The 129,950-nt window shown below is 43.4% G+C and overlaps 4 protein-coding genes across 9 annotated transcripts; 1 reads left to right on the top strand and 3 right to left on the bottom strand.

Annotated features, from left to right (window-relative positions):
• Nucleotides 1–27,424: 27,424 nt before the first annotated feature.
• LOC139573106 (carboxypeptidase Q-like) lies at nucleotides 27,425–76,091 on the bottom strand. 5 transcript variants are annotated; one of them, XM_071396195.1, is made up of 9 exons: nucleotides 75,953–76,091; nucleotides 75,009–75,447; nucleotides 74,007–74,214; nucleotides 73,489–73,696; nucleotides 46,263–46,374; nucleotides 44,322–44,413; nucleotides 42,573–42,774; nucleotides 27,799–27,955; nucleotides 27,425–27,647 (listed from the first exon to the last, which is right to left on the bottom strand). In XM_071396195.1, exons 2-9 carry the CDS (start codon nucleotides 75,445–75,447, stop codon nucleotides 27,578–27,580), a joined length of 1,488 nt encoding a protein of 495 aa, XP_071252296.1. In that variant the 5' UTR covers nucleotides 75,953–76,091; the 3' UTR covers nucleotides 27,425–27,577. The 5 variants fall into 5 exon arrangements, with proteins under 5 accessions (XP_071252296.1, XP_071252292.1, XP_071252297.1 ...); XM_071396191.1 differs by lacking the exon at nucleotides 75,953–76,091 and adding an exon at nucleotides 75,588–75,946; XM_071396196.1 differs by lacking the exon at nucleotides 75,953–76,091 and adding an exon at nucleotides 75,781–75,946.
• A 429-nt stretch (nucleotides 76,092–76,520) lies between these two features.
• Nucleotides 76,521–96,351, bottom strand: LOC139573105 (syndecan-2-like). Its single transcript, XM_071396190.1, has 5 exons — nucleotides 95,860–96,351; nucleotides 81,207–81,303; nucleotides 80,449–80,615; nucleotides 80,122–80,281; nucleotides 76,521–79,233 (listed from the first exon to the last, which is right to left on the bottom strand). Exons 1-5 carry the CDS (start codon nucleotides 95,917–95,919, stop codon nucleotides 79,070–79,072), a joined length of 648 nt encoding a protein of 215 aa, XP_071252291.1. The 5' UTR covers nucleotides 95,920–96,351; the 3' UTR covers nucleotides 76,521–79,069.
• Nucleotides 96,352–101,873: 5,522 nt separating this feature from the next.
• LOC139573104 (magnesium transporter MRS2 homolog, mitochondrial-like) lies at nucleotides 101,874–108,993 on the bottom strand. Its single transcript, XM_071396189.1, has 11 exons — nucleotides 107,826–108,993; nucleotides 106,623–106,687; nucleotides 106,288–106,324; nucleotides 105,991–106,103; nucleotides 105,588–105,764; nucleotides 104,846–104,976; nucleotides 104,257–104,373; nucleotides 103,909–104,061; nucleotides 102,855–102,972; nucleotides 102,498–102,611; nucleotides 101,874–102,283 (listed from the first exon to the last, which is right to left on the bottom strand). The coding sequence occupies exons 1-11, from the start codon at nucleotides 108,013–108,015 to the stop codon at nucleotides 102,215–102,217; spliced, it is 1,284 nt and encodes a 427-aa protein (XP_071252290.1). The 5' UTR covers nucleotides 108,016–108,993; the 3' UTR covers nucleotides 101,874–102,214.
• A 97-nt stretch (nucleotides 108,994–109,090) lies between these two features.
• On the top strand, nucleotides 109,091–115,918 carry LOC139573102 (lipid scramblase CLPTM1L-like). Of its 2 annotated transcripts, none has more exons than XM_071396187.1 (17): nucleotides 109,091–109,578; nucleotides 109,791–109,882; nucleotides 110,099–110,279; nucleotides 110,407–110,546; nucleotides 110,727–110,805; nucleotides 110,926–111,043; nucleotides 111,143–111,237; nucleotides 111,332–111,416; nucleotides 112,626–112,729; nucleotides 112,880–112,945; nucleotides 113,133–113,183; nucleotides 113,280–113,362; nucleotides 113,466–113,500; nucleotides 114,044–114,099; nucleotides 114,198–114,242; nucleotides 114,548–114,619; nucleotides 114,901–115,918. In XM_071396187.1, exons 1-16 carry the CDS (start codon nucleotides 109,264–109,266, stop codon nucleotides 114,584–114,586), a joined length of 1,584 nt encoding a protein of 527 aa, XP_071252288.1. In that variant the 5' UTR covers nucleotides 109,091–109,263; the 3' UTR covers nucleotides 114,587–114,619; nucleotides 114,901–115,918. The 2 variants fall into 2 exon arrangements, with proteins under 2 accessions (XP_071252288.1, XP_071252287.1); XM_071396186.1 differs by having other exon boundaries at nucleotides 114,504–114,619.
• Nucleotides 115,919–129,950: the final 14,032 nt, after the last annotated feature.

The following is a 129,950-nucleotide window of genomic DNA, read 5'->3' as shown; positions in this document are numbered from 1 at the left end:
ATATAGAAAATAAAATGTTGTTTCAATGTATGGAAGGAGGATGGTTTTCTGGGGAAATGAGGGCCAACTCTGAGGGCACGCTCTGTCATCTTTAAAAGAACAAACCGTTTTCGGTTTTAAGGTACCCTGATTTGGTACAACAAGCTTTTCTCAAGTTTTTTGTTAGACAGCGTCGGTAAATTACAATGACATCCAGAAAGTCAATTTAAACATGACATGAACAAAATGGCGAACCCAATAGAATCGTGTCACTGAGCAGACACATTTTGTAGCCTACCATTGTTTACTATGGCATGCCAGATTACATATTTACTTGTGAAAAACACAAATTTGTTTGAACATGAAAAAGAATGTGAGTGTTTTTCCTAGACCCCTGCTAGACTTCAGGACTGAAGAGGAGGTGTAGGAATCAATCTAAAGACTCCTGCTAGATTTCAGGACTGAAGAGGAGGTGTAGGAATCAATCTAAAGACTCCTGCTAGACTTCAGGACTGAAGAGGAGGTGTAGGAATCCATCTAAAGACTCCTGCTAGACTTCAGGACTGAAGAGGAGGTGTAGGAATCAATCTAAAGACTCCTGCTAGACTTCAGGACTGAAGAGAAGGTGTAGGAATCAAACTAAAGACTCCTGCTAGACTTCAGGACTGAAGAGGAGGTGTAGGAATCAATCTAAAGACTCCTGCTAGACTTCAGGACTGAAGAGAAGGTGTAGGAATCAATCTAAAGACTCCTGCTAGACTTCAGGACTGAAGAGAAGGTGTAGAAGGATGGAGCAGAAGCTGATGTTTTCTATGTCCTCATTCTAGTGACCATGCTGGGGTTGTTGTCAGAAAGCTGCTCTTTCACCCATTTGGCTCGTAGACCCTGCTATGCTCCTTACTCTCCTGCCACAGACAGTCACAGTGGAGTCTCAGAGAGGCTCGGCTCTTTCCTCCTCATCGTTTTAGTTCTAGAATGAAACCCTGTGTCACTGAGTGGTATGTGCCAAAGCCAAACTTGGAACTGGACTCCAAGTTCACACTTTAAATGACTCCCGTGTATAAATACAGTACACACATTTGTCTAGAGACCGATAGTGCTGTTTGTTCGACACACTTTCAAGTTAAGTGACAGTGATAATGTTCAAATCAGGGCATTGGTGAGGTAGGTGTTGGGCTACTACAGGGGCAGTCAACCCTGTTCCAACCAGGCACCACACTGAGCTACTTCGCTAATTGATCAGTTCAGTGATTGCTAAATTCAACACACCTGGTTGGTTAAATCAAAAACATGAAGCAACAGCGGCACTCCAGGACCAGGGTTGCCTACCCATGGGCTACAGCTACGGGAATCCATGGTGTAGCAATGTAGGTCTACATGAGATGATGAGAAAGGCCTCCCTGCATTGTTATTGCAGTAACACAGGCGTTATAAACTATCATCAGGAGAACAGTGACTGCAGTAACATTGTGTGGACACAGTGTGCAGACTCAGAACACACCAAACACCACCACAAATTATTCTCATGTCCTCCAGGCTTGGCAACCAGTGTGTCTCACTCTGTATAGTTTGTTTTGGAAAGGGTGTGTGTGTTTCACTTGATTGAATGAATCAGACGTTAGATTTAGCGTGTGAACTATTTGTGAATGAAGTCACCCTTGTTGAGAGGGTCAAATGAAGCAACAAGGAGATGGTGAGAAGTTGTTCATCTCTAAAGGAAGTGTATCATTCAGAATGTAAGTGCTGAAGAGCAGAAAACACTGTGATGGCTTCATATGCCCCTAGTGATGGCTTCATATGCCCCTAGTGATGGCTTCATATGCCCCTAGTGATGGCTTCATATGTCCCTAGTGATGGCTTCATATGCCCCTAGTGATGGCTTCATATGCCCCTAGTGATGGCTTCATATGTCCCTAGGGATGGCTTCATATGTCCCTAGTGATGGCTTCATATATCCCTAGTGATGGCTTCATGTCCCCCTAGTGATGGCTTCATAGCCCCCTAGTGATGGCTTCATATGCCCCTAGTGATAGCTTCATATCTCCCTAGTGATGGCTTCATATCCCCCTAGTGATGGCTTCATATGTCCCTAGGGATGGCTTCGTATGTCCCTAGTGATGGCTTCATATCCCCCTAGTGATGGCTTCATATGTCCCTAGGGATGGCTTCATATGTCCCTAGGGATGGCTTCATATGCCCCTAGTGATGACTTCATATCCCCCTAGTGATGGCTTCATATGCCCCTAGTGAAATGTGAGGCAATACTGTAACTGTCCAATAGATGGTGACCAATTAAGGGAAGCTTAGAGTCAATACTGTAACTGTCCACTAGATGGTGACCAATTTAGGAACGATTAGAGTCAATACGTTAACTGTCCACTAGATGACGATCCAACACCTATTATAATGTAAAGACTGAAGAGGAATGTTGAGCTGAGGACTTCACGGAGAGAAGATAAACAGTAAGATAACTCTTTATAATATATACATATACTATACTTAAAAATACAAGATTATCCTACAATTATTACAGGAAGAAAAACCTCATGAATTTATATACTGAACAAAAATATCAACACAACATGCAACAATTTTACAGTTACAGTTCATATAAGGAAATCAGACAATTTAAATCATTTCATTAGGCCCTTATCTAAGGATTTCACATGACTGGGTAGGGGTGCAGCCATGGGTGGGAATGGGAGGGCTTGGGCCCACCCACTACGGAGCCAGGCCCAGCCAATCAGAATGGGCTTTATTACAGACAGAAATACTCCTCAGTTTCATCAGCTGTCCCGGTGGCTGGTCTCAGACAATCTCGCAGGAAAAGAAGCCAGATGTGGACATCCTGGGTTGGCGTGGTTACACGTGGTCTGCGCTTGTGAGGCCGGTTAGACGTACTGCCCAATTCTCTAAAACAACGTTGGAGGCTCCTATGGTAGAGAAATTAACATAAAATTATCTGGCAACAGTTCTGGTGGACATTCCTGCAGTCAGCATGCCAATTGCACGCTGTCTCAAAACTTGAGACATCTGTGGCATTATGTTGTGAGACAAAACTGCACATTTTAGAGTGGCTTTTTGTCCCCATCACAAGGTGCACCTGTGTAATGATCATGCTGTTTAATCAGCTTCTTGATATGCTACACCTGCCAGGAGGATGGATTATCTTGGGAAAGGAGAAATACTAACAGAGATGTAAAGAAATGTGTGCACAACATTTGAGAGAAATAAGCTTTTTGTGTTAATGAAACATTACTGGGATCTTTTATTTCAGCTCATGAAACATGGGACCAACACTTTACATGTTGCGTTTATATTTCTGTTCAGTATACATCTGCCCTCACAAAGGGGACCCTTCAGGCTTCAACTAATAAAAACAATGTAAAGAGAGCGCTGATGAATAGTTCAATGCATAGGGGAGGAAGAAAATAGAGAGCGAGAGTGAAGAGAAAGAGAGTGAAGAGAGAGAGGAGGAAAAAGATGAGTCAGATGCTTTAACATATAAAAAGCTTCAGCTCAGGACAATCTAAAGGGATTGTATGGGATATTTGCATAAAGGAGATTAAAGCAGAATATTAAGTCAATATAGAGGCTTCCAACTGGGTACAGATGTCATTTCAACATCTATTCCAAGTTGGTTCAATGAAATGACATGGACACAATGTTGATTCAACTACAGTGTGTGCCCAGTGGGTTGTATTTCTGACAGGAAAAGATCATTATAGACCCATTGAATTGCACCATCTAGTCTTCAAGAGGCTCCTTAGTTCCTTTTAGACGAAAATCAAATACTTCGTGAGGTGAGCATGAAAATAGTTTGTCTTATAAAATGGTATTTTGACGTTTAATGCAAAGGGGAGGTGTGGGGAGTAAGCAAAGCAAAGCAGAATGCCATTTAGAAATGCCATTTATCTAGTTTGAACACATTTTCCTTTGTAGTTAATTTCCCACAGAATTATACTGCACATTCCCAAGCAATGGACATTGGTTATGAGTTGATAATAAGCTTAAGTAATAATGCATAACAAAATAGTGATTTTATGTAAATTGTTAAACATTGAGCAACTCCAACTGTCAGTTAACTCTGACCACTCACACTACATCAGGAATATGAATAGAACTATTCCCTAGTGGCTCATCAGAATACTCCAGTCACATGTTCCATTCTGCTTACACAAGCAACATGGAACCTACTGCAGCTATGTGCTCACATTGCAGAAAATAAAGCCAGGCATTTTTTTACGTTTTGATTCCTGAGAAACAATTCTCAGCTAACTTCTCAGACATTACACATTGTTCCTCTTTTTCCCAAGAAAGTCCTGCACGCACATAGACACAGACGACACACACACGTTTTGTCCTTCTGTCCTCGTGGAGATCTAAAATTGATTTCCATTCACAATCCTATTTTCCCTAACCCTTAACCTTTAACTTAACCGGTAACCCTAACCCCTGACCCCAATTCTTACCCTAATAACGCTAAACCCTAAGTTTAAAATAGCCTTTGTCCTCATGGGGACATGGGAAATGTCCCCACTAGCATTTACCTTGTTTTACCTTCCAGCCATGGTGGCCAAAATAATGTTAATAATGATTCAAGTTATGGTTAGGTAAGGGTTATGGTAAGGGTAGGGGTTAGGGTTAGGTAAGGGTTATGGTAAGGGTAAGGGTTAAGTTTAGGGTTTAGGGTAGGGGTTAGGTAAGGATAGGGGTTACGGTTAGGGTTTAGGGTAGAGACGTCCCAAGGATTCCGGATAGCACTAACCCCAACGTAATGGGCAACTAGGCATTTTTATACATGACCCTAAGCATGATGGGATGTTAATTGCTTAATTAACTCAGGAACCACACCTGTGTGGAAGCACCTGCTTTCAATATACTTTGTATCCCTCATTGTCTCAAGTGTTTCCTTTATGTTGGCAGTTACCTGTACATCTCTACACGGTGTATGATTCTGCTACAACCTGGAAAATACAGAACAGCTGAACTGCACAGTAACGTCACCATATTTCATGGTTAGCTGTAGACTTTCTCTCTCCTTAATCTCTCCCTCTATTTCTCTTTTTCCCCATTTCCTTCCTGTAAATGTGATATTGGTACTTTTAGCTGAGCTTGCTGGTCCTGTGCCTAGCACAGCTCCTGGGCAATAAGTGAGTCTCTATTGATGGTTTTCCATTCCGTCAGCTCAGGAGTCCTGATAGAGAGCAACAGCCTACTTTCAATCCAGCCAACAACACTGTCACATCTCATACAGCTACCTGCCTGGCCTTCCTGACCACAGGTTTATGTCTCTGACCATGTTTCTGTGTCTGTGTCCCAAATGGCATCCTATTGGTCCATAATGGTCCCACTACAATCTTAGAAAGATTGTAGTGGGATCTAGAACCTAAAAGGGTTATTTGGCTGTCCCTAAAATAGAACCCTTTGAAGAACCCTTGTAGGTTCCAGTTAGAACCCTTGTAGGTTCCAGTTAGAACCCTTTTGGGTTCCATGTAGAACCCTATGTGGAAAGGGTTCTACCTGGATCCAAAAAGAGTTCTTCAAAGGGTTCTTTTTTGGGGACAGCCAAAGAACCGTTTAAGGTTCTAGATACTCTCTTAGGGGGAAAAAGTAATATGTAAAATAAAAAGATATATAAAGAACGGTTCTTCAAAGTGGACTGGGCCCTGGTCAAAAGTAGTGCACTACATAGTGAATAGGATGCCATTTGAAGCTGAGCCCATACCTTACCTCTACACTGACAACACAGGAACTAAAACCAATGGGACAATGTGTACACAATAACACAGATATTGCTCAGGACTAGATGGAGGCTTGTTTGTAGGGCACTGCATCACAGCCACACAACAGATGGATTGCAGTACAGACACAAACAACAAACCATGTCTGTAAAAGTGTAGACGACTGGAGGGTAGCCTAAACTAAATGCATGCTTTTCAACCGATCGCTGCCCGCACCCGCCCGCCAGACTAACATCACTACTCTGGACGGTTCTGACTTAGAATATGTGGACAACTACAAATACCTAGGTGTCTGGCTAGACTGTAAAGTCTCCTTCCAGACTCATATTAAACATCTCCAATCCTAAATTAAATCTAGAATCGGCTTCCTATTTCGCAACAAAGCCTCCTTCACTCACGCTGACTATCCTACCGATCCTCGACTTCGGCGATGTCATTTACAAAATAGCCTCCAACACTCTACTCAGCAAACTGGATGCAGTCTATCACAGTGCCATCCGTTTTGTCAACAAAGCCCCATATACCACCCACCACTGCGACCTGTATGCTCTCGTCGGCTGACCCTCGCTACATATTCATCGCCAGACTCACTGGCTCCAGGTCGTCTATAAGTCTTTGCTAGGTAAATCTCTGCCTTATCTCAGCTCACTGGTCACCATAACAACACCCACCCGTAGCACACGCTCCAGCAGGTATATCTCACTGGTCATCCCCAAACCCTACCTTGGCCGCCTTTCCTTCCAGTTCTCTACTGCTAATGACTGGAACGAATTGGAAAAATCGCTGAAGTTGGAGACTTATATCTCCCTCACTAACTTTAAGCATCAGCTATCTGAGCAGTTTACCGATCGCTGCAACTGTACACAGCCCATCTGTAAATAGCCCATCCAACTACCTACCTCATCCCCATATTGTTTTTATTTACTTTTCTGCTCTTTTGCACACCAGTATTTCTACTTGCACAACATCATCTGCACATCTATCACTCCAGTGTTCATTTGCCAAATTGTAATTACTTCGCTACTATGGCCTATTTATTGCTTTACCTCCTCACGCCATTTGCACACACTGTATATAGACTTTTTCTATTGTGTTATTGACTGTACATTTGTTTATTCCATGTGTAACTCTGTGTTGTTGTTTGTGTCGCACTGCTTTGCTTTATCTTGGCCAAATCGCAGTTGGAAATGAGAACTTGTTCTCAACTGGCCTACTTGGTTAAATAAAGGTGAAATATATATTGTTTAAATAGAGAAAAATACAAATTATATGCGTCCCAAATGGCACCATACTCCCTATATAGTGCACTACTTTTGACCAGAGCTCGATGGGCCCTGGTCTAAAGTAGTGCACTATAGTGCCATTTGGGACAGATCCATTGTGTTTCTACCGTTGACAGCAGCCAACACCAGTCGTTTATAAAGCAGTCTTATCTTTGCCCGGGGACTTCTGCTCTTACTTTGTCTCAGTGCTGCTCTGGTGTTTGTTTTCCCAGAGAAGTGAAGAAGCAGTGTTTTTGCTAAACATACTGTATATTATCTCTGGGCCAACAGCACAGTAATGAGGCCAGCCTGCATCTAGCTCCCACATCATTGTGGCTTGTGAGGGTACTTGTGGGCTACGTGCTGGAACTAGAATCTTGGGTAAATAAATGAAAATTCCATTATGAACATTCCATCTCAACCTCAGTCTCTCTGTTGGAAACACACAGAACCTCCACCATTTATATGATGCTATTTGGATTCCAGAATGTGACCACAGATAATGTGACCACAGATAATATGACCACAGAAGCTCAATCAAGATAAATAGCATAACCCACTTCCCAAATTGAAAGGTTAATATTGTTCTGAGAAATTCAGCGTCACTGATCTGTTATATGACGAATAACATATACATTGCTTCCTCCCCCCAAAAGAAAACCCCCTGCCTTTTGAACGAACACGACTTTACTGTTAAATGATCTCTATGTACTAAAGGTGTTGGCTAAGATATGTGCTACAGCTCCAGTTAAACATCACTATTAGAGCAACATCTATTTAACAGGTCAGCGACATAACATCAGTAAACATTATCAGACAGACGATTAGCCCAGACAGACAGTAATATCATCCTTTCACAGTCTTGCTCAGGGTTGCATCAGCGTAGAGATCATTTTTCTTTCTATGAATTATGCAAACCCTTTCAGACAGTTTCTTCCAAGGGATGTACGTAACATATACACAGACTGAACTGGTGCTATGATTAAAAGGAAGTGACTGTTAGACATGTCTGTCTGGTCTGTTTACATTGCAGACATATCAACAAGCCCCAACGTGTTATTCTAACTCTTGGTTTGTTTCATGTAAACACAAGGCAAAAAGACGTTGCCCTCATTTCATCATTATTCAGAGCCTTGAAAAGACAGTGGATAAAGAATTGTATTTATGTTCAATTATATATTGAGTTTCCTTTATCCTTTTAACATGTTCGTCTTCTGCTTAATGACCCTCGTGACAGAAAAATACATGAATTGGGGTCAATTGCATCTAAATTCCAGGCAATTTAGACATGGAGTTGCACTCAAAGGAAGCGGAAGTCCTATGTCCAATTCAACCGACAGGAATGGAATGGATCCCAGCGCTGACATCATTCCAACGGGCACAGGGAAAGTCCTGATGGATTGTTTGTTTTCTACCCTCTCCTTGTGGGGAGGAAAATGCAACCTTTCTGAAAGCACATGACTATGCATGCCAGGGCTCAACAGGGCATCAGAGTGACACAATCTTTCCCCCTGGCTCCAAGTGCCAGTTCTCCACTGAGTTCCTGTGTGTTTCCAGTGAGGGTCTGACATTGACTAATGTAGTGATTAAGAGGACAGAACTAGAACCTTTTCACAAGTAACTTTTACATCCATTCACAGCCAATTCCTCATTTAATGTCCTGCTCTTGATGGTTATTTTTTCTGTTCTTCACTGAGTCGGTCTGTGGGCCTGGAGTCTGGGTCCGTTCTCTGATATCTGGCGCTGCTCAGGAGAATTAGATGTTCTTCCCTGAGTCGGTCTGTGGGCCTGGAGTCTGGGTCCGTTCTCTGATATCTGGCGCTGCTCAGGAGAATTAGATGTTCTTCCCTGAGTCGGTCTGTGGGCCTGGAGTCTGGGTCCGTTCTCTGATATCTGGCGCTGCTCAGGAGAATTAGATGTTCTTCCCTGAGTCGGTCTGTGGGCCTGGAGTCTGGGTCCGTTCTCTGATATCTGGCGCTGCTCAGGAGAATTAGATGTTCTTCACTGAGTCGGTCTGTGGGCCTGGAGTCTGGGTCCGTTCTCTGATATCTGGCGGTGCTCAGGAGAATTAGATGTTCTTCACTGAGTCGGTCTGTGGGCCTGGAGTCTGGGTCCGTTCTCTGATATCTGGCGGTGCTCAGGAGAATTAGATGTTCTTCACTGAGTCGGTCTGTGGGCCTGGAGTCTGGGTCCGTTCTCTGATATCTGGCGGTGCTCAGGAGAATTAGATGTTCTTCCCTGAGTCGGTCTGTGGGCCTGGAGTCTGGGTCCGTTCTCTGATATCTGGCGGTTCTCAGGAGAATTAGATGTTCTTCCCTGAGTCGGTCTGTGGGCCTGGAGTCTGGGTCCGTTCTCTGATATCTGGCGGTGCTCAGGAGAATTAGATGTTCTTCCCTGAGTCGGTCTGTGGGCCTGGAGTCTGGGTCCGTTCTCTGATATCTGGCGGTGCTCAGGAGAATTAGATGTTCTTCCCTGAGTCGGTCTGTGGGCCTGGAGTCTGGGTCCGTTCTCTGATATCTGGCGCTGCTCAGGAGAATTAGATGTTCTTCACTGAGTCGGTCTGTGGGCCTGGAGTCTGGGTCCGTTCTCTGATATCTGGCGCTGCTCAGGAGAATTAGATGTTCTTCCCTGAGTCGGTCTGTGGGCCTGGAGTCTGGGTCCGTTCTCTGATATCTGGCGGTGCTCAGGAGAATTAGATGTTCTTCCCTGAGTCGGTCTGTGGGCCTGGAGTCTGGGTCCGTTCTCTGATATCTGGCGGTGCTCAGGAGAATTAGATGTTCTTCCCTGAGTCGGTCTGTGGGCCTGGAGTCTGGGTCCGTTCTCTGATATCTGGCGGTGCTCAGGAGAATTAGATGTTCTTCCCTGAGTCGGTCTGTGGGCCTGGAGTCTGGGTCCGTTCTCTGATATCTGGCGGTGCTCAGGAGAATTAGATGTTCTTCCCTGAGTCGGTCTGTGGGCCTGGAGTCTGGGTCCGTTCTCTGATATCTGGCGGTGCTCAGGAGAATTAGATGTTCTTCCCTGAGTCGGTCTGTGGGCCTGGAGTCTGGGTCCGTTCTCTGATATCTGGCGGTGCTCAGGAGAATTAGATGTTCTTCCCTGAGTCGGTCTGTGGGCCTGGAGTCTGGGTCCGTTCTCTGATATCTGGCGCTGCTCAGGAGAATTAGATGTTCTTCCCTGAGTCGGTCTGTGGGCCTGGAGTCTGGGTCCGTTCTCTGATATCTGGCGCTGCTCAGGAGAATTAGATGTTCTTCCCTGAGTCGGTCTGTGGGCCTGGAGTCTGGGTCCGTTCTCTGATATCTGGCGCTGCTCAGGAGAATTAGATGTTCTTCCCTGAGTCGGTCTGTGGGCCTGGAGTCTGGGTCCGTTCTCTGATATCTGGCGCTGCTCAGGAGAATTAGATGTTCTTCCCTGAGTCGGTCTGTGGGCCTGGAGTCTGGGTCCGTTCTCTGATATCTGGCGCTGCTCAGGAGAATTAGATGTTCTTCACTGAGTCGGTCTGTGGGCCTGGAGTCTGGGTCCGTTCTCTGATATCTGGCGCTGCTCAGGAGAATTAGATGTTCTTCCCTGAGTCGGTCTGTGGGCCTGGAGTCTGGGTCCGTTCTCTGATATCTGGCGCTGCTCAGGAGAATTAGATGTTCTTCCCTGAGTCGGTCTGTGGGCCTGGAGTCTGGGTCCGTTCTCTGATATCTGGCGCTGCTCAGGAGAATTAGATGTTCTTCCCTGAGTCGGTCTGTGGGCCTGGAGTCTGGGTCCGTTCTCTGATGTCTGGCGGTGCTCAGGATAATTAGATGTTCTTCCCTGAGTCGGTCTGTGGGCCTGGAGTCTGGGTCCGTTCTCTGATATCTGCGCTGCTCAGGAGAATTAGATGTTCTTCCCTGAGTCGGTCTGTGGGCCTGGAGTCTGGGTCCGTTCTCTGATATCTGGCGCTGCTCAGGAGAATTAGATGTTCTTCCCTGAGTCGGTCTGTGGGCCTGGAGTCTGGGTCCGTTCTCTGATATCTGGCGCTGCTCAGGAGAATTAGATGTTCTTCCCTGAGTCGGTCTGTGGGCCTGGAGTCTGGGTCCGTTCTCTGATATCTGGCGCTGCTCAGGAGAATTAGATGTTCTTCCCTGAGTCGGTCTGTGGGCCTGGAGTCTGGGTCCGTTCTCTGATGTCTGGCGGTGCTCAGGATAATTAGATGTTCTTCCCTGAGTCGGTCTGTGGGCCTGGAGTCTGGGTCCGTTCTCTGATATCTGCGCTGCTCAGGAGAATTAGATGTTCTTCCCTGAGTCGGTCTGTGGGCCTGGAGTCTGGGTCCGTTCTCTGATATCTGCGCTGCTCAGGAGAATTAGATGTTCTTCCCTGAGTCGGTCTGTGGGCCTGGAGTCTGGGTCCGTTCTCTGATGTCTGGCGCTGCTCAGGAGAATTAGATGTTCTTCCCTGAGTCGGTCTGTGGGCCTGGAGTCTGGGTCCGTTCTCTGATATCTGGCGCTGCTCAGGAGAATTAGATGTTCTTCCCTGAGTCGGTCTGTGGGCCTGGAGTCTGGGTCCGTTCTCTGATATCTGGCGCTGCTCAGGAGAATTAGATGTTCTTCCCTGAGTCGGTCTGTGGGCCTGGAGTCTGGGTCCGTTCTCTGATATCTGGCGCTGCTCAGGAGAATTAGATGTTCTTCCCTGAGTCGGTCTGTGGGCCTGGAGTCTGGGTCCGTTCTCTGATATCTGGCGCTGCTCAGGAGAATTAGATGTTCTTCACTGAGTCGGTCTGTGGGCCTGGAGTCTGGGTCCGTTCTCTGATGTCTGGCGGTGCTCAGGAGAATTAGATGTTCTTCACTGAGTCGGTCTGTGGGCCTGGAGTCTGGGTCCGTTCTCTGATGTCTGGCGGTGCTCAGGAGAATTAGATGTTCTTCCCTGAGTCGGTCTGTGGGCCTGGAGTCTGGGTCCGTTCTCTGATATCTGGCGCTGCTCAGGAGAATTAGATGTTCTTCACTGAGTCGGTCTGTGGGCCTGGAGTCTGGGTCCGTTCTCTGATATCTGGCGCTGCTCAGGAGAATTAGATGTTCTTCCCTGAGTCGGTCTGTGGGCCTGGAGTCTGGGTCCGTTCTCTGATATCTGGCGCTGCTCAGGAGAATTAGATGTTCTTCCCTGAGTCGGTCTGTGGGCCTGGAGTCTGGGTCCGTTCTCTGATGTCTGGCGGTTCTCAGGAGAATTAGATGTTCTTCCCTGAGTCGGTCTGTGGGCCTGGAGTCTGGGTCCGTTCTCTGATGTCTGGCGGTTCTCAGGAGAATTAGATGTTCTTCCCTGAGTCGGTCTGTGGGCCTGGAGTCTGGGTCCGTTCTCTGATATCTGGCGCTGCTCAGGAGAATTAGATGTTCTTCCCTGAGTCGGTCTGTGGGCCTGGAGTCTGGGTCCGTTCTCTGATGTCTGGCGGTTCTCAGGAGAATTAGATGTTCTTCCCTGAGTCGGTCTGTGGGCCTGGAGTCTGGGTCCGTTCTCTGATATCTGGCGCTGCTCAGGAGAATTAGATGTTCTTCCCTGAGTCGGTCTGTGGGCCTGGAGTCTGGGTCCGTTCTCTGATATCTGGCGCTGCTCAGGAGAATTAGATGTTCTTCCCTGAGTCGGTCTGTGGGCCTGGAGTCTGGGTCCGTTCTCTGATATCTGGCGCTGCTCAGGAGAATTAGATGTTCTTCCCTGAGTCGGTCTGTGGGCCTGGAGTCTGGGTCCGTTCTCTGATGTCTGGCGGTTCTCAGGAGAATTAGATGTTCTTCCCTGAGTCGGTCTGTGGGCCTGGAGTCTGGGTCCGTTCTCTGATATCTGGCGCTGCTCAGGAGAATTAGATGTTCTTCCCTGAGTCGGTCTGTGGGCCTGGAGTCTGGGTCCGTTCTCTGATGTCTGGCGGTTCTCAGGAGAATTAGATGTTCTTCCCTGAGTCGGTCTGTGGGCCTGGAGTCTGGGTCCGTTCTCTGATGTCTGGCGCTGCTCAGGAGAATTAGATGTTCTTCCCTGAGTCGGTCTGTGGGCCTGGAGTCTGGGTCCGTTCTCTGATATCTGGCGCTGCTCAGGAGAATTAGATGTTCTTCCCTGAGTCGGTCTGTGGGCCTGGAGTCTGGGTCCGTTCTCTGATATCTGGCGCTGCTCAGGAGAATTAGATGTTCTTCCCTGAGTCGGTCTGTGGGCCTGGAGTCTGGGTCCGTTCTCTGATATCTGGCGCTGCTCAGGAGAATTAGATGTTCTTCCCTGAGTCGGTCTGTGGGCCTGGAGTCTGGGTCCGTTCTCTGATATCTGGCGCTGCTCAGGATAATTAGATGTTCTTCCCTGAGTCGGTCTGTGGGCCTGGAGTCTGGGTCCGTTCTCTGATATCTGGCGCTGCTCAGGAGAATTAGATGTTCTTCCCTGAGTCGGTCTGTGGGCCTGGAGTCTGGGTCCGTTCTCTGATATCTGGCGCTGCTCAGGAGAATTAGATGTTCTTCCCTGAGTCGGTCTGTGGGCCTGGAGTCTGGGTCCGTTCTCTGATATCTGGCGCTGCTCAGGAGAATTAGATGTTCTTCCCTGAGTCGGTCTGTGGGCCTGGAGTCTGGGTCCGTTCTCTGATGTCTGGCGGTGCTCAGGAGAATTAGATGTTCTTCACTGAGTCGGTCTGTGGGCCTGGAGTCTGGGTCCGTTCTCTGATGTCTGGCGGTGCTCAGGAGAATTAGATGTTCTTCCCTGAGTCGGTCTGTGGGCCTGGAGTCTGGGTCCGTTCTCTGATATCTGGCGCTGCTCAGGAGAATTAGATGTTCTTCACTGAGTCGGTCTGTGGGCCTGGAGTCTGGGTCCGTTCTCTGATATCTGGCGCTGCTCAGGAGAATTAGATGTTCTTCCCTGAGTCGGTCTGTGGGCCTGGAGTCTGGGTCCGTTCTCTGATATCTGGCGCTGCTCAGGAGAATTAGATGTTCTTCCCTGAGTCGGTCTGTGGGCCTGGAGTCTGGGTCCGTTCTCTGATGTCTGGCGGTTCTCAGGAGAATTAGATGTTCTTCCCTGAGTCGGTCTGTGGGCCTGGAGTCTGGGTCCGTTCTCTGATGTCTGGCGGTTCTCAGGAGAATTAGATGTTCTTCCCTGAGTCGGTCTGTGGGCCTGGAGTCTGGGTCCGTTCTCTGATATCTGGCGCTGCTCAGGAGAATTAGATGTTCTTCCCTGAGTCGGTCTGTGGGCCTGGAGTCTGGGTCCGTTCTCTGATGTCTGGCGGTTCTCAGGAGAATTAGATGTTCTTCCCTGAGTCGGTCTGTGGGCCTGGAGTCTGGGTCCGTTCTCTGATATCTGGCGCTGCTCAGGAGAATTAGATGTTCTTCCCTGAGTCGGTCTGTGGGCCTGGAGTCTGGGTCCGTTCTCTGATATCTGGCGCTGCTCAGGAGAATTAGATGTTCTTCCCTGAGTCGGTCTGTGGGCCTGGAGTCTGGGTCCGTTCTCTGATATCTGGCGCTGCTCAGGAGAATTAGATGTTCTTCCCTGAGTCGGTCTGTGGGCCTGGAGTCTGGGTCCGTTCTCTGATGTCTGGCGGTTCTCAGGAGAATTAGATGTTCTTCCCTGAGTCGGTCTGTGGGCCTGGAGTCTGGGTCCGTTCTCTGATATCTGGCGCTGCTCAGGAGAATTAGATGTTCTTCCCTGAGTCGGTCTGTGGGCCTGGAGTCTGGGTCCGTTCTCTGATGTCTGGCGGTTCTCAGGAGAATTAGATGTTCTTCCCTGAGTCGGTCTGTGGGCCTGGAGTCTGGGTCCGTTCTCTGATGTCTGGCGGTGCTCAGGAGAATTAGATGTTCTTCCCTGAGTCGGTCTGTGGGCCTGGAGTCTGGGTCCGTTCTCTGATATCTGGCGCTGCTCAGGAGAATTAGATGTTCTTCCCTGAGTCGGTCTGTGGGCCTGGAGTCTGGGTCCGTTCTCTGATATCTGGCGCTGCTCAGGAGAATTAGATGTTCTTCCCTGAGTCGGTCTGTGGGCCTGGAGTCTGGGTCCGTTCTCTGATATCTGGCGCTGCTCAGGAGAATTAGATGTTCTTCCCTGAGTCGGTCTGTGGGCCTGGAGTCTGGGTCCGTTCTCTGATATCTGGCGCTGCTCAGGATAATTAGATGTTCTTCCCTGAGTCGGTCTGTGGGCCTGGAGTCTGGGTCCGTTCTCTGATATCTGGCGCTGCTCAGGAGAATTAGATGTTCTTCCCTGAGTCGGTCTGTGGGCCTGGAGTCTGGGTCCGTTCTCTGATATCTGGCGGTGCTCAGGAGAATTAGATGTTCTTCCCTGAGTCGGTCTGTGGGCCTGGAGTCTGGGTCCGTTCTCTGATATCTGGCGCTGCTCAGGAGAATTAGATGTTCTTCCCTGAGTCGGTCTGTGGGCCTGGAGTCTGGGTCCGTTCTCTGATATCTGGCGGTTCTCAGGAGAATTAGATGCAGCTTTAGGATCTTTACCACCATCAGTCACTTCATTTCTGCAGTCCGACTGCGTTGTGCTTTCCTCTTTTGTTCTCCTCTCTTCCTACCATGTCAAAACAGCAACGCTTTACAGACATTATCTGCAGGCCAGCGTCTCCTTTGTAAAGTGCTACTGTAAAACCCCCAAGTCATAACACTCTGGGGGAGGAAAGATAATCTGTCAGATGACTTCTGTAGTAGTTTTTGTGTGAGGTTCAACCTTCAAACTGACTGTTTGCTCCCTGTTCCAATACTTGTATTGTTGTGCAGTAAGTTCACTCATGTGGGACCAACTATTTCACCAAATCTGACTGGTTCTACATTTACAATGTTTTTATGACATCATTATTATTCCTTTTCTCCCTAATTTCAGTCGTGTCTCTTTACTGCAACTCCCCAACAGGAAAGAGGTGCAGGCGGAAACATGACCCTCCTAACTGCCATCCTTAACATCTCTACTGACACTGACCTAAACATACCAGAGGTGTTTCACTGTCTGTCTGCCCAATGATAATCCTCACTAGACAATTCCACTCATTCCGCAAGCTGGTCTCCATTCCATCCACCAGAGGACTATCCATCTACATAACAATGCATTTAGGCTCTTAGTTCAACCAGTCCTCTACATATTCTGTTCTACCAGTTAATGAAGGGTGAGATTTAACCAGTCCTCTACATATTCTGTTCTACCAGTTAATGAAGGGTAAGATTTAACCAGTCCTCTACATATTCTGTTCTACCAGTTAATGAAGGGTGAGATTTAACCAGTCCTCTACATATTCGGTTCTACCAGTTAATGAAGGGTGAGATTTAACCAGTCCTCTACATATTCTGTTCTACCAGTTAATGAAGGGTAAGATTTAACCAGTCCTCTACATATTCTGTTCTACCAGTTAATGAAGGGTGAGATTTAACCAGTCCTCTACATATTCTGTTCTACCAGTTAATGAAGGGTGAGATTTAACCAGTCCTCTACATATTCTGTTCTACCAGTTAATGAAGGGTGAGATTTAACCAGGCCTCTACATATTCTGTTCTACCAGTTAATGAAGGGTGAGATTTAACCAGTCCTCTACATATTCTGTTCTACCAGTTAATGAAGGGTAAGATTTAACCAGTCCTCTACATATTCTGTTCTACTAGTTAATGGAGGGTGAGATTTAACCAGTCCTCTACATATTCTGTTCTACCAGTTAATGAAGGGTGAGATTTAACCAGTCCTCTACATATTCTGTTCTACCAGTTAATGGAGGGTGAGATTTAACCAGTCCTCTACATATTCTGTTCTACCAGTTAATGAAGGGTGAGATTTAACCAGGCCTCTACATATTCTGTTCTACCAGTTAATGAAGGGTGAGATTTAACCAGTTCTCTACATATTCTGTTCTACCAGTTAATGAAGGGTAAGATTTAACCAGTCCTCTACATATTCTGTTCTACTAGTTAATGGAGGGTGAGAATTAACCAGTCCTCTACATATTCTGTTCTACCAGTTAATGAAGGGTGAGATTTAACCAGTCCTCTACATATTCTGTTATATCAGTTAATGAAGGGTGAGAATTAACCAGTCCTCTACATATTCTGTTCTACCAGTTAATGAAGGGTGAGAATTAACCAGGCCTCTACATATTCTGTTCTACTAGTTAATGAAGGGTGAGATTTAACCAGTCCTCTACATATTATGTTCTACCAGTTAATGAAGGGTGAGATTTAACCAGTCCTCTACATATTCTGTTCTACCAGTTAATGAAGGGTGAGAATTAACCAGTCCTCTACATATTCTGTTCTACTAGTTAATGAAGGGTGAGATTTAACCAGTCCTCTACATATTATGTTCTACCAGTTAATGAAGGGTGAGATTTAACCAGGCCTCTACATATTCTGTTCTACCAGTTAATGAAGGGTGAGATTTAACCAGTCCTCTACATATTCTGTTATATCAGTTAATGAAGGGTGAGATTTAACCAGTCCTCTACATATTCTGTTCTACTAGTTAATGAAGGGTGAGATTTAACCAGTCCTCTACATATTATGTTCTACCAGTTAATGAAGGGTGAGATTTAACCAGTCCTCTACATATTCTGTTCTACCAGTTAATGGAGGGTGAGATTTAACCAGTCCTCTACATATTCTGTTCTACCAGTTAATGAAGGGTGAGATTTAACCAGGCCTCTACATATTCTGTTCTACCAGTTAATGAAGGGTGAGATTTAACCAGTTCTCTACATATTCTGTTCTACCAGTTAATGAAGGGTAAGATTTAACCAGTCCTCTACATATTCTGTTCTACTAGTTAATGGAGGGTGAGAATTAACCAGTCCTCTACATATTCTGTTCTACCAGTTAATGAAGGGTGAGATTTAACCAGTCCTCTACATATTCTGTTATATCAGTTAATGAAGGGTGAGAATTAACCAGTCCTCTACATATTCTGTTCTACCAGTTAATGAAGGGTGAGAATTAACCAGGCCTCTACATATTCTGTTCTACTAGTTAATGAAGGGTGAGATTTAACCAGTCCTCTACATATTATGTTCTACCAGTTAATGAAGGGTGAGATTTAACCAGTCCTCTACATATTCTGTTCTACCAGTTAATGAAGGGTGAGAATTAACCAGTCCTCTACATATTCTGTTCTACTAGTTAATGAAGGGTGAGATTTAACCAGTCCTCTACATATTATGTTCTACCAGTTAATGAAGGGTGAGATTTAACCAGGCCTCTACATATTCTGTTCTACCAGTTAATGAAGGGTGAGATTTAACCAGTCCTCTACATATTCTGTTATATCAGTTAATGAAGGGTGAGATTTAACCAGTCCTCTACATATTCTGTTCTACTAGTTAATGAAGGGTGAGATTTAACCAGTCCTCTACATATTATGTTCTACCAGTTAATGAAGGGTGAGATTTAACCAGTCCTCTACATATTCTGTTCTACCAGTTAATGGAGGGTGAGATTTAACCAGTTTTTTAATTGGGAATAGGGTCCCATGTGGCTCAGTTGGTAGAGCATGGTGCTTCTATCATATGTAGCTCTATTCAGGTGGCTTCTATCCTACGTAGCTCTATTCAGGTGCCTTCTGTCCTACGTAGCTCTATTCAGGTGGCTTCTATCCTACGTAGCTCTCCGAGACACATAATCTGGTGTGCAAAGGGTAAGGTATCGATATCTAAAGGCTGAAGGTTAAATAGAGAGGGAGTACAAAACTCTACCCTGGATGAGAATAATGAAAGCTAAGCACTAGTATGTACTTGACTAGAGGCTACGTACAGTTGGACAACAATACATTTTATTGTTTTGTTTCTGGACAGATCAATTAAATATGATAACTAATGTTCTCATAAAATTTTAACAAATCTCCCTCCAATACTTGGTGAAAGAACCCACTTGACCAGTGGCTTTCCCCCACATGGCCTTATTGCTGTGATTAATCAACAGGATGATCTGAAAGCCTTAGGGTTTAACAGGAGACCTAGCCCTCTGCTAACTAATACGCCAGGAGGCTTCTTCACCTCCTAGCTTCCCTATTACACAACATGGAAATGCAATGTGTTAGCCAGAAGTACACAGTGTGTCTGTATACAAAATTGCACCTTATTCCCTATATAGTGCACTACTGTACTATATAGGGAATAGGATGCAATTTGTGAATCAACCTGTCTGTGAGTCAGAGTGTGAGTGGGTCGCCTCTGTTTTCACAAGCACTCCCTCTGGTTGACTGACAAATCCTGACGTCACTGGTGGTGCTGACATGCTCTAACTGGAGTAAAAGCTTCCAGCTGCTCTCCTCTCGCTAGGTCCACTCCAAATACCTTTCCCCTGACTAGCTAGGGAGATAAGCTTCCATGCCCGAAGCGTGCTCATTGTTTACGGCAGGGGTGTCAAACTCATTTTGCCCCGGGGGCCGCATTCGGTCTTCAACGAGGTCTGGAGGGCCACACTGAACATGTGTTATATTTCCTCAACGTCAAAATTTGCAGAAAAAGTTTTTTGAATTTCCGATGCTCCCCGACTGTCCAGCTTCCATTTGGATGATTATCAGTGAGCTGGACACAGTCAGGATGCTGTATATGAATGTAGTGATTATCAGTGAGCTGGACACAGTCAAGATACTGTATGAATGTAGTGATTATCAGTGAGCTGGACACAGTCAAGATACTGTATGAATGTAGTGATTATCAGTGAGCTGGACACAGTCAAGATACTGTATGAATGTAGTGATTATCAGTGAGCTGGACACAGTCAGGATACTGTATGAATGTAGTGATTATCAGTGAGCTGGACACAGTCAGGATACTGTATGAATGTAGTGATTATCAGTGAGCTGGACAGTCAAGATACTGTATGAATGTAGTGATTATCAGTGAGCTGGACACAGTCAGGATGCTGTATGAATGTAGTGATTATCAGTGAGCTGGACACAGTCAGGATGCTGTATGAATGTAGTGATTATCAGTGAGCTGGACACAGTCAGGATGCTGTATATGAATGTAGTGATTATCAGTGAGCTGGACACAGTCAGGATGCTGTATATGAATGTAGTGATTATCAGTGAGCTGGACACAGTCAGGATGCTGTATATGAATGTAGTGATTATCAGTGAGCTGGACACAGTCAAGATGCTGTATATGAATGTAGTGATTATCAGTGAGCTGGACACAGTCAAGATACTGTATGAATGTAGTGATTATCAGTGAGCTGGACACAGTCAGGATGCTGTATGAATGTAGTGATTATCAGTGAGCTGGACACAGTCAGGATACTGTATGAATGTAGTGATTATCAGTGAGCTGGACACAGTCAGGATGCTGTATGAATGTAGTGATTATCAGTGAGCTGGACACAGTCAGGATACTGTATGAATGTAGTGATTATCAGTGAGCTGGACACAGTCAGGATACGGTATGAATGTAGCTCCATTATTATCATGTATACACATTCCATTTGGTTTTAGTCATTTTAAATTATATTGAGTTCGTTTTTATTTTTACCCAATGCATGTTTGACACCCCTGGTTTACGACTTTGTCGCAATCTCTGCTGCGTCCCAAATGGCACCCTATTCCCTATATAGTGCACTACATAGGGAATAGGGTGCTATTTTGGACAGACCCTCTGTTTGGTAAAAATGTTTGTAACTGAAATAGCGGTAGGTGTATTACTCACACTGACCATAAACAGTCGTCTCTGTATATGATGTAGATCTATAGAAGAACGGTTCTGAAATGTCTGGCTGATGTTCAGTCAACATGGAGATTAGTTCTTCCAAGTCTTTGGTTTCCTTTGTAGAATAAGCCAGATAATGCTAGTGCTTTCATGACTGCTTTCATGGGGTCCTGGTCTGGTCTGGAGCTGCCAAGATGTAGTAATTACCGGAAGAGAAGAGTAGAGGAGTAGAGGAAGAGAGGATTAGAGGAGGATAGGAAGAGAGGAGGAGAGGAAGAGAGGAAGAGGAGGAGAGGAAGAGAGGAGGAGAGGAAGAGGAGGAAAGGAAGAGAGTAGAGGAGGAGAGGAAGAGAGGAGGAGAGGAAGAGGAGGAAAGGAAGAGAGTAGAGGAGGAGAGGAGGAGAGGAAGAGCTGTATGGGAGGTTGTGTTACTCTCTGAAGGGAACTGGTCTACTAGGCTGATACCACAGAATGTTCTCCACATGAGAGGAACGTTATAGTGGAGAGAGACAGCAAGACGCCACCAGACAACAACGTCTTGATATATTGCATGTGTAATGGATAAAGAATATTCCACTGATGAGTGTTTTAAAGTTGTCATAGAAATAAGACCTATTTTGATAGAAATTAAAAAGCACAATTTGTTGTTTCACTTAGCTCACCTACACACAGTGACATCAAATGCAATGTACAAGGTATCTATAAAGAGAGTAATACTGACCTTTCTGCTACCCTGTGTGGACCAATAAAATACCTCCAGAGACATGTTGAGTGACCTCCCTAGTATTAAGACGTCAAACTGAAGCCACAGCGTTCAATATCATTTCCCCTGGGTCATAGTCTTCACTATAAGATGGTGATCTTGTAAAGGTGTTTGCTGTGTCTGTAAGCAGGAAGTGGTGTACCATAGAGGAATGGGAGTCCCATCACAGCTGGATATCCTCTCCTATCTAGAACAGATCCATCAGCGGGCTCAACGTTAGGAGCACACTGTAGGGCTCTCCCAGCACGACGCCTCAAACATTCCCCATACTCATTAAAATGTACTATTTGATGCCTGGCGGTTATGTGACTTGAAGAGAAAAAGAGGAGAGAGGAGAGAGAAAGAGAGAAGTCTGGTACCAATGCTAACCAGGGTTGGCCCGGCTGGGGACACTGAACAAAGTAAAAATGTTAACACATACCGTATACAGACAGAACTAAATAAATACATCTGTCTCCATCTCCTACATGGATTGATGGACTAAAATGAATTAATTGACCCCTGACGTCTATAATAGTCTGGTCTGGTGAGAGGAGAGACATCTAGAATAGTCTGGTCTGGTGAGAGGAGAGACATCTAGAATAGTCTGGTCTGGTGAGAGGAGAGACATCTAGAATAGTCTGGTCTGGTGAGAGGAGAGACATCTAGAATAGTCTGGTCTGGTGAGAGGAGAGACATCTATAATAGTCTGGTCTGGTGAGAGGAGAGACATCTAGAATAGTCTGGTCTGGTGAGAGGAGAGACATCTAGAATAGTCTGGTCTGGTGAGAGGAGAGACATCTAGAATAGTCTGGTCTGGTGAGAGGAGAGACTGACGTCTATAATAGTCTGGTCTGGTGAGAGGAGAGACATCTATAATAGTCTGGTCTGGTGAGAGGAGAGACATCTATAATAGTCTGGTCTGGTGAGAGGAGAGACATCTATAATAGTCTGGTGAGAGGAGAGACATCTATAATAGTCTGGTCTGGTGAGAGGAGAGACATCTATAATAGTCTGGTCTGGTGAGAGGAGAGACATCTAGAATAGTCTGGTCTGGTGAGAGGAGAGACATCTATAATGGTCTGGTCTGGTGAGAGGAGAGACATCTAGAATAGTCTGGTCTGGTGAGAAGAGAGACATCTAGAATAGTCTGGTCTGGTGAGAGGAGAGACGTCTATAATAATCTGGTCTGGTGAGAGGAGAGACATCTAGAATAGTCTGGTCTGGTGAGAGGAGAGACGTCTATAATAATCTGGTCTGGTGAGAGGAGAGACATCTAGAATAGTCTGGTCTGGTGAGAGGAGAGACATCTAGAATAGTCTGGTCTGGTGAGAGGAGAGACATCTATAATAGTCTGGTCTGGTGAGAGGAGAGACATCTATAATAATCTGGTCTGGTGAGAGGAGAGACATCTATAATAGTCTGGTCTGGTGAGAGGAGAGACATCTATAATAATCTGGTCTGGTGAGAGGAGATACATCTATAATAGTCTGGTCTGGTGAGAGGAGAGACATCTATAATAATCTGGTCTGGTGAGAGGAGATACATCTATAATAATCTGGTCTGGTGAGAGGAGAGACATCTATAATAGTCTGGTCTGGTGAGAGGAGAGACATCTATAATAATCTGGTCTGGTGAGAGGAGATACATCTATAATAATCTGGTCTGGTGAGAGGAGAGACATCTATAATAGTCTGGTCTGGTGAGAGGAGAGACATCTATAATAATCTGGTCTGGTGAGAGGAGAGACATCTAGAATAGTCTGGTCTGGTGAGAGGAGAGACGTCTATAATAATCTGGTCTGGTGAGAGGAGAGACATCTATAATAATCTGGTCTGGTGAGAGGAGAGACATCTAGAATAGTCTGGTCTGGTGAGAGGAGAGACATCTAGAATAGTCTGGTCTGGTGAGAGGAGAGACATCTATAATAATCTGGTCTGGTGAGAGGAGAGACATCTAGAATAGTCTGGTCTGGTGAGAGGAGAGACATCTAGAATAGTCTGGTCTGGTGAGAGGAGAGACATCTAGAATAGTCTGGTCTGGTGAGAGGAGAGACATCTAGAATAGTCTGGTCTGGTGAGAGGAGAGACATCTAGAATAGTCTGGTCTGGTGAGAGGAGAGACATCTATAATAGTCTGGTCTGGTGAGAGGAGAGACTGACGTCTATAATAGTCTGGTCTGGTGAGAGGAGAGACATCTATAATAGTCTGGTCTGGTGAGAGGAGAGGCATCTATAATAGTCTGGTCTGGTGAGAGGAGAGGAGACACATCTATAATAGTCTGGTCTGGTGAGAGGAGAGACATCTAGAATAGTCTGGTCTGGTGAGAGGAGAGACATCTATAATAGTCTGGTCTGGTGAGAGGAGAGACATCTATAATAGTCTGGTCTGATGAGAGGAGAGACATCTAGAATAGTCTGGTCTGGTGAGAGGAGAGACATCTATAATAGTCTGGTCTGGTGAGAGGAGAGACTGACGTCTATAATAGTCTGGTCTGGTGAGAGGAGAGACATCTATAATAGTCTGGTCTGGTGAGAGGAGAGACATCTATAATAGTCTGGTCTGGTGAGAGGAGAGACATCTAGAATAGTCTGGTCTGGTGAGAGGAGAGACATCTAGAATAGTCTGGTCTGGTGAGAGGAGAGACATCTATAATAGTCTGGTCTGGTGAGAGGAGAGGAGACACATCTATAATAGTCTGGTCTGGTGAGAGGAGAGACATCTAGAATAGTCTGGTCTGGTGAGAGGAGAGACATCTATAATAGTCTGGTCTGGTGAGAGGAGATACATCTATAATAGTCTGGTCTGGTGAGAGGAGAGACATCTATAATAGTCTGGTCTGGTGAGAGGAGATACATCTATAATAATCTGGTCTGGTGAGAGGAGAGACATCTAGAATAGTCTGGTCTGGTGAGAGGAGAGACATCTATAATAGTCTGGTCTGGTGAGAGGAGAGACATCTATAATAGTCTGGTCTGGTGAGAGGAGAGACATCTATAATAGTCTGGTCTGGTGAGAGGAGAGACATCTATAATAGTCTGGTCTGGTGAGAGGAGATACATCTATAATAGTCTGGTCTGGTGAGAGGAGAGACATCTAGAATAGTCTGGTCTGGTGAGAGGAGAGACATCTATAATAGTCTGGTCTGGTGAGAGGAGAGACATCTAGAATAGTCTGGTCTGGTGAGAGGAGAGACATCTAGAATAGTCTGGTCTGGTGAGAGGAGAGACATCTATAATAGTCTGGTCTGGTGAGAGGAGATACATCTATAATAGTCTGGTGAGAGGAGAGACATCTATAATAGTCTGGTCTGGTGAGAGGAGATACATCTATAATAGTCTGGTCTGGTGAGAGGAGATACATCTATAATAGTCTGGTCTGGTGAGAGGAGAGACATCTATAATAGTCTGGTCTGGTGAGAGGAGAGACATCTAGAATAGTCTGGTCTGGTGAGAGGAGAGACATCTATAATAGTCTGGTCTGGTGAGAGGAGAGACATCTAGAATAGTCTGGTCTGGTGAGAGGAGAGGCATCTATAATAGTCTGGTCTGGTGAGAGGAGAGACATCTAGAATAGTCTGGTCTGGTGAGAGGAGAGACATCTAGAATAGTCTGGTCTGGTGAGAGGAGAGACATCTATAATAGTCTGGTCTGGTGAGAGGAGAGGAGACACATCTATAATAGTCTGGTCTGGTGAGAGGAGAGACATCTAGAATAGTCTGGTCTGGTGAGAGGAGAGACATCTATAATAGTCTGGTCTGGTGAGAGGAGATACATCTATAATAGTCTGGTCTGGTGAGAGGAGAGACATCTATAATAGTCTGGTCTGGTGAGAGGAGATACATCTATAATAATCTGGTCTGGTGAGAGGAGAGACATCTAGAATAGTCTGGTCTGGTGAGAGGAGAGACATCTATAATAGTCTGGTCTGGTGAGAGGAGAGGAGAGACATCTATAATAGTCTGGTCTGGTGAGAGGAGAGACATCTATAATAGTCTGGTCTGGTGAGAGGAGATACATCTATAATAGTCTGGTCTGGTGAGAGGAGAGACATCTAGAATAGTCTGGTCTGGTGAGAGGAGAGACATCTATAATAGTCTGGTCTGGTGAGAGGAGAGACATCTAGAATAGTCTGGTCTGGTGAGAGGAGAGACATCTATAATAATCTGGTTGCCCCACAAATCACCCTGATAAGGAAATCAGTCAATTGAAATAAATGAATTAGGCCCTAATCTATGGATTTCACATGACTGGGAATACAGATATGCATTTGCTGGTCAGATACATTTTTTTTTTTAAATGGATCAGAAAACCAGCCAGCTTCTGGTGTGACCACCATTTGCCTCATGCAGTGCGACATGTCCTTTACATAGAGTTGATCAGGCTGTTGATTGTGGCCTGTGGAATGTTGTCCCACTCCTCTTCAATGTCTGTGTGGAGTTGGTGGGTACTGGAACACGCTGTCTGTCGTACACGTCGATCCAGAGAATCCCAAATATGCTCAATGGGTGACTTGTCTGGTGAGTAAACAGGCCATGGAAGAACTAGGACATTTTCAGCTTCCAAGAATTGTGTACAGTTCCTTGCGAGATGGGGCCGTGCATTATCATGCTGGAACGTGATGGCGGAAGATGAATTATACAATGGGCCTCAGGATCTCGTCACAGGATCTCTGTGTATTCAAATTGCCATCGATAAAATGCATTTAAGTTCGTTGTCCATAGCTTATGCATACCCATACCATAACCCCACCTCCACCATGAGGCACTCTGTTCACAAACCGCTCGCTCACACGACGCCATAGACACCATCTTCCCGGTACAGTTGAAACCAGGATTCATCTGTGAAGAGCACACTTCTCCAGCATGCCAGTGGCCATCAAAGGTAAGCATTTGCCCACTGAAGTCAGTTACTATTTATTGCCTTACCTCTCTTATCCTACCTCATTTGCACATGCTGTATATAGATTTTTCTACTGTATTATTGATTGTATGTTTGTTTATTCCATGTGTAACTCTGTGTTGGTGTATGTGTCAAACTACTTTGCTTCATCTTGGCCAGGTCGCAGTTGCAAATGAGAACTTGTTTTCGACTAGCCTACCTGGTTAAATAAAAGGTGAAATAAAAATAAATAAAATAAAAAACGACTCCGAACTGCAGTCAGGTCAAGAGCGTGGGGGGAACGAGCACGCAGATGAGCTTCCCTGAGACGGTTTCTGACAGTTTGTGCAGAAATTCTTTGTTTGTGAAAACACAGTTTCATCAGCTGTCCGGGTGGCTGGTCTCAGACGATCCCACAGGAGAAGCCGGGTGTGGAGGGTCCTGGGTTGGCGTGGTTACACGTGGTCTGCGGTTGTGAGGCCGGTTGAACATACTGCCAAATTCTCTAAGATGACGACAGATGCAGCTTATGGTAGAGAAATAAAGACGACATTCTCTGGCAACAGCTCTGGTCGACATTCCTGCAGTCAGCATGCCAATTGCACGCTCCCTCAAAACTTGAGACATCTGTGACATTGTGTTGTGACACAAAACAACACATTTTAGAGTTGCCTTTTATTGTCCCCAGCACAAGGTGCACCTGTGTAATGATCATGCGGTTTAATCAGCTTCTTGATATGCCATACCTGTCAGGTGGATGGATTTTCTTGGCAAAGGAGAAATGTTCACTAAAAGGGTTGTAAACAAATTTGTGCACAAATATGAGATGAGCTTTTTGTGTGTATGGTACAATTCAGGGATCTTTCATTTCAGCTCATAAAACATGGGACCAAGACTTTAGATGTTTATATTTTTGTTCAGTATAGAATAGCCTGGTCTGGTGAGAAGAGGGAAGTCATAAAGATATCACCTTGTAAACCAGGTTTATCCTGTCTGTCACCAGGCCAGTCTGGCACCAGACCCCCATCACTTCCTGTGTCCAAACTTCCTAAGCTCGGAAAAAACTAAGTGCCTGACCAGCACACGAATGGTGAATTTCCAAATTGGTCAAAATTAGGTTAAGGTTAGGTTAAAGGTCAAGTTTTAGATTTGGTCTAATTGGGCTGTTTGCCAGAAAATTCCCCCTTAGTCTCTTCCATCTATGAATGAGACAGTCAAAATACACGCGCACCACGGTCTAAGAAAAGCACAGCTTTATTGGCAGATTAGACATAATGACAGTCAACATGAAACATGCAGTACATATGTGTTCATTATTTTTTTTAAATGACTGGAAATAATGCGATAAATACTTAATTCCATTTTGTACATTGTGTGGTTTATACACACAATTAATTATTCTTTAGCCACTTACCCAGAGTGGAGTATAATTTCACAGAGAGGTTACTGCAGGAAGCCCTTCTGGAGGACAAACAACATAAAAACATACGATCACTCAAAAAGAAATGCTCAGTAAAGCATTTTTATGGCACCATATTCCCTATAGTGCATTCTTCTCCCAAAGCTATACAGGGGATAGGGTGCCGTTTGGGATGCAGTCCTAGTGAACTACCTGGGCAGCATCTCCTCCAGGTCAGCCACTACGTAGGCCACCACCGCCCACAGGGCCGAACACAGGGTCATTTCTATGGGGCTCTGAACAGACATGGTGTCCCCGTTGGTGTGGTGGAACCAGAAGTATCTACTGTCTGCAACATGCAGGCTGGCTCCTGGAGGACAGACATGGTGTCCCCGTTGGTGTGGTGGAACCAGAGGTATCTACTGTCTGCAACATGCAGGCTGGCTCCTGGAGGACAGACATGGTGTCCCCGTTGGTGTGGTGGAACCAGAAGTATCTACTGTCTGCAACATGCAGGCTGGCTCCTGGAGGACAGACAGAACAGAACCGGTAAGGAGTCACTTACATCAATGTATTAACTATGGTTGGTTGGTGTGTATCTCAGTCCTTGAACGTACCATTATGACTGATTAAATGTGCAGTGCATACTGTATTCTCACCATGATCACTGTTGACAGAGCTAAACCCAGAGTTCATTACAAACCCATTATGTTATGCTTTCCCATTTCTTTTGCAAGTGAATGCGAGTAGGAGCAGGGGAACCAGAGCAGTAGAAGTGCATCTGGTAGCAGTTAGTGTTTAGCTTGGCAATCAGGTCCCTGTACAGTTTCCATTTGGAAACAGCACGATGCAGCAGCCCTTCCTGACACTAACATTCCCAAGATACTGCTAGGAATAAATCTAATGCCCTGTTAAACATCTAGCTTTCTGTCTTGTATTCTTCCTGACAGAGAGACTGTTAAACATCTAGCTTTCTGTCTTGTATTCTACCTGACAGAGAGACTGTTAAACATCTAGCTTTCTGTCTTGTATTCTTCCTGACAGAGAGACTGTTAAACATCTAGCTTTCTGTCTTGTATTCTTCCTGACAGAGAGACTGTTAAACATCTAGCTTTCTGTCTTGTATTCTACCTGACAGAGAGACTGTTAAACATCTAGCTTTCTGTCTTGTATTCTACCTGACAGAGAGACTGTTAAACATCTAGCTTTCTGTCTTGTATTCTTCCTGACAGAGAGACTGTTAAACATCTAGCTTTCTGTCTTGTATTCTTCCTGACAGAGAGACTGTTAAACATCTAGCTTTCTGTCTTGTATTCTACCTGACAGAGAGACTGTTAAACATCTAGCTTTCTGTCTTGTATTCTTCCTGACAGAGAGACTGTTAAACATCTAGCTTTCTGTCTTGTATTCTACCTGACAGAGAGACTGTTAAACATCTAGCTTTCTGTCTTGTATTCTACCTGACAGAGAGACTGTTAAACATCTAGCTTTCTGTCTTGTATTCTACCTGACAGAGAGACTGTTAAACATCTAGCTTTCTGTCTTGTATTCTACCTGACAGAGAGACTGTTAAACATCTAGCTTTCTGTCTTGTATTCTACCTGACAGAGAGACTGTTAAACATCTAGCTTTCTGTCTTGTATTCTACCTGACAGAGAGACTGTTAAACATCTAGCTTTCTGTCTTGTATTCTACCTGACAGAGAGACTGTTAAACATCTAGCTTTCTGTCTTGTATTCTACCTGACAGAGAGACTGTTAAACATCTAGCTTTCTGTCTTGTATTCTTCCTGACAGAGAGACTGTTAAACATCTAGCTTTCTGTCTTGTATTCTACCTGACAGAGAGACTGTTAAACATCTAGCTTTCTGTCTTGTATTCTACCTGACAGAGAGACTGTTAAACATCTAGCTTTCTGTCTTGTATTCTACCTGACAGAGAGACTGTTAAACATCTAGCTTTCTGTCTTGTATTCTACCTGACAGAGAGACTGTTAAACATCTAGCTTTCTGTCTTGTATTCTACCTGACAGAGAGACTGTTAAACATCTAGCTTTCTGTCTTGTATTCTTCCTGACAGAGAGACGGTTAAACATCTAGCTTTCTGTCTTGTATTCTTCCTGACAGAGAGACTGTTAAACATCTAGCTTTCTGTCTTGTATTCTACCTGACAGAGAGACTGTTAAACATCTAGCTTTCTGTCTTGTATTCTACCTGACAGAGAGACTGTTAAACATCTAGCTTTCTGTCTTGTATTCTTCCTGACAGAGAGACTGTTAAACATCTAGCTTTCTGTCTTGTATTCTACCTGACAGAGAGACTGTTAAACATCTAGCTTTCTGTCTTGTATTCTACCTGACAGAGAGACTGTTAAACATCTAGCTTTCTGTCTTGTATTCTTCCTGACAGAGAGACTGTTAAACATCTAGCTTTCTGTCTTGTATTCTACCTGACAGAGAGACTGTTAAACATCTAGCTTTCTGTCTTGTATTCTTCCTGACAGAGAGACTGTTAAACATCTAGCTTTCTGTCTTGTATTCTTCCTGACAGAGAGACTGTTAAACATCTAGCTTTCTGTCTTGTATTCTACCTGACAGAGAGACTGTTAAACATCTAGCTTTCTGTCTTGTATTCTACCTGACAGAGAGACTGTTAAACATCTAGCTTTCTGTCTTGTATTCTTCCTGACAGAGAGACTGTTAAACATCTAGCTTTCTGTCTTGTATTCTACCTGACAGAGAGACTGTTAAACATCTAGCTTTCTGTCTTGTATTCTACCTGACAGAGAGACTGTTAAACATCTAGCTTTCTGTCTTGTATTCTTCCTGACAGAGAGACTGTTAAACATCTAGCTTTCTGTCTTGTATTCTACCTGACAGAGAGACTGTTAAACATCTAGCTTTCTGTCTTGTATTCTACCTGACAGAGAGACTGTTAAACATCTAGCTTTCTGTCTTGTATTCTACCTGACAGAGAGAGACTTATGTCCTGTTAAACATCTAGCTTTCTGTCTTGTATTCTACCTGACAGAGAGACTGTTAAACATCTAGCTTTCTGTCTTGTATTCTACCTGACAGAGAGACGGTTAAACATCTAGCTTTCTGTCTTGTATTCTTCCTGACAGAGAGACTGTTAAACATCTAGCTTTCTGTCTTGTATTCTACCTGACAGAGAGACTGTTAAACATCTAGCTTTCTGTCTTGTATTCTACCTGACAGAGAGACTGTTAAACATCTAGCTTTCTGTCTTGTATTCTACCTGACAGAGACTGTTAAACATCTAGCTTTCTGTCTTGTATTCTACCTGACAGAGACTGTTAAACATCTAGCTTTCTGTCTTGTATTCTACCTGACAGAGAGACTGTTAAACATCTAGCTTTCTGTCTTGTATTCTACCTGACAGAGAGACTGTTAAACATCTAGCTTTCTGTCTTGTATTCTACCTGACAGAGAGACTGTTAAACATCTAGCTTTCTGTCTTGTATTCTTCCTGACAGAGAGACTGTTAAACATCTAGCTTTCTGTCTTGTATTCTACCTGACAGAGAGACTGTTAAACATCTAGCTTTCTGTCTTGTATTCTTCCTGACAGAGAGACTGTTAAACATCTAGCTTTCTGTCTTGTATTCTTCCTGACAGAGAGACTGTTAAACATCTAGCTTTCTGTCTTGTATTCTACCTGACAGAGAGACTGTTAAACATCTAGCTTTCTGTCTTGTATTCTACCTGACAGAGAGACTGTTAAACATCTAGCTTTCTGTCTTGTATTCTTCCTGACAGAGAGACTGTTAAACATCTAGCTTTCTGTCTTGTATTCTACCTGACAGAGAGACTGTTAAACATCTAGCTTTCTGTCTTGTATTCTACCTGACAGAGAGACGGTTAAACATCTAGCTTTCTGTCTTGTATTCTTCCTGACAGAGAGACTGTTAAACATCTAGCTTTCTGTCTTGTATTCTACCTGACAGAGAGACTGTTAAACATCTAGCTTTCTGTCTTGTATTCTACCTGACAGAGAGACGGTTAAACATCTAGCTTTCTGTCTTGTATTCTTCCTGACAGAGAGACTGTTAAACATCTAGCTTTCTGTCTTGTATTCTTCCTGACAGAGAGACTGTTAAACATCTAGCTTTCTGTCTTGTATTCTACCTGACAGAGAGACTGTTAAACATCTAGCTTTCTGTCTTGTATTCTTCCTGACAGAGAGACTGTTAAACATCTAGCTTTCTGTCTTGTATTCTACCTGACAGAGAGACGGTTAAACATCTAGCTTTCTGTCTTGTATTCTACCTGACAGAGAGCCTGTTAAACATCTAGCTTTCTGTCTTGTATTCTTCCTGACAGAGAGACTGTTAAACATCTAGCTTTCTGTCTTGTATTCTACCTGACAGAGAGACTGTTAAACATCTAGCTTTCTGTCTTGTATTCTTCCTGACAGAGAGACTGTTAAACATCTAGCTTTCTGTCTTGTATTCTACCTGACAGAGAGACTGTTAAACATCTAGCTTTCTGTCTTGTATTCTACCTGACAGAGAGACTGTTAAACATCTAGCTTTCTGTCTTGTATTCTACCTGACAGAGAGACTGTTAAACATCTAGCTTTCTGTCTTGTATTCTACCTGACAGAGAGACTGTTAAACATCTAGCTTTCTGTCTTGTATTCTACCTGACAGAGAGACTGTTAAACATCTAGCTTTCTGTCTTGTATTCTTCCTGACAGAGAGACTGTTAAACATCTAGCTTTCTGTCTTGTATTCTACCTGACAGAGAGACTGTTAAACATCTAGCTTTCTGTCTTGTATTCTACCTGACAGAGAGACTGTTAAACATCTAGCTTTCTGTCTTGTATTCTACCTGACAGAGAGACTGTTAAACATCTAGCTTTCTGTCTTGTATTCTACCTGACAGAGAGACTGTTAAACATCTAGCTTTCTGTCTTGTATTCTACCTGACAGAGAGACTGTTAAACATCTAGCTTTCTGTCTTGTATTCTACCTGACAGAGAGACTGTTAAACATCTAGCTTTCTGTCTTGTATTCTACCTGACAGAGAGACTGTTAAACATCTAGCTTTCTGTCTTGTATTCTACCTGACAGAGAGACTGTTAAACATCTAGCTTTCTGTCTTGTATTCTACCTGACAGAGAGAGCTGTTAAACATCTAGCTTTCTGTCTTGTATTCTTCCTGACAGAGAGACTGTTAAACATCTAGCTTTCTGTCTTGTATTCTTCCTGACAGAGAGACTGTTAAACATCTAGCTTTCTGTCTTGTATTCTACCTGACAGAGAGACTGTTAAACATCTAGCTTTCTGTCTTGTATTCTACCTGACAGAGAGACTGTTAAACATCTAGCTTTCTGTCTTGTATTCTACCTGACAGAGAGACTGTTAAACATCTAGCTTTCTGTCTTGTATTCTACCTGACAGAGAGACTGTTAAACATCTAGCTTTCTGTCTTGTATTCTACCTGACAGAGAGACTGTTAAACATCTAGCTTTCTGTCTTGTATTCTACCTGACAGAGAGACTGTTAAACATCTAGCTTTCTGTCTTGTATTCTTCCTGACAGAGAGACTGTTAAACATCTAGCTTTCTGTCTTGTATTCTACCTGACAGAGAGACTGTTAAACATCTAGCTTTCTGTCTTGTATTCTACCTGACAGAGAGACTGTTAAACATCTAGCTTTCTGTCTTGTATTCTACCTGACAGAGAGACTGTTAAACATCTAGCTTTCTGTCTTGTATTCTTCCTGACAGAGAGACTGTTAAACATCTAGCTTTCTGTCTTGTATTCTACCTGACAGAGAGACTTGTTAAACATCTAGCTTTCTGTCTTGTATTCTACCTGACAGAGAGACTGTTAAACATCTAGCTTTCTGTCTTGTATTCTACCTGACAGAGAGACTGTTAAACATCTAGCTTTCTGTCTTGTATTCTTCCTGACAGAGAGACTGTTAAACATCTAGCTTTCTGTCTTGTATTCTACCTGACAGAGAGACTGTTAAACATCTAGCTTTCTGTCTTGTATTCTTCCTGACAGAGAGACTGTTAAACATCTAGCTTTCTGTCTTGTATTCTACCTGACAGAGAGACTGTTAAACATCTAGCTTTCTGTCTTGTATTCTACCTGACAGAGAGAGACTTATGTCCTGTTAAACATCTAGCTTTCTGTCTTGTATTCTACCTGACAGAGAGACTGTTAAACATCTAGCTTTCTGTCTTGTATTCTTCCTGACAGAGAGACTGTTAAACATCTAGCTTTCTGTCTTGTATTCTACCTGACAGAGAGACTGTTAAACATCTAGCTTTCTGTCTTGTATTCTACCTGACAGAGAGCCTGTTAAACATCTAGCTTTCTGTCTTGTATTCTTCCTGACAGAGAGACTGTTAAACATCTAGCTTTCTGTCTTGTATTCTACCTGACAGAGAGACTGTTAAACATCTAGCTTTCTGTCTTGTATTCTACCTGACAGAGAGACTGTTAAACATCTAGCTTTCTGTCTTGTATTCTACCTGACAGAGAGACTGTTAAACATCTAGCTTTCTGTCTTGTATTCTACCTGACAGAGAGACTGTTAAACATCTAGCTTTCTGTCTTGTATTCTACCTGACAGAGAGACGGTTAAACATCTAGCTTTCTGTCTTGTATTCTTCCTGACAGAGAGACTGTTAAACATCTAGCTTTCTGTCTTGTATTCTACCTGACAGAGAGACTGTTAAACATCTAGCTTTCTGTCTTGTATTCTACCTGACAGAGAGCCTGTTAAACATCTAGCTTTCTGTCTTGTATTCTACCTGACAGAGAGCCTGTTAAACATCTAGCTTTCTGTCTTGTATTCTTCCTGACAGAGAGACTGTTAAACATCTAGCTTTCTGTCTTGTATTCTACCTGACAGAGAGACTGTTAAACATCTAGCTTTCTGTCTTGTATTCTTCCTGACAGAGAGACTGTTAAACATCTAGCTTTCTGTCTTGTATTCTACCTGACAGAGAGACTGTTAAACATCTAGCTTTCTGTCTTGTATTCTTCCTGACAGAGAGACTGTTAAACATCTAGCTTTCTGTCTTGTATTCTACCTGACAGAGAGCCTGTTAAACATCTAGCTTTCTGTCTTGTATTCTACCTGACAGAGAGACTGTTAAACATCTAGCTTTCTGTCTTGTATTCTACCTGACAGAGAGACTGTTAAACATCTAGCTTTCTGTCTTGTATTCTACCTGACAGAGAGACTGTTAAACATCTAGCTTTCTGTCTTGTATTCTACCTGACAGAGAGACTGTTAAACATCTAGCTTTCTGTCTTGTATTCTACCTGACAGAGAGACTGTTAAACATCTAGCTTTCTGTCTTGTATTCTACCTGACAGAGAGACTGTTAAACATCTAGCTTTCTGTCTTGTATTCTACCTGACAGAGAGACTGTTAAACATCTAGCTTTCTGTCTTGTATTCTTCCTGACAGAGAGACTGTTAAACATCTAGCTTTCTGTCTTGTATTCTTCCTGACAGAGAGACTGTTAAACATCTAGCTTTCTGTCTTGTATTCTACCTGACAGAGAGACTGTTAAACATCTAGCTTTCTGTCTTGTATTCTACCTGACAGAGAGACTGTTAAACATCTAGCTTTCTGTCTTGTATTCTTCCTGACAGAGAGACTGTTAAACATCTAGCTTTCTGTCTTGTATTCTACCTGACAGAGAGACTGTTAAACATCTAGCTTTCTGTCTTGTATTCTACCTGATAGAGAGCCTGTTAAACATCTAGCTTTCTGTCTTGTATTCTTCCTGACAGAGAGACTGTTAAACATCTAGCTTTCTGTCTTGTATTCTACCTGACAGAGAGACTGTTAAACATCTAGCTTTCTGTCTTGTATTCTACCTGACAGAGAGACTGTTAAACATCTAGCTTTCTGTCTTGTATTCTACCTGACAGAGAGACTGTTAAACATCTAGCTTTCTGTCTTATATTCTACCTGACAGAGAGAGACTTATGTCCTGTTAAACATCTAGCTTTCTGTCTTGTATTCTACCTGATAGAGAGACGGTTAAACATCTAGCTTTCTGTCTTGTATTCTACCTGACAGAGAGACTGTTAAACATCTAGCTTTCTGTCTTGTATTCTACCTGACAGAGAGACTGTTAAACATCTAGCTTTCTGTCTTGTATTCTTCCTGACAGAGAGACTGTTAAACATCTAGCTTTCTGTCTTGTATTCTTCCTGACAGAGAGACTGTTAAACATCTAGCTTTCTGTCTTGTATTCTACCTGACAGAGAGACTGTTAAACATCTAGCTTTCTGTCTTGTATTCTACCTGACAGAGAGACTGTTAAACATCTAGCTTTCTGTCTTGTATTCTACCTGACAGAGAGACTGTTAAACATCTAGCTTTCTGTCTTGTATTCTACCTGACAGAGAGCCTGTTAAACATCTAGCTTTCTGTCTTGTATTCTACCTGACAGAGAGACTGTTAAACATCTAGCTTTCTGTCTTGTATTCTACCTGACAGAGAGACTGTTAAACATCTAGCTTTCTGTCTTGTATTCTACCTGACAGAGAGACTGTTAAACATCTAGCTTTCTGTCTTGTATTCTACCTGACAGAGAGAGACTTATGTCCTGTTAAACATCTAGCTTTCTGTCTTGTATTCTACCTGACAGAGAGACTGTTAAACATCTAGCTTTCTGTCTTGTATTCTTCCTGACAGAGAGACTGTTAAACATCTAGCTTTCTGTCTTGTATTCTACCTGACAGAGAGACTGTTAAACATCTAGCTTTCTGTCTTGTATTCTACCTGACAGAGAGCCGGTTAAACATCTAGCTTTCTGTCTTGTATTCTACCTGACAGAGAGCCTGTTAAACATCTAGCTTTCTGTCTTGTATTCTTCCTGACAGAGAGACTGTTAAACATCTAGCTTTCTGTCTTGTATTCTACCTGACAGAGAGACTGTTAAACATCTAGCTTTCTGTCTTGTATTCTACCTGACAGAGAGACTGTTAAACATCTAGCTTTCTGTCTTGTATTCTTCCTGACAGAGAGACTGTTAAACATCTAGCTTTCTGTCTTGTATTCTTCCTGACAGAGAGACTGTTAAACATCTAGCTTTCTGTCTTGTATTCTACCTGACAGAGAGACTGTTAAACATCTAGCTTTCTGTCTTGTATTCTACCTGACAGAGAGACTGTTAAACATCTAGCTTTCTGTCTTGTATTCTTCCTGACAGAGAGAGACTGTTAAACATCTAGCTTTCTGTCTTGTATTCTTCCTGACAGAGAGAGACTGTTAAACATCTAGCTTTCTGTCTTGTATTCTACCTGACAGAGAGACTGTTAAACATCTAGCTTTCTGTCTTGTATTCTTCCTGACAGAGAGACTGTTAAACATCTAGCTTTCTGTCTTGTATTCTACCTGACAGAGAGACTGTTAAACATCTAGCTTTCTGTCTTGTATTCTACCTGACAGAGAGACTGTTAAACATCTAGCTTTCTGTCTTGTATTCTACCTGACAGAGAGACTGTTAAACATCTAGCTTTCTGTCTTGTATTCTACCTGACAGAGAGACTGTTAAACATCTAGCTTTCTGTCTTGTATTCTACCTGACAGAGAGACTGTTAAACATCTAGCTTTCTGTCTTGTATTCTTCCTGACAGAGAGACTGTTAAACATCTAGCTTTCTGTCTTGTATTCTTCCTGACAGAGAGACTGTTAAACATCTAGCTTTCTGTCTTGTATTCTACCTGACAGAGAGACTGTTAAACATCTAGCTTTCTGTCTTGTATTCTACCTGACAGAGAGACTGTTAAACATCTAGCTTTCTGTCTTGTATTCTACCTGATAGACAGCCTGTTAAACATCTAGCTTTCTGTCTTGTATTCTTCCTGACAGAGAGACTGTTAAACATCTAGCTTTCTGTCTTGTATTCTACCTGACAGAGAGAGACTTATGTCCTGTTAAACATCTAGCTTTCTGTCTTGTATTCTACCTGATAGAGAGACTGTTAAACATCTAGCTTTCTGTCTTGTATTCTACCTGACAGAGAGACTGTTAAACATCTAGCTTTCTGTCTTGTATTCTACCTGACAGAGAGACTGTTAAACATCTAGCTTTCTGTCTTGTATTCTACCTGACAGAGAGACTGTTAAACATCTAGCTTTCTGTCTTGTATTCTACCTGACAGAGAGACGGTTAAACATCTAGCTTTCTGTCTTGTATTCTACCTGACAGAGAGCCTGTTAAACATCTAGCTTTCTGTCTTGTATTCTACCTGACAGAGAGACTGTTAAACATCTAGCTTTCTGTCTTGTATTCTTCCTGACAGAGAGACTGTTAAACATCTAGCTTTCTGTCTTGTATTCTACCTGACAGAGAGACTGTTAAACATCTAGCTTTCTGTCTTGTATTCTACCTGACAGAGAGACTGTTAAACATCTAGCTTTCTGTCTTGTATTCTTCCTGACAGAGAGACTGTTAAACATCTAGCTTTCTGTCTTGTATTCTACCTGACAGAGAGAGACTGTTAAACATCTAGCTTTCTGTCTTGTATTCTACCTGACAGAGAGACTGTTAAACATCTAGCTTTCTGTCTTGTATTCTACCTGACAGAGAGCCTGTTAAACATCTAGCTTTCTGTCTTGTATTCTACCTGACAGAGAGACTGTTAAACATCTAGCTTTCTGTCTTGTATTCTACCTGACAGAGAGACTGTTAAACATCTAGCTTTCTGTCTTGTATTCTACCTGACAGAGAGACTGTTAAACATCTAGCTTTCTGTCTTGTATTCTACCTGACAGAGAGCCTGTTAAACATCTAGCTTTCTGTCTTGTATTCTACCTGACAGAGAGCCTGTTAAACATCTAGCTTTCTGTCTTGTATTCTACCTGACAGAGAGACTGTTAAACATCTAGCTTTCTGTCTTGTATTCTACCTGACAGAGAGAGACTTATGTCCTGTTAAACATCTAGCTTTCTGTCTTGTATTCTACCTGACAGAGAGACTGTTAAACATCTAGCTTTCTGTCTTGTATTCTACCTGACAGAGAGACTGTTAAACATCTAGCTTTCTGTCTTGTATTCTTCCTGACAGAGAGACTGTTAAACATCTAGCTTTCTGTCTTGTATTCTACCTGACAGAGAGACTGTTAAACATCTAGCTTTCTGTCTTGTATTCTTCCTGACAGAGAGACTGTTAAACATCTAGCTTTCTGTCTTGTATTCTACCTGACAGAGAGACTGTTAAACATCTAGCTTTCTGTCTTGTATTCTACCTGATAGAGACTGTTAAACATCTAGCTTTCTGTCTTGTATTCTACCTGACAGAGAGACTGTTAAACATCTAGCTTTCTGTCTTGTATTCTACCTGATAGAGACTGTTAAACATCTAGCTTTCTGTCTTGTATTCTTCCTGACAGAGAGACTGTTAAACATCTAGCTTTCTGTCTTGTATTCTACCTGACAGAGAGACGGTTAAACATCTAGCTTTCTGTCTTGTATTCTACCTGACAGAGAGACTGTTAAACATCTAGCTTTCTGTCTTGTATTCTACCTGACAGAGAGACTGTTAAACATCTAGCTTTCTGTCTTGTATTCTACCTGACAGAGAGAGACTGTTAAACATCTAGCTTTCTGTCTTGTATTCTACCTGACAGAGAGACTGTTAAACATCTAGCTTTCTGTCTTGTATTCTACCTGACAGAGAGACTGTTAAACATCTAGCTTTCTGTCTTGTATTCTACCTGACAGAGAGAGACTGTTAAACATCTAGCTTTCTGTCTTGTATTCTACCTGACAGAGAGACTGTTAAACATCTAGCTTTCTGTCTTGTATTCTACCTGACAGAGAGACTGTTAAACATCTAGCTTTCTGTCTTGTATTCTACCTGACAGAGAGACTGTTAAACATCTAGCTTTCTGTCTTGTATTCTACCTGACAGAGAGACTGTTAAACATCTAGCTTTCTGTCTTGTATTCTACCTGACAGAGAGACTGTTAAACATCTAGCTTTCTGTCTTGTATTCTACCTGACAGAGAGAGACTGTTAAACATCTAGCTTTCTGTCTTGTATTCTACCTGACAGAGAGACTGTTAAACATCTAGCTTTCTGTCTTGTATTCTACCTGACAGAGAGCCTGTTAAACATCTAGCTTTCTGTCTTGTATTCTACCTGACAGAGAGCCTGTTAAATATCTAGCTTTCTGTCTTGTATTCTTCCTGACAGAGAGACTGTTAAACATCTAGCTTTCTGTCTTGTATTCTACCTGACAGAGAGCCTGTTAAATATCTAGCTTTCTGTCTTGTATTCTACCTGACAGAGAGACTGTTAAACATCTAGCTTTCTGTCTTGTATTCTACCTGACAGAGAGACTGTTAAACATCTAGCTTTCTGTCTTGTATTCTACCTGACAGAGAGACTGTTAAACATCTAGCTTTCTGTCTTGTATTCTTCCTGACAGAGAGACTGTTAAACATCTAGCTTTCTGTCTTGTATTCTTCCTGACAGAGAGACTGTTAAACATCTAGCTTTCTGTCTTGTATTCTACCTGACAGAGAGACTGTTAAACATCTAGCTTTCTGTCTTGTATTCTACCTGACAGAGAGACTGTTAAACATCTAGCTTTCTGTCTTGTATTCTACCTGACAGAGAGACTGTTAAACATCTAGCTTTCTGTCTTGTATTCTACCTGACAGAGAGACTGTTAAACATCTAGCTTTCTGTCTTGTATTCTACCTGACAGAGAGACTGTTAAACATCTAGCTTTCTGTCTTGTATTCTACCTGACAGAGAGACTGTTAAACATCTAGCTTTCTGTCTTGTATTCTTCCTGACAGAGAGACTGTTAAACATCTAGCTTTCTGTCTTGTATTCTACCTGACAGAGAGACTGTTAAACATCTAGCTTTCTGTCTTGTATTCTTCCTGACAGAGAGACTGTTAAACATCTAGCTTTCTGTCTTGTATTCTACCTGACAGAGAGACTGTTAAACATCTAGCTTTCTGTCTTGTATTCTACCTGACAGAGAGACTGTTAAACATCTAGCTTTCTGTCTTGTATTCTTCCTGACAGAGAGACTGTTAAACATCTAGCTTTCTGTCTTGTATTCTACCTGACAGAGAGACTGTTAAACATCTAGCTTTCTGTCTTGTATTCTACCTGACAGAGAGACTGTTAAACATCTAGCTTTCTGTCTTGTATTCTACCTGACAGAGAGACTGTTAAACATCTAGCTTTCTGTCTTGTATTCTACCTGACAGAGAGACTGTTAAACATCTAGCTTTCTGTCTTGTATTCTTCCTGACAGAGAGACTGTTATGTCCTTTCCCCTTTATGTTGATTTGTAAGGACAATCCAGAAGTGAAATAGGGAGACAATGCTAGGAGAGAGACTGGCTCTGGTGGTACTGATGTGGGAAGCAACTGTAGTCTCAACCATGTTCCCAAATCCACTGTAACAGAGAGAAAAAGTAACAACATTTTCACTCTGGAAAAATGAAGGAATGTGTGTAGTGAAAGGTCATTGGATGGAGCTGCATTACATTTAGTGTGAATCCCAAATGGCACCATATTCCCTACATAGTGTACTACTTTTGACCATAGACATATGGGTCCTGTTCAAAAGTAGTGCACTATATGGGGAATAGGGTGCCATTTGGGACGAACACATAGCCTTTTTGCCATTATGTGAAATGAGAGTGAGGTGTTTGGACAGCTGGTTCGGTGATTCATTTGTTTAACATTGTGGCTTTTCACAGTGAACAGCCCCTCTCTTGGTTACACCATTCATCCACCCAGAATAGTTACTTTTCCACTGAGATAAGGTGATGTCATTCCTGAAACATTTCCTTTACAGTAGAAGGCTGACCTGTTATAACAAGTCTTTATACAGGTGTGGTTACACTGTGTCTGGGTAAGGCTGAGGACAGTCAAAGACTCGTCTATTAGCTGGACTGATGGAGGGAGAAGTGGGCTCATCAGATTACTGTAGAGGTCTGGGCCTGTGGTCATAAAGCGTCTCAGCGTACGGTATGAGTGCTGATCTAGAATCAGTTTTGTCTTTTCGATCATAATGAATAGGATTATATGGATGGGACGGGGAGGGACCTGATCCTAGATCAGCACATCTAGCCTACTCTGAGACACTTTATGAATTCTAAAACATCCTCTCCCTCTACTGGTTCCTAATGAGCTTCATTGTTTATCTCCACCTCAGCTTGAAGGGATCCAAAACAACTGTGTTGGATGAAACCCATGTTAATTAAGTAGGTTAGAGTTAACACATGCTGGTAGGCTGAGGCCATCTCTCTCTCTCTCTCTCTCTCTCACACCCTTTATTTAGTCTACAGACAAGTTTCTGCTGTCATAGCAAATATCAGCAAAACAAATACGTTACTGGGGATGTGTTTCATAGTACACTTCCTCTTCCCTGTCATACCAAATGATTTGGTTGCTTACAGACTGTAGCAACGCTAGTTCTTTTTAAAATCGGAGTACATAGCATATTTCACTTCCATATAAATGTTATTTGAGAAACTGATCAACTCCACAAAAATGACCACAGAGACAATGTGGAACTGAATGTTCAATTGGTCTAGAAATAATGTGCTACTTCCTCTTTAAAAAGGTCAAAAGCACTTCTGCAGAAGGGGAACATGGCTTGTTAATTTGACAAAGGTCACAGAGACACAGGTGGAACAAGAGTCAAATAGACTACGAGGAAGTCTCCTCAGCTTATCTCCCTGACAGACAACAGAAGGTAGTCTACACACCTGGCTCCTACTGACTCAGACAGACAGACAACAGAAGAGTCTACACACCTGGCTCCTACTGACTCAGACAGACAGACAACAGAAGAGTCTACACACCTGGCTCCTACTGACTCAGACAGACAGACAACAGAAGAGTCTACACACCTGGCTCCTACTGACTCAGACAGACAGACAACAGAAGAGTCTACACACCTGGCTCCTACTGACTCAGACAGACAGACAACAGAAGAGTCTACACACCTGGCACGCCGGCATCCATCCACATCTCTATATCAATTCCCTCTCCGTGTTCCTCCAGGGTGGTGGTGTTGATGGGCTTCAGTAGCTTCATCACCTCAGCCATGACAGCCCGGGCCTGGGCTGAGCCTGTGAACTGCAGCCCCAGGGGGGTGAAGGTACCCATGTCAGACTCCATCACTAGGTTAAAGTTAGAGATGTTCACCTGGGGGACAGCAGAATAGGTATACAATCGTAAATAATCATTGATTGGAATTATATTGTGCTTTTCCAGTGCTGAAAGTGCTTTATATTGTATAACTTTATAATTTTGCTGGACCCCAGGAAGAATTGCTGCTGCCTTGGTAGAAACTAATGGGGATCCATAATAAATACAAATATATAGTAAGGTGGGAAACTCCCCTCTTCAACCGCAAACGTGTAGCATTCTTGGATGATGCACGACAACCATTTTGTACCAGAACGCACACCACACGCCCAACACACAGAGAAATACATTTGTACATTCATCTCTCCTGGCTGTTGATTTATTTGGCCAGCGTTCGAGCTAAAAAGCTTTACCAGGATGTGAGAGAAGTAGGGTGAAAAGACTGGACCATCACCCCCCATTCAGACACTGGATGACAAATACGCTTCTGCAAGGGAGAGCGCATAGAATGTCCCACAAAGTGGAATAGAAACACCAACTCCATGATAGTCAATGCAGATTCCTCTTTGATAAACACCACGGGAACGTTTGCTGCAAACGTCAATGCAGGGCCAGCTGGGATCTAAGACAGTGGTATTCAAAGTCGGGGGCACGGAAACAAAAATGTAAAGAACAGATTATTGTAGGGGACAACATGCAAACATTTTTGAGAAAGATAATTAGATAAATAAAATGTTATTGAGTAAATGTATTTATTGGTTTCTTTTCATTTTGATAAGAGATGAAAGTGTAATGAATTGAAGGTCTTAGTTTATGTAAGAATTGAAATGTACCAATTTTTTAAGTTTTGTCATAATTTCTGGGGTGGGTTCACGAGAAATTAGAGCGAAAGAAAAAGGGGTCCCCAGAAATTCTGGTGAAAAAAAAAAAATGGGGTCCCTGCTGAAAAAGATTGAATACCACTGATGTAGTGTAGTGGACATTTAGTGTTGTATACTGAAGCTTTTGGAGAAATCTGAGGAAATAGATTGTAGTTGGATCCAGTGCAGGCCAGGGAGAAGGTGGGTCTCTGGTCAGAGTCAGGATGTAAACCCTCTGTTCCCCTCTAACCTCTGGCCATTCTGATTCCGTTCACATTAGAACAAGCTGATGTAGATGAAAAGCCATCAGCTATTGATAATAAAATGCTATTACTGGTACGCACACAATCTGAAGGAGACTGGGGTCAACGATTCAAAATGTAAGAACGACCACATAATAGCTGTGCTGTTTCATCCTCTACCCCTCTACGCAGTGGACCCCTGTGTGTGTGTGTGTGTGTGTAAGAATCTAAAGCGGAGAGAACAGAAGTCTTAAATCTAGCCAAAAAAGGATCTTATAGGACATTGCTAGTCAACTCTGACCCTACGAGTTCCGCAGCCTGCTCATTTGCAGGTCTAAAATCAGTCCCTGATTAGAGGGGAACAATGAAACAAAGCAGTGGAACTGACTTCCAGGTCCAGAGTTGAGTTTGAGGGCTATAGGATGTACTGTATGATAGGAGGATACTGGTTAGAGTGTACAAGTTTAATCGACAGTAAAAAGCCAACAAGGTAGAAAGGTACCTTGTGAAGCTGGAAGTACTGTTGCGCTCCAACCCCTCCCTGCTCCTCTGCAGACCACAGCACTGTCCGGAGGGTTCTTCTGGGACGCAGACCTGGACACGCAATCACAATTCATACATGGGCCACAACCATTTCAACAAAGCAGCAATACAGAAAGAGCTTTACAACAAATGGATTCCCTTTTCCTCAGCAACCCGTGGGCTGTTTAATATTCCATATATTCAGCAGAACATTCCTATTCACCAGACCCTAGTCAATATTCACTGCAATGATGAGCCCCAGTCATAGATAAGACTTCCAGAGACAACTTATCTGATTTGGGTTTCAGCCTGTGTGTTATTCTAGAAGTGACCCCCCCCCCCCCGAGGCTACTACTTTATGTGGGCTACAAAGGACAGCAGGCCACTCCCTTCCTATAGAGGTCCTCTAATATAACTCTGTAGCCTACACCCTCATCTGACATCAGTGCCATGTCTAGGGTTCAGTCCCAAATGGCAACCTATTCTCTATGTAGTGCACTACTGTTAGGCCCTGGTGAACAGTACTGGACTATATAGGGAATAGGGTGCCATTTGGGACGTAGCTGAACAAAGCCCAAGGGACCAATTATTGCTCCGTGGCTTCATCTTGACTAAAAGTTTCATTGATGATAGGTCCTCTTCTTTAATAGCGGGCAAAGCTGAGCATATTCCAGCCAAGTACTTTACTATGCATCCATCCATCCGCAAGAATGAACAATAAAGCAGCGACTGGTTATTATTGTCCAGACATTAAAATGTCTTCACATATTCAATGGGAATGACATAGTTTCCATTGCAACATTAGTGGAAAAAGGAAAGTTTCTCTCAAGTCAACGTTAAGGCTTTCGGTCAGAGAGCACAAACAGCTTGGTGGTCTACTTTACGTGTCTAATTACACTTCATGTGGAAAAAATAAGTCATACTTCATTAAGTGAACAATGACCAGAAAAAGAATGAAGTAAGCCATGCTAATTGCTATATTTTATGAGTCAGCAGACCGCAGTTTAAATGCATTTTCAAGTGTACGTCACCAAGAGTGCTGATCTAGGATCAGGTCTCTCCTGTCCATTTTATCTTACTCATAGTTATGTAAAAGACTAAACTGATTGATCGTAAATCAGCACTCCTACTCTGAGACGCGTGATACATAAGGCCCCTGATCACAAAACAGCTTCAAAAGATGCCAATAGACTCAATACAAAACACTCATCTTTTTTTGAGGCTCATGTCAATAAGAGCTTCAGAGATAGTGGATTATGTTCCAGATACATAGTCTAGATCCTAAATGGCACCCTCTTTCCTATATAGTGGACTGCTTTTGACTAGGGGCCCTGGTCAAACGTAGTTCAGTATAAGTAGGGAACAGTAGGACCTTCCAGGTTCTGGTTCTTAACCAGGTCTTTAAGCAGAGACTCCCAGGTTCTGACCCAGATCTTTAGACAGAGACAGGGACTCCCAGGTTCTGGTTCTGACCTAGGCCTTTAAGCAGAGACAGGGCCTCCCAAGTTCTGACCCAGGTCTTTAAACAGAGACAGAGCCTCTCAAGTTCTGGTTCTGACCCAGGTCTTTAAGCAGAGACAGGGCCTCCCTGGTTCTGGTGCTGACCCAGGTCTTTAAGCAGAGACAGGGTCTCCCTGGTTCTGGTGCTGACCCAGGTCTTTAAGCAGAGACAGGGCCTCCCTGGTTCTGGTGCTGACCCAGGTCTTTAAGCAGAGACAGGGTCTCCCAGGTTCTGGTGCTGACCCAGGTCTTTAAGCAGAGACAGGGTCTCCCAGGTTCTGGTGCTGACCCAGGTCTTTAAGCAGAGACAGGGTCTCCCAGGTTCTGGTGCTGACCCAGGTCTTTAAGCAGAGACAGGGCCTCCCTGGTTCTGGTGCTGACCCAGGTCTTTAAGCAGAGACAGGGTCTCCCAGGTTCTTACCCAGGTCTTTAAGCAGAGACAAGGCCTCCCAGGAGATGAGTGCTCCACCACCATCATCCATGGCCCCCTGGCCCACATCCCAGCTGTCCAGATGACCACTGAGCAGCACCACCTGAAGGGTTGGACAGACAGCATACCTATGTTTAGTGATGGGGGGGGGGGGGAATTACAAAATCGATAGTTACATATCGGCATATTATTTTTTATGCTATATCGTATCGACAATATTATTTTTGCTCTAGTTGGCGGTACCTGCACCAAAATCTCATTTTTCCTTCATAGCTTGTTCTCCATCTTCTTTTTAAACTAGGGAGCCAATTTGTTTTCAGATATTGTATTTTCATGCCTGATCAAAACTTGTTTTCTCATGGCTCTCGTCTCTCTGCAGCAGACATACAGTATGGTGAGCAATATGTCTGGAACATCGAATCACAATAAAATCACAGTATCGAATCGCAATACATATAGAACCACAACATATCGTATTGGCACCTAAGCATGGCGATAATATCGTATCGTGAGGTCCCTGGCAATTCCCAGCCCTACCTGAGGTCACTACTAAGTTACATGGATGAGCAATACAATCATTCATTATAGTGTAGGTCAGACAGAGGTTTGGTTTCAAAGCAAGAATGGTGAACCGGAAAGTCCAGGTTTCACCCTCGGTTCTCTTGGACAACAATGTACTGTAGCCAATAGCTACGGAGGCGTCAACAACCAGCAGGATCCTACTAATGATAAAATGTCAAAGGAGGAAGCCAAAGGTGTTGAAACAAAAAACACCACGTGAATGAGGGCTAGCAGACCTGGGCTCTGTAATACGTTACATACTGGAGATCAGTACAGTCATTATAGGCCACAGGTTTGGTTTCAAAGGAAGAATGGTGAACCGGACATTCCAAGCTAAAGAATGCAATATTTCACCTGTGGCTGTCTGGGACTACAATGTAGTGTAGCTGCATAGGGGTCAACAGTCAGCATCCTACTCAGTGTGCATCCCAAATGATACCCTATTCCCTACAGTATCTAGTGAACTCCTTTTCCCCAGAGCTTTATGGGATATCAAATCAAATGTTATTGGTCACATACACATGTTTAGCAGATGTTATTGCGGGTGTAGTGAAATGTGTAGCGAAATATAGTCAAATGTCTAAGGAGAACGTCAAAGGTGTTCACAACATATATAGAAAGAAACACAAAAAAGTCTGATGAAAAAAATGTATTCACTTCACAATGGTCAGAAGGAAAAATAAGTTTGAGAACAAACTTTTGCAGATGTTGGCTGTCGTCGGTAGACATGGGAGTGTGCCATACAGAGAGGGAGGAAGGGGGCCGATGGGGGTGAGGAGCCTTTGTGTAGACGCTGAAAATAAACCAAACTACCCCCCATCACTCAGTGTGTGCCATGTGTTAAAAGTATCTCCTTCTTCCATGAAGAGGACTTCAAGTCTTCAACCCGTCTCTTGTCCAAGAAACAACACAGGAGTACGCAGAGTCATTGGTATGGATTTTGGTGGGACTATACTGTAGACTCACCGATCGTGGCTAAAAATAACCAGACTGACCTCCAATAGGACATGATTCAACAGCTCCCATCGTTACGCCACTAAATAGTTGAACGAATTAACTAGGACTGACAGAGTGAGTCCCAAACCCCTCGATGATGATGAGTAAACTAGGACTGGCAGAGTGAGTCCCAAACCCCTCGATGATGATGAGTAAACTAGGACTGACAGAGTGAGTCCCAAACCCCTTGATGATGAGTAAACTAGGACTGACAGAGTGAGTCCCAAACCCCTTGATGATGAGTAAACTAGGACTGACAGAGTGAGTCCCAAACCCCTCGATGATGATGAGTAAACTAGGACTGGCAGAGTGAGTCCCAAACCCCTCGATGATGATGAGTAAACTAGGACTGACAGAGTGAGTCCCAAACCCCTTGATGATGAGTAAACTAGGACTGACAGAGTGAGTCCCAAACCCCTTGATGATGAGTAAACTAGGACTGACAGAGTGAGTCCCAAACCCCTCGGTGATGATGAGTAAACTAGGACTGACAGAGTGAGTCCCAAACCCCTCGATGATGATGAGTAAACTAGGACTGACAGAGTGAGTCCCAAACCCCTTGATGATGAGTAAACTAGGACTGACAGAGTGAGTCCCAAACCCCTCGATGATGATGAGTAAACTAGGACTGACAGAGTGAGTCCCAAACCCCTTGATGATGAGTAAACTAGGACTGACAGAGTGAGTCCCAAACCCCTCGATGATAATGAGTAAACTAGGACTGGCAGAGTGAGTCCCAAACCCCTCAATTATGATGAGTAAATATGATCCTCTTTAACATTAATAACCTTAATACCACTTGGCACTGCTGGTTTCTTTACCACTTGGCACTGCTGGTTTCTTTACCACTTGGCACTGCTGGTTTCTTTACCACTTGGCACTGCTGGTTTCTTTACCACTTGGCACTGCTGGTTTCTTTACCACTTGGCACTGCTGGTTTCTTTACCACTTTGCACTGCTGGTTTCTTTACCACTTTGCACTGCTGGTTTCTTTACCACTTTGCACTGCTGGTTTTGCCCAAAAATGCACTCCCAAAACTAGAACGTGAAATCAAATGCATAGGTCTAATATCTTTTCCCTGAAGTACATTTATTCATTTTTACCAATACCTCAAAGTTAGCTTGGTTACCATGCCAACGGACGCATGCCGTCAGAAAACCCTTCAGACTAATCATGGAAGCTGATGTATCAGGACCTTCACAGACCAAGGTTTAAAGTTTAGGCGAAATCAAAATGGAACACACTTTCTCCTTTGAAAATAGTTTTCATACTCTGACAAATTGAAAAAGAGAAGAGCCTTGAAATCTAAGCTGATGAATTTACCCAGTGAACTGCCTAAAATATCGTAGGTATAAGTCAGATAAATCATATCTACCCCATTGTCTTCTCCATTTGTGAGTTATGATGAACTACACACTATTGCCCTCACATCCTGCTGCTACTATTACTGCTGCTACTACAACCGCTACTGTTACTACTACCGCTACTACTGCCACTACTACTATACTGCTGCTACTACTACCGGTACTACTTCCACTATACTGCCGCTACTATACTACTGCCGCTACTATACTACTGCCACTACTACACTGCTGCTACCGCTATTACTGCCGCTACTATACTACTGCCACTACTATACTACTGCCACTACTACTACTGACGCTACTATACTACTGCCACTACCACTACTACACTGCTACTACCGCTACTATACTACCGCTACTGCCCCTACTATACTGTTGCTACTGCCGCTATACTGCTGCTACTACCACTACTATACTACCGCCCCTACTATACTGCCCCTACTATACTACCGCTATTGCCATACTGCTACTACCGCTGCTACCGCCACTACTATACTGCTGCTACTACTATACTGCTGCTACTACTGCCACTACTATACTGCTGCTACTACCGCCACTACTATACTGCTGCTACTACCGCCACTACTATACTGCTGCTACTACCGCCACTACTATACTGCTGCTACTACCGCCACTACTATACTGCTGCTGCACTGCTGCTACTGCCACTACTATACTGCTGCTACTATACTGCTGCTACCGCTACTATACTGCTGCTACCGCCACTACTATACTGCTGCCACTACTACTGCTACTACCGCTACTATACTGATGCTGCTGCCACTACTATACTGCTGCCACTACTATACTGCTGCCACTACTACTGCTACTACCGCTACTATACTGCTGCCACTACTACTGCTACTACCGCTACTATACTGATGCCACTACTACTACTACTGCTACTATACTGCTGCTACTACTATGCTGCCGCTACTGCCACTACTATGCTGCCGCTACTGCCACTACTATGCTGCCGCTACTATACTGCTGCTACTGCCACTACTACCGCCACTATACTGCTGCTACTACCACTACTATACTGCTGCCGCTACTACCGCCACTATACTGCTGCTACTATACTACCACTACTACCACTACTATACTGCTGTTATTGCCGCTACTACCACTGCCACTACTGCTACTACTGCCATTGAAACACCCAATCAGTATTTCTACATTTCAGATGAGAAAATAAATCAGTGCCAGAAAAGAGGGAGGAGAAAGAAGAGGTTTTGATAAATGACAGAGGAAATAACCTCCTTGTGCTCAACATATCTTCCAATGTCCGGGAATTAGCCTTGGTTTCCTACATCTAAGAAAATAAGAATCCTGTGACCGGGTTCTTCTTCTGTTTATTCAGGAACAGACTCAGGTATAGTTGCTGTGGCAACAGAGAACAAAGGTTACTTGATCCTGAGCACTGTGGGAACTCTGATGTTCTTTAAGGTTTGTTTGAGCAGAGATGATTTTGATGAAAACATATTCAGGATACCAAGCAGAGAAACTAAGCAAAATTAAACATGATGTCACTCTTCAGGCAACTTTATCACAGACTCATTTGCCATGTCAGGTAACTTGATATCTAATCTATACTATGAGTCTGGGAATCTGGCTTTATGAACCATATAGGAGTAAGCAAGACAACAGTAGCCTATATGACATTTGTAGCAGAAGAGCATCATCTTAAGGCTCGGACACACCGGTAACATTTGCCAACCCAGAGTACTTAGCAGCTCTGAACAGAGTGCTGGCCATAATTTGCAATCCAATTCTACATGTAGAATTGCACAAAAATGTCAGCAGTCAGATATCCAGCAGCGGGTGGTCCCTAAAACACACCGCGCCAAACGGCAGTCAGACATCCAGCAGCGGGTGGTCCCTAAAACACACCGCGCCAAACGGCAGTCAGACATTCAGCAGCGGGTGGTCCCTAAAACACACCGCGCCAAACGGCAGACATCCAGCGGGTGGTCCCTAAAACACACCGCGCCGAACGGCAGACATCCAGCGGGTGGTCCCTAAAACACACCGCGCCGAACGGCAGACACCCAGCGGGTGGTCCCTAAAACACACCGCGCCGAACGGCAGACATCCAGCGGGTGGTCCCTAAAACACACCGCACCGAACGGCAGACATCCAGCGGGTGGTCCCTAAAACACACCGCGCCGAACGGCAGACATCCAGCGGATGGTCCCTAAAACACACCGCGCCAAACGGCAGACATCCAGCGGGTGGTCCCTAAAACACACCGCGCCGAACGGCAGACATCCAGCGGGTGGTCCCTAAAACACACCGCGCCAAACGGCAGACATCCAGCGGGTGGTCCCTAAAACACACCGCGCCGAACGGCAGACATCCAGCGGGTGGTCCCTAAAACACACCGCGCCAAACGGTGCGTTGTGTGTGTGGTCCCTTAGGCTTATATTGTGTAGCCAGACTAAAGTGAAAATCTTAAGTGTTTGTCAGAGAAACTAAAGTCCTCAACTTGATTCCCAGTGTACCTCCCTTGTCCCTATCAGACTCCCATCTTGCCAGACTGAAACCGATACTAATTTGCTTGACTGGTGGACTTCCCTGGCTGCAAGCACTTTAAAGTGGGGGGAGAGATTCAACTTTAGCTAAACAAACTTTCATGCATAAAGGTGTAACATATGAATCACATTTTAATTGCAGCTTCTCTGGGTATTTTTGGCAGGCAGAGCCCACCAGCAGTTGCAGTCAGAGTAGAGGTGTCTGCCTGGCTTAGCAGTGTAAATAATGGGATTCACACACACCTTGTTAAATTGTTCTGGCCCTTCCTCACACAATCTACTTTAGGTATGTTACGCTTCATAGATACAGTGCATTCGGAATGTATGCAGACCCCTTGACTTTTTCCACATTTTGTTACAGCCTTATTCTAAAATGGATTAAATAAAAAAATTCTTCATTAATTTACACACCATAATGATAACGCAAAAAAAGGGTTTTAGAAATGTGTGCATCCTGTTTCCATTGATCATCCTTGATATGTTTCTACAACTTGGAGTCCACCTGTGGTAAATTCAATTGATTGGACATTATTTGGAAAAAAACACACACACACCTGTCTATATAAGGTTCTACAGTTGACAGTGCATGTCAGAGCAAAAAACCAAGCTATGAGGTTGAAGGAATTGTCCCTAGAGCTTCGAGACAGAATTGTGTCAAGGCACAGATCTGGGGAAGGGTACCAAAAAATTTCTGCAGCATTGATGGTCCCCAAGAACACAGTGGCCTCCATCATTATTAAATGGAAGAAGTTTTGAACATTTACATTTACATTTAAGTCATTTAGCTGACGCTCTTATCCAGAGCGACTTACAAATTGGAAAGTTCATACATATTCATCCTGGTCCCCCCGTGGGGAATGAACCCACAACCCTGGCGTTGCAAGCGCCATGCTCTACCAACTGAGCCACACGGGACCACGTTGAACCACCAAGACTCGTGCTAGGGCAAACTGAGCAACAAGGGGGAGAAGGACCTTGGTCAGGGAGGTGACCAAGAACCCAATGGTCACTCTGACAGAGCTCTAGAGTTCCTCTGTGGAGATGGGAGATGGTTGTCGTTCTGGAACAATCTCTACAGCACTTCACCAATCAGGCCTTTATGGTAGGGTGGTCAGACGGAAGCCACTCCAGTAAAAGGCACGACAGCCCACTTGGAGTTTGCCAAAAAGCACCTAAAGGACTCTCAGACCATGAGAAAATATGATCTGGTCTGATGAAACCAAGACTGAGCGCTTTGGACAATGCCAAAGCATCATGTCTGGAAGAAACCTGGCACCATCCCTACAGTGAAGCATGGTGGTGGCAGCATCATGCTGTGGGGATGTTTTTCAGCGGCAGGTATTTCAAGTTTTTTTATTAGGATCAACCTTTGGTTTTGCAAAAGCAGCAGCTACTCTTCCTGGGGTCCAAACAAAACATAATACAGATCATCAATAGACAATAACAGCTCAAGGACAGAAATACAGGGACTGTGAGACTAGTCAGGATCGAGGGAAAGATTAAAGGAGCAAAGTACAGAGAGATCCTTGATGAAAACCTGCTCCAGAGTGCTCAGGACCTCAGACTGAGCCAAAGGTTCACCTTCCAACAGGACAACGACCCTAAGCAAACAGCCAAGACAACGCAGGAGTGGCTTCAAGGACAAGTCTTTGAATGTCCTTGAGTGGCCCAGCCAGTACCCGGAATTGAACCCGATCGAACATCTCTGTAGAGACCTGTCATTATGGGGTATTGTGTGTAGATTGATGAGGGGGGGAAATGATTTAATCCATTTTAGAATAAGGCTGTAACTTAACAAAATGTGGAAAAAGTCAAGGGGTCTGAATACTTTCCGAAGTCAATGTATATAAATGCATCACTGGCACAGTAGAGTGGTACAGAATCATGGGATTAAATAACAGGGACAATCTGTGATTGGTACAACCATTTCTGCATATATAGCCAAAGATATTCTCGGGTCATAAACAGCCACCCTGAATATAAAGTCAAATCAGACTTTCTGTAACAGATTTCTCGATGCTTTGATGAGAACAAGCCATAGGTTCACATGGAATAACTGAGTGGGAGTTGAGCCTGTGAAACACATTATGGGGTCACACTAGCACTTCACTTCCAGTTTAATACCACTAATGAGAAGAAGCCAGGGGTTTTAATCACTACTATAATGTCTGCCATGGTTCAACATCCAGTACACCAGATGGTGCATGGTTCAGGTAGTACGAGCAGTGACACTATTAGCCTAACTAGTCCTAATAGATTCAAATGATTTGGACAGACAGGCCACCTCTTGTTCAACACAACAAAATGGCCTGATCATCTCAGTTGAGCCATAAATTAAGGTTCTATAAGTTGTTTAGTGTAAAACAGACGTGCAAGCCAAGTCATTACAGTGCTTGAGGACTGCTGCTGCAACCAAAACTTTAGTCTATTTCAAAGTTGAACACAGCTTGGTTAAAGACGCACTATGGAAATGTAGTTGCCAGTTGCAAACGCTATGCTTTTAGTCATGATGTTGACAAGAGTGCCCCTTTGTCCAATAAGATAAAAGGCAAAAGTTCCATATAGGCCTCTTTAATGTTGGTAACTCTAGATAACGATTGCTTTCTAATACTGTTTGCAACTATACTGGTCTATTGACAAGATGTTGGCATGTCATGTGACTGGAAGGGTACATAAATACTCCCCCAGACAGACACACAGGCTCACTTATGATAAACCCTGTCATTTCCTGGAACAGAGCAGGAGTTTACCCAATTATAAACAAGCTGTACGTATTGTACACCACATGGAACTACAGCACTGTACAACATTCCACGCTTCCAAAAATCACATCACACCCTGGCCTTTTGGCCAAATCAAATACATGCGTATTTGTGACATGCTCCGGATACAACAGGTGTAGATCCGCCATCAAATGCTTACTTACAAGCTTTTCCCCCAAAATTCAGAGGTAAAAAGTAAGACAATGTGCGAATAAAAATAGAAAATAGTAATGCAATAAATAACAATAAGAAGGCTGTATACAAGTAGTACCAGTACTGAGTCAATGTGCAGGGGTACCAGGTAGTACAGGTAATATGTACATGTAGGCAGGGGTAAAAGTGACTAGGCAATCAGGATAAATAAGAAACAGTAGCGCATGTGGAGAGTGTGTGACAACTACAAACAGAGAATAACGTTTAAGGTTAAATAAACAACTACAAACAGAGCAAGATAAGAACGTTTTAGGTTAAAGAAATATGTTAAAAATAGATAGTATCTACACAGTAAATCAGGAGATTTCACAGTCTCCTTCTCTTGCCCTCTGATAATAAAAAATGTAAATAATAAAACACGGAGACTAAAAGTTGACAGACCTTGAACAGATTACTACAATTCATTACAGATGTATTCTCTTTCCAGTATTAGCTTCAGGCTCTGAAATAAAATACTGAGGTTAGATCTAGGTTTCCATCTCCATCCTTATCGATTTGTAGCAATGTGATTTACATTATGTTTGGTAAGCATTTTATTTGTTGCGGCCCCCAGGAACTGACAGCCAGTGAATACGATTTCCCCCCCACAGTAGTGATGCAGCTGCACATTGTGTCGGTTCAACGCTGGGCATCTGCAGCCTGCTGATGGGTGACAGCCCAACACACACAGGCAGGGCACATCATGGAGACAATGGAGAGACATCATGGAGACAATGGAGAGACATCATGGAGACAATGGAGAGACATCATGGAGACAATGGAGAGACATCATGGAGACAATGGAGAGACATCATGGAGACAATGGAGAGACATCATGGAGAGGCACATCATGGGCTCCATTTTTATTCTACAACAAATGCTTTTCCATTTCCACACATTCATACCACGTGGTACCCAACTTTACAGCAGTGTTGTAGTGTGCAATTCCCATCCAATGTAAAGCACTGGGATTAAAGAGAAGCTCTACATGCAATCCATTATCATGTATAAGTTCTACTACAGCCTTGATGTGTCATGACTCGTGGCTCCTCAACTAAGTGGTCAGAGGCCTATTTATTCAAGCTCTGACTGCATTATTGGCACAATAAGAAATTGAGCTGAAGGGAACCATAAAGAGACATTTTGATGTTAGTCATCTGTGTCTGAAACCAGATCCTGGACCTCGAGACAAAATGATTCATACAGGCCAACGAAAGACAGGAAATGAGGTCAACAATCCGACCGGTTTCATTTCCTGTGAATATGCAGCGCGACTTCACCACAGTTAAGAGCAGCAGTTGTTTTCACAGTAATGTGTGTGGCTCCTGTCCTTTATAACCTTGTGATTGCACTGCTTTAATTCACAATATTGAGATGTCATAATAAAATGTGACATTTTAAAGCAGAGTCGAGGACGCTGACCTAGGCGTTCTGTAGTGGGCTACTCAACACATCACAGCTGCTACTCAGACTTTGTAAGTTGATGTTTTGGGGTGTGAATTTAACACACCGGTCTTCGGTGTTGGAGCTGAGGAAACATTAGGCAAGACATAAAAATATATAAATAAAAATCTAAAGATACTCATTTGCATACAAGGCTCATATCTCATACTTCATCTACAGTACATGTCTTTTTTGCCCAGAACCAGGTTTCTAAAGTTATGTACGTGCTGTACATCACCCTTGTATGGTTTTCTGGATGATTCAGTGCCATTACTAAGTGAGAACCGACTGGCTCTGAAAATGTCATTTCGGTCCGATACTAGAGGAATCTAAATCACAGCTCAGTCCAAGAGTCTAGCACATATTACTATTTATTATGAACCTCCAAATGCCTAGACAAGGAAATTATACACCAATTCATCATACCACAAGGAAACAGGCAGCACTTGCTTTTATCACTTTTTTACAGCAACAGTTGATAGATGTGACCACTGTGTCATTGTCTACAGAGAATGGTAGCCAATAGGCTGACTGATAATTGAAGAGGCTCCTCTCGACCCCATTCAGGAAATAGCCAGGCTGAATCCCAAATAGCACTCTATACACCAAATAGTGCACTACTTTTAACCAGATCCCTATTGGTCCTGGTCAAAAGTAGTGCACTATAAAAGGGAATAGGGTGCCATTTGTGACTCAGCCCCAAGGTTATGTTTGCTCATAAAAAATATGTTCCCTGGAGTTACGCAAAACACATTCCATGGACCTGACTAGGCCTCAGAGCCGACACAGTGAATATTTGCTCATCTCAGGAGAGAGACCCATGTCAGCTAACGCACATAGCTAGCTGGTATATAGCTTGGCCAACACCAAAGTTTCCAGGCAAATCCAGAGGGCCATTCTTAGTGTGGATGACACCAAACTCCAAGTCCTCCTGTCTTCAGAGTCTGGAAAGGCTATTTTGATGTTGTCGGCATGATGCGTTGACAAATGAAGGGGATGTGCTTTTTTACTGATTGGTTCTCCTCAGTGTCTTTCTCACTCAAACCAACGTGGACAAAATAGTTTGACAACCTTGTTTGTAAAGCTTTTAAAATCTCAACCGTTTATCTTTACCAATGATGAAGACACGGAGGTCTCATGGTATGGTGGGGTCTGCAATATAGGTTAACTTTGAGCATCTCTTGAATGTTTTGGCATACCCTATAGACACTGAAACACATTGTACATCCATCTAAGTCCATTCCTCCTCTGAACTGCTAGTTGTTTGGGTTCATGCAGGAATCTAACCATCACGTGACTGATGAATATGCAGAGAGAGAAGAGTATAAACTACGGTTTCCCCCAGCTGGCTCTGACTCATAAATCAGCAGCCAGCAACAACCACAGCTAAACCCACCCGTGGGGTTTACAACCTCAGCTAAACCCACCCGTGGGGTTTACAACCTCAGCTAAACCCACCCGTGGGGTTTACAACCTCAGCTAAACCCACCCGTGGGGTTTACAACCTCAGCTAAACCCACCCGTGGGGTTTACAACCTCAGCTAAACCCACCCGTGGGGTTTACAACCTCAGCTAAACCCACCCGTGGGGTTTACAACCTCAGCTAAACCCACCCGTGGGGTTTACAACCTCAGCTAAACCCACCCGTGGGGGTTACAACCTCAGCTAAACCCACCCGTGGGGTTTACAACCTCAGCTAAACCCACCCGTGGGGTTTACAACCACAGCTAAACCCACCCGTGGGGTTTACAACCTCAGCTAAACCCACCCGTGGGGTTTACAACCTCAGCTAAACCCACCCGTGGGGTTTACAACCACAGCTAAACCCACCCGTGGGGTTTACAACCTCAGCTAAACCCACCCGTGGGGTTTACAACCTCAGCTAAACCCACCCGTGGGGGTTACAACCACTTTCTACTGTAAGAAAGACATCAATGTTTAAAACCAGAGAACTGGGCCTCGGGACAAGACCCAGTCGTCCAACACATGATGCACCTAAATAGGCTTGAAGGACAAGAGAGGATGGTGATGCTGAGGGGCTGTGCTGCGTCTGGGCTCAGCAGCCATGAAGATGGAGAAATAAAATGGCAGTATGCACAGTGGGAAACCACCCCTCTCTGCGGCTCACTGAAACCAACCCCCCTCTGCGGCTCACTGAAACCAACCCCCCTCTGCGGCTCACTGAAACCAACCCCCCTCTGCGGCTCACTGAAACCAACCCCCCTCTGCGGCTCACTGAAACCAACCCCCCTCTGCGGCTCACTGAAACCAACCCCCCTCTGCGGCTCACTGAAACCAACCCCCCTCTCTGCGGCTCACTGAAACCACCCCCTCTCTGCGGCTCACTGAAACCACCCCCCCTCTGCGGCTCACTGAAACCAACCCCCCTCTGCGGCTCACTGAAACCAACCCCCCTCTGCGGCTCACTGAAACCAACCCCCCTCTGCGGCTCACTGAAACCAACCCCCCTCTGCGGCTCACTGAAACCAACCCCCCTCTGCGGCTCACTGAAACCAACCCCCCTCTGCGGCTCACTGAAACCAACCCCCCTCTGCGGCTCACTGAAACCAACCCCCCTCTGCGGCTCACTGAAACCAACCCCCCTCTGCGGCTCACTGAAACCAACCCCCCTCTGCGGCTCACTGAAACCAACCCCCCTCTGCGGCTCACTGAAACCAACCCCCCTCTGCGGCTCACTGAAACCAACCCCTCTCTGCGGCTCACTGAAACCAACCCCTCTCTGCGGCTCACTGAAACCAACCCCTCTCTGCGGCTCACTGAAACCACCCCCTCTCTGAGGCTCACTGAAACCACCCCCTCTCTGAGGCTCACTGAAACCAACCCCCTCTCTGAGGCTCACTGAAACCAACCCCCCTCTGCGGCTCACTGAAACCAACCCCCTCTCTGAGGCTCACTGAAACCACCCCCTCTCTGAGGCTCACTGAAACCACCCCCTCTCTGTGGCTCACTGAAACCAACCCCTCTCTGAGGCTCACTGAAACCACCCCCTCTCTGTGGCTCACTGAAACCACCCCCTCTCTGTGGCTCACTGAAACCAACCCCTCTCTGAGGCTCACTGAAACCAACCCCTCTCTGCGGCTCACTGAAACCAACCCCTCTCTGCGGCTCATTGAAACCACCCCCTCTCTGTGGCTCACTGAAACCACCCCCTCTCTGTGGCTCACTGAAACCACCCCCTCTCTGTGGCTCACTGAAACCACCCCCTCTCTGAGGCTCACTGAAACCAACCCCCTCTCTGCGGCTCACTGAAACCAACCCCCTCTCTGTGGCTCACTGAAACCACCCCCTCTCTGCGGCTCACTGAAACCACCCCCTCTCTGCGGCTCACTGAAACCACCCCCTCTCTGCGGCTCACTGAAACCACCCCCTCTCTGCGGCTCATTGATCAAGATGAGCGAGTGGAGTACGTCTGCTCTGTGTGGCTGGGACACGCAGGCTGCGGCCCAAATTACACCCCATTTCCCTATGTACTGCACTACTTTAGACCAGGGCACATAGGTAGTACACTACATAGGGATTATGAGGCCATTAAGGAGGGAGACTCAGCCTCAAGAACAGAACAAACCCCGGATGGCAGCAGCGAGGGACAGCTCTACAGTTACTAGGATGTCTAGGAGAGGAGGGATACTACAGGCAGGTAGAAAGCACACCCAGGGTCAAAATAGAAAAATGTGCTTTTTCAAATACTTTGAGGATTTGATGGAGCATGCAATGAATAGTGTGTCAGATGGGCAGGGTTTGACCTTTTGGGACAAGTCCCTAGAATCCATAAACACCCTCCAAGGAGGCATGGTCTGTCCTGTCTGAAAGACAAGTGGCCTCTCGATTCTCGCTAGTTGTGCTAATATTGTGCAGTTTCTAGTAAAGTAGCAAGACTATTATTAATAGGCAGAGGCTGTTCAACACAGTGGAGTTAATGAGGGGTTATGACAGGACAGAGGCTATTCAACACAGTGGAGTTAATGAGGGGTTATGACAGCTGTTCAACACAGATGAGTTAATGAGGGGTTATGACAGGACAGAGGCTGTTCAACACAGTGGAGTTATTAAAGGGTTATGACAGGGCGAGTCCCAGAGGACAGTAGCCTATCAAAGAAATCATTAGAACGGACATAGAACCTCTTCCCATTCTAGTGATTCCATTTCTATGTAGCCAGGCCAACGAACGGAAGTACCCTCCCTACTATTATCTCTACTACAGGTCCCATACTGTGTGCCACAGCCAACTACTTTTTTTAGAGAAAAAAATCATTACATGACAAATAATACCTGGTATTCTGTTAATGTAGCACTTTGGGCCATATAGGGAAAGTGGATCTAGATTTAATAAAATATAGCCTATGCATGATATGTATTGTTACATAATTACATTAGGCCAACATGTATATGGAATAATGATATATTCTCAGCAAAGAGAACAGTTAAATGTCTAAATCTAAAGCTTTCATTTAGCTGTCAGTGAGAAGATAACTGCCTTGACATATCCTGGTAATTGTACTCTAGTCTGAATGTGGTGCCAGTCAAACTACTGCTGCCTCTGTTCTGCCGGGACAAAAGAGTCCGTGAAACGCCCGAGTGACAGATGAAATCACAACACAGACCATTCTGAAGGCCATTTTGTCAGAAGACAAATGACTAAGCAAATGAATAGCAGGGCTGGGATCAATTGAAAATGAAGGCAGTCAATTCAGAAGGTGATTTTAATTTAAAATTCAAAAATTGAGAAAAAAATTTGAAATAGCTTCTACTCCTCAGTTTATTGAGAAGTCATTGAAAATAAATGCAGTTTTTCACATATTTAATTGTTATTCAAGTTTACTTCCTGAATCCGAATAGGCTACATAAACTGGGAATAGATAGAGGACAACAACTTCTAGTCCCAGCCATACCCTGCATACAGCACTGTAGCCTCCACATCAGGACAAATGAATGAGGCATGTTTATAGCCTACAGTTAGCAAAACTGCATAAAACATTTTAGCAAAAGGGAGCTATTCACATTATGGATGGCGTGTGTCTGTGGGGCGAGGAGCCAACTATGAGCAGACCAAGTGCAGGTGTGGTCACTGAACCTAAGCACAGACGTGGCACGTCTTCAGAACAAAGGACCAAGCTCATTCTGTGACCTATTATGCTTAGACGTAACCTCAACAAAACTGACCACAATAACCAAAACAGGGTGGAAAAAGGGATTTTATAAGACAGCCTTTAAAAAAACACATACATTGTTTTTTTTTTATATATATATTTTTTTAAACAGAGTGGAGCTTTGCAGTCTGACAGAATCTCTCCATGTAGTTATTTTTTTTAGGTCTGGCTTTTCTCTCTGCTTTTAAACTTTCTCTCTGTGAAATTCCTCTGACACGGCCACATTTGCTTTATTTGTTAGAAAGTTAAAAGCATCTCTAAAGCATTAGAGATAACGCAGAATCTGACTGCCCTTGAGTGTCTGTAGGAGGGGAGTTAAGCTCAGTCCCATTTAGCATCAAACACTGTACAGAGAACACAGGGTTCTTGGTGTGTAGGGTTGAGAGAGAGAGCAGGGCTGCGATCAGAGCAGTGCTCAGCAGGGAGACATTTGTATGGAATAGGGAGTTACTACCTGAACAGATTTGAATTTTCTGTTGAACTGGGGGGGGGGGGGGGGGGGGTCTGGAAGGGAGAGGCTGGAAGCAGGAAAAAGGAGGGAGGAGGGAGAGGCTTTAGTGTAGTCTGTGTGTGGCATTGTAATGGGCATCACGCATCATTACAGCACAGCCACTCCTCTGACCCAGAAACCCCTGCTTCAAAGACTCCAGAGGAAATGGACAACAGATAACTAGCTCAAAAAACAAAAACAACAGCCTGTCTGAGAAAAGTCAAACTGAAGGAACAAAAGTTAAGTCACGTACTTCTATTACTGATAAGACTCAGTAAGGTGAACATATCTTATGAGTTACAATTTGATTGCTTTAAACTGTCATTGGCCTTTACTTGTCCTTCTGCAAAGTGTTTCTGGCAGAAGGAGATGAATGGAGAGTATGGGGATTCAGTAGCAATCTCCTCAGGGTTTACCCGAGACTTATCTGTGATAGCCTGACACTTGTAGACGAGTCGCGCCTGCAGCCGACTGCCTAGCTCTCCCCTCGAGCCAAGGAAGGTACATCCACAGGGCTTCTGGCTCTGCTCTGGGCTGAGCTAGCTAGAGCTGATAACTCTGCCAGATTAAACATGGCAGTGGAGTCGGTAGAGACTGCGGAGGAGGAGAACGTCCTTCTCCCCTCTGTAATTACAGCAGACGGAGGAAGGCGTCCGTCTGTCACATCACACGTCTGTGGGACGTGAGTAGTGGAACAATGAGGGAAGGAACATCCTCAGTCCTCACCATCACTATCAGCACCAGGCCTGGCTGTGTGACACAGTGAAAAGTCAGACTGAATCCTTCTTTAACCTTGTAAAGACCCATGTAGGCTAGCTACTTCAGTAACACATTTGACTGCCATGTGGACTCAAATAAGTAAAGTGGACCAGACAAGTGTCGTTGAAGTGCGTGAGGGTCTGCACATGCATTAGGCATGGGTAAAAGTTGTTATACAGGCCTCAGATTATCCTGGAATAAAGTCAAAGCCTACAATTCCCTTACATATGTCTCCATTATAAAGCCCTCCACTGCAATACCACTGGAGCCCAAGATCTGTACTAGCCCTTCCTGCATATTCTAGGTTATATCCATATAGGGAACTATCAAACAGACTGTTGATGATGGAACAGACCAAATCACAGTCAACAGCAAAGTTCACACAGGTTATGCAACTTACACTACAGGACAGAATGGGAACGTTCTCCCAAACCAAAGCAAATATATTTTGGAGGACAGTGTCCCTCCCTCCCTACCATAGACAGTTGCTATTCCTCTTCATCGGGAGAGGAGATGCTACATAAGACCTTTTGAGGGCTCCACCTTGACAACGCTCATCTAAGCTTCCATGTAAACTACATAAGACCTTTTGAGGGCTCCACCTCGACAACGCTCATCTAAGCTTCCATGTAAACTACATAAGACCTTTTGAGGGCTCCACCTCGACAACGCTCATCTAAGCTTCCATGTAAACTACATAAGACCTTTTGAGGGCTCCACCTCGACAACGCTCATCTGAGCGTCCATGTAAACTACATAAGATGACTTGAGAAGTCAATGTTAAGACCTCTTTTCACCCACTCAGTGGTTAGAGTGTCCGCCCTGAGATTAGAAGGTTGGGAGTTCCAGCCCCCACCGAGTCATATCAAAGACTGGGACCCAACGCATCTCTCCTTGGCCCTCAGCATTAAGGAGATAGATTGGTGGTTCGGCCCTGTACTAGACTAGTGTCCTGTCCAGGAAGTGTACTGGTATATCAAGCTGCCTCACTACAGAAACAGGAGATAGACAAGTGTCCTGTCCAGGAAGTGTACTGGTATATCAAGCTGCCTCACTACAGAAACAGGAGATAGACTAGTGTCCTGTCCAGGAAGTGTACTGGTATATCAAGCTGCCTCACTACAGAAACAGGAGATAGACTAGTGTCCTGTCCAGGAAGTGTACTGGTATATCAAGCTGCCTCACTACAGAAACAGGAGATAGACTAGTGTCCTGTCCAGGAAGTGTACTGGTATATCAAGCTGCCTCACTACAGAAACAGGAGATAGACTAGTGTCCTGTCCAGGAAGTGTACTGGTATATCAAGCTGCCTCACTACAGAAACAGGAGATAGACTAGTGTCCTGTCCAGGAAGTGTACTGGTATATCAAGCTGCCTCACTACAGAAACAGGAGATAGACTAGTGTCCTGTCCAGGAAGTGTACTGGTATATCAAGCTGCCTCACTACAGAAACAGGAGATAGACTAGTGTCCTGTCCAGGAAGTGTACTGGTATATCAAGCTGCCTCACTACAGAAACAGGAGATAGGCTCCTGCTCCTATGAGCCGTTACGACTCTCAAAAGCCAAGGCTCATGCAAGGCTAATTACTTATTAGGCAATGTAGGTCAGAACTCTGATATTGTTTTAAGAGAACAGAACGGTCTCTTCTTTAGAATCTTTTGTTGATGACATCAATTACCAAGTAGCACATGATTGGAGTGCTCCTCCCTGCCTCATGACTGGATGACTCGGAGTCAGGACACAGCCAGTCACTCACACTGCTGTGCTAATGCATCATTGACATCTGACACACAGCAGCTAAAGACAGTAAAAAACACTCACACTCAGTGTACTGCCACTGTGACTCATACTAAGATTACTGTCACAATGTTTCAATCAATTAACGTGGTACTGGAATGCTTGGCTTAGGGACTTTCTCTGTCGCTAAATGAGTCACCTTCCATACAGAGATGATATCTTCTTCAGAACAGAATGACGCATCAGCACAAGCCCTGTAGTAGAGCGGAAAACAGAGACAATACCGTTTCCCCCTTGTAGCCAAGTGTTCTATTGGCCTAGTCAAAGTTCAGAATAATAGGAAGTGAGGTTAATTTCACAGAATGACGTTCCATAGTGTCAGTGTTTCCTAGGAATCCCAGTTGTGTTTTTCCTCTGTAGAGAAGACAACCCAGAAAAGGCAGACTTACGTCAGCAGAGAGAGCTACAGCTACGTTCCTTCCTCCTTACACAATCTGGGACTCAGCTCAAACAGAGGAAAGGGGGATACCTAGTCAGTTGTACAACAGAATGCCTTCAACTGAAATGTGTCTTCAGCATTTTACCCAACCCCTCTAAATCAGAGAGAGCACAGAAGAGAAGCATTACTGACAGGGCATGGCACTACCGAAAGTCTTAGAGGGCTCGATCTGTTATAGAAGTGTTGAGGGATGCTAGTGACTACAGAATAGTCTCAGAGGGCTCGATCTGTTATAGAAGTGTTGAAGGATGCTAGTGACTACAGAATAGTCTCAGAGCGCTGGATCTGCTATAGAAGTGTTGAGGGATGCTAGTGACTACAGAATAGTCTCAGAGGGCTGGATCTGCTATAGAAATGTTGAGGGATGCTAGTGACTACAGAATAGTCTCAGGGGTCTGGATCTGCTATAGAAGTGTTGAGGGATGCTAGTGCTAAACTCCTAAATCAACCACTAGTACATCCCCTACTCCCTAGTCACTCCTGTAGATCTGAGGGGATTGAATAATGGGAACATGAGATACAATGAGGGATCCCCTTAGGTGTAGTACTCATTTCAGAATAGATTAATGCTGACAAAACTGTCAGAATGTGACAAATCTCCTTGTCAAATCAAACAAAGAAACATCCTACCGGAGCAAATTCATAGCCCAAATTCATGTTCGTCCAAGGTGGCTTAGCAGTTCAGACGTCTTTTTCTGTTCCGTATTGTCGTGTCCTGTATATATATATATTTACACCTTTCTTCGCATATCTTTTATTTATTTTATTATCCAAGAACTCAACTACAAAAGCTTTCCTGCAAAAGCTTTCCTGCAACCCGCTTCACCAATTACAAAAAGTATTATTTACCTCAATCTGAAAATCCATCGTGGAAGCTAGCCAGGGGCTAATTCAGAAGCTAGCCTGAAAGCTAACCAGAAGCTACTCCGATAGCTAGCCAGAAGCTAATCTGTAGCTGCCCCGAAATTAGCCGGTTTGCTGGCTAGCGTTGGTGTTTCAGCTGCCCACGTTTAGTGGTCATCAGCTATTCCTTTAGCTCGATAATCTACCGGCACTTTTGTGCAACGCGACTCGGACCGGAGCATTCCGGGACTTTTTTTCTCTCAGTTTCCCCGGATTCCAGCCGCAGGCTCTGGACACTTGCACCTTGATTTCGCAGCTAGCTAGCTGCAAACCGTGTGACTATTGGCTTACGTCGACCCCGGAGCAAACTCAAATCATTCTGGAGCTAGCCAGCTGAGGAGTTCCATCACCATCCGGACCCGTTTCTTTTGTTGCTGCTGCAGATACGGAACCCCACCGGGCCTTCACGACTGACTGCCGCGACTGACTGCCGACGTTATCTGCCCGAGGGATTTATCCAACTGGCACCTCCGTCCCGACGTTACCTGAACGCTCATCTGAGGCCCGCTAATCGTTAGCTGTCTTATCGGCTGCTATCTGAACAAGTATATCGGACAACTATTATTATTATTATTATTTATTTTATTTTTTTCCTTGGGTCACTATATCTATTTTGCCAATTTGGATTGATCCCCTCTACCACACGGAACCCCACTACACGGAACCCCACTAACCTACCGACGGAAACGCACGAGGTATCTACAAACAGACCTCCATCCTATGCTGCTACCGATAGCCATATACCCGGCCAGCTGTCTGGATCGCCACGACCCCAACCAACCTCTACTCACTGGACCCTTATTGATCACTCGATTAGCATGCCTCTCCTTAATGTAAATATGCCTTGTCCATTGCTGTTCTGGTTAGTGTTTATTGGCTTATTTCACTGTAGAGATTCTAGCCCTGCTCTCTATACCATATCCAACCTCTCAGTTCCACCACCCACATATGCGATGACATCACCTGGTTTCAATGATGTTTCTAGAGACAATATCTCTCTCATCATCACTCAATACCTAGGTTTACCTCCACTGTATTCACATCCTACCATACCTTTGTCTGTACATTATTCCTTTAAACTATTTTATCGCCCCCAGAAACTTCCTTTTACTCTCTGCTCTAGTAGCTCTAGGCGACCAATTCTCATAGCTTTTAGCCGTACCCTTATCCTACTCCTCCTCTGTTCCTCTGGTGATGTAGAGGTGAATCCAGGCCCTGCAGTACCTGGCTCCACTCCTATTCCCCAGGCGCTCTCTTTTGATGACTTCTGTAACCGTAATAGCCTTGGCTTCATGCATGTTAACATTAGAAGCCTCCTCCCTAAGTTTGTTTTGTTCACTGCTTTAGCACACTCTGCCAACCCGGATGTTTTAGCCGTGTCTGAATCCTGGCTTAGAAAGACCACCAAAAATTCAGACATTTTCATCCCCAATTACAAGATTTTCAGACAAGATAGAACGGCCAAAGGGGGCGGTGTTGCAATCTACTGCAAAGACTGCCTGCAGAGTTCTGTTATACTATCCAGGTCTGTTCCCAAACAATTTGAACTTCTACTTTTAAAAATCCACCTCTCTAAAAACAAGTCTCTCACCGTTGCCGCCTGCTATAGACCACCCTCTGCCCCCAGCTGTGCTCTGGACACTATATGTGAACTGATTGCCCCCCATCTATCTTCAGAGCTCGTGCTGCTAGGCGACCTAAATTTGAACATGCTCAACACCCCAGCCACCCTACAATCTAAGCTTGATGCCCTCAATCTCACACAAATTATCAATGAACCTACCAGGTACCACCCCAATTCCGTAAACACGGGTACCCTCATAGATATCATCCTAACAAACTTGCCCTCCAAATACACCTCTGCTGCTTTCAACCAAGATCTCAGCGATCACTGCCTCATTGCCTGCATCCGTAATGGGTCAGCGGTCAAACGACCTCCACTCATCACTGTCAAACGCTCCCTGAAACACTTCAGCGAGCAGGCCTTTCTAATCGACCTGGCCGGGGTATCCTGGAAGGATATTGATCTCATCCCGTCAGTAGAGGATGCCTGGTCATTTTTTTAAAATGCCTTCCTCACCATCTTGAATAAGCATGCCCCATTCAAGAAATTTAGAACCAGGAACAGATATAGCCCTTGGTTCTCTCCTGACCTGACTGCCCTTAACCAACAGAAAAACATCCTATGGCGTTCTGCATTAGCATCGAACAGCCCCTGTGATATGCAACTTTTCAGGGAAGCCAGAAACCAATATACACAGGCAGTTAGAACAGCCAAGGCTAGCTTTTTCAAGCAGAAATTTGCTTCCTGCAACACAAATTCAAAAAAGTTCTGGGACACCGTAAAGTCCATGGAGAATAAGAACACCTCCTCCCAGCTTCCAACCGCTCTGAAGATAGGAAACACTGTCACCACCGACAAATCCACTATAATTGAGAATTTCAATAAGCATTTTTCTACGGCTGGTCATGCTTTCCACCTGGCTACCCCTACCCCGGACAACAGCACTGCCCTCCCCTCTGCTACTCGCCCAAGCCTTCCCCATTTCTCTTTCTCCCAAATACAGTCAGCTGATGTTCTAAATGAGCTGCAAAATCTGGACCCTTACAAATCAGCCGGGCTAGATAATCTGGACCCTTTCTTTCTAAAACTATCTGCTGAAATTGTTGCCACCCCTATTACTAGCCTCTTCAACCTCTCTTTCGTGTCGTCTGAGATCCCCAAAGATTGGAAAGCAGCTGCGGTTATCCCCCTCTTCAAAGGGGGGGACACCCTTGACCCTAACTGCTACAGACCTATATCTATCCTACCCTGCCTTTCTAAGGTCTTCGAAAGCCAAGTCAACAAACAGATTACCGACCATTTCGAATCCCACCACACCTTCTCCGCTATGCAATCTGGTTTCAGAGCTGGTCATGGGTGCACCTCAGCCACGCTCAAGGTCATAAACGATATCGTAACCGCCATCGATAGGAAACAATACTGTGCAGCCGTATTCATTGACCTGGCCAAGGCTTTTGACTCTGTCAATCACCACATCCTCATTGGCAGACTCGACAGCCTTGGTTTCTCTAATGATTGCCTCGCCTGGTTCACCAACTACTTCTCTGATCGAGTTCAGTGTGTCAAATCGGAGGGTCTGTTGTCCGGGCCTCTGGCAGTCTCTATGGGGGTGCCACAGGGTTCAATTCTTGGACCGACTCTCTTCTCTGTTTACATCAATGATGTCGCTCTTGCTGCTGGTGATTCTCTGATCCACCTCTACGCAGACGACACTATTCTGTATACTTCTGGCCCTTCTTTTGACACTGTGTTAACAACCCTCCAGGCGAGCTTCAATGCCATACAACTCTCCTTCCGTGGCCTCCAACTGCTCTTAAATACAAGTAAAACCAAATGCATGCTCTTCAACCGATCGCTGCCTGCTCCTGCCCGCCTGTCCAACATCACTACTTTGGACGGCTCTGACTTAGAATATGTGGACAACTACAAATACCTAGGTGTCTGGTTAGACTGTAAACTCTCCTTCCAGACTCACATCAAACATCTCCAATCCAAAGTCAAATCTAGAATTGGCTTCCTATTCCGCAACAAAGCATCCTTTACTCATGCTGCCAAACATACCCTTGTAAAACTGACCATCCTACCAATCCTCGACTTCGGTGATGTCATTTACAAAATAGCCTCCAAAACCCTACTCAATAAATTGGATGCAGTCTATCACAGTGCCATCCGTTTTGTCACCAAAGCCCCATATACTACCCACCACTGCGACCTGTACACTCTCGTTGGCTGGCCCTCGCTTCATACTCGTCGCCAAACCCACTGGTTCCAGGTCATCTACAAGACCCTGCTAGGTAAAGTCCCCCCTTATCTCAGCTCGCTGGTCACCATAGCAGCACCTACCTGTAGCACGCGCTCCAGCAGGTATATCTCTCTAGTCACCCCCAAAACCAATTCTTCCTTTGGACGCCTCTCCTTCCAGTTCTCTGCTGCCAATGACTGGAACGAACTACAAAAATCTCTGAAACTGGAAACACCTATCTCCCTCACTAGCTTTAAGCACCAGCTGTCAGAGCAGCTCATAGATTACTGCACCTGTACATAACCCATCTACAATTTAGCCCAAACAACTACCTCTTTACCTACTGTATTTATTTATTAATTTATTTTGCTCCTTTGCACCCCATTATTTCTGTCTCTACTTTGCACTTTCTTCCACTGCAAACCAACCATTCCAGTGTTTTTTCAGTTTTTATTTTACTTGCTGTGTTGTACTCACTTCGCCTCCATGGCCTTTTATATTTTTATTTATTTATACATATATTTGTTTGCCTTCACCTCCCTTATCTCACCTCACTTGCTCACATTGTATATAGACTTATTTCTTTTCACTGTATTATTGACTATATGTTTGTTTTACTCCATGTGTAACTATGTGTTGTTGTATGTGTCGAACTGCTTTGCTTTATCTTGGCCAGGTCGCAATTGTAAATGAGAACGTGTTCTCAATTTGCCTACCTGGTTAAATAAAGGTTAAATAAAAAATAAAAATAAATAAATAGCCCTCTTGCTAACAGAGCAGAAGCTTAGATAGCTAACGCTCTTCTGTCTATAGCAGAGACAGGATGAAATGGCAAATCTCCACAAAGAGCCCTCGTCCAGGCAGTAGTCTCATCCCAAATGGCACCCCGTTCCCTACATAGTGCACCTCTTTTGATCAGAGCCCTAGGGACCCTGGTCAACGGTAGTGTACTATATAGGGAATAAGGTGACATTAGCGACACAAGCAGTGTCCGGTCATGACTAATGAGAAACTCCATGGACACGACTCACAGTGAGCTCAGACAAATGCTGTGTAACTGGACAGAACCTTACAGAATGATCCTCCTCTGACTGACATCCCATTGCCGTCCCTGCCTTCTAATTGGCTCCCAGGGGAGAGGAGATTCAGGCCTTCACGCTGCCCTTACAGCACACACAGAGCATGTATCAAACCTATGTTAAATTAGTCACCCGCTCCCTCCCTACCTCTGACAGAATACCCTAGTCCTGGTCATACCTCAGTGCATCTGTTGGGGGAAAGTGATACCTAGTCTATGGATTTGTTGGACTGGATGTACAAGGGAAACAAATGTGACAAATGGCAAAATGGGAGAGGATTGGAATGCTTCACAGTGCAAAAAGCAGCCCCATGCTGTTAATACATGTTTCAATAATAATAATTTACTCAATTTTTCGATCTTGTCTCGTCCCTTCAAATCCCCAACGGGCTCAGGAGAGGCGAAGGTCGAGTCATGTGTTCTCCGAAACATGACCCGCCAGACCACGCCTCTTAACCCGGAAGCCAGCTGCACCAATGTGTTGGAGGAAACAGTTCAACTGACAACCGAGATCAGCCTGCAGGAGCCCAGACCGCCACAAAGAGTTGCAAGAGCACGATGGGCCAAGTAAAGCCCCCCCAGGCCAAATCCTCCCCCTAACCTAGACGACATTGGGCCAATTGTGCGCCGCCCTATGGGCCTCCCGGTCACGGACGGTTGTGACACAGCCTGGGAGCTAACCCGGGTCTGTAGTGACGCCACAAGCACTGCATCGCCTTAGCCCGCCCACCACTCGGCAGGCCCTTTTAGTACATTTTAAAATGTTCGAAATTAAATAAGACTGCTAATATGGGTGATTCTTAATGGGACAATTGATGGGTACAACCATCCAACTAGTAGTAGTAATGGGACAATTGATGGGTACAACCATCCAACTAGTAGTAATGGGACAATTGATGGTACAACCATCAAACTAGTAGTAATGGGACAATTGATGGTACAACCACCAAACTAGTAGTAATGGGACAATTGATGGTACAACCACCAAACTAGTAGTAATGGGACAATTGATGGTACAACCACCAAACTAGTAGTAATGGGACAATTGATGGGTACAACCATCCAACTAGTAGTAATGGGACAATTGATGGGTACAACCACCAAACTAGTAGTAATGGGACAATTGATGGTACAACCACCAAACTAGTAGTAATGGGACAATTGATGGTACAACCATCAAACTAGTAGTAATGGGACAATTGATGGGTACAACCACCAAACTAGTAGTAATGGGACAATTGATGGGTACAACCATCCAACTAGTAGTAATGGGACAATTGATGGTACAACCACCAAACTAGTAGTAATGGGACAATTGATGGTACAACCACCAAACTAGTAGTAATGGGACAATTGATGGTACAACCACCAAACTAGTAGTAATGGGACAATCGATGGTACAACCACCAAACTAGTAGTAATGGGACAATTGATGGTACAACCACCAAACTAGTAGTAATGGGACAATTGATGGGTACAACCATCAAACTAATAGTAATGGGACAATTGATGGGTACAACCATCCAACTAGTAGTAATGGGACAATTGATGGTACAACCACCAAACTAGTAGTAATGGGACAATTGATGGGTACAACCATCCAACTAGTAGTAATGGGACAATTGATGGGTACAACCACCAAACTAGTAGTAATGGGACAATTGATGGTACAACCACCAAACTAGTAGTAATGGGACAATTGATGGTACAACCACCAAACTAGTAGTAATGGGACAATTGATGGTACAACCATCAAACTAGTAGTAATGGGACAATTGATGGGTACAACCACCAAACTAGTAGTAATGGGACAATTGATGGGTACAACCATCCAACTAGTAGTAATGGGACAATTGATGGTACAACCACCAAACTAGTAGTAATGGGACAATTGATGGTACAACCACCAAACTAGTAGTAATGGGACAATTGATGGTACAACCACCAAACTAGTAGTAATGGGACAATCGATGGTACAACCACCAAACTAGTAGTAATGGGACAATTGATGGTACAACCACCAAACTAGTAGTAATGGGACAATTGATGGGTACAACCATCAAACTAATAGTAATGGGACAATTGATGGGTACAACCATCCAACTAGTAGTAATGGGACAATTGATGGTACAACCACCAAACTAGTAGTAATGGGACAATTGATGGGTACAACCATCCAACTAGTAGTAATGGGACAATTGATGGGTACAACCATCAAACTAATAGTAATGGGACAATTGATGCGTACAACCATCCAACTAGTAGTAATGGGACAATTGATGGTACAACCACCAAACTAGTAGTAATGGGACAATTGATGGGTACAACCATCAAACTAGTAGTAGAAGTCTAAAAGAAAAAATTATAAAACTGTGGTGCACATTAATGTTATATCAATCCTTATTGCATCAATTCAGGCAATTTAACACATTATGGATTTCTGTCCTCATCGCCCAGCTCTAATTCATCTTAAGAAAGCTTGGTGAGACAACAACACATCACATTCCCTCTACAAAGTAGTCATCAGCAAATTCAGTGCTAGTAGGAAGACAAGTGCATATTATAATTATTATTTTTGGGGAGGAGAAAGGAATAGTAGCCCTATTCAACAAATAATCTATATGGGATCCCCTTTAACATTGCACAGATCAAATAAACATTTGTATAATTATTTTATTTGACCTTTATTTAACTAGGCAAGTCAGTTACGGGACAGCCTAGGAACAGTGGGTTAACTGCCTTGTTCAGGGGAAGAATGACAGATTTTTTTACCTTGCCAGCTCGGGGATTTGATCTTGCAACCTTTCGGTTACTAGTCCAACGCTCTAACCACTAGGCTACCTGCTGCCCCAGGTAGCCTAGGAAGGGGGTAGCAATTTATACAAATGGTTTAGACCCAATGGGACATTTCTCGTAGCTTACCTGTTCTGGGTGCTCGTTGCCGATGATCTCAGCCACAGTGTTGAAGGAGTCAGCGTCAGGGAAGGTCTGGGCGTTCATGGTGAGTCGGACCACAATCCTCTGGCCTCGCTTAGCCATCCTGGCCATCATCATGGCGTCTTCCACTGTGATACAGGCGGTAGGGATCTTCTGCACTCCCTCCTGGTAGTCCTGCCAGCCTGTGTGAGGACTGCAACACAGATAGACCCATGTTAGAAATTATCAGCAGAAATAGGGCACTGTATTACTTTCGGATTCCCATCATTGACTTATGATGACACACTTTCAAAAAGTCAGTTTAAAACAATATAAAAAGGTGTACTAGAGGAATACAAGTATACGGAATACACAAATAGCTAGAAATGTGGGACAAAAATGACATGCAGTCAGACTAGACAGAAAGAGAAATGGCAACATGCAGTCCCAGCCTTAGTCAAGCATTCAACTAATTGGCATTATAAGGGAAGGAATACATTGGATCATTGTGACTCATCCAGTACCTGTTGATGGAGAAGGGTGTGATGGACCGGATGAGAGTAGCCACAGCTCCTACTTCAGCTGCCTGGGATGCCCCAAAATCCCTGTACTGCACAGTCTCCTCATAGCTGACAAAGGGCTGGTTATACACCACGATCTTCCCAATGGCTTCCTTCTGCCTTTTTTTCAGCTCCTCAAAAGACTCCACCACCAGCACCTCTGCTTCAATGCCTGAACCGAAGAGACCGAAAGCCACAAAAAAAGTGACATGCATGGCGCAACGGTCTACGGTACTGCATTTCAGTGCTTGGGGCGTCACTACAGACACCCTGGTTCGAATCCAGGCTGTATCACAACCAGCCATGATTGGGAGTCCCATAGGGCAGCGCACAACTGGGCCAGCGTCATTCGGGTTTGGCCAGGGGTAGGCCGTCATTGTAAATAAGAATTTGTTCTTAACTGACTTCCCTGGTTAGATAAAGGTTATGTAAAAATACATCAGCGCACCAGTCGAAGATTCATCTAAATATCTACACCTTGGCTTGAGTTGGGGCCTTGCAAATAGTGGCAACACTATCAGCATTGTCTAGGCTTGAGTGATAGAACTCATCGCTACAGAACACAGGGGCAGTTCCACGATAACGGAATTACGCTGAGACTCCAAAACCATTGATTTAAACATTTAACAAACCATACAACTCTATGCACAATGACTACAATGAACAATTCACACAGTAAAAAAACAAAAAATAACACTTACTGGAAAACAGATGCAAAGTTTGGTAAATGAATTACAGTAAAAAATATCCCTCAGTTTTATTCCGTTACCAAACTTTGTATCTGCACAGTTCTTCCTGTAACTGTATTTTTGTAAAATGTTCAGTGGAAATTGCTCAAAGTAGTCCTTGTGTATAGAGTTCTATGGTTTGTTAAACTTTGAAATCAATGTTTTTTATTTGGTATACATTTTTAAGTGAAAAATATTGAGCGTAATTTCATTCCCGTGGAATTGCCCATAGGCCTACCTCCTTGGGGTGTAGCCACACTGCTGCCCAGTCCAAGGATGGCCATGGTGTGGTTCCGGGGCTGTAGCATCATGGCGCTCTCCTCTCCCCTGACCCAGTGTGGAATCTTCACTGGTTCTAGATGTACGTTCTCCAGCCCATCCTGTTTCAGGGCACTGAACATGTACTTGATAGCCAGGTCCAGGTTCTTAGAGCCACTGACACGGTTCCCTATTGTATCTGTGAAGTCTGCCAGTCTCTCATAGGAGCGGTTCTGGGCTTTGCCATACACAGCCAAGTCTATGATGCTCTTGGCTACCTTTGCATAGCTGGCAATTTCTTTAGCGGTCTCTAGAAATGGCTTTCCACCAGTACTGTGTGGCAAACAACTACAATGGAAAAATGTGGCCAAAAGAGTCAGTGAGAAAAGGCCACATTGTTTTATCTTCCGGCCCTGCATCTGGAGGCAGACAAGAACATATTATGGTTATTTACAAATACTTTCCTCGTGACAACAGGCTATTTACGCTAATGCAGACTACACTACATTTCCCTAATTTGCTTAAAATATGACAGCACGCTACACGTGCCAGTGTTTACTTCATTAATGGGAACAGAGACGTATTGAGGTATAGCAGCGACTAGTATGGGCGGACTGGAGCTCCGACGCAACTCATAAAAAAAAAAAAGAACTACAGATTTCAGAGACATTGTTCCGTGTAATTGCAGGCTATTCTTTGGGTGCTCAAATCATAATTTTTTTAATTAAAACAAATGTGACGTCGGTCCATACCAGTCATAGAGTTAAGTCGGCTAATTGACGCAGTGAAATGCATAGCAAAACAAGGACGCAAACCACAAGCATCTGTATAGCTAACGTTATGTCATTCGTTGTGATTCCTAACTAGCGAAATATGAAAGGACTTTTAAATTAGGACACGATAAAAAAAAAAGTTAAAAAAAACCTTCCTCTGCAGTTAGTTGGCAAATTGCTGACCGCCTTGACAGATGGAATAATTCACAATATATGTTATTCCTTCTAGCTATTTATCAATTTCAAAATAACTTCCGTGATATTTGAATGACTACGGCAACTCAGTAGGGACAGACATGCGTTTTCACTTTCGTTAACAATTCCATTTTGGTTTGTTTTTGTTTCTTTACCAAATTGTGATAAAAAATATATATTTTAAAAAATGTAGTCTGCTCTAATTATTACCCTTGACGTTTACTGCGGACATTTTGCATTTCTTTCTGCATGACTTGGCATGAGCAAACATTTAGCTCACAGCAGCCTGTTTGTTTAGTGTTTTTGATCAGAGATCGCAAACTAACAAAAGCTGTTAATATTTTTTACATTTTATTTCAGCTTGCACATGAAATCTGAGATACCACATGTGGTATTTGTGCTGCAAGTTATATTCTTACATTTACTTTGTAAGTGTCAACATTCCAAAGAACACAGACACAATATGTTGGAGCCTTATCAGAAATACAACCATTTCAGAGAGAAGAAACCACATTTGATTACTATTTAATATTAAGCCACATTGTTTATTCAGTAGTGTCTCCCATCATAACATACAACACTGCTTTTGTAACACTAAGTTGCCATCAGTATCCTGTGCTTATATTCGTGACTACTACTTCATGCCACTTAGAAAACATCCTTTGTCTCAACAGTAAAAAAAAAAAAAAAAAACTTTCAGAATGGTAGGCACTTCAAAGGCTTAAAACATTTGTGAATATACATCAATATACTTGAACTAACATATTATTTCTAATATGTAATATATATAAATTAATATATAAATTATAGTACAGACATTATACAGACGCACCACTGACTTAAAAGGTAGTCAGCGAAATTATGTTGCACAAGCAGCACTGCAGATATTTCAATGAGCAAGATTTCGCTCAGTCACACATACAGTATTTGCACATGTGCATGGGTTCCCTTCACCGCACGCTCTTACAATGTGGCAGCCACGGGACCAGAACAGCGGAGAAGTTTAGCCTCGCGCTCTAACGCTCTTAGTTGTGGAAATTGACCCACTATGCCGTTTTACTTTATGCATCTACATAATTTAGCTGAGTCTACCTTTAGAATAGTCAGGACTAAAGGTAACAAAATAAAAATGGGGAGATTGTGTTACATGTGATAAATGGCAAAAACACTGTTCCAAGTCCAAGGAAAGTCTTACTGTAAGTACCTTTATTCAATAATTACGTACCATGAGAAAAACACATCAACCCAGTGATCATAGAAGTAATTTTTTTAGGGAAGAGGAACATTGTTCTATAGTAGACATTCATAATTCTTTACAGATGCTAAAGAGGGGGAACAGATAAGTAATAAGGTACACCATGTCCTGTTCACTGAGACTACATCACAAATAGCACCCTAGTCCCTATTTAGTGTACTGCTTTTGACCAGGGTTCATATGGCTCTAGGGTGCAATTTGGGAAAGCGCCCTGGACTTTCGAGTCTGACAGATTTTCAGTCAAAGTTGAAACGATATTACAGAGAAGTCCGGTGTCCCATCTGTGGCTAGAGTAAATCACTGTACTAAAGTCAACTGAAAAGAGTTGAGCGCATAGGACTGTTCATTAGCATTAGTTCCCCATATCTAGCAAGTCATCATTTAAAACCTGCAGATAAATGAAAATCAGCTTTTATATCATAAATTGGTCAGAAAAGTTTTGCAGGTTTGTTTATAAAACACCCAAGTCTTAACATTGCATTGTGATCAGAGGAGAAAATTCATGGACCTAATAGTGAAACCTACTGAAAAGGTTCCTCTATATTTTGGGTAACAGAAACTGGAACACAGAGTACATATAGCAGTGGAGGCTGCTGAGGGAGAATGGCCAGAACGGAGTAAATGGAATGGCATCAAACACCTGGAAACCAGGTGTTTCATACATTACCATGAGCCCGTTCTCCCCAATTAAGGTGCCACCAACCTCCTGTGATATAATGCACTCCTCAAAGCACGTGTCAAACTCATTCCACGGAGGGCTGAGTGTCTGCGGGTTCACTCCTCCCTTGTACTTGATTACTAATTAATCAAACACCTCACCAGGTTGTCTAGGTCTTGAGAAGAAAAAACAAAAACCCAGACACTAGGCCCGCCGTGGAATGAGTTTGACACCCATGCCCTTAAGAGTAGCATTTAAAATCAGTGTTTCTTAACTCCAGGCCTCGAGTACCTCCAACAGTACACGTTGTTGTAGCCCCAGACAAACTCACCTGATTCAACTAATCAGGCCCTCAAATTGAATCAGGCAAGTTTGTCAGGGACTACAACAAAAATGTTTACTGTTGGGGACTGGAGTTGGTAAACACTGCTTTATATCAGTAATGTTTTACTAGAAAGGAATGTCCTTTGCTTTGGCCAGATGACATTGGGTAGTTATGGAGTCCTGTAATTCATTTCACACAATGACAAGAAAAATAGCATAATAACAAAAAAATATGTTTTTTCATCCAAGTTAAATTGGAGACCAGATTGCTTTGAGACTAGAAACATTACATAACTTATGTTTTTCATGTTGAGGTTAATAAAAAAAAAAAACTTTGGACATGCTATGAAAAAATCAAAAATAGAATAGCTATAGGACAATTATATTCTGTCATTTTTATTTCAGTGACCTTTAAAAAAAGTTGTTTTTCCTTCCTTACAAATATGTACCTCTACAGTTAGAAAGTAGTCCATGACAATCTATGAATATGTTTCACGTTCTCACATGACAAGGAAATTCTCCAACCGTTCTAATGATCCAAAACATGAAACATTTACAATAGCCCTGTTTGGCCTCATTAAGGAAAAGTATATATTTGCTATATGAAAAAGCTCCTTGAAACACTTCCTCATTGAATACCATTTCAACCAACAGCATGCGAGGAGGACCCTGCTGTATGAGATGTTTTGTATGCATCCCAAATGACACCCTATATGGTGCACAGATACTGGTTAAAAGTAGTAAGTACACTATAGAGGGCATAGGGTGCCATTTGGGACACAGCCTTCGTCTTTATGTTGCTCCAGAGGTTTCTCCTCATAGTGACGGTGGTTGTTTCAGGCATAGAACTCCTTGGTGGGGGCTTTCTGATAGGCTGAGCTAGGGGCCTTCCGTTCTCCAAGGACGTAGCTCCCCTCATCCTTCTTCCTCATCCTGTAGACCAGGAGGAGGATGAGGAAGATGGCGAACAGCAAACCTATAACCCCGCCAGCTATCACCGCTGGGGGGGGGGGGGGGGGGAGAAGAACCACGTCAGAAGATGCTTATTGATCAATAATTCAATACAAGTGATTGGTGTTGACAACCTTGCTAGAAGATAGTGTTAATAACAGTCAAATCAGATATGATAGACCTCTACCAGATTGTGTGTGGGGCAAGGTAATTACCCCAACCCGATTAATGATACGATTGCGATGTGTTGTCTCACCTAGCTCTAAGATGAATGCACTAAATTGTAGGTCGCTGGATAAGACAGTCTGCTAAATGACTAAAATGCAAAGTAAATGTAACCCCATTACCTTCTGTTAACATGGATGAACAATAAAGAGGGAACTATGATTGCTTTGTATCAAATGTTTGGCAACAACTCACATTGAGAAATTAATGGGAAAAATCACCCTGATAGCTGCAGTCTAGTGCATCAAAGTTAAGATCAATGGACTAATCAAATATGAGACGGAGCCGACTCAGGAGGAGTCACAATTATACTCTTCATTCATAACATGCTTTCATTGTAAAACAATCCCGAAGTGTTGTTGGGTGCTTGACTCAGTCTCCTTCCCTCTGCTATCAAACGCCAAGACAAAGAGTCTGTTTTTATTGATTCTGAAAGCAAAGTCTAGAGTTACCCAATTTAAGACAGAGGCCATGTTTCAGATCCAATCTCTGATAGTGGGCTGTATTGAAAAATGATCTCTTCAATTGTAACTTATAGATTTCAGATGACCGTTTTGTTGAATCATTATCGTAGTGTGTATCGCTTTTTTGTGTGATGTTTAACATATGTTGTCTGATGATATTTTATTGCTTTCATTATGCTCAGGTCTCATTGGAAAAAGAGAGATGTTAATGTCAATACGATCTCCTGAATACATAAACCAGAACATACCTGCTAGGACCTCTGTCCTCTGGAATAGGTTTTCGGAGTGTACATCGTAGGGTGTGTCTGCCTCGTACAGCAACCCGGAAGCACCGGTGGTGCTGGGAGGAGCTTCACTACTGATTACAGTCTCCTCTGTCACGTCCAGAGACCGTTCAGGGACCTGGGTCTGACACACAGACAGAGGGAGAAAGAGAGATTTAGATTTTCACAGCAACTATAAAACCACAGGGATACTATTAAGTCCTTGCCATGCCAGCAGTGCGAGGCGAAATGAAACAATCACACTACCGGCTCAAAATCCCACACTAAAGTCAGTTAAAAAGAGAGGCATACCTCTGTTTCAGTCTCAGTTTCTGTCTCAGCTATTTCTGTGCTCAGGTCAGTGACTGTAAACATCTCCACGGCAGTTGAAAGTTCTGGTAGAGAGTCCTGGGTTGGCTCTGCTTCAGGAGCGGCGAACACCCTTTTCACTTTGACTCGCTCAGTGACCTCACCGATAGCTGAGGAGGAAAATAATCTAAAATGTATTGACCCCAAAGAGAAATTTGGTTCGCAGGCAGGGCTAACATGATAAACAACAAATCACAACAATGCCAGTGCTAATGGATTCACTACTAATGATAGAGGCCCTTTTCATAATGAGTCGACCAATAACGTCACACAACCCCTGTCATACTGACTCAGAAATAGACTGCAAGCCAGATCTGTTTGGGTGTTCTTGTACAGTACATTATAGTCTATGGTTCAGTATCACTTCAGGTTAGGGTATATGAAATAATGACTCATTCATTATTGAACGTCTCTCTACATGACATGTGCTGGGTAATTAACATAGTCTTGGTTGACTGCATGTGAAACATCTGTGCTTTCACCGCCTCCGTAGGTCCATTGTGATCCTGCAGTACCAGTGTGCCCTAGTAGTCTAAACAAAGTGAAAAGGTTTCTGTGCACCGTCTAGGACCTTCGTAGAGCCAGTACAATTATAGCTTTACATACAGCTAGAACTCTTAACATGGCATTATCAGGTTGCTATGTATATGACATTAGGAAACAAGGGTGAAATATTTTAGAAGAAGGTAACCATTGCTTACTCATATCACCGGACCCTGAGCCAGAGTTGTAACCGTCGTCGTCTACGGAGTCTCCTGATTGGTCATCCAGGTACAGGTAATCCGACTGGGCCGAAATCTGTGAATGGAGAACAAGAGATGAAGGAAAAAGTGTCTCCACCATATAAACTGAATTCTACAGGTACCCACGTGCTATTTAGGCAATAAGGCCTGAGGGGTGTGGTATATGTCCAATATACCACGGCTATGCACGCTGCAGCGCAGAATACAGCAAGATACAGCCCATAGCATGTTGGCCATATACCACAAACCCGCAAAATGCCTTATTGCTATTATGAAATAGTTCCACATAAATAGAACAGTAAACAAGAGCGTTTGCATCATACCCATGGTAAATTGTCTGACATACCTCAGCTTACCTCTGATTCAGAGGGGTTGGGTTAAATGCAGAAGACTCATTTCAGTTGTACATCTGACTAGGTATCCCCCTTGATCAGCATCCAGGACCCATAATACTACTCAATAACTGATCACATGACAAACTATTCCCAGTGTAGATTTCATGCCCTTAAGAATATACAAACACTTTTCACTGTGGGGGATCAAATCAAGTTTATTTTATATAGCCCTTCGTACATCAGCTAATATCTCGAAGTGCTGTACAGACACCCAGCCTAAAACCCCAAACAGCAAGCAATGCAGGTGTAGAAGCACGATATCCATGCTGTTTATTTTATACAGGCATTAGAAGCGCAAGAGCAAAACAAATTTGAAAGAACCATGCTAAGAAAATCAAGACAAATATTTTGGGAGACACTTTTATTAATCTCACAGTTCCCTGGGAAACAAACAAATGAACAGAAGCAGGCATGTCATGAGCCTCCCCATTACCTGAAATACCACTTAGAAGCTATGAAGGCCTGGATCAAATCTTCCCATTTTCTGAAGCAGAAACCAAAGACAATGTATCAGTCTTCCTGTAATTCCTCTGCATGTGGAGAGCAGGTTAAAACAGGAAGGTGTCATTGTCTGACTGGCTCATCCAATCCCAAGGCAAAGTGTTATTGTGAACAGAAGAATGAATAAACATAAACTACTTTTTAGGGCAGGAGGCTGCTCTCAGAGCAGATAGAAGCATGTAAAACCATGTAGTCTGACTCTCTGAACCCTGTATCCTTCTAGTCATCCCTCCCAACACCCTGCATTCCTTTAGATCTCTGGCCCACCACAGTAGGCTGGTGGCCACCTCTTCAACTAGCCTGTCAGGGCTCATGGAAATCACCATTCACAGCCACTGATGCTCACCAAGACGTGTGATGTTTCCACACAATTGTGCTTCCCAAAATCCCCACAAAAGCAATACATCTGACAAAAGGTACTAAGCATGCACCCTCTGTGTGCGCGCGCACGCACGTCGAGGTCTGCCTTTTTGCTCCGCTGATGAATGTTGACACTAAGGAGCCTGGTTCAATTTTCAGGCCTTTGTTCGTGGAGGGGGGGGGGGGGGGGGGGGTGACAGACAGGGGTGATGTAAGAAAAAGGAAGGACTCTTGCTTCAAAGGAAGCAGAGCCTAGTACACAATAAGAGGACAAGTCATTTCAGACTCACTGAAGGAGACAGATGCTTCAAAGAGCACAACAATGGCTCTGGCTGAAAAGAGGGAATACCCAGCTAGATGGAAGCCAAAGGAAAGGTCTCTGACTGGGATCACTGAGGGAAACAGTTCGAAGCCAATAACTCATATCAACCTCTAACTAACATTTCCCTTTGGAAATAATTGTCATCTGTACAAAAACACATCTTTGGTATGCCATTGTGTTGTGCTCCAGTGGTCTTTCAAACTGTCACACAGTGAATCATGTTTTGTTTGCTATGCAACATGCTATAGAGAACGCAGCAGGCAGAACATAAGACAGAGGAAGTGATGATCAAAGTAATCCAGGAAAACAATGTATATAAGGGCTCCCATGTCAACTAATGTTAGAAGACCACAGTGCTAGTTAACGGTGTTAGTACACATTATGCATAACCGTGGTATTCAAACAAGGCTGCAATGAAAACTAATGGGACTGTAGCGACTGCGTTGGCATCAAAATCCAGTGTAAGCTACGTTTCTATTCAAGCGTTGATTGACATGATAATGGACCAATAGTATTGGAGAAAAGATCAAACAAACAGACCCCTCTGACACTGTACGTTCCATTGTGACGTGTCAACGCTCAGTGGTGACTAATCCTAGAAGACCACATGTACACTATGGTATGACTGGAGTCATGAATGACTGATATCTACTGTACACTAGTTCCGTTTGCCAGCCCTGAAAACACTTCCCAGTATTTAAAAGTATTTGACCCAGATATACTCAGCTGATTTAGCCTCTGAAGCAGTCAAGTGTTATGACAATGTCAAGTTGACCCCAAACATCCAATAGAGATAACACTGTGAGAACAATGGAGACTCTCAGGGTCAGCCGGTGACCATACAGTAGTAGTCTAGTCAGTGTGAATACCCAGCCACTGCATCATGAAGTACAACATCAGTAGTAGTCTAGTCAGTGTGAATACCCAGCCACTGCATCATGAAGTACAACATCAGTAGTAGTCTAGTCAGTGTGAATACCCAGCCACTGCATCATGAAGTACAACATCAGTAGTAGTCTAGTCAGTGTGAATACCCAGCCACTGCATCATGAAGTACAACATCAGTAGTAGTCTAGTCAGTGTGAATACCCAGCCACTGCATCATGAAGTACAACATCAGTAGTAGTCTAGTCAGTGTGAATACCCAGCCACTGCATCATGAAGTACAACATCAGTAGTAGTCTAGTCAGTGTGAATACCCAGCCACTGCATCATGAAGTACAACATCAATACAGACTCCCAGACGTTAAACAGCCCTGATCATTTCCTCCAATGCCCTTTGTTGTTCAGGATTAGTCAAGGACTCCGATCAGGCCCCAGTACAGTACAGAGTACAACTGGCTACTGAAAGGCCCTATTTTCATGCTGCCGGCATTCCACTTTCTTATTAGATAGTAGTGTTAGGTTAGACTTTATCTAAGAACAGGCTAAGATTGTCAGGCTCTATTTTCCAGAGGCCGATGTGAACACACGAGAGTATGCTATATGATTAGTCTCTGAACAACATTTTTGCACCTAGCCCACACCTGGCATACATGCCTTGACAAAATACACTGTTCAAGACGTGCGGATCAATTACTTTCACATCTTATGAATAGAACGGACTATCTAAAGCAGTGGTTTATGGGGGTTTCAACAGCATCATATGGGGCTGCCTCAACTCTTCAGAGAGGGAGAGCGAAGAGGCGATGAGAGAACGATGTTTGCAGCAGTACGATGTGGTGGTGAATAATATCTCTCATTCCAAAACTGCTGTCAGACATATGAAGGTGAGCCTCACATTCCTGGGCCAAAGTAGCAGCACAAGTGAGGTATTGTGCAGGGAGCTGAGGAGCTCAGGACTGGGCTTTCAGGCTGTGCCAAGTCTACAACTGAAAAGGAAATACTCCCTCTTCTCTCCCTCTGTTCACTAGCTAGCTCCTTCCAAACAGCCCAGTCAGCCAGCCACTACTAAAGGTTTGAATCATTAAGGTATTGTTGTTAGTGGCTATCACAGCAACATGCTGGGGACATGTCAGCTAATCATGTCACCCTCCTCCTCCACAGGTATAGTTGTCAGCTGTAATGATGGGAAGAGAGAACCTGCCAAGATATGACCAACACTGGACTTATGGGGCTTTAAAAAAACATTCCAGGCAGATCTAGGATGACTACCTGATATGAATGTAATCTCAACATGAAAAACATTGGATTCCCTTTGAAAGTCGTCCTCCATGCCCTGAAGGCCTGGCTGTGTTGTTTCTCAGCATACCCCTGTCGGACAGCCAGAGGATAACAGAACGTTCTCTGCTGATTACATTCACACATTAAATAACAACCAACGCTACTGGCAACCCTGCCCATATATATCGTCTGTCAGCATCACCCAATGACAGCAACCAAACAGGTCTACCAAGACAATAACCCAGCATGTGGACCAACCGTACAGGAGCTCTCTAGTAACCAGCTTCCTTCCACAGTGCTGGGAAGCAGCACAGATGTGGGTTACAATATTAACCCACATCTGCTGAGGGCTCAGCTTCATGCAGGGCACAGTAGCTCTAGGCTACATCCCAAATGGCTCTCTATTCCCTATTTAGTGCACTACTTCTGATGGGCCCTGGTCAAAAGTAGTGCACCACATTAGGGAACAGGGTGCCATTTGGGATAGAGACCTTGCCGATGTAGTAGCTGTCCAACCAGCTGCTGACATTCGCAGCCCCTCAGGAGTACACAGGAAGAGCATTAACTACTATACGGTGCCAGCGCTCCACCAGAACAGCTGCCTAACAGGATAAACACAGCCCATTCAGACCAGAGGCATGTCTGGTATTCTTCATACGATTCAATAAACACAGGTGTGGTACTAGGGCTATGAGGCTGGGATTTTCTACTGGCCTGGGTCTTCTTGGAGGGGGGCGGAGAGCGGACTACTGGAGTCAGACATTCTGGGGATATTTGTTTTATTGACTGTACCTGAATGGCGGAACTAGATCTAGTGTTATGAAATTATATCAGAGAGTGACAACCAAATTATGGTGAGATTACATGTGCTAGTTTTAGAGTGCACAAAATATGAATTTGTCTAGTGTGGTCTTTCAGAGAGACGTTACCACTACTCGTCAGAGCTTCTTATACCCCAAGCCTCTCTCACTGCTGTCTATGCCTTGGGACAGGTCATCATTTTAAAATAGGAAATGTGTTAAGTTATACTTACCTGTATAAATGAAGATTAAATAAAGACATTAACTTTGGTCCTTGGGCATAATTGAACACTACAGTAGTGTGAGTATGAAGTAGTTTACTGTGGTGTGGGACCCTGTGTGAGGGCTGGCTGATCCACACTCCTTCAACTCTAACCTTAACATTAAGGACTACATTGAATCAAAGCTGCGTTGCAGGATTTAGGCAGTAGCTCTCTGGAATGACCACTTTATGTCCAGCACATATTAAAAAGGAAAACATCTAACACAATACTTTACAATAGAGAAGACTAATTTGATATCTTTATTTATTTTATTTTTTATTTAACCTTTATTTAACCAGGTAGGCAAATTGAGAACACGTTCTCATTTACAATTGCGACCTGGCCAAGATAAAGCAAAGCAGTTCGACACATACAACAACACATAGTTACACATGGAGTAAAACAAACAAACATAATTATTCTAGGAAACTTTCAGAGGTAAGAGTTGGGAACAGAAAATCTAACAATCATTTGTAACAAAATCCATTATTTTCTGCCTCCGTTTTCCATCCAGGTAATCACGGTTTGAGACTTTGTCATATTCCAGGGATTACCAGAGCCAAGACATGAACAGGGGACATGAGTGGGAGTTTCAGGAGTAGCCAAGGAAAAGCAAAGTTCAGCTAATGTAAAGCAGATAACAGAAAGATGCAATGAATTTCTCTAATGCCAGAGTAAAACAGCTGACAGCAAATGAGTCTGCACATGAAATCACTTCAAAAGACAGGATTACTAAGCAATTACTGTCTAAATTCAGGCTCAATGATAATTATAGTTTTTCACAAGTTCTTAAACTGTATCCCAGGCTTGGTCAGACAGAGAAGCTATGGATCTGTCTCCGTTTGTGGTATTCGTTGACGTGATGCCACCACACACAGCTTTAAGGCCTCTACACTGTTTACGTGCGTAGATCACGTGCATGTTCATAGGTGGAGTCATGAGGGGCCCAGACACTCACTCTAGCTAGCGACGACATTTAAAAACTTCTGGATCACGTGTAATTGCCCGTTTACAAATACTAGCTAGCTACATGTCTGGTGTTATGCTTGTAACTGTACTTTAAGGATTAGAAATATAACTCTTAACACTCCAGATACAAATGTACTTTCAGGATTTAACTAGCTACAGAAGCAAACATGTCTGCCTCCAAATTAGAAGAGCTTGAACTGCTCTTACTAGTGGTTTGTTTTTATTTCTCACGAGGGAGAAAATGGCATGTTGGTCCACTGATCACTACAAGAGGGGACAATTGAGAATACATGTCTCTAGTCTGACCTATGCAAAGCATTGACAAGGGAAGACATGTTCAGTACTTTTGGATGTTTTTGGCAATTGGCAGCACACAGCAATAGCATTTGCCATCATCAGCGAAGCTTGCCAGGCTATCTGGCATGTCTCGAAGGCAGATTTTGTTGCTTATCCCTCAGTAGCAAAATGTGCCGAAATCGCCCGATAATTCCAACGATCCCAAAACTCTCAGTTGTGTAGGAGCAGTCGAAGGGAAACATATTCAGATCCGAGCTCCAGCAAACTCTGGTAACGAGTCCTACAACTACAAGGGATATTTCACAATAGTCCGGTTGACAGTCCGCAATGCAAAGTACCGCTTCACCATGGTCGACGTGGGCGCATTTGGTCGAGAGGGAGATGCGGACCAGCTGCCGACACCAAGGCCAGAGTCCTTGCCAATGATCCAAACACTGAGCCCATATTCCCGCTGAAGGTCAACATGATGCGACCATATCCAGGTAAAATTTTGTAAATCTATATGACTTGTAATATTACCATGTGAAAATCATACCAATGTGAATAGAAGTAATGACATGCCTCACATAAAAGTGCTCTGGCATCCCAGTAGGAGGATGGGGACCTATGTCCCAAGTATAAACTACAGTCGTTACAGTACACATCTGATACCCTTCATGTTCCTGTTCGACACTAATGACATGCTTCTTTATGAAAAGGTTCTTCAGGCCTTGATGATGCCAAGAAGATCGACAACTACAGTGACTCAAGAGCCAGAAGAATTAGTCCTGAAGCATGAGACCGCTGGCCCATACACCACACCTGGGTTAGAACAAATAGCAACTAGATCATGAACTAGCATCAGTACCAAATGAGAGCAGACATCTGAGCACCTGAGAGAGTTATCACTATAAAAGAATCTCATGTGGACAGACTATTTTATTAACACAGATTACTATAAAACAGCAGACACACTGAGTGGACAAAACAGTAAGAACACCTGCTCTTTCCATGACACAGACTGACCAGGTAAAATCTATGATCCCTTATTGATGCCGCATGTTAAATCCACTTCAAATCAGTGTAGATGAAGGGGAGGATACAGGTTAAAAAATGATTTGAGACATGGATTGTGTATGTGTGCCATTCAGAGGGTGAATGGGCTAGACAAAATATTGAAGTGCCTTTGAACGGGGTATGGTAGTAGTTGCCAGACGTACTGGTTTGATCGTGTCAAGAACTGCAACACTGCTGGGTTTTTCCACACTGAACAGTTTCCCGTGTGTATCAAGAATGGTTCACCACATCAAGCCAACTTGACACACAAGTGTGGGAAGCATTGAGTAAACATGGGCCAGCATCCCTGTGGAACACTTTCGACACCTTGTAGAGTCCATGCCCTGACAAATTCAAATCAAATCAAATCAAATTTTATTAGTCACATACACATGGTTAGCAGATGTTAATGCGAGTGTAGCGAAATGCTTGTGCTTCTAGTTCCGACAATGCAGTAATAACCAACAGTAATCTAACCTAACAATTCCACACTACTACCTTACACACACACACAAGTGTAAGGGATAAAGAATATGTACATAAAGATATATGGATGAGTGGTGGTACAGAACGGCATGGCAGATGCAGTAGATGGTATAGAGTATGGTATATACATATGAGATGAGTACTGTAGGGTATGTAAACATAAAGTGGCATAGTTTAAAGTGGCTAGTGGTACATGTATTGCATAAAGATGGCAAGATGCAGTAGATGATATAGAGTACAGTATATATACATATGAGATGGGTAATGTAGGGTATGTAAACATTGTATTAAGTGGCATTGCTTAAAGTGGCTAGTGGTACATTTTTACATAATTTCCATCAATTCCCATTTTTAAAGTGGCTGGAGTTGAGTCAGTATGTTGGCAGCGGCCGCTAAATGTTAGTGGTGGCTGTTTAACAGTCTGATGGCCTTGAGATAGAAGCTGTTTTTCAGTCTCTCGGTCCCTGCTTTGATGCACCTGTACTGACCTCGCCTTCTGGATGATAGCGGGGTGAACAGGCAGTGGCTTGGGTGGTTGTTGTCCTTGATGATCTTTATGGCCTTCCTGTGACATCGGGTGGTGTAGGTGTCCTGGAGGGCAGGTAGTTTGCCCCTGGTGATGCGTTCTGCAGACCTCACTACCCTCTGGAGAGCCTTACGGTTGTGGGCGGAGCAGTTGCCGTACCAGGCGGTGATACAGCCCGACAGGATGCTCTCGATTGTGCATCTGTAGAAGTTTGTGAGTGCTTTTGGTGACAAGCCGAATTTCTTCAGCCTCCTGAGGTTGAAGAGGCGCTGCTGCGCCTTCTTCACAACGCTGTCTGTGTGGGTGGACCAGTTCAGTTTGTCCGTGATGTGTACACCGAGGAACTTAAAAACTTTCCACCTTCTCCACTACTGACCCGTCGATGTGGATAGGGGGGTGCTCCCTCTGCTGTTTCCTGAAGTCCACAATCATCTCCTTTGTTTTGTTGACGTTGAGTATGAGGTTATTTTCCTGACACCACACTCCGAGGGCCCTCACCTCCTCCCTGTAGGCCGTCTCGTCGTTGTTGGTGATCAAGCCTACCACTGTAGTGTCATCCGCAAACTTGATGATTGAGTTGGAGGCGTGCATGGCCACGCAGTCGTGGGTGAACAGGGAGTACAGGAGAGGGCTCAGAACGCACCCTTGTGGGGCCCCAGTGTTGAGGATCAGCGGGGTGGAGATGTTGTTACCTACCCTCACCACCTGGGGGCGGCCCGTCAGGAAGTCCAGGACCCAGTTGCACAGGGCGGGGTCGAGACCCAGGGTCTCGAGCTTGATGACGAGTTTGGAGGGTACTATGGTGTTAAATGCTGAGCTGTAATCGATGAACAGCATTCTCACATGGGTATTCCTCCTCTTGTCCAGATGGGTTAGGGCAGTGTGCAGTGTGGTTGCGATTGCGTCGTCTGTGGACCTATTGGGTCGGTAAGCAAATTGGAGTGGGTCTAGGGTGTCCGGTAGGGTGGAGGTGATATGGTCCTTGACTAGTCTCTCAAAGCACTTCATGATGACGGAAGTGAGTGCTACGGGGCGGTAGTCGTTTAGCTCAGTTACCTTAGCTTTCTTGGGAACAGGAACAATGGTGGCCCTCTTGAAGCATGTGGGAACAGCAGACTGGGATAAGGATTGATTGAATATGTCCGTAAACACACCAGCCAGCTGGTCTGCGCATGCTCTGAGGACGCGGCTGGGAATGCCGTCTGGGCCTGCAGCCTTGCGAGGGTTAACACGTTTAAATGTTTTACTCACCTCGGCTGCAGTGAAGGAGAGCCCGCAGGTTTTGGTAGGGGGCCGTGTCAGTGGCACTGTATTGTCCTCAAAGCGGGCAAAAAAGTTGTTTAGCCTGTCTGGGAGCAAGACATCCTGGTCCTCGACGGGGCTGGTTTTCTTTTTGTAATCCGTGATTGACTGTAGACCCTGCCACATACCTCTTGTGTCTGAGCTGTTGAATTTCGACTCGATTTTGTCTCTGTACTGAGACTTGGCCTGTTTGATTGCCTTGCGGAGAGAATAGCTACACTGTTTGTATTCGGTCATGCTTCCGGTCACCTTGCCCTGGTTAAAAGCAGTGGTTCGCGCTTTCAGTTTCACGCGAATGCTGCCGTCAATCCACGGTTTCTGGTTTGGGAATGTTTTTATCGTTGCTGTGGGTACGACATCGTCAATGCACTTCCTAATGAACTCGCTCACCGAATCAGCATATTCGTCAATATTGTTGTTGGACGCGATGCGGAACATATTCCAATCTGCGTGATCGAAGCAGTCTTGAAGCGTGGATTCAGATTGGTCGGACCAGCGTTGAACAGACCTGAGCGCGGGAGCTTGTTGTTTGAGTTTTTGTTTGTAGGCTGGAATCAACAAAATGGAGTCGTGGTCAGCTTTTCCGAAAGGGGGGCGGGGGAGGGCCTTATAAGCGTCGCGGAAATTAGTGTAACAATGGTCTAGTGTTTTTCCAGCCCTGGTAGCACAGTCGATATGCTGATAGAATTTAGGGAGTTTTGTTTTTAGATTAGCCTTGTTAAAATCCCCAGCTACGATGAATGCAGCCTCAGGGTGTGTGGTTTCCAGTTTACAAAGAGTCAGATAAAGTTCGTTCAGGGCCATCGATGTGTCTGCTTGGGGGGGAATGTATACGGCTGTGATTATGATTGACGAGAATTCCCTTGGTAGATAATGCGGTCGACATTTGATTGTGAGGAGTTCTAGATCAGGTGAACAGAACGACTTGAGTTCTTGTGTGTTGTTATGATGATCACACCACTTCTCGTTAATCATAAGGCATACCCCCCCGCCCCTCTTCTTACCGGAAAGATGTTTGTTTCTGTCGGCGCGATGCATGGAGAAACCAGCTGGCTGCACCGACTCCGTTAGCGTCCCTTGAGTTAGCCATGTTTCCGTGAAGCAGAGCACGTTGCAATCCCTGATGTCTCTCTGGAATGCTACCCGTGCTCGGATTTCATCAACCTTATTGTCAAGAGACTGGACATTGGCGAGTAGTATGCTAGGGAGTGGAGCGCGATGTGCCCGTCTCCGAAGCCTGACCACGAGACCGCCACGTTTTCCCCTTTTTCGGCGACGCACAGGGTCGCCGGCTGGGATCAGATCCATTGTATTGTGTGGAAGGCAAGACACTGGATCCGTTTCGGGAAAGTCATATTCCTGGTAGGAACGATGATGAGTTGACGTTAATCGTATATTCAGTAGTTCCTCCCGACTGTATGTAATGAAACCTAAGATTACCCGGGGTACCGATGTAAGAAATAACACGTAAAAAAACAAAATACTGCATATTTTCCAAGGGACACGAAGCGAGGCAGCCATCTCTTTCCGGCGCCGGAATTACAATTGAAACTGTTCTAAGGGGAACGGGGGGAAATACACTCTCAGCGGTTCAGGACGACAGCTAGCCTAGCGGCTAAGAGCATTGGGCCATTACCCGAAAGGTTGTTGGTTTAAATCCCTGAGCAGACTATGTGAAAAATGCGTTGGTGTGCCCTTGAGCAAGGCACTAACCCTAATTGTTCCTGTAAGTCACTCTGGATAAAAGCATCTGCTAAATGACTACAATAACAATCTTGACTTGTGTTTTCTATTCAGTTCTGATAGCTGTGGGCCAAGTCAGGCTCCCTCTGGATCTAGAAAAGGATCCCAAATGTACTGTTGAAATTCTTTGACAATCTGTGACATGCTTAGCAGTGTTCCATAAAAACACAGAAAATCTTCAGCAGAGAATAAAAAATCCCCAGTGTCGAAAGATCAACACAGGCTCCATGAGAAACGTCCCTCCCTTAAATCGTCACAAAATATAAATCATTGATTTAACCCAAGTGACAAGTGATAGAACTCAGGTTCTTCAGATGGGAGGTAGTGACCTAAGTGGACAATCTCAGACCCTTTAAAAAGACAACACAATCAACAAAGCTGTCAAACCACAACCCCACAAGTATGACCCAGCAACAAGCGCAACCCCACAAGTATTTGACCCAGCAACAAGCTCAACCCCACAAGTATTTGACCCAGCAACAAGCTCAACCCCACAAGTATTCAAATCAGTTCTGATTTATCACATACACATATTTAGCAGATGTTATCGCAGGTGTACTGAAATGCTTGTGTATTTGACCCAGCAACAAGCTCAACCCAGCAAATATGTTTAAAATTCCAGACAAGCTTTGGTGGACAGATAAAAGGCAAGCCTCTTACAGAGCTGTTGAGAGAGAAGGAGACAGAAAGGGAGCTGGGGGAAATGAGTAGAAATACCAATGGAGCACAGCTCCACTTACATGTGAAGCTGCATGACTCCCAGACCAGCCCTATCCAGTCAGCACTGATCAGTTCAACAGTACATACTCTACCCTGTGTACTGCATGCATGACTAACACCGGGGAGGGCCTCCCTCCTGCTGACAGGAAACATTTAAAAACGTATTTAAAATATTCTCAAATTAAGGTCAGACAGAAAATACCACCACTTAGGATCTTGTGTGAGATTGCAGTTCCAAAAGAAATAAAACGGATTAGTTCCTGTTTCGCATTGATAATATCGTTATCAGTTCCTGTTTCGCATTGATAATATCGCCATCACAGCTTGTCAGTCTGTCCTTCTGTGCATCAATTAACCCAAGAGGGTCAGGAGGACATAGGACATGTGGATTCAGAGTCCAGATCACACCGTCTTTCACATCCAGACGGTCACCTCTGACTCACATACAGCTTCAGTGGTGTCTAAAAATAACACTAATATCTATTGAGAGCACATCTGCCAGATACATACAGTACAAAAACATCTGGAGTGGGTGTTTTTGTTTTCGGGAAACCGTTATGGCCATATATGGAGGTAACGGAAGGCAAAGAACATTTAGTACGAGTCACATCTATCAGCAAAGAGCAGACAGGGGTATTCTCTTTGGATGCTTTTCAACTGGGTAAACAAAGTTGGCTGGCATAACACCACAGCAAGCTGTCAGTATACACCGTCATGGAACATCTTGCGTTTGACCACGGTCCACGCTATTCTAGAAAATGTTACATTAAGGTTAACTTTCACTCTAGGATGTATGATCAGAGTAGCAATGATCACAATTCCATGTACAATCAAATCCACAAAAAAAAAAAGAAGAGAAGTCCAAACATTTACTAAATCTTCAGGCATAGGCTGCATTTGTCAAGAAAGGTTCAAAACTAACATCTCTTATTATTGACCTTCAGATCTGAGCCAAACAACCTACAGTTTCATTATCCAGTTGACAACTTCAGGGCTTCATAGATACAGAGCAGCCGGTGTGTACATCAGGTTTCCCCTCTCACAACCCAGCCGTCTAGTGCCTTGCTGCCTAGCCACCCCCACGTTCTCTGAGAACTTTACATTTGCTAAGCTAATTGAGGCAGGGGAGGAATGAGAGTAGCAGTCAGTACTGAAGCTGCGGTATGTGACCATTTTCCATCCTCTCAAGAAATCCTATTTGTCAGGCTAGTATTTCATTACTTTTCTCATTCAGGATTTCCATGCATATTTCTAGAGCCTTGATCACAGACAGTACATCCAACTCCAGATGTTTCTATACTGTTGATGTTATTCCCAACCATGCCTTAGTATTTGATGTGGTACATCTGTATGAAGCACTTTCAATGACAACGTTGGTGATGACATGACAAGTGATGTCATTTCCGTTCCATCTAATCAGTAGATGTTCCTTCACTGTTGACTTTAATACCAATCAGGTCAGATGTCATGGTGACAGTGGTATAGTACATGAAGTACTTTCAGTGACAAATCGTCAGTGATGATATGATGTTTGGACATCTCAGTGAAGTCTAGATCAATCTAGAGCAATAGTTCCTCTGTTTCCGCATGAACAAAAAGATGGATACTGATGGAGGTTAGAGTCCAGTCCAAGATGTAATGAATTAGAGAAAAGTGCTGCCTCTCAGAGCTGGTGTTTATGTTTTGTGCTGAAAAATGGAAGGGGGATGAGCGATGGTGGTGTCTGAAATCCTGAATGGACCAAATACAGTCAAAGGCTCTAAATGAGAAGTCTGACCTAATGTTAGAGGGGAGTGTGGGGCATGCAGCCTTCACCACAGTTAAACACACATCACCCTAAAATAACTTCATTCACCCACCTTCACTTTAGTAGAATGCCCATAGGTTGATACTGTCAAAAGTACTACAACTATAGAACCCTACACCCCCCCCCCCAATTCACTTTAAATCAGAGATGAGGGCCATTGCCTTTATTGATTTTTGGTTTCTAAAACAATCCAGGTTGGAAGGCTGGGGCTAATTAACACAGATGCAAAACTGCTGCTTCATAGCAATGGCCATGTTAGTTAGGCAACGGCATCACCGTGCCAATGATAGAGCCATGTCTACTGAAGTGGCAAACAGAGGAAAAGTATACAAACCTATACAATGTATCATTAACTCCACTGATGGACAATTCAGTAGTTGTTCAACGTGTCTTTCAATAGGAGGTTATTGGACACTTGATAAAAGGCAACACAGATGCCTGTGTTCTCAGCCTGGTTAAATGTAACCATTTAATCTGTTTTGACCAAGGAACAGAGACGACTGTAGTTCCACAACGCCTCTTGAAAATCATATTTGACCATTGTGGAATCAAACTGTAAAGAAACTCTTCGATGATGAATTTGGCTTTATACAAATATTAATCATACACGTGCCTTTCTGGCAACTGTAAAAAGGTATCTTTATCATTTGGGCCACAATGTGATAAGACTTCAGTCATATGGTTAGTGCACAGGGGAAAGAAGGGAATACATAAATAAGGGAATAGTTACATTGACTTCTTTACTTGTAAAAGTAGCCAGATAAATTACTCGCAGAGGTTATGAAGACCGCGAGTGAGACCAGCATGCAAAATAGCCTACATCGAAACCCGTTTAAAAAACATTTCAGCAGCTCCTTACCGCGCAAGGTTTAACAAAACACATTTTAAATATTACTTTCTTTGTCCTGACAACTTTACTCACCGGTTCACTCATAAAACAGGTCGCCACCGCGAGAGTCAATAGCATCCAAGTGTTCGTCATTATTCCTTTGGAAATAACAAACCGTGGCAAAAAAAAAATAGATCTATTAGCTAGCGTTCATACAAAAAAAATGTAATTATCTTCACAGTTGTAGACACCACTCTCTCTCCCAGATTATACTCTCCCAATCGAATTATTCCAAAACGAGCAAAGCTAGATCCTCCCCGCTCGATGTTTCTCTCCGAATAAAATAGTTTATTTCCCGTTTTCCTAGTACTTTTCTACTGAAAGGGAAAAGCGGAAGCACGCGCTATTACATGTACTGATGCGCCCAGCTTGGAACGCAACATTCATTGCGGAAACAAGGTAGTTAGGAAAGCGTCTTCTATAATTGGTTGACAGATACTTGGAACATAAAGAAGCGTCATTCACTTGAGTGTGCAGTGGTAATTTAAATTGACAATTTGACATAGCCACAAGTGAATGAGTTATGATAGGCTAGTAGAGTATGCCTACACAGGTTATAAACCATCCGGATATGATAGTCCCATCTCACTTCTGACACCAAAGCAGGATTCCGGGGTAGCATAACACCTCACAATACAGTGAAAGGTCTAAACCAGGGCTCTCCAACACTGTTCCTGGAGAGCTATCGTCCTGTAGGTTTTCGTTCCAACCCTAACCTAGCACAACTGATTCTAATAATGAGCTGGTTGGTAAAATGAATCAGGTTGTAGGTTTTCTCTGGGGTTGAAATAAAAACGTACAGGAGGGTAGCTCTCCGGGAACAAGGTTGGAGAGGAGCCCCGGTTAAACCTATTGTTTTCACATCAGTGGAGATGAGAAGGCGCCACTCAAATGTTTAGATCAGGGGTGTCAAACTCATTCCATGGAGGGCCTAGTGTCTGCGGGTTTTGGGGTTTTCCTTTCAATAAGACCTAGACAACCAGGTGAGTGGAGTTATTTACTAATTAGTGACCTTAATTCATCAATCAATCAAATACATTGGAGGAGCAAAAACCCGCAGACACTCGCCCCTCCATTGAATGAGTTAGACAAGTGGTTTAGATGTACTGTTGTCTAGAGACTTAGATATTGACTTTACTTAAATAAAACATCAATATATGAATACAAATGTAATAATGTGACGATCATAGAACAAAATAAAGCTTATCATGTAAATAATACTTTGATTATACCTTGCTCAGTGTGGCAAATTGAATCTAATATTTGGTCTGGTTAGTTCAGTTTTGCTTCCCCCTATTGGGGGAAGTTGATTCGTGCAAACACAAAAAAATATGTGCCTGAATGACGATGTCATTATCAAAGTCCATGCAATTGAGATTTTATTAAATAATACCTAACAGCTCAAAGGCATGTTTTATGATGCATCAAAAAGGTTCATGTTTGAAGACACACATGGCACAGAATAACATGACTACTGTCCTAACATTATCTGTTTAGACCAGGGTTTCCCAAACTGCATATATATTTTTTTGCCCTAGCACTACACAGCTGATTCAAAACATCAAAGCTGGATGATGAGTTGGTTATTTGAATCAGCTGTGTAGTACTAGGGCAAAACCCTGGTTTAGACCAGCAAATGAAGGTCCAATTGTGTACTATGGAAGGTAAATTGTATAATGTATGCAAAGCTATAATGAGGAGTAGTAAATCATAGAATCTGTATGATTAGGGCTTTTTCTGGATTAATCTCAAAATGCATTGGAGAAGGTCTGGGGGGGATCTTGGACATTATCTTTCAATATGGTTGAAGGTCTGGGAGGGGAACTTGGACCTTCTATTTCAATATGTTTGAAGGAGAAGGTCTTGGAGGGGAACTTGGACCTTCTATTTCAATGTTTTGAAGGAGAAGGTCTGGGAGGGGGAACTTGGACCTCCTCCTTCAATATGGTTGAGAAGGAAGCGAGGCTAGGAGAGAGGATGTGTGGAATTGCATAATGACAATTTAAGATACAAGCTAATACTTTTAGCAGGTAATCTGACAGGAGATATTTTCTTGATTCTTCTGAGGAGTGATGTTGGGCTGATGTTGTGTCAAAGTAGTCATCCCCACCGGTTCATGTCAATTATGTGAACATTACAATGTTAAGTGCTGTAGTTAATAAGTATACCACGTTATGATAAGGCAAACATTTCACGATTTATACACATCTACATAACACATGATCAACATTCATAAAACCACTAGTGTCGACTAGTGATGCGCGGGTTGACTCATAACCCGCGGTTATATCTGCGGGGCGACGGGTTAGGGTTATTACGTATCGTGTGGCTGAATGGCAGGTGGGTGGCACGCGGATTAAATAGAAACAATACCTTTAAAAAAATCCAGAAATTTTTTACTAATTTACATTTTTAATAGGCTACATTGAGGTTATCTGGTAGTTTTGAAATTTCTTCGCGCCTAGAAAAAACCCTCCACGACTCCGTCATAACTGTCAATTGAGAGAAAAAAAGACTTACAGGGGGCAGTTTGGAAAAAAAACAATCCTGTCCTGTGGAATAACGGACATTCTGGGGTAATAAATACTTAACCAACGTCCTCTAGTAATACTAGTCCCGTGCGAATACGGCTATATCCTTAATAATTGCCTAACTCATGCAGAAGTAAGCATTTCTTGCAGTAAAATTATACACCAAATGTAGGTAAAATGTGGATTTGGGAACAGGAGTGGTGAAATATTATTTATTTCGTTCTGAGAGAATGCCATGCTCAGTTACTGTAGATACCATCTGGGTGCTGTCTTCATCATAAAAACTGATAGTATTTCAATTTAAACCACATAAAATATGCTTCGACGCCGAACTAAAATCTTATCAGAAACACTTTGGGTCGTTTTCAGTTTACTTTTGGATTACAACCGGTCAAACTAATATAATTTGGACATTTTGCACAGAAAAACTTTTTTTTTTTTTTTTGTTGCTTTATTGTATTTTCTCCCCAGTCCCTAAACTTCTTTGCCCCGCGAAAGGTGAGAGAACTTTACCGATGTCAACTAGATTGAAGCGTTCATTCTATCGATCTATTACATTCTGCTGAGCAAAGGTTTATTTAGTCTTCTAAGGCAACATATGACAGAAGCCAACCAAAATGTCGGAAATTATAAGCATAAATACCGAAATCAGGCAAAAACAAATCCTGCACCCCGTCAAAAAAATCGAATTGTTTTGTCCTATAATTAAATTTATAATGTAATGACAAACAGCATGGCAGTGACCATTTTGTGAATGATACAACTAATAAATACATACTACATTACTGTATGTGAATGGCACAATAGTTATGTTGGAGCTGAGGATGAAAACTTGAGTTACACTACATGACCAAAAGTAAAGCTCTCCAAACATCTCATTCCAAAACCAATGGCTTTAATATGGAGTTGGTTCCTCCTTTGCTTCTATAACAATCTCTACTCTTCTGGGAAGGCTTTCTACTAAACGGAGCAACAAAAAAAAACATCCCTTTGTCAGGACCTCATCTTTCAAAGATAATTCGTAAAAATCCAAATAACTTCACAAATCTTCATTGTAAAGGGTTAGACACTGTTTCCCATGCTTGAACAATTAATGAACATGCACCTGTGGAATGGTCGTTAAGACACTAACAGCTTACAGACATTAGGCAATTAAGGTCACAGTTAAGAAAACTTAGGACACTAAAGAAGCCTTTCTACTGACTGAAAAACACCAAAAGAAAGATGCCCAGGTTCCCTGCTCATCTGCGTGAACGTGCCTTAGGCATGCTGCAAGGAGGCATGAGGACTGCAGATGTGGCCAGGGCAATAAATTGCACTGTCCGTACTGAGACACCTAAGACAGCGCTACAGGGAGACAGGACGGACAGCTGATCGTCCTTGCAGTGGCAGACCACGTGTAACAACACCTGCACATTATCGGTACATCCGAACAACACACCTGTGGGACAGGTACAGGATGGCAACAACAACTGCCCGAATTACACCAGGAACGCACAATCCCTCCATCAGTGCTCAGACTGTCCGCAATAGGCTGAGAGAGGCTGGACTGAGGGCTTGTAGGCCTGTTGTAAGGCAGGTCCTCACCAGACATCACCGGCAACAACGTCGCCTATGGGCACAAACCCACCGTCGCTGGACCAGACAGGACTGGCAAAAAGTGCTCTTCACTGACGAGTCACGGTTTTGTCTCACCAGGGGTGATGGTCGGATTTGCATTTATCGCCGAATGAGAGTTACTCATTCCTTCGGCGATGTGTAACCATGTGTATGTGACAAATAAAATTTGATTTGAGTTACACCGAGGCCTGTACTCTGGAGCTGGATCGATTTGGAGGTGGAGGGTCCGTCGTGGTCTGGGGCGGTGTGTCACAGCATCATCGGACTGAGCTTGTTGTCATTGCAGGCAATCTTAACGTTGTGCGTTACAGGGAAGACATCCTCCTCCCTCATGCGGTATCCTTCCTGCAGGCTCATCCTGGCATGACAATGCCACCAGCCATGCTGCTCGTTCTGTGCATGATTTCCTGCAAGACAGGAATGTCAGTGTTCTGCCACGGCCAGTGAAGAGCCCGCATCTCAATCCCATTGAGCACGTCTGGGACCTGTTGAATCGGAGGGTGAGGGCTAGGGCCATTCCCCCCAGAAATGCTCAGGAACTTGCAGGTGCCTTGGTGAAAGAGAGGGGTAACATCTCACAGCAAGAACTGGCAAATCTGGTGCAGTCCATGAGGAGTAGATGCCCTGCAGTACTTAATGCAGCTGGTGGCCACACCAGATACTGACTGTTACTTTTGATTTTAACCCCCCCCCTGTGTTCAGGGACACATTATTCAATTTCTGTTAGTCACATATCTGTGAAACTTTTGTGTCTCAGTTGTGGAATCTTATGTTCATACAAATATTTACACATGTTAAGTTTGCTGAAAATAAACTCAGTTGACAGTGAGAGGACGTGTCTTTTTCTGCTGAGTTTAGATGGTAGAACATTGCTGCGGGGACGTGCTTCCATTAGTGAGGCCGGGCACTGATGTTGGGCAATTAGTCCTGGCTTGCAGTCGGCGTTCCAATTCATTCCAAAGATGTTCGATGGGAGTTGAGGTCAGGGCTCTGTGCAGGCCAGTCAAGTTCTTCCACACCGATCTCGACAAACCATTTCTGTATGGACCTCGCTTTGTGAATAGCTGCATTGTCATGCTGAAACAACTGTTGCCACAAAGTTGGAAGCACGGAATTGTCTAGAATGTCATTGTATGCTGTAGCGTTAAGATTTCCCTTCACTGCAACTAAGGGGCCGAGTCCGAACCATGAAAAACACCCCCAGACCATTATTCCTCCTCCAAACTTTATGCATAGTTGGCACTATGCATTCGGGCAGGTAGCGTTCTCCTGGCATCCGCCAAACCCAGATTAGTCCGTCGTACTACCACATGGTGACGCGTGATTCATCATTCCAGAGAATGCGTTTCCACTTCTCAAAAGTCCAATGGCGGCGAGCTTTACACCACTCCAGCCGACACTTGGCATTGCGCATGGTAATCTTAGGCTTGTGTGCGGCTGCTCAGCCATGGAAACCCATTTCATGAAGCTCCCGACGACCGGTTCTTGTGCTGACATTGCTTCCAGAGGCAGTTTGGAACTCTGACTGCTGCAACTGAGGACAGACTATTTTTACGCGCTTTAGCACTCGGCGGTACCATTCTGTGAGCTTGTGTAGCCTACCACTTCACGGCTGAGATGTTGTTGCTCCTAGATGTTCCCACTTCACAATAACAGCACTTACAGTTGACCGGGGCAGCTCTAGCAGGGCATCCTACGACAGTGCCTTCAGTAAGGCTATTCTACCACCAATGTTTGTCTATGTAGATTGCATGGCTGTGTGCTCGATTTTATACACCAGTCAGCAACGGGTGTGGCTGAAATAGCAGAATCAACTAATTTGAAGGGGTGTCCACATACTTTTGTGTATATATAGTGTGTCTTGGGTTTTAGTTCTTTCAAAGTTTGAGACTTCAGTACTCAATGTCTTTATTTATTAGCTGTATAGTCAGTCAAAGCTATTTGAACAGTGGTTTTGGTGAACAGTGGGACCATGTTTTTGGACAGTCAGAATTGGTGCAGTATCCTTGACTACAGCTGGAGGTATACAGTGTGCTTCATTATAACAATATATCCAGGATGTTAATAAATACATGAACACTGCTTACAACAGTCTTAAACCAATTGCAAAAAAATTATATTGAGATTATGAAGAGAAAACATTCCTCTGCAACAAACGAGAGGAAAATCTCACTGTAGTATGAAAACAGTCAAACAGTTCAGATTCCTCAGCAGAGAGGTGGTGCAACAAGGAACTATTATCTTAGTCCACTCTTCACCTCTCCTCCTTTTGAGTTGATTTGGTTTCTCTTCCAAACTGTTGGGATCTAGGGAGGAGAAAGAGGGTTTTTACAACAACACAAGTCATGGAAATGATCAGAATGATCTCAAGACGAAACACTGAGCTTAAGCATGATGTCAGACATGCAGTACCCAGGGACTGGTATTGACAATTAGTGAGTTATCCACGTTACACACCAGAATGCATCAGATGATACACATTTCTATCCAAATAAATCATGAAATTAACAATTCAATTACCTGTGGGGGGACGGTAGGCTCAAGGTGTCGACCCAGGAACGAGAGCAGTCTCCTCCAGATTAGTCCACTACCCAGGAACATGAAGCCTGTCACCAGCCAGAACACCTTGGGGTCCTGGGGGAACAAACACGACACTATAGATAAAACTCTCTGTTCGATCTAGTGTTATCTCTCTATGGACCACACACTGAGCCAGTCATCCTTCACCTCAGGTTCATCTGCCATTTAGCAATATTACATTGCTGCAGCTGGCTAGTTTACAATGAGCATGTGTTGCCAGGTTAACAAACTCAATGTTAAATTGTCTCACGTGTAATTTATAAGATTAAAGCTTTATCATCAACACATATCATTAACCTCCTCAAACGTGGATTCCAAGTTCATCCCGAAGGCGACGCCCATCAGGCCAAATAGGGAGAGTGAGAAGGTCCCCATGGTGAGCTGCAGGTTCAGACGCATCATCACGTTCCGGTGACTGGGTGTGCCATGGCCCATGGGGACAGACGGAAATGGGATGGTGACAAACTAGGCCTGACTGACAGAGAGCTGTTTAAGCCAATTAACAACAGGAGAAAATGCCATGTTCAGCAGTTGGAAAAATAGGCTAGTTCCCCTGATAGCATTAAATGCAGCTTAGAACAGAAAACGACATGAGGACAAATGAAGTCTACCAAAAGCCAGTTACATTGGCAATACACTTAAACTGGTGTCTTTTTGTCTAGCTAGATAATTCTGCCAGCCTATTTAGTATGGGCGCAGCATGCCTATTACACTATACCAGAGATGCATAACTGGCGGCCCCCCTTAAATATTACTAACAGGTTAAACACATTTTGGCCAAGGGATCTGTGAAATAAGTTTAGTGTGTAATACAATCAAATATAATATTATTCATCTACAATGTATGTTTTTAACCCTGGGCAACATGGGCCTGGGAGGCTCACAGTGATATTGATATCCACAGTACTCCACCTATATTTGGAACTCATTAAAGCTTTAAAACTGCAACGTTTTGTCTCTTAAAGCTGCAACAACAAAATAATCTCTGCCCTGTGACAAAATGTGCAGAATTACAGGATATTAGCTTGAAAACTGCAAAATGTTCTCTCTGATGTCAAGAGACGGTGCTTTAAAATGTTCCTTCCCAGGGCCCGAGACTTGGTTCGTCCAGCCATACACTGCCGTAGTCATAGTAAAACTTTTTGTATGCTATTTTTATCTCACTCGAGTTGTGTTCTGATTATGAGGGGGTCCCTGATGAATTTGCTATCACAAAAGGGGTCCCCGGGCCCAACAAGTTGAGAACCCCTGTTCCCTACATAGTGGACTACTTTTGAGGCCTATGGGCCCTGGTCAAACGTACTGCACTATACAGGAAACAGGGATGCAGACAGGGTTTAGTCGTCAGTACCTGTCCAGGTTGATGAAGATCACACTCTCTGAGTCGTCTATCAGGCCCTTGAGCTCCCTGGTCGTGTTGCCCAGCTCCTCAGCCTGCATGAAGTAGTTCTCCAGGAGAAGCTCCATCTCCTCAGCATGATCAATGCCCAGACTGCTCTCCTCACTGCCTCCAGAGACACACACAACAACAAGAGAGACCAATAAAACCTTCATCCAACTGTTTAAAAAAAAAAGGGTGACCCCTGACGTATTGATGCCAGCAACCCTCCCACCATAATGACAAATGTGTACAATGAACACAAATAATCTCATGAAGTACCATGTGCCTACAAAATCGGCATGTTGAAATTTCACTTACAACACACGTGGATCCGTCCACTTGGTGACACAAAGCTCCTCGATCATCTCCTCTTCGTCTAGGATCTTCAGCAGACTGTCCTTGAAGACCTTGATGTCTGTCTCCAGCTCTGACAGGCTGGGCAGAAAACAGTTGAACAATTCTGGTAACTCTTCTGGTAACTTTCCCCAAAATTCCCAGAAATCCCGGTTGTAAGTCTCCCGAATCAGGATGGAGAAAGGGAATGAGATTGGCTACACAGAGCTAAACCAGCCACGCCTTCTAGTGCAGGATTTGTAGATCCATACAATAGCCCTGGCCCAACTATAACCATAGGTGTTCATCTTTTCATAACCTACAATACATTTAAGTCATTTAGCTAATGCTCATATCCAGAGTGACTTACAGGAGCAATTATGGTTAAGTGCCTTGCTCAAGAGCACATTGACAGATTTTTCACGTAGTCTGCTCGGATTCGAACCAGCAACCTTTCAGTTACTGTCCCAATGTCCATAATAGAGGATCTGCCTTGATAAGATGAACCAAACGTCACATGCAAAAGCAGCAACGCTCCTTATCATGATGTGACTGGCATTGCTTTTCCACTCACTTCTTGCTGTTCTGAAGAAGTATATGCAGTTTGCTGCGATCTGCAGAGAGTAGTTTAGGATCCACAAGAGACTCTAGAATGTCCAGGATGACAGGGTGAACCTCATTCAGCCGAGCCTGAAGGATGTTTACCTATACACAAAACAAACACACACATACATGCAGAAACAAATACCAGGTGACACTTGATTGGGATAGTCCCTAGTAGATGGATTGTAGATGTTCAATAACTGTCAACAACATATCAACTAACCCTTATCCTGAGGTACTGACCTGTTGCACCCTCTTCAACCACTGATCATTATTTGACCCTGCTGGTCATCTATGTTCTTCAAGATGTTCAAACGTTCAATCTGGCCTTAATGGCCACGTACACTTTTAATCTCCACCCAGCACAGCCAGAAGAGGACTGGCCACCCCTCAGAGGCTGGTTCCTCTCTAGGTTTCTTCCTAGGTTCCGGCCTTTCTAGGGAGTTTTTCCTAGCCACCGTGCTTCTACATCTGAATTGCTTGCTGGGTTTCTGTATAGCACTTTGTGAAATCTGATGTAATTTTTTAAATAAATAAATGTAATTGATTGATCCGAACCCTGAACTCAACCCTTACCCTAACCCTAGCAAGCAGTTGCTTATCAACAGATAGTATGACCATGAGTAGATCATCAATATGGGACTATCCAAATCAAGTGTGAACAATTGTGATAAACGAATAGTAAATGAGTGATTGCATAGCGTGTGTCTTACCCTGTGCTGCAGAATAGCTTCAAGGGCTCTGAACTCAAATGGCAGTGAATGAGTGGCCAGAGCTCCATGATCCCCATTCAACTGTGGAGCCAACTCCAGGACCAGCCATCTCTCCAATCCCAGACCTCGGAAATCCAACACCAACAGGCTATTGGGGGTCACTACTGCCTTCAAGGCCTTAAGACACAAGAACAGACTCGGTTCAGGTGCCAAAACGAGTCAAGTTCGGTCACCTGTCTTTTCTAGTGTGCGATTTTCTACTTGTTTTTTTAATCATAGGATTCTCTGAAAGTTAGAGGATAATTTGAGGCTAGCTGTCACGACAGGTGACAAACGCAGCAGTTTAGCTAACAGTACCTTCAGCATAACGCTGTAACACGAAACAAAAACAGTACGTAGCTACCTCCATGCGAATGATGATGTTGTTGTTCCTAGCGGTGATGCTGGTGAGGTGTTGGAACCTGAGGTCTCTGGCCTGCAGACTCAGCTCATGATACAGCTCCAACTTCTTCTTCTCTGAGATAGGAATCAGACCAGGGGTCAGAAGTCACACTCAAAACTTATAAGAAGGACAAATACCTTGTCAGTAACAAAGTACAATAAACACTTGCATTTCGATGTAGTCCTTGTGAGAACAGAAAACTAAAGAAAAACAAATAATGGGCAAGCTAATGAGGACAATAGATGTTCCAATACTTACCAAATGAGGTTACATTTCCATCTTTGTCAAATTTCATCTATGACAGAAGAGCACAGTTGTAGCTACTGCCAGTATATTGCTGTAGAACTTCTAGGTACATTCCACACACTCCCTCAGGTGAACAATATAGGTAGTCACAATGAACTGACACATTGGTTTTCTCTCTAATTGCATTTTGCAGAAGCAACCTTTTTATAGAATGTTGGCTTTGTCAATGTTGACAAACATTTGATCATATCCCATACATATACTGCTGACAGACATAACATTTAGAAGAGACTAGAATAACAATTTCAAATTGGATATGATTGACAAAACTAAAACTTGCCACTTACCACAACAAAAGCAGGAGCCACACTGGAGAGGGATGCCTCAGTTCCTCTATGGCGAATTAAATTTGCTGCCAATTAAACAAAAATAAGAATCCATTAGCCAACAACATGTGTGTTGCAGCTAGGTCTTTTTTCGGTGGGGTTTATCGGCGGTTGGCATCCAATGTTATGGTGCACTACCGCCAACTACTGTACTGGAGTGGGTGCCAGAGACGGGGAGAAACTAAATCCTACTTGCCAGCCCCGTTGCTCTTAAAAAATATTAAATATTTGAGACTATACCTAATGACGTTCTACTCAATATACTCTAAACTAACTTCCTGTTTCCCCTTCTCCCTCATATTAGATCTCAGCCTCTCTCTTTCCCTCTGATACTGCCCACACTGTAGCAATACATGCTCCACAGTCTCTGTTTCCTGGCAATTACCACACTTTCCTGTTGGATGCTTTCCTGTCACATTTAAGGTCTTATTCAACTGGTTGTGTCCCACCCTTAATCTTGTAAAAAATTGCCCCCTCTCTTCTGTCCCTTCCTGGCGTCCTCCCCAACTTTCCTCTGTACTTGAAATAAATGCCTGCCCATAGTATCTCTATTCCACTGCTCCTGCCATCTCTGCACCTTCACTGTCCATATCAGGCGTTTTGCCTCTGCCTGGCTCACTGAAACGACAACATCAACACTACTAAGTGCTGGTTTCACCAGTACATCAACTGCCTTGTTCCCCTCCACCCCTACATGGTCTGGGACCCAAGTCAATCTTATCTGTATACTAATCTGTAATCCTGCCATGGGTTTGTAGCACCTCGTAAAGCAGGTATTGTCTGCTACATGAGCTAAAGGACTGGAGACTCATTAACACTGCACATGAATCAGAGCAAATAACTACTCTGTCTGGCTTGACTTCCTCCAGCCACTGGAAGGCCAACAGTATGGCCATCAGCTCCACAGCCAGATGATCTGTAATATGTTTCCTGACTTCCACCCCACATTCCTGCACTACAAATGCTGACCCAGTACATCCTGTCCTTGGATCTTTTGAACCATCTGTGTAAATGGCCACACAGTCCTGATACACAGTATCCAGATGTCTCTTAAACAAATACATTCATGTAGTCTCCCCAACACCTCTAGATCAACTACTGGAGGCAGGAGTAGCCTTGTGTAGCTAGGTCTAGCCATAACAGTAAAAATGTTACATCACCTACCAGACGGACATGATCGCAACAGTGTTGCTTTCCCCCTCGTCACCGGCGGATGCTTGGAGAGTTGGCATTTTATAGGTGATCTGGAACAACTCACTGTTCTGCAGGTCAAACAGCCGGCGAGGACCCTGAATTTAATGTCCAGAGATCTCCGAAGACCACCCATGGTGAACGACTTGAAACAAGCTTCCATTGCTTTGTTCACCACCACTGCATTTTAACAAAGTGTCCTTGGTTATTTAGCTACTTAGTTAGTCTAGCCAGCTGATCAGTTGCATTGCTGGTTATTCCACTTGCATCCGGAACTGAATTACTAACGTAGGCTAGGTAGCTAGTAAACTTATCAACTGGCTACGTAGCACTGGACAAAGACAGTGGTTTGTTCTGCAAAATCATACAACCATTTCAGTCCAAAGTCGGGTCAAATCTATTTTGTGAGCACGGTTGATGGATCGAATCCCCGAGCTGACAAGGTAAAAAATCTGTCGTTCTGCCCCTGAGTAAGGCACTGTTCCCCGGGCGCCGAAGACGTGGATGTCGAGTAAGGCAGCCCTCCACACCTCTCTGATTCAGAGAGGTTGGGTTAAATGCAGAAGGCACATTTGTACAACTAACTAGGTATCCCCTTTATTTAGCTAGTTAGCACGCAAACAAGGCGCTAGCTAGCAAGTTAGCTAACTGCTAACGTTAGCGAACAAACTTTTATGCTGCTAGCAGGAGACTAGCTCGTGCTTCCCGAACGAACTTCTCAACCTGTCGCAAAAATATGCCATACGTGAGTAAAATAGCAAATAACAACAGGCTTGCAGCTGGTATAGCTAAATCCAAGATACGTTATTCCTCCTTAACACAGGGACAGCTAGCTCTGAGCAACTACAACCAGCAGGCATCGGGGTGTTTTGGTGTTACAGTAACACGTGCTCGTGCATGACCCTGAACTCGAGAGGATGAATCAATTTCAACCAATGAAGTTGTTCAACGGAAGAAGACCTTACATGAGATTTCCGTAAATGTTCGGGAAGAAAAACACCCTACACATTTTCCAATTTATCCACGAAATGTAATTTCCCTATGCTGAAAAGATACTGTAATGAAATAGCAGGGAGAAGGTCTCGAACCCTCGACCTTCTAGCCTGAGGTCCGGCGCGCTATCGACTGTGCCGCAAAAGCATGCTCAAGCGGCAGAATCGATTTCCGTGCTTATAAACCCAGGGTCGTTACAATACATGACATTGAGGGCTACATTTTCACACTGTGGGTACCACTGTGGGTACCCAATCGTCACCCTGTATTTGACATGACGTAGAACGAGGAGGCGTAGCGTCAACACAACCACCACCACCGAACCATATGCGTCTTCGCGTCCTGCCTGGATACAGTTCTGGGTTAGAAGATGCCGAGCGGCATGATGCGCCTTATTTGACAAATTGTATATTTTCTGATGATATCATTGACCATCGGTGACGCACTTTTGTGGTCCTATACTCCTAGCTTTAGCTGTCAATGTCCACCATTCGTTTGGTCGTTTTTTATTTTTACATTTCATACCAGTATGTTCCCTTCGTGCTATTCAAAGCCGACGAGTTCAAAGGACCTGTTCAAAAGGACTAATCTGACAAAGATATTACTAGGAGTGTTCGTCGTGTATATGTCACACACCTGCTGGGTGATTTATGGCTTTTTATACACCAAGCCTTGTGAGAGAGGTAAAGGAGACTGCATTTCTTCCTACCTTGCAGAAAGACCCCGTCTCCAGGTAAATAGTGGCCTTGATCTTACACATACTGCAGTGAAACCCTAGATTTAGGGTAGGTTATTAGTGCAATTAATCATTTTTAGCTATTGTATTTGGTCAGAGAATTCATGCATCACAATTTAATTAGTGATCATGGTGCACAAGAAGTGTCTTTCAGAGCCCATAAAGATAAATTGAATTGAATCAATGCGAAGTCTCATTTATTTTAACAGCTCAGCATTTTCTCCAGTTTGAGGCCTGACCACAGTGAACTCAACCTCATCATCAAGATAGATGACTTTGACATACATTCTAAATTTGAAAGGTAGGCCGAAGTCCCATTTAAATCTGCAGTCATGTGGCGTAAAAATAGCATGTCACTTTTAGTCGAGTATAAAGATAGTTATGGGTTGCATCCCAAATGGCACTGTATTCCCTATGGTCCCTGATCTAAAGTAGTGCACTATATAGACACTATGGTGTCATTTGGGACAGAAGCCTATATCTCTCACCGGTCACCATTGCTTTTCTTGATTTAAAGGGTGGTGAATGTATCCCTGCCATTGGCAACACGTAACAACGGGACTCTGCACACATTGGTTTATGTACACAAGTTTGGAGTGTCTCCCTTGCAGGATAACCGGCAGGTCCATCATGTTGCCCAGCTCAGCACCTACATGATGTCCCGAGAAAATCTCAGCTCTGCTAAAGAGGTCCTCAAAGTAAGACAACAAAACAATTCCTCTATGTTTCAGTCTGGACTGGCAAAAGATCATCTTTAACTGCTCTGTTTGGTTGACCCATTTGATCATCTCTTTCATGGCTTCTCCTGGTCTTGCATTTTCTCAGAAACATGCTGCCACTGCTCCTCGAGTAGTAGACAGACCCATCTCTCACTGGAGGTCCCGTCTAACCCTAAACATGATGTCAGAGGACTTCACCTTCAACAGAGGGACCTTGCCAAGTGATGTCCGGCGCTACATGAGAGTGTAAGTCTCATATAAAATGTTTGTATTGTGTGAGTGTGTTTATTTTGGGAGTGGGTGTGCGCTATAAGGCCTACAGTACACTTATATAGCACAGCATCGCTCACATTATGCAGAGCTAGCTACAGAGATGGTGAGAAATATTGATGTTTTGTATTTCAGATATTCTGTCTCGTGTTTTAGATTTCAGGATGAGAACAGGATGGTATATCTCCCACTTTTACATATTGATGAACTCAGCGTCAGGGTAAAGGACATGATGGTGAGATGTTACTCTTCTTGTAAATTATATTACAGTGATAAATACTAATTTCAAGAACATTAAAACATGCCTCACAAAGAGGGCTTGGAGGATACTTGTTTTTACAACATGTGTTTGTAGGAGATTAACGGCTCCACAACCAAACTACCTCTTACAATATCCTACGAAGGCCTATCGCTGAGGCAATTCCGTCTCTGGATCCACATGCAGGATGTAATGTTTTCACTGAAACGCTTTGGTTAGTTTATTACTTTAGCCCTCCTTTTAAACTACTGAGATAACAACATACGTTTGTCAACTTCTTGTAAAATAACTTGTTTTGCTTCATTTATTACAGGATTCACTGAGGTGAATATAGATGAAATCAAAGGTGTTCTCGTGGACCACAACTTGTACCTGTTAGCATTGACTACCCTGGTGACTGCATTCCATGTAAGGGATTTTCTATTAGAATTCATTCATTCTATCACAAAGATCATTTCAAATCATGTCAGCCATCTACAGTTTTCTTTGTCTAATTTTTCAGTTCATATTTGAATTCCTGGCCTTTAAAAATGACATAAGCTTTTGGAGGAAGAAGAAAAACATGGTGGGCATGTCTCGCAAAACAGGTAAGAGTGAGGGAGGAGTAAAATACATCTTTATAAGTGACTAGTAATTACAAAACAGGTAAGAGTGAGGGAGGAGTAAAATAGATCTTTATAAGTGACTAGTAATTACAAAACAGGTAAGAGTGAGGGAGGAGTAAAATACATCTTTATAAGTGACTAGTAATTACAAAACAGGTAAGAGTGAGGGAGGAGTAAAATACATCTTTATAAGTGACTAGTAATTACAAAACAGGTAAGAGTGAGGGAGGAGTAAAATACATCTTTATAAGTGACTAGTAATTACAAAACAGGTAAGAGTGAGGAGGAGTAAAATACATCTTTATAAGTGACTAGTAATTACAAAACAGGTAAGAGTGAGGGAGGAGTAAAATACATCTTTATAAGTGACTAGTAATTACAAAACAGGTAAGAGTGAGGGAGGAGTAAAATACATCTTTATAAGTGACTAGTAATTACAAAACAGGTAAGAGTGAGGGAGGAGTAAAATACATCTTTATAAGTGACTAGTAATTACAAAACAGGTAAGAGTGAGGAGGAGTAAAATACATCTTTATAAGTGACTAGTAATTACAAAACAGGTAAGAGTGAGGAGGAGTAAAATACATCTTTATAAGTGACTAGTAATTACAAAACAGGTAAGAGTGAGGGAGGAGTAAAATACATCTTTATAAGTGACTAGTAATTACAAAACAGGTAAGAGTGAGGGAGGAGTAAAATACATCTTTATAAGTGACTAGTAATTACAAAACAGGTAAGAGTGAGGGAGGAGTAAAATACATCTTTATAAGTGACTAGTAATTACAAAACAGGTAAGAGTGAGGGAGGAGTAAAATACATCTTTATAATAATGCATTTCATGTTCTTATTTATGCATCCAAGTTTTCATGCCAATTTCCTAACTGAGTTAGGGAAGATGAGGTGTCAGGCTTGAAATACGTTCCAAATGGCACCCTATTCCCTCTTTAGTACACTACTTTTGACCATGGTAGTGCACTACATAGGGAATAGGGTACCATTTGGGACAGATATATGGTGTTTTTGTAGATTTGTGTTTCATTACTACAGATAGTTATCCAAGGCAGGCCTCTGGATAAACCCACCATCCGCCCACAAACACTACCTCCAGCAGCACACAAATCTACTGATCTACTCCCATCTACCTCAGAACTAACCCAGCTCTATCTGTTTCTCTATGCTGTTCTGTTCCAGTGCTGTGGAGATGCTTCAGCACCATAGTGATTCTCCTGAAAATGCTGGAGGAACGAAGCAGCTTGCTAGGTCTCATTCCTGTTGGAATAGGAACCACAATTGAGGTCTCTGCCATGAATCAGCAGTTTGGAAAGGATTTAGAACATCAATACAAATAATCAATGCTTTTTGCCAACCATAGCTGGGGATGGCCGAAGGTTCAGTGTTACCATACCAGATCTCATGAATTCCTTCTTCTCCCTCTATACCTATAGGTATGGAAGGTCAAAAAGGTTTCCAAAATACAGCTACAGTGGAGAACCTCTAGGTCTATAGTTCATGTAAGTATTACAAAAAAATATATTAATTGTTTATTCACGTTGTGTGCATGGAGGGCCAATGAGTATATGTTGATTTTAATTAAGAATCTGTTATTGAAAAAACTGATTGAAATAAATGTATCTTTTAGCGTTAAAAACAAACAGTAGTATAAATTCAGTATTATTCCTTTAAACTTGTTGTCTTCAGGTTGGTAAATTTGATGAATCAGAGAGAAAGACTATACAACATGACACACAGGTAAGTGCTGAATTAGTGGTATGTTTGGTTCCTCTTAACACTAATACCATAAATCAAGCAGACAACTATTTTCTAATGCAGTTCTCCATTTTCTAGGCAATGAAATGCCTGTCTTATTTAGTGTACCCTTTGTCTATTAGTGGAGCCATCTTCTCTCTGGTATACCTGAGGTATAAAAAGTAAGACAAGTCTGGAGTTTAATTGTATTTAAAATATAAATAAATAGGTTTGATGAGGACATTGATCATCAACGTATCTAATATTCAGATTTTATTTTGACAGCTACTATTCATGGTTAATCAACAGCCTTGTCAGTGGTAAGTTTACACATACTCTATCAAGCCTCCTTGGGGGTTATGTTTTGCATTTAATATCAATTGATCACACAAATACAATATTTTATGTAGATCTTTAACACTAGCCTGGTCAAGCAGACTGAACGCTGCACTCACTATTTGTTGTACTGTGAAGTGAAATAGAATGTGACCTACCGAGAGATCAGGCTGGTTTCACAAGGCTACTTTTTCATGGCCAATGTGTTTTTTTTTATTAGCAACTACAGATGTAGGATCTTAATTTGATCACTTTTGTTGCATAGAATTTTCCTGCACTGCCAAAATGCAACTTCGTGATTTACATAAATGTACTGAAAAAACACACTAACGTTATTGCACTTTACATATAGCCTACTTTTGGCCAGCTAATAGTTTAACCACCAGTCAAGCAACATGGACTAAATGTTCAAATCATGTTGCCACAGCATTATTTTGCTTTGACAATAAAAGTCAAATTAAGATCCTACATCTTGTATTAGTGGGTAATATCAATAATTCCAACTGAAACTGGGCTTTCCCCTGCAGGGATTTATGCTTTTGGATTCCTCTCTATGGCTCCTCAGCTGTTCATTAACTTCAAGGTTTGTCTTACTTTGTCCTAATTTAGAGCATAATGGGCCGTGAGTAAAATGTTCTATTTTGACACAAATCTTCACTTTCTCTTCTTGTTCTTCTTCAGTTGAAGTCCGTGGGCCATTTGCAATGGAACGTATTGATGTATAAAGTGAGTAGTAACTGTTTTATAGTATAATTCATTATTGTTGTTGTTGCAGTGATAAGCAGCTGCTTACCTAAAGTCCATCTAAAGTGTCATCAAGTTGTCTGTTCTTCTTCACATTGACACTGTGTATGCATTCCAAATGTCCCTCTATTCCATAGTGCATCCTATGGGCCCTGGTCAAAAGTAGTGCACTATGTAGGGAATAGGGTTTCATTGTGGGTGCATTCAGAGTCAGAATGAAGCACTCTTGTGCCTTCTCTTTAGGCAGTCAATACATTTGTCAACGATGCCTTCGCCTGTGTCTTCAGCACACACCCATCCCACCAGCTGGGCTGCTTCAGGGATGAGATTCTGTTTCTCCTCTACCTTTACCAGAGGAGGTGGGTGGGACATAGTTCAGCTATCGTCAGTGACCCTGAAATACTCTAGACTACGTCCCAAATGGCACCCTATTCCCATATGGCTCTGGTCAAAAGTAGTGCACTTTAGAGAATAGGGTACCATTTGGGATATTGCCCTATAGTCACTTGTTATTAGATTATTTAACTTTCCATCATTCTGAGATCTATTGACCGGGATGATCAGGGGTTTGGTTTCTGACAGTTAACAAAGTATGTGATCTCATTCATTTACTTCTCTATCTGCCTCCCACCCCCTGTAGGCTTTACTCTACAAACAAGACCAGATGTCGTGAGTATGGATCATGCCACCACAACCACAGGAAACTCAAAGCCCAATGATGACTGAGGTCATCACCAGAGAACAGAGTTGAATGAGGAAACATAACTGCACATGGTGGGGTTGTAAACAGCACGGGAGGCTCTCTGAGGGTGCATCAGGGTTTATTAGAAACCTTTAGTAAAGTTCAGAATTCGTTTTGTAAGTAGAGAATACAGCTTATTTTCAGTCAACCCTGTGTTGTTCATCATTAACCACTGATATTTCCATGTGTTAGAAGTTTGACCGACCCGTATGTAGCCTACAGAAGCATGAACAATTTTTTAGTGATACATATTGATTACTGCATTGTTAGGTTTGAGGCATGCAAGAAAGGCATTTCACTGTACTTGTGGACATGACATTAACCCTTGAAAAAGGAGGCTGCCCCTCGCCCTGCCTGCACTGCTCCATGTTACCAGATATAACCAGTATGTAGCCTACTGAAGCATAAAGCTGCCCCTTGCCCTGCCTGCACCTCTCCATATAGTCCACAAGGAGGCAGTGTTGTCAGCTCCTTGCTGTACTGTTTTCTGCTTGTTCTTTCAGTCCTCTACTTCCTGTTTGAGAATAGTACATTTATAGATGGATGCTAAAGGGGGGGAATGAGAAACATGTACAAAAGATGGAGTACCGTGAAGTACAGTGAACTCCTGATAAATCCAATGGCTTTGGACAGTCATATGTGAGAGCTAACCGGAACATGCACATAACCTGTATCTATCCAGGCTGTATTTGAAATGGGACGATTGAGCTACAATGCACTAATGAAGTTTTTTGCACTTATACAATGCGCACTTATCAGGAATCAACTGTACTTTTAAATAATGAAGATACTGTAAGGTCTTTAAAAATGAAGTAGGAAGTGTAGCCGGATGTTTTTGAATCACATCTTTCTACCAGGGTTTATGGAATGCCTTTCCTCTTTGAATAAATTATTACAATGAAATGATTTACCTGTATCTCTGTTGCATTGTCATGACTAACGAAAAGCATTAGCTTGCGTACACACAAAGACAATTATTTACTGTAGAGGTGCTGACCAACAGCGAATTAACTGTAAGCTATAAAAACAGACAGAGTTGCACAGTCCACACTAATACAGTCCCAGTAATCTACTGGGTAAAACACTAATGCCATGATGGCTTGAACCAGGTTTTGTAGACAAACAGTGCAATTAGTGCAGCCAATGACAAAAGTGAGGGGTGTGTCATAATTATTAGGTTGATTAGAATTAATTGAGTGAAACTGTTAAAAGACAATAGTTTACAGCACATGGAATATAAGGGGCTATTGTTATCATATGGAAACATAACTATATATTGTACATAATATTAGCATCAACATACATCAACTCCGGGGAGGGGCCAGCTGAGTGAAAGACTGTCATCTGCATATAAATAGATGAGAGAGCTTCCTACTGCCTGAGCTATGTTGTTGATGTATATTGAGAAGAGTGTGGGGGTTTTCTGACTTTATACACTGCACTCTTTGAGAGAGGTAGTTAGCAAACCAGCCCAAAGACCCCTCAGAGACACCAATACTCCTTAGCCGGCCCACAAGAATGGAATGGTCTACTGTATCAAAAGCTTTGGCCAAGTCAATAAAAATAATAGCTCAAAATTGCTTAGAATCAAGGGCAATGGTGACATCATTCAGGACCTTTAAGGTTGCAGTGACACATCCATAACCTGAGCGGAAACCAGATTGCATACCAGAGAGAATACTATAGACATCAAAAAACTTTCCAAAACTTTTGATAAACAGGGCAAAATAGAAATAGGCCTATAACAGTTAGGATCAGCTTGATCTCCCCCTTAAATAAAGGATGAATCGTAGCTGCCTTCCAAGCAATGGGAACCTCCAAAGGAAAGACAGGTTAAAAGGTTTGAGACAGGCTTGGCGATGGTAGGGGCAGCAACCTTAAAGAAGAAAGGGTCTAAACCATCTGACCGAGGTGTTTTTTGGGGACAAGTTTAAGGAGCTCCTTTAGCACCTTGGACTCAGTGACTGCCTGCAGGGAGAAACTTTGTTGCCGAGCAGGGGAAAAAGAGGGAGAAGCATCGGGGATAGTCGCGTTAGAAGGGGTGGGAGATGAGAAAATGTTGGACGGGCAAGGAGGCATGGCTGAGTCAAATAGGAATCCTGACTTAATAAAGTGGTGATTAAAGAGCTTAGCCATGTGCTTACTGTCAGTAACAACCACATCATCAGCATTGAGGGACATGGGCAGCTGTGAGGAGGGCTTATTCTCCAGGTATTTAACTGTTTTCCAGAACTTCTTGGGGTTAGTCCCACAGTGAGAGAACTGCTCCTTAAAGTAACTAACTTTGGCCTTCTGGATAGCCTGAGTGCACTTATTTCTAATTTGACTGAACGAGAGCCAGTCAGCCTGAGTATGCGTGTGCTGAGCCTTTCGCCAAATGCAATTCTTGAGGTGGAGTAACTGTGCAAGATCACGGTCGAACCAGGGGTTGAACCTGTTTTTAATTCTCATTTTCTTTATGGGGGCGTGTTTGTTTACAAGACCACTAAAAATATTAAAAAAGAGGGTCCAAGCATCTTCGACAGAGGGGATCAAGCTGATTCTATACCATTGTTACATGTAATCTTTTGGTTCAACCATAATGCATAATAAGCATCATCAACGGGGGGATCATATTGGGTATACGCTGATGAGCTGTAGAAAGAATATCTTCATTTATAAGACTTCATAAAGAAGAGAGAAGAAAAGAAGAGAGAAGAATTGTTCAGAAGAAGGGACTGAGATCAGAATCAATATTCAGACCACTAAGTGTCAATGTTTTTAGATAGGATATCCAGTAGGCCTGCCTCTGTAGTAGTAGGATCTCCATGTTACCTCTTCTCCTTGGTAGAGCAACATGCTCAATGCCTGTGTATTTGAGGAGATAGGATGGTTAGCTTCAATAAAGTGAGCTCCTACTGGATAGTCAGTGTTCTTGCACCTGATTGAGCTGCATTGTTCAGCTATGCTTTTTTTAAATTATCTTTTCGTTTGTCCTACGTAAGTTTCACACATTAACAGCTGATGAGATAGATTACTCACTTGGTCTTGCATGAGATGATGCCCCTAACAGGGAGCTTTTCGACCTGTATATGGGTGTCTGAAAAATGATGTTTTTTTAGTGCTATTACACTGTGCGCATGAGCCACATTTGTAGTTCTCATTTGGAATGGGTGTCAAGAGTGTCTGAGTGGCTCAGGGGGCAGGTCAGATCTCAGCAAGATATCTCTAATATTGTGACCACGCTTAGACCACCAGTGGGGGCTCCTTGAAGAGGTGTGCACATTTTTGGTCTGATTACAGAATATGCCAGTGTATTTTCAGGATTGCTTTAATTTTCTCCACACCTCTGGTGTACTTAGTGCAAAGACTGTTGCACTGTTTTTCTCCTTTGGTTGAGTTTTAAGTTATTCCTCTCTTGGTTTTTGAGATATTTTCATTATTGCAGCATCAAGAGTTTTGTCTTTATAGCCTCTCATTTTGAATTTATCTGTAATTTTCTTAACATTGCTGACAAAATCTGACTGGTGGCCACAGATTGGTTTAACTCTACATAACTGGCTATAGACCATTCTGGATGGGAAGGGGATGCATACTATCCGCATGTAGCAGGGTATTGTGGTCTGTGGGTTTTGTGTTTATCGTGCCCCTTGACTTCTTCAAAATGTTGTTAGGTTACAGCTTCGTTCTAAAATGTATGAAATTGTTATTTTTGCTCATCAATCTACACACAATACCACATAATGACAAAGCAAAAATAGGTTTTTATACATTGTTGCTGGAAGAAAAAAAAAGAAATATCACATTTACACAAGTTTTCAGACCGTTTACTCAGTACTTTGTTGAAGCACCTTTGGCAGCGATTACAGCCTCAAGTCTTCTTGGGTATGACGCTACAAGCTCGGCACACCTGTATTTGGGGAGTTTCTCCCATTCTTCTCTGCAGATCCTCAAGCTCTGTCAGGTTGGATGGGGAGAAAGCTGTTCATTGACTACAGCTCAGCGTTCAACACCATAGTCCCTTCCAAGCTCATCACCAAACTTGGGACCCTAGGACTGAACACCTCCCTCTGCAAATGGATCCTGGACTTCCTAATGGGCCAACCCCAGGTGATGAGAGTAGACAACAACACCTCCGCCATGCTGACCCTCAACACAGGGACCCCTCAGGGCTGTGTGATTAGCCCTCTCCTGTACTCCGTTTACCCACAACTGTGTGGCCACGCTCAACTCCATGACACAAGGCCCGATCACCAACGACAATGAGACAGCCCACATGGAGGAGGTCAGAGAACTCGCAGTGTGATGCCAGGACAACAACCACTCCCTCAACATCAGCAATACCAAGGAGCTGATTGTGAACTGCAGGAAACAGGGGTAGGGGTAGGGTGCACCCCCCCCCCCCCCCATCTACATCGACAGGGACGCAGCCAAGAGGGTCAAGAGCTTCAAGTTCCTCTGTGTCCACATCACTGAGGACTTAACATGTTCCTCTCACACCAGAACAGCCTTGAAGAAGGCATGGCAGTGCCTCTTTAAATAGTTTGGCCTCGTCTATCAAGGAATGCTCCTCTGAGCCAGATGCTGATGACAGGTTACCCTATGCTGGGCAGCTGGTATCGAACTTTCATAAACTACATCACCCTCGATCGGAAGGCCCTACAGGGGGTGCTGCGGATGGCCCAGTGCGTCACCAGGGGTGAGCTCCCAGTCATCCCGGACGTACATGCCAGGTGGTGTCTGAGAAAGGCCCGAAAAATTGCCAGACTCCACCCGAGACTGTTCTCAATGCTCCCGTCCAGCAGGCGGTACCGGTGCATCAAGGCTCAGACCAACATAATCCTAAACAGCTTCTATCCCCTAGCAATAAGTCTGTTAAAGGGGGACTGCACCAGTTGATTTGGCCTCGTTTTTTGGCTTGCTCCTCATGAAATGCTGGCAACCACAACAGAAGCAACATGTGAGTTGGCATGGGGGTGTGGTTTGATGTGGTGTGGTTTGATGTTTCTTGGGTGTGTCCAGCACCAAGTCACACCCATCTGTCAGAACCTTGCCTGCAGTGATTTCCCACCACCCAATCACAACAAACAAACCTCCTGCAGGTTGAGTTTAATAACTACAGGCAGATGTATGGTGAGATGCCGAAGGAAGCTTTGAATTGGTCAGTAGCCTAAAGACTAAATGAGAAGAATGCAATTGCTGAATTAATGTAGATATTCTAAAATGTAGTAACAGCTCCATGTGGAGTAAACAACCCTTTATAATACAGCAATGTTCTGCTAATATAACAATGTACACCTATCATCTTTCATTGTCATTCCCAGCCGATACAGATGCTGTCTTGGCCATTGTGGAGAGGTTGGAGTCTGTTTGATTGAGTGTGTGGACAGGTGTCTTTTATACAGGTAACGAGTTCAAACAGGTGCAGTTAATACAGGTAATGAGTGGAGAACAGGAGGGCTTCTTAAAGAAAAACTAACAGGTCTGTGAGAGCCGGAATTCTTACTGGTTGGTAGGTGATCAAATACTTATGTCATGCAATAAAATGCAAATTAATTACTTAAAAATCATACAATGTGATTTTCTGGATTTTTGTTTTAGATTCCGTCTCTCGCAGTTGAAGTGTACCTATGATAAAAAATTACAGACCTCTACATGCTTTGTAAGTAGGAAAACCTGCAAAATCGGCAGTGTATCAAATACTTGTTCTCCCCACTGTAGCTGCAGGGGTTGAGGAGCAGTTTGCCGGGGTTGGGGTAGCCAGAAGGAAAGCATGGCCAGCCGTAGAAAAATGCTTATTGAAATTCTCAATCATTGTGGATTTATCGGTGGTGACAGTGTTTCCTAGCCTCAGTGCAGTGGGCAGCTGGGAGGAGGTAAGCCCTGGCATCTGTTCCTGACCAGGGGATAAGTCTGGCACCCAACTGGGCACTTTGTCTAAGAGAAAAACAGGGTCAACATTTGTCATCATCCCTCAATTATAAACATAGCTTGAGAAATACCCTAATCCCGTATGGAAGGTAATTCTATGCTTTACAGATGTAGATTGGATTAGATTCAGGCCGATGATGCCGTTACACTATGCAACCAACTGTGACATGTATTGCAATGGCCCTGGGTTGGTTTGACTTTGAGTTTGTTGCTGCTAGTTAGTACACTGTTGTAGTCAGACATGAGTTAGCTAGTACCACCAAAGCTGCATTTTGGGGCGGCAGGTAGCCTAGTGGTTAGAGCATTGGGCCAGTAACCGAAAGGTTGCTGGATTGAATCCCCGAGCTGACAAGGTAAAAATCTGTCACTCTGAACAAGGCTGTTCCCTGGTAGGCCGTCATTGGGAATAAGAATTTGTTCTTAATTAACTGACTTGCTTCGTTAAATAAAGGTTAAGTTAAAAAACTTTTAAAATTCCAATATTTATTTGTTCCCAAGAAATGGGTTACGCCTCAGAGGCTAATGGGACTGTTTTGTCTAAATTACGCTAACTTAGAGTGGCATGGAAATACATTGCTAAAGTAGGCAAATAATTAATAGGAAACAACTTTGCCATATTATGTCTTCAAATTTACTTTAGAGAGATGGCAAAGTTAGTCTAAAATAGCTAGCAATGCTAATGTTAGCTAGCTAAAATATGGTGGTCCGGCCCCTCGATCTTAGTTAGCTGTCTAAGGATATACTGCATCTAAAGTCAATCTAGCGACATCACAATCAATCATCATCAATCAATCAATCACAATCATGACAAAAGGTTTTATTTGTCTTTTTATTATTTGTCTTTTTTTTAATGTTATCATATTTCCAAGCCAAATCCGAGTTATATTGAGGTAGGCTAACATTAGCTAGCTATCTGACGTCAGTTATGCTAGCAATGATCATAATAATTAACAAAATATACCAGCAGTCTATGGTCTAGCTAGCGGTATACTCACCACCACTGGGGACCAACGAACTCCAACCATCTATTCCGCATGATAGGGTCCTTTGGCAGGGCATGCAAACCATAGTTGATCAATCCATATAGGGCTTTTCAGTCTCAAATGGCTGTGACCTTTGAAGGTGTTGGGGGCGATGAAACACTCGTTGTGACCCACTAAGCTTCCAAACTCCGTTTTAGATAAGACTGACTTTATGACCAAAATTATCCTATTTACACTTTGTAGTCAATTTTACACTCATATCGATGCCACATTGACGGTTTCAAAGTGATTAGTTGGATATTAGGGTCAGTTGCTCTTTAAATGGCAAAGAGCTACTGCTCTCCCTCTCCCACAGACTATCCACTCAGACACAAACACCTTCACTGTAACTCTTCCTCACACCACACACTCATACTTACATACAGTACATACACTCACTCACACTCATACTTACATACATACACTCACTCGCACACACCCTCACTCACACACTCATACTTACATACATACACTCACTCGCACACACACTCATACTTACATACATACACTCACTCGCACACACCCTCACTCACACACTCATACTTACATACATACTCACTCGCACACACCCTCACTCACACACTCATACTTACATACATACACTCACTCGCACACACCCTCACTCACACACTCATACTTACATACATACACTCACTCGCACACACCCTCACTCACACACTCATACTTACATACTGTCATGGAAATTCAGTACTGAGAGACTTAGTCATTTCTTCAAACAATCATCTTTATTTAATATCAATTAATTATTGCAATAATGAAGCCATTAGCCCAGCAGTTTTGAATGTCGGACCGAGGGCTTGAATCATACAGAGAATACAATGTCTTTATATACCAAACCTAAAAATGCTTCAACCACGGATGGCTCCACCCTTCCCAGAGAGTTTGGGAGGCACCATGAGCCACTTTGGGCTCATCCTGTCTTTATCTGCCCCTGGCGTTATCTTAACCCCCGACCACGGCCTAATTTCCCAGATGCCAGGATGTCTAAGGATCATTGAGGCCTTTGTTCTACTGCTCTCCATCCCAGCTAAACATACACCATATCTTGTCTATGGAATGCAGGCTCAATCAGACCGGAGACATATGTCTCTCATGCACCACTAATCATAGAATGGAATGTGGCTGTTTTGTTTCTTATCACCGAGACATCAATCAATTATCAGCTTCAAGTTATCTCTAGTAAAAACCCATGTCCTCGACACCCAGACTAGCTGCAGGAAGCTAAGGTGGACACCATAAAAATCAGCATTAGCAGGACAGAAATATCTTACTGTTTGTTAAGTAAATAATTGTTACATATCCAACAAATAAGGCGAATACATCATTTTTCTGTCACAATACACACACACACACACACACACACACACACACACACACACACACACACACACACACACACACACACACACACACACACACACACACACACACACACACACACACACATTACTGACGCAACACACTTACACACCTCATCACACCCATGCTGCTGCTAAACGGATTATTGATTAGATGTTTTCATTATTGATTGCCATTACTATCTATCTATTTACAGTCGTGGCCAAAAGTTTTGAGAATGACACAAATATACATTTTCACAAAGTCTGCTGCATCAGTGTCTTTAGATAATTTTGTCAGGTGTTACTATGGAATACGGAAGTATAATTACAAGCATTTCATTAGTGTCAAAGGTTTTTATTGACAATTACATGAAGTTGATGCAAAGAGTCAATATTTGCAGTGTTGACCCTTTGTTTTCAAGACCTCTGCAATCCGCCCTGGCATGCTGTCAATTAACTTCTGGGCTACATCCTGACTGATGGCAGCCCATTCTTGCATAATCAATGCTTGGAGTTTGTCAGAATTTGTGGGGTTTTGTTTGTCCACCCGCCTCTTGAGGATTGACCACAAGTTCTCAATGAAATTAAGGTCTGGGGAGTTTCCTGGCCATGGACCCAAAATATCGATGTTTTTCCCCCCGAGCTACTTAGTTATCACTTTTGCCTTATGGCAAGGTGCTCCATCATGCTGGAAAAGTCATTGTTCGTCACCAAACTGTTCCTGGATGGTTGGGAGAAGTTGCTCTCGGAGGATGTGTTGGTACCATTCTTTATTCATGGCTGTGTTCTTAGGCAAAATTGTGAGTGAGCCCACTCCCTTGGTTGAGAAGCAACCCCACACATGAATGGTCTCAGGATGCTTTACTGTTGGCATGACACAGGACTGATGGTAGCGCTCACCTTGTCTTCTCCGGACAAGCTTTTTTCCGGATGCCCCAAACAATCGGAAAGGGGATTCATCAGAGAAAATGACTTTACCCCAGTCCTCAGCAGTCCAATCCTTGTACCTTTTTGCAGAATATCAGTCTGTCCCCGATGTTTTTCCTGGAGAGAAGTGGCTTCTTTGCTGCCCTTCTTGACACCAGGCCATCCTCCAAAAGTCTTCGCCTCACTGTGCGTGCAGATGCACTCACACCTGCCTGCTGCCATTCCTGAGCAAGCTCTGTACTGGTGGTGCCCCGATCCCGCAGCTGAATCAACTTTAGGAGACGGTCCTGGCGCTTGCTGGACTTTCTTGGGCACCCTGAAGCCTTCTTCACAACAATTGAACCGCTCTCCTTGAAGTTCTTGATGATCCGATAAATGGTTGATTTAGGTGCAATCTTACTGGCAGCAATATCCTTGCCTGTGAAGCCCTTTTTGTGCAAAGAAATGATGACGGCACGTGTTTCCTTGCAGTTAACCATGATTGACAGAGGAAGAACAATGATTCCAAGCACCACCCTCCTTTTGAAGCTTCCAGTCTGTTATTCGAACTCAATCAGCATGACAGAGTGATCTCCAGCCTTGTCCTCGTCAACACTCACACCTGTGTTAACGAGAGAATCACTGACATGATGTCAGCTGGTCCTTTTGTGGCAGGGCTGAAATGCAGTGGAAATGTTTTTTGGGGGGGATTCAGTTCATTTCCATGGCAAAGAGGGACTTTACAATTAATTGCAATTCATCTGATCACTCTTCATAACATTCTGGAGTATATGCAAATTGCCATCATATAAACTGAGCGAGCAGACTTTGTGAAAATTAATATTGTGTCATTCTCAAAACTTTTGGCCATGACTGTATGCTACTGGACACTATTGCTCCTGTTTACATGGACATATTACCATTAGTATACACACACACTCACACTAACACCCACACACTCCCATACACACACTCACGACCACGCACCCACCCATCACTTATGCTGCAATGCTAACCCTGCCTACAGGTATTGTACACCCTGCTCATTGTACATGTGGTGCTGACACTGACCCTGACACTGACACTGACACTAACCCTGACACTGACCCTGACACTGATCCTGTATTGAGCTTACATTCTCCTGTTTTATTTCTCTCTCTCTCTTACATTCTACTGTTTTCTTTCTTTCTCTCTTACATTCTCCTGTTTTCTTTCTCTCTCTCTTACATTCTACTGTTTTCTTTCTCTCTCTCTTACATTCTCCTGTTTTCTTTCTCTCTCTCTCTGATAGCTCCTGTGTTTTTTTGTTATACTATTTTGATATTGAATACTGCACTGTTGGGAAGTTCTTGCAAGTTAACCACACATGCAGTCATAGAAAACACAGGGCACCAGTGACTTTCCACTTTAAAAGAAAAGCTGTGATGTAATACATAATCATTGATTCATTATAAACCTAGATTTACAAAGCCTTGAATATCTCTAATCTAAAACCAATTTAATGTTAGTTGGTACAAGTAACAGGACTTGATCACGTGACTTACATGAGGAAAAGATAGACATACAGTGAGCTCCAAAAGTATTGGGACAGTGACCCATTTGTTGTTGTTTTTACTCTCTAATCCAGAACTTTGGATTTTAAATGAGGTTAAAGTGCAGACTGTCAGCTTTAATATGAGAGTATTTTCATCCAAATCAGGTGAACCGTTTAGAAATTACAGCACTTTGTGTACATAGCTCCCCATTTCAGGAGACCAAAAGTATTGGGACAAATTCACTTATATGTGTATTAAAGTAGTATAAAGTTAAGTATTTGGTCCCATATTCATAGCACGCAAATGACTACATCAGGCCTGTGACTATACACATTTGTTGGATGCATTTGCTGTTGGTTTTGTTTTGGATTATTTTGTGCCCAATAGAAATGAAAGGTAAATAATGTACTGTGTATTTTTGGAGTCATTTTAAATTTAAATAAGAATGGAATATGTTTCCAAATACTTCTACATTAATGTGGATACTACCATGATTACAAATAGTCCTGAATGAATCATGAATAACGATGAGTGAGAACGTTATAGCCGCACACTGTATGTTGTTCTGTGTTGGCAGGAGATAAGAAAAGCATGATGAAACAGTGTGCCAGTTTGACTGACTGTCAGAGAGAGAAGGACAATGCTGGTTTGGATCCCTCCAGAAGGCAATCAGGTGACCTGCTGTAGTACTGGTCTGTGTAACAGTGGGGCTCCTACCATCCACATCCACACAGCTCTCCTGCTTCTGCCAATAGGTGTCCTTTCTCTCCTCAGCAAATATTACAGATAGACCTAGATGTTATATGCTGAATTTCCACTTGTCATTAAATAAGTATTAGCTCCATTGTTTGGTGATGACAAGGAGTAGGGCCCTACTAGGAGTGGAATGCTAGCTACTGTAAACAGACTGGTACCCAGGCTAGTGTTGAGACACACAGCTCTGCAGTGGTACCCAGGCTAGTGTTGAGACACACAGCTCTGAAGTGGTACCCAGGCTAGTGTTGAGACACACCGCTCTGAAGTGGTACCCAGGCTAGTGTTGAGACACACAGCTCTGAAGTGGTACCCAGGCTAGTGTTGAGACACACAGCTCTGAAGTGGTACCCAGGCTAGTGTTGAGACACACAGCTCTGAAGTGGTACCCAGGCTAGTGTTGAGACACACAGCTCTGAAGTGGTACCCAGGCTAGTGTTGAGACACACAGCTCTGAAGTGGTACCCAGGCTAGTGTTGAGACACACAGCTCTGAAGTGGTACCCAGGCTAGTGTTGAGACACACAGCTCTTAAGTGGTACCCAGGCTAGTGTTGAGACACACAGCTCTGAAGTGGTACCCAGGCTAGTGTTGAGACACACAGCTCTGAAGTGGTACCCAGGCTAGTGTTGAGACACACAGCTCTGAAGTCACCTTTCAGTGGGAATGGAAGCTGTTCCCTCCTGTTCTAACCAATTTGAAATCTCCTCAACTGTCAAATGTTCTGCTTGGTTTCTTTCAACAGATACTTTATTTTTTATCAAAAACGACAAGTGAACCCCCACTGAAAACAGAATCATCCCACATTTCATCAGAATCTGAGTGTCAAAAGGATATGTTTGATGAGTTAACACAGCTCTACCCTGTGTTGTGTAAGGGAGGTTAAACCTCTTTAATGCTTGTATAATGCAAGATCTCTTTAAGGCTGTATAGCTTCTTGCATTCCAGAAAGTTCCTGCTTGTGTATGTGTTTGTGTTTGTGGGTGTGCAACACCACACCATCTGGGCAGGTGCTTACATCAGAGAAACTGTATCCTGTTGTTTACACACCTAACTAGAAGACTAGAATAACCAGCTGTTGTTTACACACCTAACTAGAAGACTAGAATAACCAGCTGTTGTTTACACACCTTACTAGAAGACTAGAATAACCAGCTGTTGTTTACACACCTTACTAGAAGACTAGAATAACCAGCTGTTGTTTACACACCTAACTAGAAGACTAGAATAACCAGCTGTTGTTTACACACCTTACTAGAAGACTAGAATAACCAGCTGTTTACACACCTAACTAGAAGACTAGAATAACCAGCTGTTGTTTACACACCTTACTAGAAGACTAGAATAACCAGCTGTTGTTTACACACCTTACTAGAAGACTAGAATAACCAGCTGTTGTTTACACACCTAACTAGAAGACTAGAATAACCAGCTGTTGTTTACACACCTTACTAGAAGACTAGAATAACCAGCTGTTGTTTACACACCTTACTAGAAGACTAGAATAACCAGCTGTTGTTTACACACCTTACTAGAAGACTAGAATAACCAGCTGTTGTTTACACACCTAACTAGAAGATTAGAATAACCAGCTGTTGTTTACACACCTAACTAGAAGACTAGAATAACCAGCTGTTGTTTACACACCTAACTAGAAGACTAGAATAACCAGCTGTTTACACACCTTACTAGAAGACTAGAATAACCAGCTGTTGTTTACACACCTAACTAGAAGACTAGAATAACCAGCTGTTTACACACCTAACTAGAAGACTAGAATAACCAGCTGTTGTTTACACACCTAACTAGAAGACTAGAATAACCAGCTGTTGTTTACACACCTAACTAGAAGACTAGAATAACCAGCTGTTTACACACCTAACTAGAAGACTAGAATAACCAGCTGTTGTTTACACACCTAACTAGAAGACTAGAATAACCAGCTGTTGTTTACACACCTAACTAGAAGACTAGAATAACCAGCTGTTGTTTACACACCTAACTAGAAGACTAGAATAACCAGCTGTTTACACACCTAACTAGAAGACTAGAATAACCAGCTGTTGTTTACACACCTAACTAGAAGACTAGAATAACCAGCTGTTGTTTACACACCTAACTAGAAGACTAGAATAACCAGCTGTTGTTTACACACCTAACTAGAAGACTAGAATAACCAGCTGTTGTTTACACACCTAACTAGAAGACTAGAATAACCAGCTGTTTACACACCTTACTAGAAGACTAGAATAACCAGCTGTTGTTTACACACCTAACTAGAAGACTAGAATAACCAGCTGTTGTTTACACACCTAACTAGAAGACTAGAATAACCAGCTGTTGTTTACACACCTAACTAGAAGACTAGAATAACCAGCTGTTGTTTACACACCTAACTAGAAGACTAGAATAACCAGCTGTTGTTTACACACCTAACTAGAAGACTAGAATAACCAGCTGTTGTTTACACACCTAACTAGAAGATTAGAATAACCAGCTGTTGTTTACACACCTTACTAGAAGACTAGAATAACCAGCTGTTGTTTACACACCTAACTAGAAGATTAGAATAACCAGCTGTTTACACACCTTACTAGAAGACTAGAATAACCAGCTGTTGTTTACACACCTAACTAGAAGACTAGAATAACCAGCTGTTGTTTACACACCTAACTAGAAGACTAGAATAACCAGCTGTTGTTTACACACCTAACTAGAAGACTAGAATAACCAGCTGTTGTTTACACACCTAACTAGAAGACTAGAATAACCAGCTGTTGTTTACACACCTAACTAGAAGATTAGAATAACCAGCTGTTGTTTACACACCTTACTAGAAGACTAGAATAACCAGCTGTTGTTTACACACCTAACTAGAAGACTAGAATAACCAGCTGTTGTTTACACACCTAACTAGAAGACTAGAATAACCAGCTGTTGTTTACACACCTAACTAGAAGACTAGAATAACCAGCTGTTTACACACCTAACTAGAAGACTAGAATAACCAGCTGTTGTTTACACACCTAACTAGAAGACTAGAATAACCAGCTGTTGTTTACACACCTAACTAGAAGACTAGAATAACCAGCTGTTGTTTACACACCTAACTAGAAGACTAGAATAACCAGCTGTTGTTTACACACCTAACTAGAAGACTAGAATAACCAGCTGTTGTTTACACACCTAACTAGAAGACTAGAATAACCAGCTGTTTACACACCTTACTAGAAGACTAGAATAACCAGCTGTTGTTTACACACCTAACTAGAAGACTAGAATAACCAGCTGTTGTTTACACACCTTACTAGAAGACTAGAATAACCAGCTGTTGTTTACACACCTAACTAGAAGACTAGAATAACCAGCTGTTGTTTACACACCTAACTAGAAGACTAGAATAACCAGCTGTTGTTTACACACCTAACTAGAAGACTAGAATAACCAGCTGTTGTTTACACA

Source organism: Salvelinus alpinus, chromosome 4 (genome assembly GCF_045679555.1).
Source record: "Salvelinus alpinus chromosome 4, SLU_Salpinus.1, whole genome shotgun sequence".
In the NCBI taxonomy this organism is placed as follows: domain Eukaryota; kingdom Metazoa; phylum Chordata; class Actinopteri; order Salmoniformes; family Salmonidae; genus Salvelinus; species Salvelinus alpinus.
Note: the sequence above shows the minus strand (reverse complement) of the source record. Positions and strands in the feature narration are given on the sequence as shown.

Coding starts and splice junctions, on each gene's coding strand:
- LOC139573102 (XM_071396186.1), top strand. CDS start 109,264: ATGATATCATTGACCATCGGTGACGCACTTTTGTGGTCCTATACTCCT. Junction 109,883..110,098: donor ATACATTCTAAATTTGAAAG/GTAGGCCGAAGT, acceptor CTTGATTTAAAG/GGTGGTGAATGTATCCCTGC. Junction 111,417..112,625: donor GGGCATGTCTCGCAAAACAG/GTAAGAGTGAGG, acceptor GTTCTGTTCCAG/TGCTGTGGAGATGCTTCAGC.
- LOC139573106 (XM_071396191.1), bottom strand. CDS start 75,698: ATGTCTCTGAAATCTGTAGTTCTTTTTTTTTTTTATGAGTTGCGTCGG. Junction 75,448..75,587: donor TCTCTGTTCCCATTAATGAA/GTAAACACTGGC, acceptor GTCTGCCTCCAG/ATGCAGGGCCGGAAGATAAA. Junction 73,697..74,006: donor ACACCCTTCTCCATCAACAG/GTACTGGATGAG, acceptor TCTGTGTTGCAG/TCCTCACACAGGCTGGCAGG.
- LOC139573105 (XM_071396190.1), bottom strand. CDS start 95,919: ATGACGAACACTTGGATGCTATTGACTCTCGCGGTGGCGACCTGTTTT. Junction 81,304..95,859: donor CCTGTTTTATGAGTGAACCG/GTGAGTAAAGTT, acceptor CTCCATTCACAG/ATTTCGGCCCAGTCGGATTA. Junction 80,616..81,206: donor CTCAGGGTCCGGTGATATGA/GTAAGCAATGGT, acceptor TTTCCTCCTCAG/CTATCGGTGAGGTCACTGAG.
- LOC139573104 (XM_071396189.1), bottom strand. CDS start 108,015: ATGGAAGCTTGTTTCAAGTCGTTCACCATGGGTGGTCTTCGGAGATCT. Junction 106,688..107,825: donor GTTGCGATCATGTCCGTCTG/GTAGGTGATGTA, acceptor TTTAATTGGCAG/CAAATTTAATTCGCCATAGA. Junction 106,104..106,287: donor TGGAAATGTAACCTCATTTG/GTAAGTATTGGA, acceptor TTCCTATCTCAG/AGAAGAAGAAGTTGGAGCTG.